Source organism: Nesoenas mayeri, assembly GCF_963082525.1.
Source record: "Nesoenas mayeri genome assembly, chromosome: 6".
In the NCBI taxonomy this organism is placed as follows: domain Eukaryota; kingdom Metazoa; phylum Chordata; class Aves; order Columbiformes; family Columbidae; genus Nesoenas; species Nesoenas mayeri.
The window spans coordinates 8,700,195-8,842,741 of NC_137545.1; the positions used below are offsets into that span (position 1 = coordinate 8,700,195).

Genomic DNA, 142,547 nt, shown 5'->3' on the forward strand with positions numbered 1-142,547 from the left:
GCCAGGGTCCTTCCTGCTCCCTGCCAGTCCCTGCTGACACCCCGCTGCCCTCACTCACCCTCGTAGATGAGCTGGAACTTCTGCGGCTGAGCCCTCATGTGCTGCCCAAGGACCCCTGGGAACACACAGCCCGTCACCGCTCCTGCTCGCCCCAGCAGCGCAGCTCCCCCACATCAGCCCGGCCACACGCGCCCCTGCCCCTGGCAGGGCTGAGCCCGGGCTCTGCCCCAAGCGCGATGCCCAAGGGCAGGGGAGGGAGAGGGCGGCGGGGAGCCCCGTGCACCCCACATCGGGCAGTGGCGGCTCCAGAGCCGCTGGGCCGAATCCCGCTGGCGGTGCAGCACCCGGGGCTGGGGCTGAGCTCCAGTGGGGCTGGGAGGGACCCTGGGGGGTTGTGCCTCACCAAGGAACGCGACGGCTGCCTCTCGTATGGAGTCCTGTGGGCTCTGCACGTACGTCAGGGACTGACGCAGGTACTCTGCTGCTCTGCTGCGGCACTCTACCAGCTGGAGAGAGCGACAGGGGATGGAGACAAGGGCTGGCGCAGACTCTGCCCCTGGCCGGGTGGTCCCTGTGCCCGGGACTGGTCTCCCCTGCCAGGACACCCACAACACCCGGCCAGCAGCCGGCTGGTGCCGGGTCTGGAGGGAGCAGAGGGCTGGCTGCTCCCCGAGGAGCTGCAGTGCCATCCTGTCCCCAACCCCCAGCTGGGCCGGGGCTCCGTCAGCAGCCCTGGGCTCGGGCAGGGAGAGGAGCTTGGAGAAGAGCCCGTGGGGCCGCGCACCTGAGGTACGGGAGCGTGTGTGGGCTGCAGGCTGGCGGCGATGGGCTGCAGCAGTGGGCAGGGGCACAGCTGCCAGCCCCACACACTGGGCACGGGGGCTTGTCCAGGCTGGGGCTGGGGCTTCACGGCCATCCTTACCAGGCACTCGCCGATCGCCTCTATCTGCTGATCCCTTAATACGGCCTGCCTGAGCTTCTCCTTCTTCAGGAACGGGGTAGCTTGCAGAAGGGTACCCCAACAGGTCTGCAGAGCAGCAGAGATCGAGAGATGGCACCACGGCCCAGGGCACGGGACCTGCGTCCCCTGCGCCTGGGCAAGGCCCAGGGGACTGTGCTGGCCCGTGGCAAGGAGATGCAGCAGGTGGGGAACTCCTCTGCCAACAGGTTGGTGCTCGGGCAGAGGAGCAGGGCAACCCCCATCTCGGGCAGCGGGTGCTGCCGGGGCAGCAGGACAGACGTCCCCCAGAGCTGCTGCTCTGGAGCCCAGGCCAGGAGGTGGCTGGAGCGCTGCCGTCTGTGAGGTGTCAGGGCAGGAGGCGGCTGAGCCACCTCCCATGGGGACACCAGCAGGTCAGAAATCCTCACCGCTGCCACGGCCTTGTTCTCATCAAACACGTGGAAGATCAGTGGGAGCAGGCTCTGGTGCACAAGCGTCTTCAGCGGCTTTTTTCCCTCATCTGCTACGCGCTCTATCACCACTTCAAAGATGCTGACGGAGAGCTGTCGCACGTACCAGGACTCCTGGTGGACAGGAAGAGGGCAAGAGCTCAGCACCGGCTGCCTCAGGTGCACCTGGTCCTAGGTCTGAAAATCCACAAGGCAAAAGGTTTCCTGCCAGCACCCAGCACCCATGGGGGCTGCATGAAGCCTTACGTTGTCGAAGAGTGGCTGGAGCCTCTCAGCCAGCTGCAGAGTGATGGGGGTGGAAATTTGGAAGCTTTGGCCCTGGATCACTTTGCCGAGCACAGACAGGGTCATCCTGATCATATCCATGTCTGTGTCTTGCAGTAGATCCGTGAGTCTTTGCACCAGAAACCACATTTTTGGGACCTGCGTGGAACAGTTGGAGCAGTTGTGGCAGTTGGAGCAGTTGTGGCAGCTGGAGCCCACGCTGCTGCCTCAGGGCCCAGATGCTGAAGGACTCGGGCAGGTGAACAGGGAGGCAGGAGAGCTGGGAGCAGCTACCACGGCTCCCGCAGCCCAGCCAAGTCCAAGCCGCTGTGCTAGCCAGCACCCCTGCCCAGCCCCAGGGCACCAGCACGGCTTCAGCCGCTGCCTCCTGCTCACCATCCACGGTGCGCCGCAGAGCACGCTGAGGCCTTTGAGCACCAGGGAACGTGTTATGGTGTTGTTGCTCCGCAGGTATCTTGGGGCAAGCTGCAGGAAGCTCTCAGCCCTTACACCTGGGCCAGGGGAGGCCAGGATCTGAAACACACAGAGCAGTGACGGGGTGCCCAGCCGGCAAGACCCTGGCCCTCAGCAGCCTCTGATTGCTCGTCCTATGAGGAGCCGCGACGCAAGAGCGAGAGCTGGCGCAAGGGGGGCACAAAACACGGACAGAGGCAAGTGCCCCCCCAGCAGCAGGGGGCCAAGGGCACACAGAGGAGCCCACCCTCTGCCCCACACCCGCCGACTGGGCTCCCTCTGCAGCTGCGGCTACAAGAGGGCAGAGCGGTGGGAAGCAGCTCAGCGAGGCAGCGCTCGCCATCAGGCTCACCTCCACAAGGAACGCCAGGGCAGGGAGCTCACAGCGGGGCTCATTCTTGCTGAGCAGCTTGACCAGGTAGGACACCACCGAGGCATTGAAGTGTCTGGAGACAACACGGATCTCTCTGGCCAGGGGAAAAAGGCACCATCGGTGATGAGCATGGCAGGCAAACCTCTCCTGGGACTCCCTGTCCCCCTCAAGGGCCAAAGACCCCTTTGTGCTCCACTCCAGACACCAGCAGCATTTGCTCCCACACGCCTGGGTCTTTTCCATAGCCCTCACCAGGAGAAAGGCAGTGCCCAGCACCAGCAGGCTCCTTTTGGGGACGAAACTGGAAAAAACGCCCTTCCCTCCCCAAAGCCTTCCCTTTCTCAGAGACCCCTTTCCTGCCCATGGGGACTCGTCCCCCAGGCTCTGCCCTCAGCCCTCAGCGCATCCTGCCGCCGCGGTGGCTGCCCTGGCTGGTGCTGCCTGCAGACAGACCCCGGCTCTGTGCCGTCAGCCCAGGCCCTCAGGAGGGGACGCCGGCGCTCTGGGAGGCGGCTGCTCCTGTGCACCCAGCTCTCCCAGCCCTTGCCAGTCTGCTGGGCCATCACCGCCGACCAGTCCCTCTCACCCAGCACCAAGGGGATTGTGTGGGGTGCCCCGTCTGCAGGGCGCCAATGGCACGGGGAGCAGGGAGAAGGGGGCTCTCACCTGGCCAGCAGCCCCATTGCGCAGTGGTGGGTCTCAGCGTGGAGGAGCGTGTCCCAGCCACGCTTACGTTCCACTTCAAAGGCTACAAGCCTATAGCCCAGACGGCAGAGCAGTGCTTTCACCGTCAGCACTATAAACCTGTGTGCAGAGCAAAGCCCAGGTCACGCTGGGAGCCCTGGCTCCAGGCCCAGGGCCATGGGAGGGCTGGGAGGACTGGGATGGAGCACCTGCTGGGGCTGGTGGGAAGGCCGCCTTCCTCCTGGCATTCCCTCCAGAAAGTATCCACCTCCTCCGACATCTGCTCCGTGCTGTACACAACTTGGAAGAGCAGAGCCAGGAGGAGGCGAGGGAAATGCACCTTCAGCCCTCTTGGGCACCTGGGCATCCGGAGGATCTCCCGCAGTGCCCTGGTTGCCTGCAGAAAACAGAACAGCCAGAGACCGCGCTCAGTGCCGAAACACGCCTGTGGCCGGGCCCGAGCGTGGACGCAAGGGGAGCCCCTGGCCTGGATGCTCCTAAACCTGCCCCTGCCCTGGGTTTCCAGCCACCGCGGGAGATGCAGTGGCAGGGGACGATGGAGAACCGCCCGCAGAGGCGACCCTGGGGCTGAGCAAAGGCCCGGTCGGGTCACTCACAGCCAGGGCAAGGACGTCCTGTCGGTCCCCGTCACAGGTGGACGTGCTGTGAAGTGGCCAGTCCTGCAGCACACAGAGCAGCTCCTGGAAGACCTTCTTCGTGGTCATGCTGGTGGTGACCATCATCTTCCACATGGTTGCAGCGGCTCTGCAGGCACAGAGCTTTGTGTCACTGGGGTTTTGGCCACAGCACCAGGGCCTGGGCAACCGCGGGGGCCCAGGCTGGCCACCAGCCCTGGCTCTGCCCGCTGCCCCTGGCAGGCGGCACCCAGCGGCTCTGCCCCTGCGGGCAGCAGGCGGCTGAGCAGCGGTGCCTTGGTGGGCAGGGGGAGCACGGCAGCGGGCTCTGGGGCTGACGTGCCAGGGCTGGGCAACAGAGGGGCCAGAGGGTCCTGAAAGGCTCTATCTGTCTGCCAGCCCGCACGGGACGGGCTGTGCAGGTCGATGGGCTCTAATGGCTGGGCAGCCCGGAGCCCTCAGGGCAGGTTTCCCAGTACCGGTCGCACGATGGGGCACAGCGCAGCAGAGCCACCACCACATCATGGGGGTGCGCGTCGGTGAGCTCCACAAGGGTTTTGTTCAGCCTGCGCTCGACTGACTCGTCCGTGTTGGATGTGAAGCACCGGTGAATGCACCGCACAATCCTGGGCACCTGGAGGAAGCACAGCTGAGAGTTGGAGTGCTGCCGGAGGAGAACATTTCCTCGCCTTCCCCTGACAGTTCCTGCCCTTCCCACCACAGTGTGCTGGCCTAGAAGGCTGTTGGGAGCCCAGCGGAGCCGGCTTCAGGGGCCACAGGATCCCTGGGTGGGCTCCAGCCCTGGCCATCGGCTACTTACCTGCTTCACAGCGGAGACCTCACTTTCCACAAGCGTATCCAGAAGAGCAGCACCAGCCTCCGCATCGTAGGCGAGTGCTTTTGTCATGGCCTCAGCGACCACAACGGTGGAGCCTTCACGGTCTTTAGGCTCGAAGGATTCCCAATACACCTGCGGGAGAAGGAAGGGCAGGGAAGAGAAGGATGCCACACAGAGTGCCCAAGAGCGGTGCTCGGCTGGGCAGCGAGAGCAGGGCTGGCTGCGGGTACCTTTGCTCTGGGGTTTTGCAGGACATGGGTGTATTCCTGCTTCTGCTTCTCTTCTGGCAGCTCCTGGCTGGGATCTGGCAAAGACCAAGCGTGGGCAGAGCTGAGGGGCTGCGGGAGAGGCTGGAGAACACAGCCGAGCCCTGTGACAGGGGCTGATGGGGACACTGAGCCCCGTCTCTCTGGCCGCAGGATGGGGCTGGGAGTGCCCGTGGACGGAGCATGGCCAGAGGCCAGCGTGGGGAACAGCCCTGTCCCCTCGTCCCCTCTTTCCCTGGGCATGTCCACGGGGATGGGTCCCAGCCGGCCGCAGCCACTCGCCCTGCGGCCCAGCCCGGCCACTGACCTGCCTGCAGCAGCTGGTGCTCCTGCACCTCCTCACGCTGCAATGCTGGGGCGGCCTCAGCATCCTTCTCCTTCTCGTTCTCATTCTCACTCTTCTCACTCAGCCAGACCACCCTGGGTGTGAATGGGGGTCTCCACGCCATCCCGCTGCTGTCTGGCCTCAAGGGCACCTGCTACACGGATGGGAGACGTGTAGGAAAAGCGCTGTAGACAGTAGACACAGATCAACAGGGAACAAGGTGTCTGCACAGGGGCTCCTGGCAGCTCCTCTCGGTCCTGTCCTGTCCCGTCGTGTCCTCCGGGCACAGTGAGGTGGTTGCTGTGCCACCAGCACCCTTATCATGCCGGGTCACAAAGGGCCCTGTGACACGGTGCCACAGGCGTGTGCCCTGGGGCTCCCCCAGCCCAGCAAACCCACCCCACAGTGACCCAGCACCAAAGGAGCTCCAGAGAAGCCGGCTAAAAGGCACAAAGGGCAGGTCACGGCGGGGAGAACGTTTGTGGACGTCTCCAACGACAAGTTTTTCAGGGATCCTCACAGCTCTGGGCTCTGCTCTTGTTGGAAGCATTAAAGGCTTCATCAGAAAAACCAAGAGCAAAATGGTTTCTGATCACTTTTCCTACCACACTGCATGCCTGGGCAACTGTTGCTGAGCGCAAATACCATTTTTGTAGTCTTCTCCCATGCCATGGGGACACTGGGGATCAAAGCAAGACCCATTTGTTGGAGAAAGACGGGCAAAAGTAGTGTAGGAGTAACTCTCGTGCTTCATGGAACACCAGGATGGCTGGGTTTGGGGCCTGAAAGAGCTTTGCCTCAGGGCAAAAGGTCATGGGGAAAAAGCAAACAACCGGTAGCAAACCGCCGTGCTACAGTATCAAAATCCTGTGCTAAAGTGTCAAACTCCTGTGCTGCTCTCCTAGAGCAGGACTCAGATTTCTCAGACTGAGACTGATGAACCTCTGGGCATGGGTACACCGTGGGTACACCACGCCTTGTGCCTCCACTGCAGTTTAGGAAGAATGCAGGGTAAACAGCCTTCCTGCAGCAACCAACCCCCCTGACATCCCAGCCCCAGAGAGGCAGACAGCTCTGGCCATCTTTGCTTTAAATCACTTGGGCTCAGTGCTTACTACTAAGGCACAAAGATGCATTACTCAGGGTTTCAATCACATCTCTTCACAAAAAGACTCTAGGAAACAGTACAAGGAAAACACAGGAAGAGCAGTGGGACATTTCCTAGAGCTGGGAGAAACACTTGTGCAAAAACTATGGATAAAAACTCATGAAGACCTTCACCTGTAGATTGTGAAAATATAATGTGTATAGCATAGGATGCAGAAGAGGTCAAAAATAAATTCCAAATTCTGGAGAGAAAGCCATAAGCCACCTTCCTTTAATTTTGATTTTGTCAAAAATGGAAGCATTTTCCCTGGAAACAAGAATCTCTTCACTGAACCTTTATTGCGCTTGACATCTATTTCCCCCTCTGAATTTTTTTAAAGGTAAATGTTAACTAGCCCTGCCAGTCCTGTGTGTATATCTCTTCCAAACACTGAGAGCAAACTGTTGGTTACAAATCAGAGTTTTCCCTGCTAAACAGATAAGGCAAGGGGTGAGAGAGAATGCACCTGCCATTCCCAGAACAAGCTTTCTCCCTAAGTATGGTTGAAATGCAGCAAAATGCTTAATTTCCAAGTAATCCAAGCAGATATCAAAGTACCACAGGCACACAATCAAATCAAGATCAGGTCAAATGGAAGTGAAGCATTCAGAAAATCACAGTGATGCACTTTTACCTGCAGTAAAGCCTAACTTTTGATTACGTTTAAGGAACCAAAATTAGACATGCCTGATTCAGTGCTTGCTTGTTAATATGCGAGTCAGCATCGGTGCACTACAGGGAACACTTCCATGACTTTCTGACATCAACGTGTTGCCATTTTGGTACTTAGGAGCTCTCTGCTACATTCTTGTAGGAGGTCACCAAGATGCAGCCTTGGCCTTTAGACCTGCATGGACAAGCTTTGTGAGACTGTCTTGTTCTTCACGGCCCCCACCTGACACAGACAGGGACCTGCCTATGGGTAGGTCCCGCACACATCTCTTTGGTGTATAAAATGCAAGCAATTCAGCCTGGTTTCCACGTGTGCACTGGATGTGGCTGGTGTCTGAGAAGATAACTGGCTTGTCAGTGCATGTCCTGCTTCCCAGCATCTCCAAGGGATGCAGTCTGTAGGGCAAACCATCCTCTGTATTCTTACCTTTGTCACCAAATCCGGAGAGCTGCTGAGTTTAACTTATCCCTGTGCTGCCTAAAGGCAAGTAAAGAAGGTTAGCAAGGAAGCAACACAGCTTTAATTCTCTGAGATAACTGTGGGGCTTTTAGATGTGCCCTTTCCCCAGAGGTTAGACCAGGGAAGGAGAGAAAATAAAGAGGTGTTTGATAGAAGTTAGAGTTCCACATAGCCTGATATAAAATTATCAGAAGGTCAAGTGCATTTGCCTCTGCTCTGGGTACACCTGCCTTTCTTTTTCCAGCAAGGTATTTTGCAATGAAACAACCTGTTTCATTAGGCTATTTTCTGTGTGCATTTTACTGATGGGGTGCAGCTCTTCCCCCACAGCCTCGTCTCCGTTTTCCACCTCGTGTGGCTTTCTCTCCCTTCTCTGCTGGAGTACGGCTCTGCTGTTGGCAGGCAGAGCCTGCATCTCATGCTGGTCCCACAGCATCACCTCACCACGCTCCCTAAGAGGGTCTCAGAACAGGGGGGAGCTACCAATGAGGTGGTTCATGGCTGTTGGACAGCCCATGCCCCTAGTTGTGGTTCTTGGGCAGAACTGAGCCACAGGCACCATGCAGAGAAGTGCAAGGCCAGAGCAATACATGGCACAAAGAGAAGACTCCGCATGGTGTCCCCACATGTCTGGCCAGGTGGGGATTCCATCTCCCCCACCTCACAGGGCAATGTCTGGCATCACTGCCATCAACATCACCATGTGTCAGGACAGACTGCAACAAAACCCAAACAAGCAGAACAACCAGCCTGCTGACAAGGTTATTAATAAAAAACAGAGTTTCTAATTGCCTCTGGCAGCTGTTTGCCCAGGGCTCAGTTTAGACAAAGAGACTTGCCCATGTCACAATTCATTAAGTGCTGTGGCTCGTTAAGTGATAACCAGTTTACTTACACAGAGGAAAGGCTATGGCTACAGCTGCGGTGCTGTCTGCATTTCAGGTCTGAGCTGAAGCCCACAGATTGCTGATTTCTAGGACCAGGATAGAGGGGAAACTTGTGGGAAAAGCCAAGGAACCTAGAAGGTTATCAGCAGCTTTCTCTCTTATTACTTCTGGAGCAGTTTTGGGCTTACTCAGCAGAGGCGTTTTGAGAGTACAAATTAAACAGGTGGTTGAAAAATTTGGAAGTGGTGACCACAGAGATCTTGGTACAGATCAGGAGACCAAGGGTTAAAACGCCTCCATCTACCAGCTCACAGCTGGTCACTGGGGCTGGGGATGCTCAGCCACTGCGGATGACAGCAGGAGTTTTAGGGACTGAAATCTCAGAGTAGCCAAACTAAACGTAAGAATGAAGTATAATGTGATGACTGTGTTATCACATCGATGGACTGATCTGCAAGGGGAGCTGCACTCTCATGGAGTGGGAATGCAACAGTACCAGGCCTCACAACATGCTATGTTTAACCAGACAGCAGAACACCTCAGGTGTAATTGCTAAGTATGGGAAAAGATACCTTCAGCAGCCTATTCCATGCATATTGCTCTGGGTCTGTCCTAGCCAGCCCTCTTTTGCACCAAAGCAAGCCCTGCCCTTAGGGAAAGGGGGAATAACATCTGGGTGAAAGGAAAAGCAAACCTTGTGTTGCCCAGGCAGATCCCTTGTTGGCTGGGTTCCTTGGGGCAGATTGCCAGCTCAAATCCCAGGAAGCAGATACTTGAGCGAGTGGCTCAGAAGAGCTGGGGCAGCTTCTCTGGCTCACAGACTCAGTAACACAGAGCAGGACTGTTGGAAAGCCCTGCTTTTGCCTGGTTCACGCTGCTAATGCTGTGGTTCCTAACGACATGACTTCCTCAGCACATACAGGACACGTTTCACTTGTAGAAAACAACAGGCTTAGCGATGGATACTACACTCCTGAGAAGACTAAGTCACATACTCCCCTCCATGGAAGACAATGCCAAGACAGACATAGGGACATGGTTTAGTGCTAGAGGTAGATTATGGTTGGACTTGATGATCTGCAAGGTCTCTTCCAACCAAAATTATTCTATAATTCTATTACATAAAACCAAGTGTGGTGGGTTGACCACTACTAGCAGCCAGACGCTTGCCCAGCCTTTTGCTCATTCCTGTCTTTCACAGGACAGGAGGAAAATAGAAGAAACTTGAGAAGACTTGTGGACTGAAGTAATGATAGTTTCACAGGGAGAACAAAAGCTGCATGTGCAAGCAAAGCAAAAAGAGGAGTTGGAAAGCAGGGCCTTAGTGTACTGGTTGCTTGGAAAGACAAACACCATAAACACAAATGTCCTCCTTTTCTCCTCCTTTCCCTGAGCTTTTATTGCTGGGCATGACAAGATATGGGATGGAATATCCTTTTGGTCAGTTCAGGTCGGCTGTCCCTGACTGAGCTGTAATGTTCGTGCTGCCCATACACAAAATGCTGCGAGGCCATTCTAGGTTGTGCAGAGTCAGCACAAAATCATGCACACCCGAAGAATTTTAAGCAGCTGGGCTGAAGGACCTTAATATTTTTTTTCCTAGCTACTTTCAAATAGGCCATGGGAGAAAAAAAAAAAATTGGATGGAAGATTTCAGGTATTTAACTTTCTTATTTAAAAAACTTGGTTTTGTCATCCAATAAGATCTTGTAGTTCTGAGCACTTTGCCTTCTACCTTAGCAAAGGAAACTCCCACCTTCTCAAAAAGAAGATAAACTAAAATCCCATGTCCCATGCATCCAGCCTTTTCCCTTCACCAATCAAAACAAACAAAAAACACAACAAAAAACCCCACCAAACCCAGACAACACAATGTGCTTGCACCATTCCTTGGTTTCCCAGTATTTACATGCAGACAATGCCCCAAGTGAGCTACTACCACCTGGAGAGCAGGTCCTGGGTTGTAGCAGCTGACTCACAGCACAATGATAACCAGGAGGAAAAGCAGAGACAAGGGGATGCCCCAATGCACTCGGAAGGGCGCCCAAAGCTTGGTACCTCACCACAAAACCCTGAGCCCTTTCCTCAGGAAAGGCAACTCTCCCTGTGCAAGCACAGATGCCCCAAGCTTGGGATCCTGAAGACCCACACCTCAACCCCATCTCAGCAGAAATGACAGGGACACTCTGGAAGCCAGATGGAATGTAGCCACCACCTCTGTGTTTTGTCCTTTCACTAACTGACTTGCTCTGTGCCCTCTGCTCTGCTTAATTGATCCACTGCCCATCTCCAGCAAACAAATTGTTCTGCTGTCTCATTCATAATATGCTTCAAATAAAGTGTGCTTCTGCCTCAGCGAACGCCCTTCGGGGGTACTTTAAATTGTCACAGTGCATAAGGCTTTCCATGAAATCTGCATTTTTACAGTGCTGCATCTCCACAATGGCCCCCTGGAGCCACACTTAATGTACTTCAAGGGACATAGAGACTTATCTTGCTTAAAGAACTTGGCTAGGAAGGCAAAGCTTGCTTTAAACCAACTTCTTTCCCTCCTCTCTTTAACACACCCAAACATACGAGTTTTACTTTTTCATCCTGAAAACATAGAAGCAAACCGAAGTCCAAAGAGTGCTTCAGCTCTGAGAACCCACCAAATCAAAGCTAGATACAGCTGAAACTGGGCAAGGATTCAAGTCCTGTGGGATCTGGTCTTGCTGCTTGAGGAGCATCACTGAGGAAATCAGTGGGGCCAAGTGCCCCCCAAAACATGCTTCAAGCAAGTAGCCAGTGTGCCCAGGAGATATGATCCATGACTATGAAGTCCCACCAGTAGCTTGTAATTTACTCCAGACCTAATGATGGTACAGAAAGTGCTGAAGGAACAGCCACCACTGCTGATGAGCAGCGAGCTCAAATTTCAGCTTCTTCTCACCCTTCTCATGTATTTCCAGAGCACAGACCAAAAGCAAGCAGAAGGTGCCCAAATGCCACCCAGTCTACATTTCATTAGTGATGCTAGACCCCTCTGAACAGCTTGTGTGCAAAGGAACTCAGTGAAACACAGAGACAAGGAGGTTGGATTTTGCTTGTGTTCACATAGATTCAGAAAGTGAACCAGCTCTACCACACATATTATCAGCACAAGAAAGCCCTAAAATGCTGTCTATTTTTGCTGTTCATTCTGGCAAGGAGCATTTCCCATGAGAAGGATCTCCCATGTTTGTGCAAGATGGTTTTGAGGAGTGAGGAACTCCTCAGCATCAGGAAGCATGGATCTTACTGCTCCACTTCTGTCTTTGAAGTTGCATATCATGGAAAAACAAAACAAAACCAAGGTCCCACAGCCTCTTCCCAGGAGCTCTGAGATGGGCAGCAAGGCACAAAATTCGCACCCAGCAGCATGGAGCAGTGCACAGGTCTTTCACCTCCATTGATGCTGGCAGCTTCTCACCACGTGGTCTGCCTTGCTGAGGGCCAGTGAGAGCAGATTTGGAGCAAGGGCTTGGCAGGATATTGCAAAAACTGGGATCAGAGCTGCTTCCCAGCTGGAGTCTAAACTAACTACGAGATTACCTCCACAGCCAGTGCATAGAATGCTTGGCCTGTTCCTCTTCCAGCTTGCCACAGTCTTGCCTGTCTTCTCTTCCACCTTTCTTCAGAGCCTCCTTCGCTGCAGGAACTGTCTTTCTGCCAGAGGCTGCCCAGTCCCTTTGCACCATCCGTACCCCACCACACTCCCAGGACGGCTTCCTTCCTGACCGCATTGGCAAAAACATCCCCAGGTCAGCTGCTGTCAGGCATATGGACACCTTGGGAAAACAACTCCAAAATTAACTGCAGGCAAATACTTAAAGGACAGGAGCAAATCTGCAAACCCTAGGATCAAACTCGTGAAGCCTCCCTCCTTCTCCAGAGGCAGAAGAGAAGCCTGTGTCTGCAGAGGCTTCTATACAGAGGTGAAGTTGGCCTGGCAAAATGCAGCTGAACTCCATCTGGGGGTGAACTGAACCACATGGGATCACTAACTCAGAGAGGGCCTCAGAGGAGTCCAGCTCAGCATGTCTGTTAAGCTTCGCTAATTAGCTCAAGTAACTCTACCCATTGACTCCACAGGAAGACAACAATATCTGAGCAAAAGCAAGGACCTTCTGAAGACACTATGCAGCATGCTGGCCTGATCAGCAGCAAGGACAACAGGTTTGGCATCACTTCTGTCCCTAGGGTTGACGTAGAGCTCAACACGCCTCTGAGCTTCTCCCCTTTGTGTGCAGACATTGCACTGTTTGTTTGCTAGATCCTCATCTGCTGGGTTCTGCTTTTTGCAAAATAATGCCAGCTGTTGATTTTGCAGAAGGCCAATGTGCAAATGGATTTCTTTTTCTCCCTCAAGAGCAGCAGGTCCCTTTCTCTTGTGTGTTCAGGCCACTGTCAGCTTCGGCTGAGATTTTTTTAAACATTAATGCTCTTTCACATTCCAAGCCAAGGGTTTTTCTGGCAGGAACCGTCCTTTGAAAAAGCAGCAAGCTCAGAGGTGCAAGATGTTCTTGGACAAGCTTGCAGGAGCCATTTCCTCTACTGGAGAGTTAAAACCACTAGAGATGGCTGGAACAGCCAGGGCTGGAGCCCAGCACCAACGCAGAGGACTGTGCAAGGGAGATGTGACACTTGGTCCACCTGCTCAGTTTGGAAATCCTCTCAGATGTGTTTGAGGGTTTAGCAACCACTGCTGACAGCTGAAAGAGAAGAATTAATGAAATTTGGGAGGGGGTGTGGAATTCAAAGCTGACATGGGACACCATGACACCAAATAGCCCTAGAAAACCTCTGCTCAGTGGAAAGACATCTGGGAGACATATCAGCAACATAACAACAACAGTACATCTGTTAGCAAAGGCAGGAACTACTCGGAGTTGCAGAACAACAGGCTTCTCACACTTTAGAAGAAGGGGTGAGGACAGCAATACATGGTTAAAGCCAGCAAATGGCATTAAAGTAACCAGGCATGGGTGACTCCAGCACCAGCAGATGCACGTCGGAGTTCAGCATAGAATCATAGAATAGTTTTTGTTGGAAGAGACCATCAAAGCTCATTTAGGCCAGGCCCCCTGCAATGACATCTTCACCCAGATCAGGTTGCTCAGAGCCCTGTCCAGCCTGGCCTGGGATGTCTCCAGGTATGGGGCATCTACCACCTCTCTGGGTAACCTGGGCCAGTGTTTCACCACTCTCATTGTAAAAAATGTCTTCCTCATGTCTAGCCTGAATCTCCCCTCTTTTAATGGTTTAAAACCATAATCCCTTGTCCTATCGCAACAGACCCTACTGAAAAGTTTGTCTCTGTCCTTCTTGCAGGCTCCTTTTATGTATGGAAAGGCCACAATAAGGTCTTTCTGGAGCCTTTGCTCCTCCAGGCTGAACAACCCCAACTCTCTTAGCCTGTCCTCATAGAGAGGTGCTTCTGTTCTGTCCTGAAATAGCAGAATCTCAGGAAAAGAGACCTGACAGACATGACCTCAGTGATGCTGAGGTACAGATCACTGAAGCAATGCAGCCTCCCTCACTTCCCTAAGAAAAAGAGGCAACTCTGCTGAAACCAAGCCTTGCATTCCTGAGGAACCATGCCATCACAGCCACACATTAGCCACGCAAGACCAGTTGACAGTGCTCATCCATGAATCAATGCCAGAGAAGGACAGATGCTCCTTCTTGGCCTCTCCAGCCTACTAGCACCATGCTGGTATAGAGTGAGATTGGTGTGGGAGAAGCTGACTTCACCCTCTTGCCATCTTTGGTTACACATATCTCAGCAGCTTGGGGCCTTGCCCATCTCAGATGAACTGCTGCTGGTCCCCAGGCATCTCTGGTGGTTTAGATCACCCACATGTAGGTGTGTCTCCTACCCACCTAAACCTAAAGTCTCCTCAAACTTTACAGAAGGTTAAGAAATAAAAAATGAAAGCTAACATGCTCTGGGTTGAAAATAAATGGTTCACTGGAGGTTAAACACAGTGATGAGTTTTGACTCCAGCTTTCTAAAACCCATCAAGTAAACTGAAGTACGTTTCAGTATGAAATAATTAAACAGCGGACTTGAAAATAATTCCTTTAGAAAGTTTTCACATCAGATTTGAGATTATTTTTTGTGGCACACACATTTATCAAACAACATGAAAAGTTTCAGCTGATCCAAATACAACTTTCTTGAGTTCAGATAATAATAACAACAACAATCACCAGCCCATTAATCAAAAGTACCTCCCAGCTGTGAGCTGGTCATTCCTTCCAAGATGATGGCTGATGTGCTTCATCATTCTTTATATCACCACCGAGGCTTGGAAAGTCTTTGGACCTATCAAAAGGATACACAAATGTATTTCTTTGGGCAGATGACTGGTATCTAAAGCCCATCATACACTAAAATCATGGGCACCCACAGTATTGGGTACAAATCATTTCAGATGTTCTCAATTGCTTGTGTATTAGATGAGACTTTATACTTCATCTAAGTTGGTTTTTTTAACTATTCAAACCAAAGTGGAACACTAGTTAACTTTACAGCCACTGTCCCAGGTGAGGATGCAGCACTGGTCCACGGCTCTCCTCTCATCCACCTCCGGAGCTCAGCATGGCTCTGGCACTGAGCTGCAGCCAGGACACGGACCAGGTGTGAACGAACAGCACCTTCCACATCCTCCTTCATCTCTATTTAATGCACAAACCATCACAACGTGTTCTGCTCTACTGCCCACGGCTCCAGCTCCCATGTATAATGGATGGTATACAATAAGTGGTGTGGGCAAACACCAGGCTGAGCTTTTATGGAAATATTTACCTTGCTCTCCTTGCTGCCTTGGGGCCCTGGGAGACACCTGCTCCCAGCCTCTGTGATGCTGTCTGGGGACTGGTGCTTTCAGCCTCGCGGATGCTGGCAGCATCAGACGTTACCTCTCCCAGCTGGCTTGAAGCAGGAGCCTCCTTTTGCCGCAGGCTGTGACTTGCAGACCCCTGCCCAGAGTTTCCTGCAGCCTGGGAAAATGATGGCCATGTAGGTAAAGGAGAAAGATGCAGAATTAAAAAAATAAATCTCCTTTGCTCTCCTTCTCCCCTGTGTGCATGCTGTTAAAAGTGCTAAATCTGCTCCCTCCAGTTATAACCCAGCAGGGCATGAACAGAGCCCTGATGCTCTCACCATGGCTCTGGGTCAACCGCATCCTCTGCCACAGGTGAGGGGACACCAGGGGCTGCTCCTTGAGGGGGCTTGACTGGACTATAAACAGGACTTAAATTTAAGTCTTTGCTTGGGCTGTTCAAACAAAAACTTGACCAACAGTAAGTTACCGTGGTTCCACATGTAAGTTATGTATTTTTGGCTGCCCACAACCACATGGCAGAGTCAATAGCAGGCCCGGGGCATGCAGGACTAGGAGGGTGCAGGCAGAGCAGAATGCCGGGTGTAGGACTGTCACTTCCCCAGCACAGCTGCAACACGGCCACCCAAACATGTCCTACCCTGCTATGAGGAGGCACCGCAGCAATTCCTGCCCTTCCCCCAGATGAAGACAAGCCCACAGCTACACAAATGCCCCCTAGTCCCTCCATACTATTTTCTCACACCTTTCTTGGGTTAAATCCAGCTCTTCACAGGTGAATGTACCCCACAAGACAGCGCTCATCCTGAGTGCACGAACGGGAGCACAATGACATGTGTGCCTGACCCCCATTTCTGCCACCACAGCTTAGGGCACGATGCAGATGCCAGGATGCCAGACAGTGGCTTCTCCTCTGCTGCAGCTCGTATGGGAGGTTTCGCTCCAGCCAGGCTTCCCAGGCTAGGTGTGTTGCAAATCACTGCCATAAGGCCCAGGGGAGGACAAGCAGCAGCTGGTATGAAGATGGGCATGAATTATGGATGTGCCAGCTTCCTTGGAGAGCATAGGACACCTGCTGCAGGGCACCTCCCGCTGCAGAGATAATGGCTTTTGCTCCACAGACCTCACAGATACACAGCACCAGACAAATTAATGCTGTGGTCAAGACCAGCACCTATGGTGACAAAGCCAGGAGGGCTGCAGTTCTCCCTAGGTCTCTCTGGCTGCAGAGAAGGTCTTGAGGCTGTGGAAACAAGTGGTAAGGAAGAGGAGAAACCAGTCAGATTTCTTACTTGGTGATGGTATGATTGCACATACATCCAGGACCTGGCTCAAGGAGAAAGTTTGCTAGCGGTCAGGTTGTTCTCAGTGCCTGGGACTGATTCAATGGACCATTGGACGTCAGTGACCTGCAGCTGCAAGGATGCTCCAGTGTCTGTGCTGCAGCACTGCTGTTCCTCCATCCCCATCAGTGTGCGTGGTGCTGTCCACAGCAAACTCCTTAGGAAGAAAAAGGGAGAAACAGCAGAGCAGAGCACAGAAACTGTAAAAGATCTAATTCTTCCAGCATGTCCCCATCAAATTTGAGTAATGTTACAACACTACCTTATTTTGTTTTAGAAAAGCAGGTGCCAAGTAGTGGTGGGAATGGTCTAAAATTTGATACGCAGAAAAACAAACCTCTGTTTGTCTGTTTTCTAATTTCCCAATTGAAAAGACAATGCCAGGGAACAGTATCAGCTAGTTTGTCTTAAAAGACATGTTAAATAAACATTTTATGAATACATTTTATATTTCCATGTATCTCTAAATAATTATATATTTTTTATATATACAATGCCGCACAACTCATCTCATAGAAAACTTTGCACTTTTACCGAAAACACCTGAGCAAAGGTCTCATTTCAAACTCCTGTGGGAAAGAGCTTTCCTGATGCAGCCCAGAGGAGGCTTCTGGTTCTGCACATTGCAGATACCTTCTTAAATCAGGTCATGCAGGCTGAGCAAAAACCTCTCACAGAACTCTGTTGTAATCACATGCTCACACTTCTCCATCAAATTTCTCAGTTCATTTTAAACTTGATTCTGGTGATTTTTTTTTTTAATGGAAAAAAAAAACCAATAAAGCCCACCTGACCTTCTGGTCTCTAGTTAACCCACCCAATTCTTTCTAAATATTGGTAGAATATTTGCTTTTTCCCCTATTCCTTTAAAATCATCAGATACTCAAATCACCAGAGATTCAGCTGATTCTTTTAATACCCCTAAGTACCAGCTCTCCAAACCTTCTGAGATTTAAATATTAAATATATCAGCTGATTTTAACCTACTGGCTTGTTTCTTTTTAGAGCCTGGGGTTCACCATTCCACCCTATCACCTCTCTCCACGTGTTGGATTCCCAAAGGACCAAATGGATGCATGAAGCCTCCTTTCTCTAGAGAGGTCACAACCAACCTCCAGGCTGCTTCATGAGCCCTTCAAAATGCCACATCCCCAGCATGTACAAATCCACAAACCACCTTGAAGACCAGGTGGTATCACCTAATGGAGCTGGCCAAAGGTGCTCCCACGATAAAGAGATGATTCTCATGAAGCAGACAGGCAGCAGATGTGCCCACCACACAGTCCAGCCCTGCCCAGCCCACCAACCTCCCCAGCACTTTGGCAAGTGCCCCCAGGTACCTGTGAGGCTGCAGACTCGTCCATGGTAGGAGGTGGAAGATGGGTGGGGTGCTCCTGGCATCCCAAAGCCTGTGAGTCCTTCTGGGGTGGGCTGGCTGCACGCCACCCCAACGATGGCTTCATCTTCAGTTCTTCCAGGCTACATGTCCTGCAGGTGGCAGTCCCCAGCATCAGAGGGGACAACAATACAGAACCAAGAGCACCTGGATGCAGAGGAAATTTTCTTCTCTGGGGCCTGACCATCAGCCAGCAGCAGCTCGCATCCCCCTGAGCAGAGGACTTCGTGCAGGCAGGGGCAGCAGGAGAGTCAGAGCCTAATGCCCAAGCCAGGCAGCATGCCAAACTCATGGAAGCTCAATTGCCCCTTCTCCAGCCCTGTAAGCCTCAGCTGTCACCAAAGGCAGCGACAAAGGTCCCTAGGCTGGGCTCTCTACCTGAGTGTGCTCACAGGACCAAAGCAAAGCAGGTACAAGCTAAGGAAACTCCTTTGTAGGAGCCTCTGAGGGGTTCTGCCTTCCTCTTGTGGAGGGAAATACAGAGAAGAAGGTCTTCTAACCACCTTGACTGCACAGCTTGCAACAACCTCCATCACACAGGGGTGAACCCTGTCCTCCTACCTCACATGGGATGCTGTTCTGGGTCACCCATGGCAGGACACCAGCTCCAGCACTGAAACCAGCCAGGCCCAACACGCTTGAGATGGGAAGAGACACACAACCAGCACGGGAGATGTCACGGCTGAGGTCCGAAACCATTTATTGAAACAAAAAGGATAGAAAGTTCACATGAAACCAAAGTTGGACATGCAGAAGGAGGGATGATGCTTTGTCAGGTTTCTTAAAGGGTTGCTGTATTTCTCATCTTTTGAGCAGCCTTTTTGTCCCATTCCATAGGATGCTACTTTGGGAAGGTAACAGGTTTTTTTCCTTCACTGGAATGGCATAAAAATACATCTGTCAACTTGTATTATATACACACATATGGGCTGTATTTATTTTCTGTGGGAAAATATCACTCTATTGGTATTTAAAATTAAGTATCATTTAAATTATTTTCTTTATCTTAATAAAAACTTTTTTTTTTTAATAGAGCAAATCTGAAATCTTCTCCTCAGGTTAGGCAGCTCCATTACTTATCAGCAATCTTTTTAGGCACAGATGCAAGCTATGGCTTATATGCCAACCCGCTCCTGCTGCTTGAGAATGAGCCCTGCTGCCTGTTCAGATACTTCTGTCCCCATCACCCAGGAGAAAAACTGCTTATCAGCCAACCTGGGCATATCACATACCATACAGCAAAACCCAGGGGTCTGGATTTTGCTCATCTGGATCCTTACAAACGCGAACACTTGGAACACAGGGAAATCTGGCAGTGGGGAAGGACCAGTGCAACAGAAGATCACAAGTCAGGGTTCACTTTCTTTATAAAACAGGCAATATCTGTACAGCGTGGCCACAGGCACAGGTGCCTGGCTGGGATGGCAGGAAATTTAATACCGGCAGTGAAAAACTTTCCTTTTTTTTTTTTTTTTGTCTGGACACGCAAGTCTTGTGTCTGTGTTGGATCATGCATGTAAATGCAAAGCTTTGGTGAAGGTGGAGGACATAAGCCATCAGAAACCCACCCATCCTTTGGGACAAGGGCTGCCTTCCACAGACAGTGTGGGGACTACCAAACTGTGGGAGCAGAGTGAAGCAGCCTGGCTTTCCAACAGCCTGGAAAAAACCATCAAAAATTGCATTCAGTTAACTGCAGAACTGCAAAGACAAGTGCAATGGAGAGCTCGCTCCCTGGCTTCTTGGCAAAGTGTGGGATTCACCACATGAATATCACACCTTCAACACAGTGGCCTGACTGCCCATGCAGAGCAATCCTTTCTTTCCAGAGCAACAGTTAGTCTCCAAATGCCATTTAAAAGACAGCAGCAACCATAAAAGGCCCAAACTTTTCACAGCTGACTCTCTGTAAGATACAGAGGCAGGATGGGCAGACATTCAACCCGCTGGAGAAACAAGAGCAAGGAGGTCAGGGGGTAGGATGAGACAGCAAGTCCGAGATCCTCCAGCTGACTGAAGCCTTGGATGCCATGAGATAAAGACGAGGTTGCATGTGCCAGCTGACCCACACCACAGCCCAGCTCTCTCCCATGCTCTGGGGAAACCTGCCATCCCCAGGCCAGGGACACCTCCACAGGACCGGCACAGGGAGCCTCGGCAGGGATAGGACGGTGGTAAATTGATAAAAAAATAACATTAAAAAAACCCAAACAAACAAACACAAAAATCCCACTGAGCCAAAGCAACTGACACCAAGAGCAATGGCAGGATGTATGTGGCAAGGGAAAGGTTTGTTATCTGCAACTTGAAGGCAGCTCCTTCCCCAGGGAATCGTCCTGCTCTGTCCAGTCCAGTCTCTCCTAGAGACAGAAGTCACTGCTGGAGGTGTGAGGATGCTCTGGTAGCACTTCTGCCCGGGGATGCGGCTGGCAGGGGGGGGCCAGGCTCCCCTCCAGCACCGGCCGGGCACCTGGAAGTCCCATGGGAGCGTTGGGCAAACCACAGCTGCTCTCATGCTAGGAGAAGAGAGAGAAAACAAAGCCTTGAGTCGTTTTGCAGCTTTTTACAAGTACTGGTTGGGCTGGTGCCCAGAGGAATCTGGTAGAAGAGGGAGCAAATGCCGACTCGTCACTTCATTTCTAGAATGAAGTTCCTCACTGGTCCTACAAGCTCCCAAACTCCTAGACAGGACCAGAGACAAGCTCTTTGGCCGAGCTATAATAGAAGGTGCCTGGTGTGTTAAGTGGAGGAGATAGAGAATGAGAGGACCTGAGGTGCAGAGTATGGCCTTCAGAAAGAAGCAGAAGATGCTTTGACAGCATCTGATGGCTCCAGAGCTTAACACAAAGACTCCTGTGAGACAGAAGGGCACTGTTCCAATACCAGATGATGTCTGGCACCAAGGAATAAGCTGCTCTTGGGACAGTAATCACCAGGGAAGGGCTGGACAACCAGGGATGCAGGACAGACCCATCCTAGACATCTCACCCTTCCAGGTGGTGCTGCAGGATGGGGAAGCACCACTGCAGAGATGGGCTCTTCCAGGCATCCCAGGACACACCAGCACAGAAAAAAACTGAGCATGATAGCAGAGAAAAGGCCTTACCCTGTGCCTGCTGTCCCGGCTCAGTGCGGAGGCGTATGTCCCATAGGAGTTCACGGGAGTCTCCAGCAGGCTGCTGATGCTCCTGAAACACTCTGCAGACGAGCTCGGAAAAGGGTGCTGGGGCATGGAGGCATTCGGCTGCTTCTCGGGAACAAGCTGGCATAAGGACGGCGAAAAAAACCCAGAGCAGGGAGCCATCTCTGCCTGGGACCCCCTGCTGCCTGCAGTTTCCATGCTGCATAATCCATTCCGATTAAAATGTACTGCTGGCATGCCAGGCCCGGGACTCCAGCATCCCTGGTGCTGGGAGATGAAGTCTTGGCTGATGCCATAAACACCAGACTGAGATGGGGACCCCAGGAGCAGGGGAACACAGTCCTGCCACCGGCTGGGGCTGCTGCTGGGGAGGGGGTGCAGAGTGGGGTCAGGGCTGCGGCCGCACCATCCGTTCATCGGCACGTGATGGTGCTTTGGCTGGCTGGGTGGTCCTCCCTGGCACCGGCTGTGCAGGGAGAAGGACCGGCAAGCATCCTCTTGGGTGGGATGCATGGCCGGGAAGCACCCCTCCAGCTGCCGAGCCCTGGGGGGATCCTGTGGGCAGGAGGTTCCCGGGGGTGAGCCGGGTGCCTTGTCCCACGGGTTGCCCTGTGCCAGCTGGAGGAAGAGGAGCAGACCATCCTCCCCAGCTGGCCTCCACTCTAGGCCTTCAGCCAGCTCTCCCTCTTCCTCAGCCGGCTCCTGCAGCAGCGGGGGTGGCTGCCCTGGCACAGTATGGAGGGGCTGTTCCCACAGCTGAGCAGGGGGCTGGCCAGGGGTGATACTGGGCTGCACCACATGCTGGGGCACATACTGCGAGTCCTCGTCCTCCACGTGGGCCTGGTACGCAGTGGTGCCTCCACATGGGCTCAGGGATGTGCTTGGGAGGGGACAGACCTGTTGTCCTCCCTCGTGTTTGTTCGCCAGCGTGGTGTGGATATAGGAGAGAATCTCATTGCTGGTGAGGCAGTTGTTCTGGGATGGGGTGCGGTCAGGGTCCATATTGACCATCACCATTTTCTCATCCAGCAGCAGGAGCTCCAGGTCTTCAGCATTCAACCCCAGGCCCTCCAGTGCACTGAACAGCTCATTGTTGGAACAGCTCTCGTCACTCTTAATTGAGAGTGAGTCTAGGGTGGCCAAGAGAGGGTCCTCCTGCTGAGAATCTACCAGCTCCTCTTTGAGGCTGTCCCTGCTTGAAGAAGCTGGAGCAGTGCCCACACTCCAGCCATCTCCTCTTACATCCAGCAAGGAAATGTCCCCAAGGTGGTCCACACAACTGCTGCTGCAGGAGCAGTTAGGTGTGGGAGCTGGGTGGGAGACATATGCGGCCTTGTCCTGTCGCATCACGGCGCCCAGCAGAGAACTGGGGTCAACACTGTCCTTCTGGGAGCGACCTCTGTGGCTGTGGGAGGTCTTCTTGGGCTTGCTGGTTTTCCCTTTGCTCTGAAAAGGGTCAGGGAAGCCCGGGAGAGGGTAAGCACTTTGGTATAAGAGTGCTTCTCCTGTAGCAAAGGTAAAGGGAAGATGCATGGACCGCTTCCGAAGGTGCTCGCCTCCTTCTTCGTCTCTGCAGGGCAGGAAGAGGAGATCGAGGCTTGTATATGCAAAAACACATGCCACAAAATGCTTCTGCAACGGATAATTGTGATTTCTGCAAGCCAAAGCTCCTTTGCTACAAACAGCATGCATGTATCAAGCAGAACCACACACATGTACATTTACATAGGCATTTACGTACAAACGCACACACACTTTTATATATACACACACAAAAACACATACCTGTAGCATAACCAAGAGGATACTTAAAATGCAAAGGATAATGTAGCTCTGATAGAAGTCACACCTTTGCCCTGCTCATCTATGCTGCATCCTCTAGGACAGGGATGTTGGGCTGCTGCCATACAGCAGCCACATTTGAGGTCCCTGCTATTCCTGCATCTCCCTGTCCCTACAGCTGCTGGAGAGCATCCACCAGTCTCCCCAGGTTAAGCCTGGACTGGTGCCCAGAACACTGGGGCAGGAATGGGAGGTGCAGGGCACTGCTCAGCACTCTCCCAAACTTGTGGGGTAGCCTTGCAGAGGGGGACGTGGCTGAACAGCATCAAAATACAGAATCCTAATGCTGCTCCTTCAAAAAACATAAGCAACAATGACTAATAGAGCACCCTGCCCTGCTTGGGGGATCCCAGAGCCCACAGTGATGCAAAAAGCCAGCCTGTCCCCATCTCGGCCTGGGCTGACCCAGATGGCACTTACACGAGAGGTCTCTGCGTGACAATGATGTACTCAGGCTTGCCGTTCTTGTAGACGAGCCGTGCGTTGGCCTGCACCCACTTCCAGCGCTTCTCCTTCGTCAGCAGGCGGAAGACCGTCAGACCGCTCTCGCCCGTCTTCATCACTGCCAGGAGGAAGCACGCGTGCCCAGGGCTGTCACCATGTCACCGCGGGCAGGGCTGCCACCAGCAATGCTGCTGCTTCCAGCCAGGATAAGCAGGTGGAGTCACAGCAGAGGCATGGCTGGCACAGGCAGGGGACACCATACCAGCTAAATACCCAAATACCCATCACTACACACCACCCCAAGCTCCCTGTGGTGACAAGAGCATCACGGCAAGGCATCAAGCAAAGCATCTTCTCTGCTCTGGATCAGCCATCACTACAGAAAAGACATGGACCTGTTGGAAAGCATCCAGAGGAGGCCACAAAGACAATCAGAGGGCTGAAGCACCTCTCCTATGATGACAGGCTGAGAGAGTTTGGGTTGTTTAGCCCAGGGAAGAGAACACTCTAGGGAGACCTTGTTGCGGCCTTTCAGTAGTAAAAAGGGGAAGAAAGACAGACAGACTTTTTAGTAGGACCTATTACAACAGGACAAGGGGTAATGGTTCTAAATTAAAGGAGGGGAGACTCAGGCTGGACATGAGGAAGACATTTTTTGCAATGAAGGTGGTGACACACTGGCCCAGGTTGCTCAGAGAGCTGGTAGATGCCCCATCTCTTGAGACATTGAAGGCCATGCTGGATGGGGCTCTGAGCAACCTGATCTGGGTGAAGATGCCCTTGCTCATTGCAGGGGGGACTGGACTAGATGAGCTTTGAAGGTCCCTTCTAACCCAAACTATTCTATGATTCTCTGATCCTATAGGGAAAGAGCTGCTGGGTTTAACACAGCAGCCACAGGAGCTGCTCCTAACCCAGCTCACTCATCAGCCTCAGAGACGGGCACAAGGAACCAGGGAAGGGACTCTTACTCCTGACATGGTTCTCAGCACAGTACAGCATGTCGGCAGCGTGGACGAACTGGTAGCCAGTGCCGCACATCCGCAGCTCCGCCTCAGTGTATCCCAAAACTATCTTCCCCCTGCGGGAGAGCGAGAATGCACCCAGCTCAGTGACAGAGCAAGGGTGAGACATCACCCAGTCAGGGGATGGACTGGCAATGATGGAAATCAGCAGCATCGCCCCTCAAATCAGCTCTGCTGCTTACTTGGCATCACAGGCCAAGGGGGTGAAGTCCAGCTTGTGCTTTGTCCTGAAGATCATGTTCTTGGTTCGGATCTGCAGGATGGACGGTGGCTGCAAGGGGGTGGAGATAGCGAAGAGAGCAAGCTGGGGTGGCAGCACAGATCCATCTTCAGACTTTTTGTTCTGCCCATGAAGGAATTTCAGCCTGCCTTGAAGGTTTAAAGCCTGGGGAGGGAAGAAAAAGCTCAGAGTCACACAGAAAACCTTGTGGAGAGAGAAGAGAGGGAAGAGATCTGTGTGGAAAACAAGCCATCTCGCTGCAGAGTTAATGCAAACAATCTCTTGCAGCTTGTCCTTTGCAGTTCCAGTGCTGCCTATTAAAACAACATGCAGAGAAGTTGTAGGTACAGATCAAATGTATGAAAAACATCAGAAATATCTCCTGTTTGAAGCAGGCAGGACCTGCACATGGCAGGAAGGTGCACTGGGTCTCTCAAGGCCAATTTTTATGCTCCAGCAGTGGCAGAGATCCCATGGGCTGAGCCTGCACCCCCTCCTGCTGCAGAGGTCATGGCACAGGTCTGTACTCACCAGGAAGCCAGAGGAATTATCCAGGAGGCAGCGAAATCGGCACACAAAGCTCCTTTCCAGAAAGGAGGAGTTTTCTGGGGGCAGCTGATCCGGTTTGTAGGCGACAGCAGAAGAGCTGAGACTCTTCCCTGCTGTGGGAGAGAAGGACTGAAAGAGGAGCAAGCAAGGGTCCCCCAGCAAACGTTGGAGGTCCCCAGCATCAGGGGCTCTGGGGGTTTGCAAAGCACAGCAACAGAAATCCACTGAAAGTTACAGCATTTGGGATGAACCCATTGTCCACAAGGACACAAGCCCCACGTAAGCGATGGCAGGGAACTGAGTACGTGGGCAGCTACTCATCTTGTGCCACCCAGGACGCCTGGCACCCAGCCTGCATTTACCTTCTGCAGAAGGCTCACCCTCGGGAACGTGGGGTGGGTTGAGGGCCCAGTGGAGGTTGCGTCTGAATTCTTGCTGGTCCTCAGTGTGGATCAGCTCAAAGACGCTCTGGTGCATGACATCTGTCTAGAGGAATAAAGCAAAGTGTAAGCTCTGTGGGCTGCCCCTGGGCACCAGTTTTCATGTCCCACCTGGAAACAGCTTGCCATGGCCCCTAATCCTGCACTGTTGGCCATATCCCACCCAGCTCCCCCAGTGCTCAACTAGGTCGCTGGCTCAATGAGGTTTGACACTTTCCACAAGCGCTGATGCTGGTGGGAACAGGCAGCACATCTGGCTCTAAGGACCACTTGCCCACGTTGGGCCAGACCTGCCCATACTAAAAAGCCACCAGCATGAGCAACACAGCTCCCCTCTGACAAAATCTGACAGCTCCTCTTCAAAATCCCAGTGCTGACTGACAGGATGAGATGAAAACATGGATTTGGGAACAAAGCAACAGCAAAGCTGCCCAGCCCTACACTGTTACCGAGAGAACAAGGCACCTGCTCCGGGACTTTGCTCCCTCTGCCCACGTGGACAATCCTCATCTACCCCAGGTGGTGGGAAAAGCCAACTGTGCGGGAGCGAGACCAAACCACAGTAACTAAAGGACTGTAGGCAAGTCCCACTTCCCCATAAATCTGACCTAGTGCCTAGATAACCACAAAGCATTGGAGCCTTATGGGATCTACCAGGCGTCAACCAGAAGAATGGGTACCCAAAGACAAACTGGGCAGGGAACCCCAGACACCTCACCATGACATTGCGCAATGGGGCCATGAACCTCACGGCCTGTCAGCATGGCTGGTGGAAAGCATCTGTGGGCTACTGAAGTTGCTTCGACACCTTCTCACAACCACGTCTGGCAAGATAAGGTCCAAATTCACAAGACCAAGGAAAAGCCTGAGAGACTCCACAAGACCTTGTGATCCCCGCAGAGCTTCCCCCTCACAGGGAACTTGTGGCTATTCTCCACCACTAAGGTAAAAATCCAATCTGCAACCCCACCACAGTGAGTCAAAGGTGTCTCACCAACCTGATGAAATCCCAGATAGTCCTGGATGGTATGCGAGGAGTAAAATATCAGTCCTTCCGATGTCACCACCAGCACAAAGCCATTGAGCGCCTGGGGAGAGAGTGATCGGCAGGTATATGTCACACTTGCATCACCCTTTTCTAGCTGGATGCAGAGTTTTGCTCTGCTCGGACACTGGCCACCTGTCCTGGGTGGTCCCAGCTAGCAGGCACTGCACCACCAAGAGAAGGGTGTAGGACAGGAGACAAAGCATGGGAAGCCCTGAAAGGAAAGTAAGATCTTCCCAATGACACCTTGCTGCTTTAACACTGGGTCCTGCCCTGGCTGTCACCAAATCCACTGTTTCAGTAGCTTCTTCGTTTTACCTACCCTACCAAGCAGAGGTCAAGGCCTGCAGCTCATTCTCAGATTATCCTCCATTCTGCCTCGCTTGGGTAAACTCCACTGGAGGCCAGACAGATGAAAATGGGAATCACCGCTGGCAGAGCTGTGCTCGCCAAGAAAACAGACGGCACCTTCTGCTGGGTTTCTCTGAGGTAGCTCTCCCATACGGCTGCCCAAGCGTACCCTAATCCAAACTGATGGAGAACTTTGCTTCCATCCTGAGAGCGGTCGCTCAGACTCAGATTTGGACATTTATACTCATCCTATGTGAAGAGCAAATAAAAGTCTCAGAACTGCTTGCAGAACAAAACCAGACACCATCAGGAACTGGTCTATTCTCGTACTCTGGCGGAAACAAGCCTTTCTGACAACCCTGAATCAAAACAGCGTTTCATGTCGGCTGCATTTAACGTTGACCTGCATCTACCTGGGTCGTTCTGCTCATGTAGTTCCCATCCTCCCTGCAGCCCGGGAGGGTCCTGGCAGCCATGCGTGGCCTGGGACAGTGTGGGACTGGGGGATGTTCAGTGAAGAGCAAACCCACACCCCTCACTGCATGCTGCCAGTGTTGACTGGTCATTCCCTCTTGCTGCTTGGCCCACACCGATGGGGATACTCCTGCAGGTTCAGCAGCTCTTGGGAGAAACCCACCCAGCTCCTGGCCTCACTTGCATCCCTTCTGTCCTCCTTGCATGCCAGAGGAGGCCTGGAGAAGGACCATGGTGTCCACACGTGGGCTGCCCATGGGCAAGGAACAAGGCACCAGCCTAGAGAGGCTGCCTCCACTGCCTGCTCCTCCCTCCTGCTATTGCTCACCCTGCGGTCAAGGTGGCCAACCCAATGCTGCACAGAGTTTTAACCACTGAAAATGGAAAAGGTGAAAGCTAAAGCATAAGAGTTTACTTTTGGAAGCTGTAGTGGAAAACTCTGATTTCTGAAAAGCCATTTTCTTCCAAAGCAGGAGGGAGGATTGGCTGAGTCCAGTCCCTGGCCTCGGGGGAAAACTGCAGAATCACTGGCAGACTTCAGAGTACCCTTTCCTTTCAACAAACACATGATGCATCCCAAACTCATGCCTGGCAACAACCTGCTGCAAGACACTCATCCAGCTTGCACAGCATCATCCTTCCAAAGCACCACGTGGCAGCAAAAGGACCAAACACTGGTGTTTGCAGGAGAAAGTGGTGTCTGCAGCCACCCACGCCTGGGATGCACACATTAGCCACAAGACATCCCCAGCCATGCTCCTCTTCCTCTGGAGCTCCCCCTCTCTGTGTGGTGTACAGATTTACACTACACAAGCACGCCATTCTGGAGCATGTGCTCGCTCCTGCACGCCCTCCACCCAACCAGGCTGAATGTCATGCTCTGGTTTCACAAAATAAATACTCAAGCTCCGTTGCTTGTGCAGGCTCAAAGCACTAAGCCCTCCCCACAGAAAACAGCAAATGTAGCCATAAATTCAAAGTTTCTGATGCATTTTTAATGCTACGCAACTTACATATTTTATAGTTCACTGGCCCTACCATTCTCTCCTCGACCTCCAGGAGTGCAAAGTCAACATCCAAGGGTGCGCTGCGTTCCCAGGCAGGAATGGGCTGAGCTGACTGAAGCCTCTGCCTTCCCCAAGAGGAGCTCGTCAGCGTAGCAAATTTGGGGAGTTATTTGGGTGTTTTTTTCCAAGCCAGCAGCCCCAGGGCTGGCAGGACAGGACACAGGAGATGGGACCAGGGTGCTGGCTGACAGTGTCCCTTGCACCTGGAGACCCATGGAGGTTAGAAGGTGCAGAGGAGCTCTCCTACCAATTGAAGAATGCAGTTGCTGTCCCAGGAGCCCTGGCTTTTCATCCCTGATGAAAAGCTGATGTCTGTGAAAGCACCGCTAACACAGGCACCGTCAGGTTCCAGGGCACCACCCCAAAGCACTCCTAAGCACTGCAGGCACTGCACCAGCCTCTGCCAACCATGGGGATGAGTCCTGGCGGTGCAGAGCCCTGTTCTTTGAAGACCACATAATCAATTTGCCAGGGCTGGGAGCAGGCCCACAGGAGTTTCCCCTTGACCCTGAGTGGTAGGTATCGCTCTGTGACTCAGTTTCCCCAGCTCTGAAATGATCCCAACAGACTTCCAATAAACACCTTCAAGCCCACGGTGCTGCCTAAGAGCAAAGGCTATGAAAACACAAGAAAACCACCAGTTTAGTTCTCCAGAAGCTGAACAGCTTTCACAGCTGTGACAGCACCATCCAGCCACCCCTCCCTAAGGGCAACAGGTCCCCGTGGGGACACTCCTGCCAGACCGAAGCAGGAGCCCTTTAGAAGGAGGGGTCCTCCTGCAACATTGACCCCAGAAGCCCTATGGCTGTCCAGAGCCAAAACCATCCTGTACCCCTAAACTTGGCTGCAGGCAGGGAAGCCACAGTAGCCAGTCCTGGCCTGCTTCCCCCACTTCATAATGTATAGACATCACGATTAATTAGGGTCTAGTGTGTAGCCTCAGCCAAGTCCAGCTATTGTTGCTGCCAACTCCTGTTTCATTGTCCAGGTCGATGTTTCTCCCCCCTCTCCTTCCCTTTATTCCAGGCACAAACGCTTTCTCTATTTACTGGGGTTGATCTCAGTGTGTGGGAATCTGCTGCAGAGGTTAATTAGTGCTGCCCAATGCACTTTAACTCTTTGAGCAGCTTTGGAGGCACTGCTTTGCCATGGCAGCAGCAAGCAACATCTTGCAACACTCTGTCCTTCCCCAACTGCACTGACCTGCAGGCTGATTTAATACCCTGTTGCCAGCGATGTGAACCTGCATCACTGCACACCTGGGCAGAGGTGGTCCACCTAGTCCTCAGTCTCACTAAGTAAGGCCTTGGCCCCTTTAGAGGGATTTTCATGCTTAACCCCAGTTTAAGATACCTCCGTTCTGCTGAGATTGCTGCCAGAGAGAGTCTTAGTGAAAAAAGACAGGACAAAAAAAGTAAGGCTGGAAAATTAGATGAGGTGAAGGGAAGAATCAGGGCAGACCAAGAGATGAGACAAATGAAGTTTGGACACCAAAGGTGACAGACCAGGTGGAACTATGATACTGTGAAGTCATTTTTTAAACACATAGGAGTGTTTCCTGGTGGCACGGAGGCAAGTTCTGAGCCCCTGCTGTGTCCAGCATCACACAGATGGGCCCCTGGACGAGCCAAACATAGACCCAAAGCTTTTAACACCCAGCTCAGTATCTCTACAAGGATGGTATCAAGCTGATGAGCAAGATATCCAACCCCAGCAAAACACGCTGAGCACAGTTTTGTTATATCCACAGCAGAAAGCCCTCAGTTTTTTTGTTATAAACCTCATTGGCTTTAGCATTTCTCTCACTAAACACTGAGATCCTGGCTCCCCAGCTCTCAAGCAGGACGATCATTATATTTACTGCTAAGAGCCAAGCGAGCTTTTGGAAAGGAGCTGGGGCTGACCAGCACGCTCGCCCTGTTTGGACCCTTGCCAGGCAGGGATGGGGCTGCAGCCTGTGCCTGCGTGCCAGGCGCGGAGGGAAGGGGAGCCCCGCGTCCTCGCAGGACCTCGCTCTGCCGGAGCCTGACCTCTTCTTATTCACCACACACAGTCTGGAGACAGGAGGTCGTCTCCTGGCGTCTCTGAATAAACCACAGAAGCAGCAGGCTCAGCCCAGCCATGCTGCAGCATCACCAGCATTGCCTCCAGCATCACCGAAGGAGCCAAATATGCGAGTCTCACAGAGCTCCCAGGATACATCCATGTTCCCTGTGTATATGGGCTAAACATATGGCCCATCAGCACCTATCTATGTATGTGGTGTCATGCATCACCGCCTGAAAACCAGGGAAGACTTCCCTGACATTTTCTTCCCTGTTTTCGCCAGCGTTTGGAGAACCATCCCTGAGTAGGGACCAGTGTGCCCAGGTTGAAAACCACACTCTAAACACCTTGCTCTGTTTGGCTCCCCGGTCACACCTACGGCTCATTTACACAAGGGCAGAGAAGCAGAAGAGCTGAATCGCTGTGGTCAGAAGTTCAGCACTGCTTCCACTGAGATGGAGGGGATTCTGACACCCAAATGATGTACAGGCAGCAATTTTCTCCAGGAATGACAGGGAGAGGAGAAGTAACACGTTTTCTGCCCCAGGGACCTGCAGAGGTCTCAAACCTCTGCTCAGTTAGAAGCACTATGAGCTAAACCACGTAAAAATCACCGTTTAACCAAAACATCCTGCAATCAATAACAGAACAGCCTTCTCTTTGGGTAAAATTCAAAGGAGTTGGAAACGGGACAAGAGGAAAATCCCTTGAAGGCATCTGCCAGGGAGAGGTGTCCAGCGAGGAGCACTAACCTGTAGGAGCAGTTCACCCTCAGGTATCGCTGCCAAGCCTGGCGCTGGTCCGCAGCCGCTGTCTCCATCCCCCTGTGCTGCTTTGGCACCGTGATTCTTCAGAGCAACTGCACAAAGTAAAGGGAAGGGACTTCAGTGCTGCAGTAACACACACACGTCACCATCACGAACGTCCAAAACGTGCACCTGGCTGCAAAGCTGGGCACGGCACTGCCAGGGGAAGCTGAGATTTACTGCAGGCCCTCAAAAGAGATGATTTTAACAGGGCATTTTTCACCCACCCAATACTCTCAATTTCCTTTAATTTTTTTTCTTCTCCCAGCCCCTTAACAGCCAATATTTTCAAATTCCCACTTTCCCTCTCCCTAGACCTCTAAAAACCTACAAGTAAAAAGCAGTTAAAGCCAGGGATCAGACAGGCATCAGCAGAATAACTATAAGTTCCTGCATTTATCAGGCATTTACCTGCAACCAGCAGCACAAAAGGACAAGTTTAGTGAACTCAGCAGCTGGAAATCTCTCTTACCATTTAACAATAACAACTATGGAGGTCACCAGTCCTGATGTGGACACAGGGCTGATGCCTCATACCCCTTCTTGCAAACAGCAAGAGCTTGGTGCCACACCATGCACAGACCCCTGGCTCTGGGGCACGGCAGCAGCGTGGGGGGGTCACTGCACCCACCATTTCTGTGCGATGCTGAACCAGAACACATCGGCTCCTGCATGCCATGACTCTGCCAAGGACAGCCGACCAACATCTGTGAAAGCCTGCCCTACGCGAAAGGCTTTGAAGCAAAACCCACTCTCTTCCAGCGTAAGGAACACGCTGTTTTGAAGGATACAGTCTGGATAGCTCAGTCGATGATGTTTCATTACAGTTCAGCAACATAGCGGGTTTATTCAATCAAATTAAGGCAAGCCACAGCTCACAGTGGGAGAAAAACAACACGGAAAAAATGCACACATGCATACAAATGTAGACACCCGAGATTGCAATCACAGGCAACCTAATAGCAATCGATGCACGATAAATACGGATGAGGAAGCCGGTCACTCAGTTTAACTAAAAGATGTGCCTGTAAATTTTGTACTGTGCTCCCCAAAAGAACAAATCCCAGAGATATTTTAGGGTGGATAATACTTAGAGAGTAAGATGACAACAGGGCTGTGCACGGCCTGTCCAGAAGACAGTGGAGAACACGGCAAAGACGAGAAGCTTCTTGCAAGGACCACGAGGACAGAAGGTGGCATTTGGCCACTGATAAACCAGCTGCTCCCCCGGTTCCTGGGAGGAAAGGTGTGAGGCACAGGCGGCAGCCACCACTGCAGCTGCCCTGGCTCCTGCTCAAGAGAGCAAAAGCTCTTTTCAATGTGCATTTCCTAGCTCCTGTGCTATACGTGCCAAGGAGCTGCCACACTCAGATGCAACAGGTGCATCAAGCAGACCCTGGAAGTAATTTATCTCCCCATTAAGCTGTCCACAGGAGCAAAGCCATGAGCTGAGATAGAGCAGCAAGTTGGAAGACACCAGCCACCAGCGTGTAAGCGAAACCAGGCTGTGTAAGTGTAACCAGCAGCTGCTGGCACTCAGCTCCCCACACACATGGAGCAGATCCTGAAGGATCTCAGCACCTGCGTGCAGAAGCTCGTGGGCAAGCAGCTTCCCAGCTGCTGTGAGAGGTGGATGCACCAGAGGTCTGAAGCTGAACCCAGCAGTGCCCGTTGGCAGGGCAGCCACGAGCAAAGGGACTCATTCAGTCTCCAAAGTGAAGTCCCCCCATCTATCAGCATTTCTCTGCTGGCAAGACAAGCACATAGCAAAGGCACACTGTCCCCTCTTCCATCGCCAGGGCTCACCTTCCCTCCCAAAGTCCTCCACATCCTCAGTGGGCAATTGCAAAGCACTAGCTCATAGGCAGGTGGGAGCAAGGAAAGATGCTGTGGTCTACAGAGCCCCACTGATATGCATGTGAGGCTTTGAGGCCAAAATGCACTTCCACCAGGCACAGGACTATCCCAAAGGTCAACTCTGTTCCATGAGCAAATGAAAAGCATGTCCCAGTTCTAATATTGCCTTTAATTAAAACGAACAAATCAAAACAAAACAGAATCTGATACAGCAGCAAAAGCCCTGCTTCTCTGAGGTCTGGGAAATTCCCCTTGGGCTCAGCCTGCACAGATTATTTCAGGAGGCATGTGAACACCAAGAGGCCAACAACCTGGGATTAAGGTTACAACACACATCTGTAAAACAGCAGGTTGGTCCTGAACATGCTGGGGCGGACACACACATGCTGCCACATCCGACTGCTGCCCCAGGGACTGTTCAGGGTCCCCTGCCTGGGTCAGAGCCCAAAAACCCTGCACAAAGTCCTGGGCATGGACCAGCCATGGGGCAGAGCAGCGTGCAAGCGCAGCAGCTGCATCACCCAGGCGAGGTCCCGTGGTGTGAACAGAGTAGGTTTCTGACAGCGCCCTGCCAGCAACTCGCTTTTCTGATCCCTGGGAGCAAAATGTAGGAGCTATGAATTATTAAAAGTCTTCAGTTCTCCTCTGCTAGCTCCCAGACTGCTGTGCTGAAGGTGCAAGATAAAAATAAAACTGGATGATAGAAGAGCAGATAAAGGGTGCCGCACGCTACTCAGAGGTCTGGTTTAATGGTTTGAGATTTCTCTGCAAAAAGGAAAACTCGATCACAACTGCTGCCAAAAATAGACTTTGCTGTCAGCATCTGGGCTGCTCCTAATCTGTGAGGCCAGAGGAAACACAAGTTAAAATCAGAAGATGGCCCACTGTCCTCCATGCAGATGCCTGGCATCAAACACAGCTTGCTCCTGCAAACAGAATCAAAGCACTGGGGCAAGGGGCTGCTCTCATATAAAACAAAACCTCCATGGGGGTTTTCCTTTGACCTTAACCAAATGTTTTCCATCCAAACCACCCAAGGAACCCCAAAGATGACCCGCTCTTGGCTGCAGACATCTCGGGCCAGCCTGCTGCCTGGTGTCCCCTGGCTTTGTCTCTCCATAAATAGCCCCGCGCAGCCCCTCGGGTCAGCAATTCAGCAGAACTGTCGCAGCGCATCAGCCTGACGGAGCGGAGACGAGCCAGAGAGCCGCTGCGGCATCCTCTTCCCCACCACGGCACCCTCCTCCCCACCGCCGCACCCTCCCTGCTACCCTGGGGAAGGATAAGGCAAGAACGGGGTTAGCTCAGCACCAGAGGAAAGGTGGCCTTCCCAGCATAGCACTTGCCTTCATGTTGGGCAGGGAGATAAGGTGCAGTCTTCACCCTCACTGTATAAGTGGGAAAAGTTCGCAGGAGAAAAAAAATAATGAAAGAATTGGCTTTTCCTGGGCTCCCTGACTCTGGCCACCAGCATCACCTGTGCTGCTGGGAGCTGTGGAAGGAGGAAGGTGAGGAGAGGGAAGCTGGTCAGCTGAAAGTAGCACGTCTTGCACATTTTTCATACTATTTCTTCAAAGAAAAAAAAAGAAAATAGCTTCTGCCGGGACCTGCAGGCTATTTTTCCACAAAAAGCCTTTTAGTGGAGAGGAAGAAAATCCCTGCCTGCCCCCATCTCCAAGGAACGAGCTCCCTGCATGCATCTGCCCCCCGCCAGGAGAAGGATGCTTTCTGCACGGTGGTGGTCCACATTGCACAGGTGTCCACATTGCTCACCGGGTCTCTGCTGGCCCTTTGCTGTCACCTCCCGCGGGGAGGATTCCTCTCACCATGTCCAGGACGGCGCTTTCCTCGGCACCCAGCCTGGGAAGCTGTTTCACGTGATGCCAAAGGGACACCTCGCAGGCTACCAGGTTTGCCAGTGAACTCCTGAACCTGCCAGGGCTTTGCAGACCTGAGAAATCTCTGCACCAACAAGTGGGTATTAACATTTTTGAGAGGATATCTCCCAGCCCCCTCCCCTCCACACAGAAAAAACCTCTAAGTGGGAACAGGGTTTTGCATCAGCTGCTGACTATGAAGGAGGAAAATGAGATGACTTGGTCCCAAACCCACTCCAGGCACTAATACAGGAGAAGCAGCAGAAGGAAACCCAACCCCTTCATGGTTTTTCAAGAGCAGCGAGGGGTCATATCATGTAAAGGAGGTGAGAAAACACTGAACCCAGCTGCAAGTGATGCCAGGGACATCTGCATGGCAATTATTAACCTGAGCAGGTCTTGTGGGGGGAGAGAGAAGAGGGGTTTTGGTTATGGTGCACCCTGCAAGTGTTCTGCTGTAGGGCTCAATGCCCCAGCATGTATCACTCGCTCTCCAGGGGAAGGAGAGATTGGTTGGTTTGTTTATTAATGAAATTGCCTTCTAACCACCTCTCTCTTTCTGTCATTTGTGCCAATTCCCTGAAAAGCAAGTCTTCCACTCACACGGTAGCAAAAATCTTATCGTGAGGTATCTCCAGATCATCCTTTCCCACCCACCTCTCCAGCTCCAAGATGCTCGTAGGCAGAGGGACCTGCAGCTCTGCTGCTCAGTACACGCACCCTCACATTAAATAACCCCTCTAAATTGTTTTCCTGCACTTTACTGCAAAGAAGAACCAAAATATTGGAAATTTAGAAGAAAAAACCTCTTGCTGTTTCTTTTCAAGAAACCGAGGTTGTTTCACTTTTAATCTAAATTTTCAATCTAGAAGAGTTGCTTTAACCGAAAAGTGGTTTCCCCTGGTCAGAATGATTTTAATTTTAAAATAAATAAATAAATAAACTGATTTCCCCCATATCAGACCTCATGCATCTCCCCCCTCCCTTGCCTTGGCAAGGTCTCCCCCTTGCACTGCTGGGCAGATCCTCCAAGACCTGCCACATCCACCCACGAGAGTACGTGTATCTACCCAAAAAAAAAGCCAAGGAAGAGCCCATCTTCCCTCCCTCTGTCACAACACACGAATTCTGCAACGCTCCAGTGAAACCAGTACAAGAGCTTTCATTTCCACTGGTGGGAACCCGACGAGTGACACAGCTGTGGCTCAGCAGGAACGTGCAATGCAGAGAACAGCAGCATGGTGCTAAGGGAGCAAAATTTGGCCCAAGTGCCTTTCCGATTGACACGCTGAAACCAGTGGAAAGCTAAATCGCTGTTGTGAAGGCAGAGGAAGCACCGAAACCCCCTCTTCTGGCTTCTCCAATGGCATCTACCCTGTCAGCACACCAAATCTATTGCTCCGTCATTTAATCCACATGTTTTACAGCAAGCTTACATGCCTCCACCTATTTTGAGAAGCAAAGAACAGGAACATGCACTTAGTAAAGTAAATCCTATTCTGGAATATTTATATTGCTTCTTGAGCATGAACTGAGCGCTTCTTTAGCCAATACAAAATTGTTCCACCTTCACATACAAGGAAGACTCAGCGGATGTAGCCAGCAGCTCCTCTCATACAGAGTGTTTGAAACTCATTAGAAAGAAAGAGCATCACGGAAACGGTGAGAGAAGCAAGCAGAGATTTGCTGAAACCGGGCAGCAGAGCCACCTCCTATCCAGCTTGCTTAACCACCAGTTTGTTTCTCACTGCTGAGCTGTACAGAGCCCATTTTCTAGCAACTGGCAAATACCTCCTGAGTTTCCCTTTGCTTATTCATAATGGATACTACGGGTTTACTTACCATTTCATAATACCTGCCACATCTCCCCGTTGACACAAATTTCATTAAATAGATGAATTATTTATCCTCTGCCCGAACTGTGCAGATACACCACCTTCCATGAACATGCGTGGTGAATAATGGATGTCCTGTTAAAAGATCTAATTGCACTTTTAAAAGCAAGGAGGCCTTGACTACGTGTAGCTTTCTGTTGCGTCACCAAAGGCACTTGGGTCTCAAAGGGAGAAGCACATGCAGAGGTTTAAACAAGGACAAAGAGGATAAGGACCTGCCAAGCTTTCCCTTCTTCTTGCAGCATCAATAGCAGTTTGAAACCACTCAGTCCTACTACTTGTTATGGGGGCATCACCCCAGCACAAAACCTTCACCTGGAGTTTCTTGCCAGCTCTGCTCCCATGCTGGCTCATTATCCAGGCAATTAAGAGTAGAGTGATCATAGGACTAGGCTTTATTTTCTTAAACCATCCCTTAGGCTTTGTTGCTACAGCTATCTGCGGTACGTGGCCAAACAGCTCAAGTGAGAGAGCAGATGAAGCAAATGAGCAACATTAGTCATCTCTAAACTGATAAGAGGAACACAAATATTTTAGAAATCCCTAGGCATAGTATAGCAACACTAAGCATAACATAACAGAAACCTAATAGAGAAACAATAGCTCTGTGGCGACTGGACATGAGGCAAAGTGCGATGTCCTTGGCTTGCAAGCTGGGAAAGCGGAATCACAGAATCATTTCAGTTGGAAATGACCCTCAGGATCACCTACCCCAACCATAACCTAACCTAACTCTAGCACCGTGTCCCTAAGAACCTTGTCTAAACGCCTTTTAAACACGTCCAGGGATGGTGACTCCAATGTTTCACTAAATGAGGAAAGACCTACATGACTTTTGCTGAGTAGTAGCACAAAATGACAACAGGCACGCTCAAGAAATTAGGTCAGAAGCCGACACTGGGGGAGCACCAGGTTACAAAGACACCAGGGAGCACTAGAGACCCCTGATGAAGACTCTCGAATACCAAAGATGGACCTCTGGCAAAGGGCGCAGTTATGTAAATAATTCGTGTTTAATGCATTAACTAAGCAGTAGAAACAAATGATATGCAATAGGTGTATGTAATAAATACCAAGAAGTGCAAATCATGCACATGCTTGATTAGAGGAATGATCCTCCTAGCATCTGGTGCGCTGTAATAAAAGAGCCTGCTTTCTGCTTTTTCACACTTTTAAAACAATGTTAAGGAATCCTTTTGCTGATTTTTTGGTATCAAAAACACCACACATCAATAAACATACCCTCACCCCTAAGCAGGGGTTCGAGAAGCACAGTTATATGGTCTATAATAGCCTACATAATTTAAAGCACTTCTCCAGCCTGATTCAATGGCCAGGGAGCAGCTTAGGCACTTTTTGGGCTATTACGCTCTAGCAATAACTGTCTGGATTTGTACCACAGTTTAAAGGGTTAGGCTCAGCCTAACTGGCTGCACATAGAGCCTGCAGGTGTCCTGTGCTATTCCCTCCCCAGTTTTGGTCTGGGGAACAGCTTGGAAAAGCCGTGATGCTTTGTAGCTCTCCCAAACAGCACAATCCCCGTGAAAGCCCAACTCAGTTCCATCCAAGTGACTGCAGAGTCCTGGCAAAGCCCCTATGTGCAGGCACCTGGCAATGAGCCACACGGGCACAGGTCTGTGACAGGAACAGGACCACCTGGGGACCCTGAGCTGGCCCCCAAGGGCGAGTGAGTGCTCAAGGGGCTAGCTCTCCCTCCCCAGAAGGGCCAGGCTCGCTGCAGGATGAGCAGCACAGCTTGAACAACCTTCCCAGCACGCTGCGGGAACAAACTGTGAGATACTTCTATGAACTGAACCTTTGCCCATTTTGAGGTCTGCCAATTGACTTCTCACCAGGCGTTTAAGTGGACTGAGCAATACGGTTGTTATCCAACAGCCACACAACAATTGTTATCCAACAGCCACACAACAATTGTTATCCAACAGCCACACAACAAGGGGCCTTGGAGGCATCTTCCTTTTTCGCTAACAAATCACCATGCCAGGTGAGACCCAGCGACAAACCTTCCCCTGGAGCATCTTCCCTTTTTCTCTCCCCCTTCCCAGCAGGCAAGGGAGAAAAAACAGCGATTTCCCACCCCCCCCACACATAAATCAGCAGCTTTTGCCAAGCTCTAGCATCAAGGGGAGGAACGGGGAGGGATTAGAGGGGAGCAGCCGCCAGGCACCGCCGGGCTAAGCTGCTGGTGCTCAGCTGGTACGACGTGCCGTGCAGACACCAGCGCGGCAGCACCGGCTGCCCAACAGCAGCACACGGGGCACGAGAGAGAAAGGTGGCAGGACAGAGGTTGCTCGGTGGCTTAGATTTGCTGCACCATTCAAGGACAGTCCTCAGCACTGGGGAGAGAGAGGAAAAGGTTCCCAGACTCGGGGAGATGCAGATCGCTGCAGCTGGTTCTTTGGCTCTGGCAGCCCTGCAGCACGCTGCCACCTCTACCGAGCCACACGTGCTGAAAGAGCCTCCTACAGAGCAGAGAGGAAGTTTAAGATGGTGAATGAGAATTAAAACTATTTGTCTCACCAAGGGGGAATAAAGAAATAAGACATTTGCGGGGACCTACAGAGGAAAAAGACCTGGATAGGAAGGGAGCAGAAGGAAGCCCTTAAGTCAGCTTGCACTGAGATTTGGATAGCCATCTTCAGCTCCTTTAAGTCCTCCTAGTCCAGGGCTGGGCTGGGCTGGGCCACTGGCCTTACGAGTTCACCTCCCTGGTGGAATAACTCTCCCAATGTCTCCAGCCCTCCCATGGCCTTGCTCCCCCACCTAAGTTCACCTGTATTATGGTAAGCCGCATTCCCGCTGGCAGAAAGCATCTGTATACACTTTGGGCTCAAAGTCCAGCAGCGGGGCAAAAGGAACGTGCCTGAGCATCTTGCAGAGGACAGCGGTGCTGCTCCAGCACAAGAAAAGTCTCTTACACCCCACCACAGATCAGACCTGGCATGGTGGGCTGTGCTTGCCAACCATCCTCATCAGCCCTGCGCTGTGCCACGGGAAAATCTGCTGAACTGGGGCAATCCCAAGGCATCTTGCTGCTTTGTGTCCTAGGGGCCAGAGGGTCCTTCAGATGGTCAAAATCAGAGAGAACATGCTGTCTGACTTTAGGACACCTAACTCAGCCAAACATTCGCCTGAACAGTGTCATTAGTACTGTACAAGGCAAAAAGCAGTGCCTCCTTCCAGGAGGTGACCATGGCCAAGAACCCTCCTTCCCCAGAGATGCTGAACACATGTGGCAAACACCTGGCTCTGAACTGCTGCCCACTTTGTTAGACTGGAAGGATTTGCCAGACCGCAAAAAAGGAACCGAATTAGTAGACACACACACCAGTGTCCTTTAGACTTCCAAAGACCTGCAGAAGACCACCACTTGGCATCAGGGGTTTTACAGCAGAGACACCCAACCCAGCCTGAAGAAATGTTTGTGTAAATAACCCTGCTTAACAAAGACAACACTTGATGATCTCTAAACCACACCAAAGATTAAACAACAAAACATTGAACAGCCTTAAATCCTCTGATTTCTCTCACCTAACTGCAGACCTTCAGGCATGACCCTAGACAGGCAGAAAGAGAACAGGGATAGCTTCACTTTAGGCCATATAAAGTGTAAAAATCCTCATGCACAAATGGAAAACATGTCTTCGTAGAAATCAAAAACCTCGTGGCAGTATCTCCCCAGACCCATGTTCAAAATTCCGCTGTTGAGATAAAAGCACACGCAGGTGCTTCTTGCACAGTATTTCAGCCACCTCGGTAGCTAAACAACAGGTTTGCTTCCACCCCACAGCTCAGTCAATCCACCCCAACCTGGGCAGATCAGCCACTGCAATGCAAATGCAGGTACATGTTTAATAAGAGCTGTGAAGCCTTCTCTGCATTTTCAAGAACTTATCATATGCCCAGAAAGTGATCACAAACCCAAAACAAGAGAAGCTCCCAGAGATCCTACCAGCCACCAAGACCTGCTTTTTAATCACTTAAGCCCATACAAACTTCCCTATACATCAGCCATGCATAAATCAATACAGCGAAATAAAATTAAAAAATAGTTCATTTTCAATCAGCCAGGAGAAGGAGACGTTTCTATCACCCAAGGAAATATTTAACATGGGGGCTGGAGACACAGCAGCTGGTGTAAACCTTTTGGCTGAATTGCCATCAGTGATCATTGGCACCACCTGAGACCTGCGCCAGGAGGACACGCTGCAAAGATGTTTCCCCTCACTAAGCACAGCAGCACGGCCCAGTTTCTGCTCTTGCCTTTCCTTGGTCTTCTTTCAGGGGGTGCTCAAGCAGGGACACACTTGGGACAGCTCTGGGGTGGGCTGGCTGCCCCCAATAAACCAAAAAACCCTCCCAAACCCCTGGTGTTTTCTGATCTCACACAGGACTTGTCGGCGTTCAGCAGCTAAAACAGCTTCCTCACAGGATCACGTTTCACTAATCTGAGGATGCTGAGTGAGAGAACATCTCTGCTCCAGCACAGCTTGTCAGAGAGCAACATCACTCCTGTATTCACACAGAAAGGGACTAAATTCACTTAAAATAATTTCCTTTTGTAGATGGGCTTGCCCAGGCCTCCTTTTAAATACATATATATATATATATTTAAGCTGCAGAAGAGACTCAAGGAGGTCTACAATCAGTAAGTGCATCTGAAAGGATGAAGCTTTCCTCCTTCCTTCCCACACCTGAATTACCACGACCTGCTTTAAACCAGGCAGCGGCAGGTACCATCCCGCAGCTTCAGACACACTGATTTACTCAGTGGTTGGGAAGCTGACACCATGAAATCAAAACAGATGGAAGAACAGAAAACAAACAAACCAGAGAGAATCCCAGAATGGGATTTCCCAGTTTCTCTCAACGCAAAAAAAAAAAGTAACCCACGGAGGCAAGGATGCAGGAATGTCAAACCCCAGGATGCACAGCCCTAGCAAGATGCTCATGGGGCAGGGGAAATGGTGTCGTGCCCACCCCCCCGAGTCATCCTGTGCTCACTGTTCCCCAGCCGAGCTTGCGTGACATCCCGGCACAATCACCCTGGAAAGCCCCAAAGCAACTCCTGGTGTGAGGCTTTACAAGACCAGCGATTCCAAACCCCCCCATTTTAAGGAATCGCCACCACCCCTTGGTTTTATAAATTCTTCAAGCACCAAACTTTAAATTATTAATGTTTCAGAGGAAGAAAGAGGCCTGTGTTGTGCGATGGAATTCCACCCTGCGCAAGAACAAGTGTGTTTTAGAAAGACCTGCACCATGCTTGTCCTCCTCTGCTTCAGAGCATCATCGCATCGGGCAACACGCTCAGCGTTGTAAAGGTTGACGCAGCAGAGCTCCCCACCAGGGCAAAAACACCACAGAAAACACAGTCGATATAGTAGAAAAAAAAATGACCTGACGCTGCAAGGCAAATAACTCCACTCTGAAGCCACTTATTTTCCATTTCACCCACTTGCCAATCCTACCAGCAGCGTTTAAGAGAGAATAGAAAGGGAAAATTTAAAATTAAAAAAAAAAAAGGCATTCAATACATCCCATCATTTGGAGTTGAAAAGAGAAACTGTGGTTTCTGAGGTCATATGCAGTATTGTCAAGCCACTGCTATTTCACCACGAAAATCCAGGGCTGCCTAAATACCCTCCTCTGGGCTCCTATTAATTACAACAATTACAGCCCAGTAGAATGCAGATATGCTTTTAACACTGTCTATTTTAAAAGGTTCCCAGATAGACTGCAACCACATCACAGGTAATTATTAATCATTATCAGCACACCGCGTATTTCTCCAGTCTATCACAATGAGGGAAAAAAAAGTCACTTGCATCATGAAACTTTCCAACCGGGCTGCACAATACAGCGCTGTCCTCGTAAGCTGTGCCTGCCAAAGCCTGAGCCCGGGATCACGCAGAAACCCTCCAGCCTGAACCTCAATTTTCTACTCCAGCAGAACCCACAAACAAGATCAACTTCATCTGTCCAGATCCCTCTAATTACAAACAAGCGGGAGCTGCGCTGTCGCCCGGACGCGATGCACCCTGAAGCGGTACAGCTTGAGATTGCAAAGCAAGAAAAAACAGCGTTAGAGGGGAAACAAAAGCACTTTTCAGTGGGGGAAAAAACAAACAACAAACAAACAAACAAACAAACAAACAAAAAGGTGAGCCTTACCACTGAAGAAGCTCTTGGCGCGGAGGTAACCAGCACTGAGGCGTAGAACCGACAGCTTGTCCAGCCCGGCCACCACCTCCTCGGGGAAGGGCAGCAGCCCGGCCAGCCGCTCCAGCTCCCGGTTCAGCCGCTCCCGGTGCCGCTTGGAGGGGTTGGAGGTGCCACCCTCGGCCGGCCCCGGCCGCACCCTGCCGGGCAGAGCCGCGTTACCGGGCGGGCCACGTCCCCACCCCCTAGGAAACCGTCCCCCTGTCCCCCAACTCACGCCCGGGGCACCGGCTTCCTCCGCTTGCGAACCGCGTACATGGCCGGGCAGAGCCCAGCGCATCCCCGGGCAGCAGCCGCAGCCTCCCCGCGGGCAGACGAGCCGGAGCGGCCCCGCCCCGGGAGAGGAGGAGCTGGGGGGGAAGTGGGGGCTGAGGGGTGGGATTGGGAGGTGGAGGTGGGGGAAGTGGGGCTGATGACTGGTGGTAAGGGTGGGAGGGGATGTGGGGGAATGATTGGGTGGACGGGAATGAGGGGCGCTGAAGGGGGACTGAGAGGTGAAGGGGGGTGTTGAGTGATGTGGAGTGGATGAAGGGGAGTGGGCTGACAAGGGGAGAAAAAGGGGCGGTGAGCCCCCCACCCACATGGGTGAGGGGGGTGAGCCCTTGTGTCACTGCAGTGGGGTTGGCATGCCAGGGTGACTGTCGGCGTGACCGCACGCGTGTTACCGTGCATGCGTGTCTCATCTGGGTGCACATCCGTGTGCACAAGAGTTAGTCTGTGTGTCTGTGCACACACGTGCATGGCAGCAACACCCAGGACACTGTGTGTGCATCTCAGTGTCAAGTGTGACCGCGCCTGTGAGCTCCACTGCTGCACATGGCACTTAGGGGACCCTGGGGACCCTGTCACACCTCTGCTGCTGTGCATGCCCAGAGTGGCTGGGGATAGCGAAACCAAGTGTGTCACACACTTCCGTGGGCTGGGCACACACAGCTACACACTCACCCAGAGGCAGGGGGTGTGTGCACACAACAGCCGTGGTCCCCCCAGCTCTGTCCTTCCAAAATGTTCAGACTCACATGCAGCAACAGGGCCAGGCACCGAGCAAGGTCAGAGCACAAACACACACGGCAGCAATCATCATGCATAACAGTCAATAGCATCCACACAGCTGCATTCCTCCCCCAAATTAACCTGCACAAGGTAAAAATACAGCCCTTCCCCACCTCTGACCCCAGCCCCATAACTCCCCAGGTGCAGGAGGAAGGGGTGAACCAGGACTATCCTCCTCCTTCAGCCACAGCCCAGAGAAATTAGACTTAGAGGTAAGCCAAAAAGGGGGCTTTTTTTTGAAAATTTGCTCAGTCAAGAGGGAAATGCATAAACACTGTTTCAGGTCAAAACAAACCATCACCACTATACAAAGCAAATCGCCTTTTAATACGTAACCAAATGCAGGGGGTGAGTTTCAGGACATCTTTTTCTCCTCCACATCATCCGTCTGCCAACAGCAATACAAAGAAGTCACAAAGCGTAAAATGAGGCACTGCCACACAAATAGATATTATATACACATATGCAGTGTATAAAGAGATAAGACACAAGTAACAGGGCACCAGGGGTCTGTCTCAGCCCCAACCAACAGAACCAGGGCAGGGGGGGACTGCCCCCACTCAAGGCACACCTGTTGGCACACCCTGGCTGGAGCAGGACAGTTTCATATCATGTTGCAAGTGCCAGGACAAGAAAGGCTGGTAAGCAGAGTGCATTCTGCTGCTTTTTGGATCCGCTGAGTTGTAAGGCTCTGTATCACGGCCAGTCAGCTCTTTACCCCATCCTAGGTGCTCTTCCAGGCCACTTCAGGGGGGGTCCAGCATATCTCCAACATTGCTCTGCTCCCACCCTGGAGCCCCAGCACAGCAAGGCAAAGCCAGGCATGAAGGAAGAGACCCAGAGAGATGAGGCTGCCCTATACCGGGACACTTGCAGGCTGGCTGCTGGGCTAGCCCTGCACTGATCACCTGATTTTACTCACTTGGCAAGCAGTACATGCGTAATTCTGGTGCAAGAGGCAGATGTGGTGCTCAGGGTGATGGATGCAAGGGGGGAAAGGTCCTCAACCACTCCTAACCTCTCTGATCAAGTTGGCTTGCCACATCTGGTCTCAAATCAAAGATCCATCCCCCACCATCATTGCTTTTTTTGTGGGTTTTCCCTGACAGATTTGCACTGCAGTGGGAAAGAAAAAAATAATTCACCTATTAGGTTAAAAATACAAAAGAAAGAGAATTCAAAGTGGTGGTGCTGGCCTCCAGGACAACAGTTTGAAGTGCAGAAAATGGGTCTGGAGCAGAGGGGCAGACAGCAGTCACTGCATCCCTTCCTGCCTTTCTTTCTTACTGTTTTGGGAAAACCACACAGTCCTGTGGAACTGCAGGAGTGAGTGCCCTTGTTCCTCCATCTGATTACACTGCTGAACACAGGGGAAGGTGGCAAGGACAAGACAATGACAAACCAAAGGGGAGTTTGGCTGGACCTTCTCCACCCTGCTGTAAAGGAAGGTCACAACCCAGTACCTGCTTCTCCCACACTCCCTGAGGAAGCTGCTGAGGAGCCCAAAATCCCAACGTGCCTATGCTCTCAGCAACTCCACCTCCCACAGAGACCCTTCAAATGCTGCTGAGCTTCTCAAAGTGCTTGGTAACATCCTCTTATCTAAAGGAGCTGGATCACCAGGGACTCAGGAGGAGAGGAGATGGAGAGCACAAGAGGGAGGGAGCAAGGGGCAGAGGGGCTCAGGCAGGTGGAGATGATGCAGGGGACTGAACAGTAACACAATGAAGGTGGTCCACACATACAGGTGATGAGGAGACCATGCTGCACCAAGAAACAGCAATTCACTGCTGTGGTGCCTGTAAGGCCAGCAGCTCTGTCTGCAAGATATTGTCAGGAAAGCACAGACTGGCAAGATTCTGACAGACCGCCCCTCTGGCAGGGCGGCCTCTCCCTGAAAACCTTCCAATGGAAAAAACACAACACAGTTCATCCTAGGCTGTTTGAAAACTCTGCTAGGGCACCTCATTTCAGGCACTGGAAGACAAAATCCTGAGTGACCACAAAGCATGGGGCACCACTCAGGGCCAGAAGAGCTCATAATTGCTGGTGGCTTTTCAAAATGTGGCTCCTAGTGCACAGTGAAGCTTTAAAACAGGCTGCCCACAACTGATGCTGTGCCTGCATCCCCTAGCACCGCCCCTTGCTCTGTCCGCACAAGCTGGTATATCCCTCAGGTCCTGCAGCCCTCACATCTCACCTTCAACTGGACCTCACAGGCACAGAGCGGCTGCCCCACCATGAAGGATGCTGATGCAGAGCCAGTGTCCTGCTCAGAGAAGTGTACTCCTGTGCCCACCTTTGCAGGGACAGCTGCCTAGCACCTCAAAACCGAGCCTGGTGAGGAATGTGCTGCTCCAGGGTGGCTCTCACTGGAAAAGGCAAAGCACCCAGCTCCTGGGGAAGGGATGTTTTAAAGACACTCATCTCCAAAAAAGTTATTTCCGTACTGGCACTCAGGTAGCGACACAAGGTCCACCTGCTGGGTGCTGGGATCCATGGTGGACCCCAACAGGAGTCCACCATGTTGCACCAGGCCTGCCCCACCACATCCCTGAGGACCTGCCCCAGCCTGCAGGAACCACTCACCCTGCTCCCCTTCCCAAGAAAAGCTGGGCTCCAGAGGGAGTATCGGAGGCTCTTTGGGGAAGCCACCATCCCCTGGCAGCTGGCTGACTCCTAGGGGTGCTGATGCTGGTGCAGGGAGAGCAGCATCCTCATCGCAGAGGTCCCCAGCCCCAGAGAACAAGGACTCATGCAAGCCTTGTGCAGGGCAAGGAGCAGGTTGGGAGGGCAGTGACCACAGCCCAGCCCCTGAGGGGCTCTCAGAGCTGCCAGACAGCAAATATTGTGACTTCAGGTGTGTTCCTGCTGCTTCCAGCTGTTTTGGAGCTGTGGATATCCAAGGCTCTGATGGGCAACTTCCAGGGGAAGTGCTCTGACCCAAAGAATTGGCTGGGTTTACCTGGACTGGGACATCATGCCACCGAGTCACTAGCATGTTTGAGTGCAAGGGAGGTGGGCAGCTTGAGCCCATCAGCTCGCACCCAGGCTGGCTCTCATCATCAGGAATAACATTATCTACAGCAGCAGAGGTGGCAAGTTCTGTTTGAGGTGCTTGCTCAAGGTCTGCCAGCTGAAGTGCAATAGAGGGCTTGCTGCTGGAGCCCAAGACATCCCGAACAGCCCCCTGCACCAGCCCAGCTGGGTTAAACAGGACCTGCAGTTCTGGTTGAGCGTAGCTGACCTCAGATACAACAGAGACTAGAGAGACCCCAGCGTCTTGGCCTTGTGCACCAGGTGCCTGGGGCTGTGGCTGTTCTTGAAGTGCTGAATTAGTTGCCCAGCAGTGCTGGAAGGGAGCCACAGCACTGTTTTCCTCATGGCAGGGTGATGCACAGCAGTGTGGGAAGTCCATGCTCTTCCCAGCATCCTCCCCAAGGAGCATCTGCTCTACACAGGAGGTCACCTCAGTGCCTAGCCTCTCACCAACCACCTGAGCTGCCAGCTCCTCTGCACCCAAGATGAGCAGAACCTCCTCCCACCACTGCAGCTCTGCATTGTCCACATTGAGGCTCTGGGTGGTCTGGCAGATATTTCCATCCACGTTGCTCTTCTCAAAGAGGGTTTCAATAACCAGGAGGGAGTCACTGTCTTTAGCATCACTGACTCCCTCATTCTGGCTTGGTCCATCAGACTCAGTGGTGAGATCTGGCAAGGAGAACTGAGGCATGTTATCACTGTGGGAGATGGATATGGATGCATCCTGCTTCATCATGGCCCCAAGAAGAGAATTGGGGTCTACTGAGCTCTGCTTCAAGTGCGAGTTTGCCTGTGTCTGCAGCTCCTCCTTATCCCGGAAGGGGTCCAGGTCATTCCCATATATGACTGCATCCCCCGTAGCAAAGACAAAAGGCAGCAGCAGGTTCCTCTCTCGCAGATGTTCCTCCCCTTCTTCATTCCTTCAGGGCAGAGAGAGAAAGAGATGGAAACAGCATAAGCACCTCATCTGGGCCAGGAAAATCCATGCTCCCAACAGTAAGATGGGAGCTCACAGCCCTGCCCTGGCCTTTGTAAAGGAAAGGGTGCTGGATTGGACTGGGTACAATGCTGCTCGTGGAGGGCTGGGGCTCCGGGGAGCCCGTGGGGAGGTCTGCATGGCTCAGAGAAGGGCTGCATGTCCAAGGCTTACCCCAGGCAGGAGTGAGAGTGTCCACAACCACCTTCTCAGACCTGTTTCACTCATAGCCCTCCACTACAGGAGAGCATGCATTGCAAAGTATCAACTGTGCAACCCAACCACCCTTTCCTCCATCTGCCCCAAGCAGCCCCATCGCCACCCACACCAAGAGCCAGTCAACACAGCCGGAGACCCAGTGATACTCACGACAGGACTCGATTATGGGCAATGATGCAGTCAGGCTTGCCTCCTTTGTACACCAGCCAGGCATTGCCCTGAACCCACACCCAGTTGCCCTTCTTGGTCAGCAGCCGGAAATACATCACCCCAGTCTCCCCCGTCTTCATTACTGCAGCAGGGAAAGAAGAGAGGTGGCATCGATATGGTCACATCATGGGGGCAGGCAAATGGCATGGGTAAGATGCCATAATGTTGAGCATCACCTCGTGCCTGTGCTGCGGAGGCAGAAGAGGCAGGACACAGCCAGCACATGATGCTGAGTGCTGTGCTGTCCCTGTCTCCTCCCCGAGGAAGCACCACCCAGCAGGGGAGAGACCTCATCGTGGTTACAGCTTCCTCACAAGGGGAGGAGGAAGGGTAGGCCCTGAACTCTTCTCTTTAGTGACCAATGATGGAACCCGAGGGAATGGCAGGAAGATGTGCCAGGGGAGGTTTAGGTTGGACATTAGGAAAAGGTCCTTCACCCAGAGAGTGCTAAAGGACTGGAACAGGCTCCCCAGGGAGGTGTCACAGCCCCAAGCCTGACAGTGTTCAAGAAGAGACTGGACAACATCCTCAGACACACGGTGTGAAATGCAGGGTTGTCCTATGCAGGGGCAGGAGTTGGACTCAATGGTCCTTGTGGGTCCCTTTCAACCCAGGACATTCTGTGATTCTATTCTATGACTTTATCACAGCCGCTCCAGACCCAGGATATTCGGCCCAGCAAGGAGCAACAGTATAGGCATGGCCAAAGCTGCAACAGTGGCAGGGAGCTACAAGGGTTCCCACAAATGCACCGACCCACATAGCCGCCCAGTACTCACTTCTCACATGGCTCTCCGCACAGTACATCAAGTCACCCACATGCAAAAACTGGTACCCGGACCCCCTGCTGCATAGCTCCGCTTCTGTGTACCCCAGGACAACCTGCCCCCTGGAAACAGGGCAGAAAGCCAGTGACACCAGGGATGGATCTCCCAGTCGCACGCCACCAGCCAGACATGACCCCTTGGCCAGCACCCAGCCAAAATCTCCCATTTTGAGTGGTGAAACTCTCCATCCTGGGGCTGGCTGATCTGCATCCTCTTCCACAAAACCCCATGCTGGGTTTGCTGGGCTAAAACATGGGAGCCAAGAAAGCGCTGGCGCCCAGTTAATCTGCTCTCCATGTTACTGGGCGGGGGGCTGCAGAAACTCCCAGCTGTGTACAGACAACAGCATCAGACACCTTGCCATGGGGGTTGCATCAGAACTGCACTGCTCCCAGGGGTTCTGGTTTTCTGTCCAGTGTCTGCAGCCATGGGTTTTCCCACAGGGAAGGCAGGAGATGCCCTACCAGAAATCATTGGCTGTGGGAGTGAAGTCCAGCTTGAACTTTGCCTTGTATGTCAGCGTCTTGATCTGAAGCTCCAGGATGGAAAGCGGCTGGAGGGGAGTCGCGATGGCAAAGAGGGCAAGTGGGGGCCTGTCCAATGCCTCCTTCTGCTGCCCAAGGAGGAATTTCAAGCGCCCACGGAAATGTAAGGCCTTAGAGGGGATCAGAAAATATGGGTGTGAAGCAAACAAGGTGATGGGAGCTGGCTGTTGCTCCCACCCCTGTGGGACATGCTGGGGGCAGAGGGGTGTCCCAGTGCAGGGCTGCCTTACCAGAAATCCTGAGGATTTATCCAGCAGGCAGCGGAAGCGGCAGGTGAAGCTCCTCTCCACAAAGGAGCATTTTTTGGGGCTGGGCATGGTGCTGCATCCAGCTGACAGCGTCTGGTTGGTGGGAAGGCCTAGGAAACCAAAGGGAAATAAAGTTTTCCAAGCTGCACACCTTGAACTCATGGCCTTGCAGATCTGCTCCTGGCGGAGACTGTGCTGCTGAAGAGAACCCATGATCTTCACCAAGATGGATAAGACTTTGCCATGGGAAATTACCAGATCATGATAGCTTCTGGTTCCCACTTGTTTCCCAGACAAGAGCAAGGCAACAAGCTGCCCTCCACTGAAATTAAAAGTACTTCAAACACTGAAAAGCAGAAGGGCTTGGGAAGAAACATCCCCATCCCTCCAGCATCACAAAAGACAGGATGTCATTGCTGTTGGCTGCTTTCAGTGACAAGTGGCCATGCCAACCCCCGGCACAGTTGCAAGTCCCATGGGGAGGCTATGGCATGCACCTCAGCACAGGGCTGTGCTTGGTGGCTATAAATGCCACCAGGAGGGCTCTCCAGCACCAGATGGCCTCACAGGGGTGGCCGGATAGTCCCTGGGGATCCCCATTTGGGACAGCCCCAGCACTCACCATGGGCAGTGTGCTGGGTGCTGCTGGGCATCGGGGCACCGTGCAGCTGTTGGCGGAAGGTGGCTCTGTCATCTGCGTGGATCAGCTCATACACACTCTGGTAGATGAGATCCGACTGGAAGGACACAAGGGGACAGGGGTGTCAACTCCTACCCAGCCTGGCAGAGGTGTCTGGGCGAAGACACAGCAGGAGGCTTTCCTTCATGGGTACTAGAAAGTGCAGTGATTGAGTGTAAAGAAATTAGAAAAGACAACCAGCTTTTTGTGCTGCATGGAGAACAGGGACCGGGAACCAGCTGCTCTTGGGAAGGGTGGCTCAGGAAGGAGGAAAAGGGAGCAGAGAGTGGGTCTGCCTTGGGAAATTGTGGGAATGGCTCTGAGGTTTTTAGAAGCAATAGAAATGGACATGTCTAAGTAACCCTGGCTGCTCAGGGCTGTCAACACCACCCACTTCCCCAGTGTCCCCTGAACACAGCTAAGCAAAGCTTTCCACCCCATTCCCCACACCGGCAAGGCTGAGGTTCTCCTGGTGTTACCCAGCCCTTCCACAGATGTTTCACACTGCTCTGGCTCCTCATCCTTAACCACAGTCCACTGGAAATGCTGAAGCTCCAGTTTCTTCCTCTGCCACAGGAGCCCCTGCCCTTAGGGAAGCTTTGCTTCCCATCTATGGGGTGAATGCTGCAGCAGCAGCAGCATTTTCCTGGCATGTCTTAATTCTATCTTCTAGTATCTTCTCAGGACCAAATTCAGACAAAGAGCCAGAAAGGCTGTGGGTTGTCAGAGGAGAATTTGTTTGTAGGGTACAAATAGCCAGTCTGCAACATCATGTAAGATCCCTCTTAACATTGCCATGCTTAGCCCTCTGCAAATAAATTGTGTTCTTCCACAGGATCAATGTAAAATACCATTTCGGGTTGATCAAAACATTTTGAGCAAACCAAACTATTTTTCCAGACCTATGTGGGGGAAATTGCTGTTTTAAAAAAAGGTTTTGTACATATTCTTTTTACTCCAAACTCACAGGAATCTGTATCCCAATGCAAACCATCTTCCTTCAGTGGGCCACCAGTGATGCTGGGCTGTAAGGTTGGCCATGCAGCAGAAACACCAGCAAGTCCTCACATCTCCTGCCTCCAAACACAGCCCCCTGCTACAGCTTTTCCCATCCCAGTCCTGCATGCTGCGGTGGTCAGCATGGCCCTGCCAAGTCCACAGGCAGCTCAGGCCACCGACTGCCATGTCCCTGCCCTCAGAAACATGCCAGAGAGGAGTGTCCTGCTTCACCAGACATCCAGGTACTTTGAGAAGCCCACTCGCTGCCTCTGACAGCTGTTGTGACTTGGGGCATCAGCCCATGAGGATCCCAGGGAGCTGGGAAAGGGTGCAAAGAGAGGTCAAAGAAGAAAATATATCAGTCTCTGCAGGCACACCAGGAACCTGTGCAACCAAATAGATCTGGCAGCCTCATGGTCCTCCTGTTGACTCAGTCCTTTGGCCAAAGGAGCTGGATGTCAGGGGAACGCGAGGTAACACAGTAGATGTGAGGAGAGCACTGTTTTTCCTTGGCATTCCATGTAACCCACACTACTTCAGGGCACTGACACTGCTCACCATCATGATAACCTCAGCCCTCGGTAAGTGAGAGCATATGTGCCCAGCAGTGTAACACAAGAAAAATCTCACACCCCTCTCATCCACAAAGATAAGAGGACACAGAGCCTGCCATTGCTCAGCTCGCATCTGTTCCTACTCAAGTCACAAGCATGCTCGTTGGCTTTCACAGTCCCTAAAGAACATGACTCATAGGAAAACACACATCAAAAATGACCCAAGGGAGCTGGGAAGGGAGAAGAAAAGAAAGCCCTGGCTACCAGGACCTCCTTCCCAGCCCTGGACTGCACCCATCTGCTTATAGCCAGCAAAAAAGTGGTACCCACCTGATGAAAGCCCAGGTAGTCCTTCACAGTAGGAGAGATGTAGAAGATGTAGCCATCTCCAGTCACGGCAATGACAAATCCATTGAGCGCCTGAAAGCATAAGCTGAGCCTAGAGTTACTCTGCCTAGTTTCAATCCAAATGCTGAAAGATGGACTTGATGGGAAGGGACCTTCTTTCTCAACACAGAATCCACACACAGAAAAAAATAAATAAATCAAGGCACCTTGTGACCACACAAGACTCTTAACCCTGGTTACTTGGGGAGGGATTTCTCACTTAGCATGAGCAACGGTCAAAGGTGGACTGACAACTTTTTCTAGACCTATTCTTGTCCTCTCACTGTGGGACATCGCCCCCGAAAACCTGCCTTTCAGTCCTTAGCACCTGAGGACTACACGACATCTCTGTCCCTCGGCCTCCTGCTCTCAGGTCCAAAGGTGCATTGGACAATTGCATCACAATGTACATGAAGTAAGACCAAATTCACAGCCACTGGTATCATTCAATGATGAGAATGCAGCTAAAACCAACACCCATCTTGAAAGAAAAAGAGGTGGAAAAATCTGGAAACTCAGATCCCAGGTTTGTGAAAGCCCTGACATTGCATCTGTGATGCCTGATGCAGCACTCCCTGGTCCATATAAGCATGCGGACTGTTTGATACATCATCGATAAGGAGACAGCATCCTGTTCTCATCTGTCTCCCATTACACAGGAGCACAACCTCTCCTCAACTGATTTTCTTCTTGTTCCTGACAAACATCTCAAGAGGACACACTGCTCTCAAGATGCTTGTCAGGAAGAAAACCCATTGCTCCTCAACTATATCCTCACATTGAACCACCACTATGAGACACCATACTGGGAAAATTACTCTCCTCTTGCCGATGTTCTAGATGACAGAAGCTAATGCTTTAAACACAAAGACCCCAAACCTCAGTTGAAAAATATCTTTATGCTCACATTATCCAAAAGCTTCACTTCACAAGGCTGGAGAGAAGGGTCCAGCTGCCCACACTGCTGCTTTGGCTCTGCTCAGCCTCTTCCCCTATGCAGAAAGGGAGCAGGAGCAATCTGCTGACACAGCTTGTGCATTTGCCCATATACAGCAACACTCAGGCTTGCCTGGGTGAGAGGCTGCATGTTGTTTGATGCCACACAGATCCAGCTCCCAGCAGGACTGGTCCTTTTCTTTTGTGCACTGCATCCCCCCCTCAAGGGGCCCTGAGTCAGACTTTTCTGCAAATTACAGTATCTGATTAAAATGCTCTTTGAGGGGGGAAAAACACGGGGGAGCTCAGCTGGGGGATTTCTGTCACATTAACACCTCACAAGCTCTCCAGATGCCTTCAATCACCCAAAGCTGCCGATGCTCTGGTGGCTCAACAAATTGCCATCATATGGTCCAACTCAAACCCCCAGAGAGCACTCGGGAGCAGGTCTGTTGTGACACTGGGGCAACTGCAGTCTCCCTCCTGGGTATCATGTTATTCCAGCTGTTCCTCCATGACTATCACACTTGAAGACAGCCAAGACCACTCCTGGGAGTGAAACCCACATGGGAGACTTCATGTGGTCCAAGCTTCATCACCAAAAGTCATGCTGGGCTCCGAGGAGTCACCACCTCAGCAAAACCACTCATAGGGGCTCATGCTGGGGCTCTCCTCACAGCAGTGTTCACACCTGCCTGCCTGAACGAAACAGCGGACATTCATGTAAAGCTGTGCAGGATGTATGGTGCATGTAAAGCACCAATATCAGACTTTAAGGAGAGCTGTGTATCCATATGCTTTTGTTTGGAGAGATGGAAGAAGGGAGAAGAGGACTCAAGTCCCAGAAAGCACAGACATATGCAATGTCAGGAAGACAGCTATGGAACAATTAAAGGTCTTGCACAGACTTGCCCTGCAGCCCCAAGGATTGGCACATTTTAAGCTGAGATGCCCAGATGTTTATTCAGCAGCCAGCCTTTTCATATGACTTTTCAATCTCATCTCCTTCAGCTTACACTTATAAATTACAGCCCAAGCAATAGCATCCTGACCAATTGATTCACCAGCTCCTTGTTCTCTGAAGTTCACTGACAGCTATTTCATTAGACACACACTGGCCTTTCTACAAACCAAAGCTCCCACCACCCACTGATTTTGTCCACCTCTGTCTCCTAGATCCATTTTCCCTTCTTTCTCACCCACCCCCAACCTTCAAATTGAACCCAGGCTTCTTCCATCCCAGGCAGTCTGTGAATTCAGACTAGGGAGCTCATGCAATGGCCCACGTAGGGCAAACAGTTCCTAGCAGATTTCTATCCTGCAGCTATCACTATTCCCCTCTTGGCATCTACTAGAACATAAGGAACCCACCACCCCAGAGAATCAATCCGTACACTGCTCTGTGATACCCCTGCACCTCTTGGTTTGGATGGATGAGTTTGTGCACATTGGGTCCGGTCCATGAGCTGTAGCAGGTCCCAAGGAAAAACGCCAGGTTTGGGCTCAGTGACAGCTACTGCCTGCAGCTACAGATGCAGACACCACCTGATGCCTTTGGGAGAAGGACACAACCCTCCACCTCGAGCCCTGCTCTGCTCACAGATGCAGTTTATGATACAGCCCATCCAGAGCTGCTGCAGTGTAACCAAAGGAGCAGTAAACTACAGCGAGATGTGGGAAGAAACACTGGGAATGAGGACCTGTCTCAAGGTGCTCAGTGCCTGCAGCAACACAGCAAAGCAGCTCCTAGCAAGGCAAGGTCTCCTCTTGCCCCACAGATGGGACCCAATGCTCCACAGGTGCTGTACAGTTCAGCAGACAGGGACCAGCCGTTGTGTCCAGCAGATGGCAGGAGCCAAAGGAAGACCCCAAACAACCGAGCTATGGCACAATACCTGAAGCAGCAGTTCCCCCTCAGGAAACAGCTCCCTGTTAACCTGCAGGTCCATCCCTCCAGTTCCTCCCGGGGCCCTGGGCTGATCCAGCATGCGGTCACCAATGTTCATAGCTGTGGCTGTGAGTGAGAGGGCAAGAAATCAGCATGGAAGGGGCAAGTTGGGAGCCTCTCCCTCTTCCTCCCCACCCCAGTGCTGCTCATGCACAGCTGCACCATGCTACCCAATGCACATGGACCCAGCTCAGACGAAGACAAGACCAGTGGGAACTGGAGTAGAGCCCCTTTACACAGCAATGTCCAACTTGCCCAATGCTTCATCCAAGAGATTATTTCTACTGCTTGGTCCCATTATTGGGAATCCTCACTTCTGTGAAGGTCTGAGGCAGAGATGCAAAGGACAGAGAAGAGGCGAGTGCTGCTGGGCTGCACAAGCCAAAAAACACCACCCAACACAGTGAGAAGTTTTCAGGTTAGGGCCTGTTAGAGCTGGCACTGACTTTAAGCCACCCCAGTGCCACAATGTCTGCTTTCCTGCCCCTCAGGGCTGACAGAACACTGTGGCAAACCTTCCCAAACCATCTGAGATGTCATTAAAGCACCCATATTTTTTCTCCCTTCTTTCCCCAAGGAATAACAGCCAAAGCCCATCTGGATCATGTGTATGGCTTCAATTTGCACATAATAGATCAGAATAGTTACAAAATGAAACATCAATTCCTTAAAAAAAAAAAAAAAAAAATTAAAATCTTTTGAAGGGCTGACTCCTCTTTAATGCATTGAAATGAAGCAAGCTGGCAGGGAAATTCAAAAAGAAACCAAGTTCTTCCAAAACAAAGCTCCAACAGGGCAGAGAACATTTTGAGAGGATGCACATGGTCCCCAGCTCCCTCCCAGTGTCCACCAGTAGCATGTTCAGGGAGAGCTGCAGTGAGCTGGGGAGAGCTGCTGTGGGCTTACAGAGTCCAAGACAAAATACCTATTTGCGCATTTTGTGCTTTCTAGCAAAGTTATTTCTCGCAACTCTCTCACCAATCTTAGCAAGGGGCTTTTAATCTCCCAGAGATGCTCACGTCCCCTATTCTCAAACACGGAGTGGTCCATTCTACACAGCTGACCTAGAAAATTGTGCAGAATCCATCTCCCATGGGACACACTGTGATGACCTGGCTTGGGGAGAAGGTCTGGAGCACAAAGAGAAGGTAAGAAACCCAAAGAGATGGTGTCTGCCAATTGCCTTGCCACCAAGCATCACTGCACTGGAGTTGCAAGGTCTGAACTGCAGGGTATGGGTTGTAACTGGTGCTCATAAGTATTGGTGGTAAAGAGCAGCTGGTGTTCACATCCAGTGCAGTCCTCAAAATCCAGAGGCCAAGGAAACACTGAGGCCAGCAAATGAGACACAATGCATCGTGTTCTTCCAACCAAATAACCCAGGAATGTGCGACATGAGCTCCCCTTACTTTCCTTATCACTTCAACACCTGTGGCTCATTCTTGTTCTTGCAGAGGAGTTCTCTGCTTCAAAAGACAGACACCCTGCTGGGATGGCCAGTGGTGGAGTGAGCATCCAGCAGACAGGCAGGGCTGAGGCTGCTCTCACAAGCCACAGCCACTCCTCAGTGGTCTAGATGATCTAGACACCTCCAGTACCCACTTTCAGGTGGTGACCCTCTTCATGTTCAAACATGTCTTGACTGGGCATCCTTCTCAACCAAGAAGTCAGGAGCAAAGTGTCCCTGTAGCTCTCCCCCTCCAAACAGGTGTCTGAACTCATCCTTGCTCAAATTGCCAAGAACCACAGGGCTAGGGAGCAATCCCAAGAGACGCCTGAGCACATCCAGACAGAGGACTCCAGGTCCATGTAACCACCTGGGATACGGAAGCTATTCCCAGTCACTTTTTGACTTGGAAAGGAATTCCAGGCATTTGCTGAAGCAACTTGGTGATCATTTGTATTTTCAAAGTACTGGGATAGAGGCTATTGGCATGTGATGTTTAAGAGAAGGGATGAAAATCCACCTCTGTCACAAACCCCTACACCAGCCAGAAGAGGCTGCCTGCTGCCAGAGTGATGCCCAAAGACTGGAAGGCTTCCATTTAAAAAGCCAGGGGAGATGTTCTCCAGGGTCAGCACAGTAATGTTTTCAGCATTAATGACTCAGACGAAAAGCAGGGAAAGGAGTCCCTGGTTTTGGAGGACCAGGAGCAAGAGCATCCCTTTGGGTTGGCCAGGTTGTTTTTTTTGTTGTGTGTTGGGTTTTTTTGTTGTTGTTGGGGTCTGTCTGTTTGTTTTCCCCTCTGCAAGGGGGTTTCTAAGCTCTGCACTGCAGAGAAAATACCTCAAGCATGAGAAAGAAAGAATGAAAAAGGAGCAATTTAATCTCTTCACTTTTTGCTCATCACATTGATGAAGACAAACACAGCAGCACAGCCATGGGGGCTAACACATCCCTTGCCTCTGGCATAGTTTTGTCACTGAAAAAAATAATTAGTAGCAAAAAGCCCCCTGGGATCAGCTCTGTTCTCATGGACAGAGTTACACCCACAAGAGATAACAGACTTCACGCATGGGAAGCATTTCTCTCTGAACAGGCTCCAGAGATGCCTTGCATCAAGAAACTGGGAGCTCCCAGCTCTCCCAGCAACACCACACCATGTGCAACTGTTTTCTTCTTGGACTCGATCCCAAACCCTGTCAAATTAGCACCAACCTCTGCCTCAGCTGTTTAACAAAGGCAGCATGCCAACCAGAGCGGGCTCATGCCATCCGAGTAAAAAGGCAAATGCCAAACTCACAGATTATAAATCTATCAGAAAAAGTCACCCAGGGTTTTCGCAGCCTCCTGCTGCAATCACTCCTGAGAGTTCCTGCAGGATCTTGCCCAGGGAGGGATTTAAGCTTGACTCCTGTCACTGCATCAGTTAATTCAGGTCCAGACTCCTGCAGCTCTGGCCCACAATAACAGCAAAGCAGATGAATAAAAGAGCTAATTTAATGCTGACTGCAGTGAGATGACCTGGTGAAACCTGCTGCCAGCTGCCTCGCAGCACAGCTTCACAGTGGCAGAGGTGGGAAGGGACCTGGTGAGAGGTCCTAGGCCAAGCCCCTGCTTCAGCAGGGTCAGCCAGAGCAGATTTCCCAGGATCGTGAGCAGCCTCCAGCACAGATGGCAGGTGGGGATTTTGGAACTAACTTTCCTAACCACACCAGTGCAGGGATAGAGAACAACTGGGGCTGCTGGCAGGAAGCACAGGCCTGGGAGGATTCATCCTGCGTTCCTCCATAGACAGGGGAATGGATTTTTTACTTTTAACCTGTGACACAGCCTGGGCAGGTGCACGTTCAGGGTCACTCACCAGCATGTGTCTCCCTGCCAGATTGGTTATAACCACATACTTTGGCTCCATGTATTAACCCTTTGCCTAGGAGAAAGGGAAAGTACCCAGACTCAGTAGAAATGCTGGAAAAGAAGAACTCTCTGTCAATATGGCACCAATTAAAGCTGCCTGGAGACAAGGCAACAGGCTCAGGTTGCTAAAGAAAAGAGGCCAAGGCAGCAGAGGACAGGGGTGCTCACCAGGCGATGCCACGCTCTGCTGCTGCAGGAGAGAAGCCTATAAAAAGCAGAAAGCAGATAACAGCAAACTGGGAGAAAAAAAATAGCACAGCACAAGGGCTTTGGTCATTGCCCCCTGAAATGCCTGATGTGATATACCATGAGCAGACTGCTATGACTTGCAGATGACATGGCTCTTCATCAGGCAGGGCTCAAAGTGAGGTTGACCTTGATGAATCAGTGGGATGATCTGAAGTCAAACAAGATGAACTTCAGGGCAGACACAGGCAAAGCAAGAGGAGGGAGTGGGAAATCACAGGCGCAGAGGCCAAATGGAAGTAATTAGCCTGGCAGAATGGGTCTCCAAAGCGGGGACAAGGCTGCCACTGAACATGAACCCATTCAGCGATGATCGCTTTTCCAAAGCAGTTCTCATGCTGGGAAGCACATGGTGAGCACATCCAGTGGGAACCAGTTCTGCTCAGAGGCAGGGGTCCCAGCTGAAGAGCCAGGCACAGGGGTCTCCTCCTGGGGACCAGCATCCCCAGCTGGAGAGGGCCCCAGGAGAGTCTTGAGGGACTGGGCATGAGGCAAAAAGCTAAGAGAGCCAAGTTTCTTCAGTCCAGGTAGGGAGAAAACATGATAGGAGCCTCTAAGTACAGAAAGATGCTGATGGCTTCCTGCCTTCCACATGCTCTGCCTTCACCAGGGGCCATCACCCATTCACTCAAGTCCAAAGCACTGGCAATGACATATGTCCCGGTCCATGCGTCTTGACTCCCCCTCCATACAATACCACACTCACACACCAGTCCTGCCTCCCCTAGCTGCAGGGATCATCCCAGCAACCGCTTTTGCAAGCAGGTTATAAAAACAATTCCAGTAGCCTTCCAGGCTTTATTTGCATCACAGCCTGCAGTCCATGTGCTGTCAGCAGGCAGGGTAGCATGGTGACTATGCCCCAGCCAGGCTCTGCACCCATTTTCCCTCTTAAACCAGACATGCTAGGTGCTGCAGAGCCCAGTTCTACCAGTGAGGAGGGCTGGCTGCTGCCTTTCTTCAAACATCAGCAATGCAGGTTAATGTTGTGCCAGCATTGCCTTGGACAGAAGGACCCACCACATCCCCAAATCAACACATCTTGCCACCATGGTATCAGGCTGCCTACCCCGATATCCATCCTGCATCTCATCCTGTTTCTCAGGTTTGTCTCCCAAAAAGCAGACAATGGAGGAAGACACATTCCACAAGTTTCGCTCTTAGTCCAATCTTGCCTTTGAGGAGCCCAACAGCACCCAAAGCACATCCAATGCTGTGCATGCAGCAATCATCCCTCTTGCACAGAGGCACCTAGCACAAGACATTCTCCCTCTACAGCAAGATGCCTCTTCATGCCCCCATCCTGTCCTTTGGGGTTCTGCTTGTGGGGCAATGCTTCTGAAGATGTGCCAGAGGTGCCTGAGGAACAGCTAACACCATGAAACAGGCCAGTGCCAGAGGCCAAGTAGCTGGCACCTCCAGGGCAAGGAGAAGGGCCCACCACACTCACAGCCACACTGGGTGGTCTGCCAGCCAGCCTCAGGTCCTTTGTAGAGGTAACACACTGTTGCGATGCTTCAACACTCCCCATGAAAGGGAGTTGGACGAACAGGAGGGAGCTGCTCTGTTTCCCAGCTGGGAAACCAGCTCTGCAGGAGAAATCCCACCAGCACAGCCCCTTGTGTGAGCTACAGCTTCAGGAACAGGAGCTGAACCATCTACAAAGGATTGCAGAAAAACCCTGGAGCCCCCAGTACAAATGTTTTTATCAGCAGTAGCTATCTCAGATACATCAACAATTCCTGGAAATCCAGAGGGCAGTTGCTACTGGGAACTGTGAGCAGCAGGAAGGGAGCTACACACGCATCAGTGAAAAATACAGCAGAAAGCCCCTGGTGCCAAGAGCAGAAGAAAACCAACAGTGATGTCCAGCCACAATTGTTCTGCTACAGCTGCTGCCCTGTACCAGGGTCTCCACAGCAGCAAGGTTGCAGAGAGGCAAACACGAGGAGATTGGTTTTCCAGGCACATCAGCTCAACCCTCCATCCTGCAAAGACGATCTGGGGTCTCTGGGTGTGAGGCATCACCCTCAATCTCACAGAAACACTCATTAGAGGAGTATAATAGACCCACCACAGCTGAGGCCAGTGGAGTTATGGTGGCAAGCACAGCAGTAAACCACCAATGTATGAGACCCCCCCACCAAGGAAGAAAGGGGAAAAAAAACAAGCTAACGAGATGCCAAACCAAACAAGGGCCTTAGGAGCAGCTTTGTTTAACCTACCAACCTCAACAAATAGAGCAGCCCCGTGCAACACCTCCTACCCAGCAGAGACAGCAGCCCACAGATCCTGACAATTTTCAAGTTAATTTAATTATAAACTGCATTTCCAATTAGGTGAGGGAAATGTTGCTATTCAGGACAACACACTGTTTTACCTATTGCTCCCTTCTTCACCATGGGCTGCTGGGAGTAGGACACAGGAGGGTTTTTGGACATACAAGAGAGGCAGCATGGCAGCTAACGAGGAGCAGATGAAGGAGCTTTGCAGGAGGTCTCAGCTGCTGGGCAGGCACCCAAGCTGCTCCCCTCCACCCACAGTGCCATTTCTGTCAGACACCCGCTCTGAAAGCGATGGGAACAAGGTCCTCTGCTCCATGTGCTGCTCCTGGCCTCCCCCCAGCCTCTCCCAACCCCCCCGCCTAGCCTGCTCTCCATCTCTGTAACTGTTTTCTAGACCAAACAAGGTGGTCTCACTTTCCCAAGGATGTTGCTTTTCTGAGACACCAACCACCCATAACTGACTGAAAAGGATTAGATTTGAGTGTTCAGCATCCAAAAATGAAGGAGTTTCCTTCCAAAGGGGACACAGACAAAGCCTGTGGCACGGTGACAAAAGGCCTGAGGAATATTATTGATGTCCCTCGGCACAGCACCTGCCAGCAACCATTGCCAACTCGTCTGCATTTCTGGAGACATGGCAATTTCCTTCCTCATTTTCCAGGGCATTTTCAGACCACTATCTCATGGAAAGATCAACACTGATGCATTAACAAACAAGGGTCTGATACCACAACGCATTGTCATCCTATCTTCAGAAGATCCAGCTCTCCATCCCAAGACAAACATGGCTTGGGGTGGGACATGAGCCGTGCAGTGGGGATTGACCCCAGGACCTTTTTCACCACAACACCAACACAGACACTCACCCATCAAGTAGCTCTTCACCTTCAGGTACCCAACAGCCAGTCGGAGAACAGAGAGTTTATCAAGCTGGATGCGCACATCTTCAGGGAAGGGCAGCACGCCAGTCAGCTTGTTCAGCTCCTGGTTGAGCCTGTCTCTGTGCCGCTTGGAGGGGTTGGACTGCACACCTTCAGGGGGTGGTGGTTTGTGGCTGGAAGAGGCAAAGGAGTTTAATCAAACTGGGCCTGTCCAACGGGCTCTTTCCAAACCCATTGTTGACTTTACTGCAGCCACAACAACAGTAAAACATCAGGTGGCCAAGGTAAGGCCATGTGGCAGAAAGAACAAGCCCCAACATGCCCACAAGGTAATGGCTGGGGGAGACATGGCCATCCCAGCTGGCCACCTTGTGCAGCCTCAGGCATAATGTCCTCCAGCTGGGGTGACTGTCAGACAGACACCTTGAAGAGACAGCTCAGCTGGAGATCACAGTGTTGCTCCCACCTCCTAGCCTTGGCAGGGAATGGGACACCAAAGGCAGAGACCTACAAGCCATCAGAGCATTTCTTGGAGGTCTAGTTAGCCTCTTCTACCCACGCTGTTCTCCGGCCACCCTTGCTCCTTTTCCCCATCCCATACAGCAGGTCTCTCCCCAGCCATGCTCCATGTGCTCACCGCAGGTGACTATGGCAAGCCCTACCTTGAGTTGCTCAGACGACTCATATCAGATGTTCTGCCTGCCCAGGACTAAGCAGCCCTCAGCCAGGCCTTAGCAAAGTGCACACTAACAAACAGCAGAATGGAAAGTGGGAAGGTACAAAATTCTTTTTTTTTTAAATTGAATTTATTTCAGTTAGCTTCTTCTAAGCTTCCCCTGACTGCTCAGAGCCTAAATCCATTGCTTTACTTCCCAATATTACAAAGAGGAACACACATGGAAGTCAATGACAGCACTTGGACAAAGAGATACTACATCGGGTGATTTAGGGCATAGCATTTAGAAAACAGACTTTGTTTAAAAAAAAAAAAAGTGGCTTTTAAAAAAATTTGTTTTCTTCCAAATTCCTGTTGCTTTCAGATGGGTATTTCCAACCTAAAACAACATCTGATGCCAAAATTAGGCTCTAGGACCAACCTTCAGTCTGCAGAACAAGTAGGGTCCATGAGAGCAGCTCTTGTTTATCTTAAGCTCATACGAGGACCCAGCCCCATCAACTGCAGGTATTTTACAAGCTACAGCTGAAGTCCCAGCCACAGCAGTAAGAGGTTAATGACTCTAATGAGTCTGGGATGCCACCTTGTCTCCTTTGGTTTTGAACACAGATTTGAATTTTCTAGCTTGAAGAAAAACCCTTCAGACCCTCACTCTGTATTTGGTTAGATTGCATCCCCTAACATGCAACTCATATTGTTTTGATGTAATTTGTCTAACCACAAACTCTCTCTCCGCAGGCATCCTTGCTTCATAAAGCAGCCTCGGGTAACAGGATCTGCCAGTATTTAGCAGCAATTCAAGCTCTCCCCTCTACTACCACTCTCAAATCTCATCTGGCAGGACTCCTCATGTGTGTGACAAGAGAGGAAATTAGTATTAAATGAAATGCAGTGAGGTGCCTGTTGAATTTTCATTGCAGAGAGCTACCGTGGGGTCTTCTAAGCACACATGGAAAACTGCAGCATTTCTCTAAGAAAGCTGTTTTGTAGCATGCATCAGGAGGGATATATCCTGCTTCCCAGAGAGGCTGGGTACAACTCATCACCAAACCTGTCTGTAAAAGCTGGGCAAAACACACTAGCACTGGTGCTTTTATGTACCACATTAGGCTAAAGGAGGGCACCCCAACATCTGTTCCTGCGTGTCCTCAGCTGTAGCACACAGGGTACTTCACAGCCACCCTCAAGAGGAGGGATGACAAAGGAAAATGCAGGTGAGCACCGCAGGAAACTACATTTCCCTCACTCACTGAAGCAATGAAGCTTGGTCTAGATGTTTAAAATCTCCTTAAATTCCCTGCCCTTCAGATTGACTCCATCCATACTTCAAGGCAAAGCTCTAGGTCTCTGCAGGCATCATGCAAGGCTGTCCCAGGGAGCACTGCTACCCAAGCACAACCCTGGAGTTCAACAAAGCAGCTCAAGACCTATGTAAGAGGCAAGGAAAAGGCATTTTAAAGAGGTCTAAGCCCCTGTTCACTCTGCAGGAGCTCTAACATGGCACAGGCTTATGAAATGGATACAGTGCGGCCATGCCACAAAGTTCACAATGAAGTTGCTCCAAAAAACCTCTGAACCCCAGTGTAGACGGGCTGGAGCAGAGCCGCAGGGAAGACTTTGCCCCCAGCAGGGCAAAGGCTGTGCCACTGATGCAGTGTTGTTTTTCTCCAGCTGCCCTTTGAACAGGGAACCCAGCAAGAAATTCACCACTTTCGCAAGCTGGCAGGTATCAAGAGATATTAACTATTAATGACAGCAGAGCTGATACATTGTCTCCTAATTTTTATTCTTTTTTTTTTTTTTTTTTTTTTAATAAGTAAAAATCCCTGAGCAAACTGTAGAGGGACCAGAGAAATCCATAACCCCATTCTTTCCTCCCCACCAGGCTGGCCGTGCATCCCATAGTCCCCAGCCCTGCTCTGCCCAGCCTCTCCCAATAGGACCCTCCTGCAAGAGCTGCCCAGTCACTAAAGAAAATGATCTCTTCTGATTCTCGAAGTTTCCCTTGCAGCAACAAGTATCAAGGTCCCTTCTGCTCCAAAACACACCTTCTCCTGCACCTTGAGCAATGCAAATCCAGCCCAAACCCTCAGCCTGGCCACAGCAGCCCTACCACAGAGTTGGAATTGTTGCTTTGAGGCAAGTAGGAGAAAGGTTTGAGGCAGAGCAACTACCCTTCATGTTTTCACACTTCTTTAAAACTCCCTAATGAACACTCAGGGCATGGTCTGGTTCACCTTCCCACCATAAATTTGTAACCCTCCTCCATCCCAGACTTGGGTTCCACTCATCTACCTGCCCCCACTATCCCCAGAAATACATATACACTTTTATTTTCAATATGCCTGATTACCTGAGATAAACAGGCTGATGTGACTTCAGAGCTGGGATGGGGGCATAGGGGTCCCAAAGCCAGGAGACTTCAACAACACATCAGGGGAGCATCACGCAACAGCTATTGAGCAGCATGCTCATTAATTATTAAGGAATAGTTACCTTTTGGTAAATAGTAATTGTTGTACATTTGATTTATGCAGGCAATGAGACATAAGGCAGCCTGCAACTCAAACACCCCAACAAGCTTCCCCACAGGAGCACTGGGGATGCAATACAACTGTGCTGGGGATTTTTGGTTTTTTTCCCCCAGCATGCCAGGGTCTGCAAAGCATTACTTCCAATTAATCCTAATTAAAACAGAGCAGCCCAAGCATGCTGTCCCCTTACCTCTTTTTCCTCTTCAGTGCTTGCATCAGAGCAGCTTGACACAGTTCCCTACACCCAGTTGAGCTCTCACAGACCCGCTTTCTGCTGCCCTGCCCGCTCCTGCACACCTGCCCCAGCTTGCACCACCTCCCCGGCTGCTGCCAAACTATCGACCAGAGGAAAAGAAACCTCCCTGGAGCAAGCCCGACACCCCCCCCACACCTCTTCGGCATCGGCTTCTTCCTCTTCCTCCTGGCGAACATCCCGGTGAACATCCTGCCGGCAGCACCGGGATGCGGAGAACGGGTGGCTGTGCCCGGGGCAGGGTTTAAGGAGGACGTCATGGGGGCCGCCCCCCCGGGACTTCGAACCGACCCATCGACCCGGGGATGTTGGGTCCGTGGCACCTGGGTCACCCGTGTGCAGCAGCTGCTGTGCACAGGGGCCTCCGTGCCTATGGGTCACCTGGGAAGCACCGTGCGCATGGGCCACCCTGCCGAGGAGCTGCTGTACCCATAGGCCACCATGCCCAGAGGGTCACTGACCCAAAAGTCACCGTGCTTGCAGCTCACTGTGCCTTTTAGCCACTGCACACAGGAGGGCACCAAGTCCTGGGAGCCACCGTGTCTATGGGCCACTTTACTGCAAAGGAGGGTGACAAAGCTCAGGAGGGTGACAAAGCTCATGAGGGTCCTGGAGCACAAGTGTGATGAGGAGCAGCTGAGGTAACTGGGGCTGTTCAGCCTGGAGAACAGGAAGCTGAGGGGAGACCTTATCGCTGTCTACAACTACTTGAAAGGAGGTTGTAGCATGGAGGGGGTTGGTCTCCCAAGTAGCAAGTAATAGGGCAAGAGGTATATGGCCTTAAGTTGTGCCAGGAGAGGTTTAGTTTGGATATTAGGAAAAAATTCTTAATGGAAAAGGTTGTCAGGTGTTGGAACAGGCTGCCCAGGGTAGCAGTGGAGTCACCATCCCTGCAGGTGTTTAAAAGGCATTTAGATAAGGTTCTTAGGGACATGGTTTAGTGCTAGAGTTAGGTTAGGTTAGGTTATGGCTGGACTTGATCCTGAGGGTCTTTTCCAACTGAAATGATTTTATGATTCTATGAAAATATGACCACTTCTGGACCAGTTCCCTTGCTCCTGTCCTGCTGTGATGCCTGCAGGATAACGTTCACCAGCAGGCTCATGTTTGTGGTCTCCATGCATCATGCTTGGTGGCTGCGATTCCAGCACGGATTGGGCAGAGCTTGACCTCTTGGTGCTGTGGGCACAGCTCTCTTATTCCCATGTGGGTTCAGAGCAGCACAGAATGATGGTCCGAGAGAGTCAGCCCATCCCATTCCCTGGTCACCCCTTCAGCATCCTGGCAGCCCTACAACCTCCATGGCAGATTTTTTCCTGCCCTCTCACTGCAAATACTCGCCTGACATGCCAGTGTGTTGTAGACAGAGCTGTTAAGGATAAAAAGCCAGTCCCAGACACATTTTTTTCTGTTTTGTTTTTGTTTTTTAAACCATTCGCAGTTTCCAGGCATAAATTCTTGAAATGAAATGTGATCACTTCTTGCCAAGGGGCAAAGCAGGAGCATCTAATGGTATCAGAAATGTCCCAAGTCAGCAGAGCTGATGTCAATTTGATGAGAAGAGTGTTAATACATTTTGTTTATGGCCTTCTGAGACCATGCTTAGAGATCCAGCAATCTAGCCATACTTTTAATAAAGCAGGCAGAGATCTGGCTCAGCCCTGGAAATTGCACTCCAGTGTCTCCACCAAGTGGAGAAGGGAAGCTGTGGGAGGAAGGTGTCCCAGTGCCAGCCCTGCAGGCCGAGTGCTGTGGGTCACCATGGGTCTATGTCAGGGTGACACAGAACCAGGGCAGGGAAATGGCATCGGGTCTTGGAGCTGAGACAGAGCTGGGGAGTCATGAAGATGCTGCAGAGGCTGGGGCGGGAACAGGGTGGGAGGATCCCCAGGGCTGGGGTTAGTTGTGGATCTCGCAGTCACAGGCAGGCAGGGTTTTGGGGAGCAAAGGGGGGCAAGATCCAGGGGAGACAGAGGCAAGACCCTGCAGCACCTGAGGACCAGGGCTTGTGGTGTAGGCAACAAGATGATGAGCTGGAAGCCAAGGGGGACCGCAGCACAGGCTGGACCCATGCTGATGGGACACAGCCCCACAGCCTTTGCTGGATGGGGGTCAGGACAGGGCTGGAAGCGCAGCGTGGTCCTAGGTGCATGGGAGACACTTGGTATGGGGCACAGGCACCCCTTTCCACCCTGACATCTCTTTGATCCTTCTTCCCCTCCATTGTTTCAACGAGGCATGTCCAAGTCCTCAAAGCTCAGTCAGGAGCTGAGCATCAGGAAGCCAGAGTATCTGGTTCATTCAGAGGTTTCTCTGCAGTTTTTCTGGTCCCTGACCGACAACGGAGGTCAGGCTGGCTGGGCAGATGGATATTTTCAGATGCAAAGCAAATTTGCTCCAAAAGTTTCCCAAAGCAGAGCGGTTACATATTCATCAGTGGCTTGGATGAGGGAATAGAGTGTACTATCAGCAAGTTTGCTGTTGACACCAAGCTGGGGGGAGTGGCTGACACACCAGAGGCTGTGCTGCCATCAGAGACCTGGACAGGCTGGAGAGTTGAGCAGGGAAAAATTGAATGAAATAGAACAAGGGCAAGTGTAGAGTCTGTCATCTGGGCAGGAACAACCCCAGGTTCCAGTGTAAGTTTGGGAACGACCTGTTGGAGAACAGTGTAGGGGAAAGGGACCTGGGGGTCCTGGTGGACAGCAGGATGACCATGAGCCAGCACTGGGCCCTTGTGGCCAGGAAGCCAATGGCATCCTGGGGTGGGTTAGAAGGGGGTGGTCAGTAGGTCAGAGAGGTTCTCCTGCCCTTCTGCTCTGCCCTGGGGAGACCACACCTGGAATATTGTGTCCAGTTGTGGCCCCTCAGTTCCAGCAGGACAGGGAACTGCTGCAGAGAGTCCAGCGCAGGGCAACAAAGATGCTGAAGGGAGTGGAGCATCTCCCGTGTGAGGAAAGGCTGAGGGAGCTGGGGCTCTGGAGCTGGACAAGAGGAGACTGAGGGGTGACCTCATTAACGGTTATCAATATGTAAAGGGTGAGTGTCAGGAGCATGGAGCCAGGCTCTTCTTAGTGACAACCAACAGTAGGACAAGGGGTGATGGGTTCAAACTGGAACACAAGAGGTTCTACTTAAAAATGAAAAGAAACTTCTTCTCAGTGAGGATGGCAGAGCCTGGCCCAGGCTGCCAGGGAGGTTGTGGAGTCTCCTTCTCTGCAGACATTCCAACCCACCTGGACACCTTCCTGTGTAACCTCACCTGGGTGTTCCTGCTCCATGGGGGTTGCACTGGGTGAGCTTTCCAGGGCCCTTCCAGTCCCTGACATTCTGTGATTCTGCGTGAGCCAGGAGGGCAGGGCGGGTGACGTCATCTCTCCGCGCCCGCCCTCTTCCGTCGCGGCGGGGCCGGCGGCGTTTCCTCGGCGCTGCGATGTCCTTGTCGCTGGCCAAGCTCGGCCCGGCCGCGGCCGCCGCCGCCGCCGCCGCCGCTCGGGGCCGCCTGGGAAGCGCTGTTGTGCCGGCGGTGAGCGGGGCCGGGGAAGGGGGAGGTCCCTGCCCCCCAGCTGCCGTTGCCCTGGCTGCGCAGCGCGGCCGGGCGGGCTCACCTTGGGGTGCCCGGGCCGCTCCGGCCTCCCGGGGGTGGCTGTGCCGGTGGCGCCCGCTCTCCGCTCCTTGGGAGCGCAGCTGCGCCCCCGCGCCGGCCTCTCCTCGCTCGGAGGGGCCGTGTCCCGGGGGAGCGCTGGGACGGGCGCGGGGAGGCTGGGCTGGGCTGCTCCTTACAAGGGACCGTCCAGGGGCAATGGGTTCAAACTGGAACACAGGAGGTTCCACTTAAATTTGAGAAGAAACTTCTTCCCAGTGAGGGTGGCAGACACCGGACCAGGCTGCCCAGGGGGGTTGTGGAGTCTCCTTCTGTGCAGACATTCCAACCCGCCTGGACACCTTCCTGTGTAACCTCATCTGGGTGTTCCTGCTCCATGGGGGGATTGCACTGGATGAGCTTTTGAGGTCACTTCCAGTCCCTGACATTCTGTGATTCAGTGGGCGAGTGCAGGGGCTGCGGAGAGACAAGGTTTAAAAGAGAGGTGCGAGTAAATACCTGAGACCAGAGTGTGACGATGCAGTGATCTTCAGCATGGGAATGTCACATTTGGTGGTGGAAGAAGAATAATAATAATAAATAAAAATAAAAACCTCATGTGTGTAAGTGAGGTCATTGCATTGCTCAAAATAAGGACTATTCAGTTTTTACCAGGGTCTCTGGGCGGTTTTGTTGAGCAGGGTTCACTAAGGTGTTGCCTTCAGCTTTGCAGGCCAGGTGGGTGTTTCTTTCCGCCTTTGTCCACAAACTGTCTTGCGCAGAAATGAAGCTGTAACTCTCCTGAGAAACTGGGAGAGGGTTTAATGTTCATATCTATCCAACAACAACCAAACAAAAGCCTGCTGTAATATCTTTCTTGGGATCATGTGTCTGTGCCCTCTAGGAAGTCTGGGACATTTCAGTTGTTGTGAGGGCTCAGAGCAGAGTTCTGGCAGAGCAGTCCTGTTCTGATACATTGAAAATAATTCATGGCTTCTGGCTTTTCAGCCTAAATGCTGATTCAGTTGCTGAGCTGCACTGACAGTGCTAACTGTACTGTATGAAGATTATTAGATGTGTGAGTGCATATCCTCCTGCATGTGCAGAAGTTCTGAAAAAGCTGAATGTTGATCGTGCCTAGTTTGGCTAAGAAAACTAAAATATGCCACTTTTCTTTTGTTGTTGTATTTTCTTTCAGGCAAGAATTCATATCAGCTCCAAGCAGAATTTGCAATATGGCTGGCTGGCTTACATGTTGGGAGACAGAGCTACAAAAAGGTTCACTGAATACAGCAAAATCTTTACAGTGGAGGGAAACTTATCTTCTGGGAAGGGCAAGCTTGCAAAACAAATAGCAGAAAAACTAGGTACATCTTTCCCTATTTCTGCAATAGTTACTAGAATTTGACGGTGCAATTGTGATTATTTTATAAAGACAGTTCACCAAACCAGCAATTCTTGACCAGCGAATTGTTAGCCATGCTGCAGCTAATGTGCAGGTCTTATGGATACAGGGAGATTAAATTGTTGGTGAGGTTTGAAATGGTGATGTGACGCTTGTCAGATTTGTGGGATGCTTGTGTAAGTATGATTTGTTGTGAATGAAATTTCACTTCTAATGAAGTCAGTTTGCTCACTGAGCCCCCAGCTCTGGTAGAGTCACTGAGCACCTTGAGGGGCAGGATTTTCTGCATGGCTGTACGCAGCACATCAAGGTGTTTTGAGGGCTGGTGACAAAAAGATTCTGCTTAGAACAAAAGCCCATAGCTTACTGTGTAGGTAAAAGGTGGCAATACTTCAAATTAGGGTTTGTCTACCCTCTGTGATGCCATTGACCAAAGGATTTCATATGCTGTTTTCAAGTGTTATTTAATGTAGAGCTATGTGGTTAAATGAGCTGAATAGATGTTCACTGTAATCAAACAAAACTTGCTATTATGACTGGTGTTCTGTTATGTATTTTTTTTTTTGTTAGGAATGAAATATTTCCCAGAAGCAGACATCCATTACCTAGATAGAATCACAGGAGATGGAACGTTGCTGCCTGAGAAATTTAATGGCTTCTGTAACCTAGAGAGATTCTACAATGATCCAAAATGCTCTGACGGACACTCTTACCGAATGCAAGCTTGGCTGTTTGGTAACCGTGTTTTACAGTATGCTGATGCATTGGAGCATCTGCTGGCCACAGGTTAGATTCCACAGTGAATAAATTCCATGTATAGATTAACTTATGAGTCTAAGTTTTAAGTAAGCTGTTCTGAAGTGCTTTGCTAGTATCTGCATTTTTGAATGAAAGGTTGTTATGTTGTTAAGCTTTCTAGATTTTCCCCCTCAGTGCGTACAAGTGGATAGTCCATTTATAAAAATAGCCTGCATATTTTGTGAGAAAAATATATCTATGTATATATATATGGTATATAATTTCTGGTCAAGGAAATATGCACCAGTTACCAATTTCATTAGTTTTAATGTGGCAATCCTTGATGATTATTTTCAAAAAGACATTTGAAACATACTAAGCTGGGAATGGTACAGCCCTTTTGAAACTCTCTCCACCCTTCCTGATGGTGTCGTTTGTTCAGTATTTTTGATTTAATGAAATACTGGTTTTGTGGTGGTGTTGTCTCAATGTGAGTATTTTCTAGTGATAGAAGATTTCCTCTGCCAACACTGATCTGCCTGTTGCTTGTACATTAATAAATGTTTTCCAAAAAAGATGAAAATATGTGAATGCCAGAAAGTAGCAGACACAAATGTAAATGTATTCTTTTAATACAGTGTTGCTTAGTTACTGTAGTGATAGGCATGGTAGGAGAATATATGGGTGAGACAGGTGTGTTCAGCATACATATCTAGTATGTTTGTGTAAGGCAAACTTGCTCTGTTGTTTTAAATAAAATTTCTAGAAAATCATTCAGAAAATTGACCATAAGAGCAGTACTGTCTTTAATTTTACATGTTGCTGCCAGCAGCCTCTTGGAGCCTTGCTGACTGGAACCTTCTTTCAATTGCAGGACAAGGTGTGGTGATGGAACGCTCTCCCTACAGCGACTTTGTATTTCTGGATGCAATGTTTAAACAAGGCTATATTCACAAGCGATGTAAGTTACTTGCATGCCAAATGGTGTTATTTTGTCATAATCTCAACCCGAAGTGTGGAAGGTTAGTTTTTAAAAAGAAACAAAAAAGCCTGCTGGGAAGATGGACTCCTTTAAATATTCAGAATTGTTCATAAGGTGCTTTGCACCTTACTATTCCATGCATCAAGGACCAACCTCAAGCCATGAGACTTGGAGTTTTAATTCAAGGCTTTGGTTCTGCTTGCGTGTTAAAGAACACGTATTCTGTGTGTTGCTTGTGTCCTGTCAGCCATAGACTCCTGTAGTCCCCTGGAAATGTGGGTGAGCATGCTAATGGAGCCTTCAGGCAGCCCCTGATCTTGGACAATTAGGTGGGATGTAAATAATGGGTCAGCAGAGTTTGGCCTACTTGTCTTAAATGGCAACCCCTCCTTTGAATATCAAAGAATGCAGATGTTGTCCTTGCTGACAAGAAGGGCAAGGAGGAAGGTCCAAGAAGCTACAGGCCAGTCAGCCTCAGCTTGATCTGCAGGAAGCTGATGGAGCAAATCCTTCTGGGAGCCGTTTCCAAATATAGGGAGAATGTGAAGGTGATGGAAAAGAGTTGTCATAGTTTCATGAAAAGGAAATCATACCTAAACACCTGATAGTCAGCTCCTCATGGAAGGCTAGCTCAGTGGATGAGCAGAGAACAATGGTTATTGTTTAGCTTAACTTAAGCAAGGCTTTCAATGCTGTCTGATAAGCTCCTCATTGACAAACTGATGAAGTATGGATCAGATGTGTGGGTAGGAGATTAAAAAGTGGCAGAACTGCTGGGCTCAAAGGGTCATGATCCATAGTGCAAAGTCCAGCTAGAGGCCAATAACTAGTGGTGTATCCCAGGGGAGGATACTGGGGCCAAACCAGGTTTAAACTTGGTTTAAAACATGGATGACAGGACAGAGTGCAGCCTCAGCAGATTTGCAGGTGATGCAAAATTGGAAGGGCAATGGTTGACACACCATGTTTTTGGTGCTATTCAGAGGAATCTGGGCAGGATGGAGAAATGGTTGGATGGTAACCTCATGAAGTTCAACAAAAGGGACTGCAAAGTCCCGCACCTGGGAAGGAATAATGGCAGGGATACACCAGGAGACAACTGTGTAGAGGGTTTTGTGCAGGAGGATCTGGGAGGTCCTGATGGACACCAAGCTGAATGTGAGCCAGCAATGTGCCCTTCTGGCAAAGGATGCCACCAGCATCCTGGGTGCTGCATGAAGAGTGTTGTCAGCAGGTCAAGGGAGGTGACTACCGAATTTGGAGTATTGTGCCCAGTTCTGGGCTACCAGTTGAGGAAAGATAAGAACTTATCGGAGTGAGTCTAGCAAAGTGCTGTGAAGTCACTAAGAAACTAGAGCATCCGATGTATGAGAAGCTGATAGAGCTGGGATTTTTTTTGGCTTAGAGAACAGGAGGCTCAGGAGGATGTGTACAAATACGTGGTGGTATTTATGTGTATAAATACTTCATGGAGAATAGTATTGGTTGGAACCTCTCTTTTCTTAGTGGCACCTAGTGAGAGGACAAGAGGCAAAATGGCAACAACTGAAATAAAAGAAGTTTCGTTTTTGAGGAGAAAGAAGAAGGAAAAAGAAAACCCCACAAAACAAACACAAGAACCCCAAAACAAACAAAACCAAAACAGTCAACACCAACCCAAACATTTTCTGCTGTGAGGGCAGTAAAACCCTGGGGCAGATTGCCTGGGGAGGCTGTGGGATCTCTAACCCGGAGATACTTAGAACACTGTGGGACACAGTCCTGAGCTGCCTGCTCTAAGCACTGTGGTTGAACCAGATGACCTGTGGTTGTTTCTTCCCACCTGAGTGATTCTGTGGCTTGGGGTTATGGGTACTGAGCTCCTAAATAGCGCAGTGTTACTGTGCTGATGCTCATGAGCAGACATGTGGAGTCTCCAACCCTTGGCAGGAATGGAGCAGTTAGGTGACAGGAGACCAGCCACAGCCAAAACATGCAAACTTACAGCTACACAAGAGTTTGGAAATCTGGAGAAAATAGCTGTAAATCTCAGCCTGCAACTGACTCCTAAATAAATTGCTATTGGAATTCTTCTTTTTGCCTGTTCTCAGCAAATCTGGCATTTTGACTACTCTTGAGGTGAAGGTAATTGTTTCCCTGTCTGCCTTCTATTTCTGCTGTCTTGTTTGATTTGACTTAAATTTAGGGGGTGTATGTTTGGTTTTTACGATCTGCCGTAAGTTGCAACTTCTGCTGAATGAATTTGAGGGCTGGTTATAATGAACTGTATCTTACTGCTCTGTGTTGGTGAGGCAAACAAGCCCACCAGCCCACAACATATATTTAATATAAAATTCCAGCAACAAGTAACAGATAGTACTGAAATCCTTTAACAAGCACTGCTGCTTACTTTGATGCCAAGCACAGTGAGCTTCACATTTTTCATGGCTGAATTTGAAAGCCTGGCACTATGTTTCAAGCTAAGCTCAGCAGCATTGTTGAGGAAAGCTTGCACTTGAGCTGGGTTTAATAGAGCCTGTGCTATTCATGCCGCTTAAATTTGAATAAATGTTTCCCCTGAACCTGAGTGGCTTCCTAATCACCAACTGCTACCCCAAACATGCTTTAGGTTATTGAAGTGGTAGAAGAACACAGTTGCACAGACCCAACCAACTCCTCTTGCATACATTTTTCTTTACGGGAAGGTTAGGTTCTCCAGTCCTGTCTTCCAAAGTGGAGTCTGGTTGTTATATCTCAGATTCTTATATCTCAGTGCATGTAGTTACTTAGTTTGCATCTTACTTTGTTTCTGAAAAGTCTTCTATTCTAAAATCTTCCTGAATCCTATTTGAGGAAATGCCTACCCTAAACTTGCTGTATCAGACTACAAATACACAGGTGGGGGGATGTGATTTATTTGCAAATACAGTGCAGTAACAAAACACTCAAGAAATGATTGTACATTGATTACCTGATAGGAACAGCATTAAAACTGTAACCTGTTGCACCTGTCCTCATTTGCAATGTGTATGTGTGTTCAGCTGGGCTGCCTTGAGCTCCACCCTCATTCATTTTGGTTTTTATACAGGTGTTGATCACTACAACGAGATCAAAGAGATCAGCATTTGTGAGTTCCTGCCACCTCACTTGGTCATTTATATAGATGTACCTGTCCCAGAGGTGCAGAAGAGGATTCAAGAGAAAGGCGAGGTAACTTTATCTTTTGCCACTATTACTGCCTGTTAATGTCTGTATTTGTGCCCTTATGTGGGGTTTGCTGCAGAATTCTGCTTTTCAAAAGCTTCTCAGCCTCTTAAGTGTAAGAACTGCGTGTTGGTGATGACTGTGTGGGTATTCTGGTATGCTTGCTCTAAAAAAAACCCAACCAAGCAAAAACAATGAAAAAAATTGACTTTTTTGACTGCATCAATATGCTGTCATTTCTGTAATAAGGAGCTTTGTAAAAATCATCTGCCCTTAATAACTAGCCTTTGTATCTGCTGTTTCAGGAGTCATGTCCAGGTAACATGATTCTTGCAGTGCCATTTAAGATTATCTCTGCTTCTTGAGTGCCACAAGCCCCTGCTGGTTGTCCCCTTCTCCAGCTTTTACTGCTGTTTCAGACCCGTGTTTTTGTTAATGTGAGTGACTTGTGATCAACAAGTTCAGTTAACTTTCTGAACTTAAGAAAACAACTCCTTGATGCTTATGTGTTAACACAGTGAAACCGCCAGTTTTAAACTTAAAACTAATTTTAAGTATTCTATGACATAAAAAATCCAGGGTGCTTTCTGACTGGGACATTCTCACTTTTGCTCTCAAACCCCTTTAATGCTGGCACAGTTTCTCTCCAAGATGTCTCTTTTTAAGTCATGGCATTGGATGGAGACTACTGGTAAAACAAAGCAAAAATTAACTTAGTTCTGTACTATTGTCTTCAAATTACCTCTCTTTATATCAGCATATTGTATTACTGGGTTATTGAAATAGTCTTGGTCAGAAATGCTGTTGGGTACTTGTGTATAATGATTAATCTGAGTAAAGCTTTTGGTTTGGGTTTTTCTTCCCCATTCTATGATATTTGGACATGTGCTTGTAACTGTTCTCAGATGCATTTTGAGAATTGATGTTTACCTTGTCCTTTGTTCAAAGACCAAGGGAAATTGTAGTCAAGTGAAGCATTTAGCTGTGGAAAGCCTGAGAGGCTCAAAGGAAACTGATTTATTACTGAAATTTCTCAGGTCTCTCAATGCTTGCCGATGCCTGCTTCTCCTGAAGCACATGTGCGTATGTCAGCGTGCTGGGGTGAGCCAGTAGCGTTGTGTTGGGCAGTTTCCTGCTCATTTAAGAGGGAGCCTGATGATTGCCGAAGGGAGGTGACTTCAAAGCTGCAAGTGGAAGGCTGCCCTTGCTGCTTGGTGACCTGCGTGGCCCGAATTGCTTCGTCTGCTGGTTGAATAACTTTCCCCTTCTGGCCTGCAGCAGTTTAGACCACGACTCTATGTGCCTCTGTGCTTTAATGAACAAGATACTTTTGTGTAGGGAAACCGTAGTTTTTTTGTTTTATGAATTTCAGTGACAAAATTAGAAGCTTCTTAATGTATGGGTTCTTTGCCTTTGTGAGCATAAAGGTCGGTGGCATTTTTGAGTCCTGGTAGAAATTGCTGGTGTAACTTCCTTGGGGCAGTGACTCTACTGAACACTGGTTCTGGTTTGGGGATGGTATTTTTGGGAATTTTGCCTTCTCAACAAATGCAGTGTTTTACTGGTATTCAGCACGCTATTGTTGCAGAGCGCTGGAAAAAGAAAAGCCCTCCAGTGGGTCCAATGAGCAGAGACACAGATCCTGCCAACATAATGAGCATCTTGGATGAACATTTCAAGCAGGAAATGTCATTTTAATTTCAGGATTGAACTGAAGGAACACGTGGTAGATTAGAGAAATACCTGGTATTTTGTAAGTGTGGCATTAAAGTGAACTGTATGGAAGATGAACTGTTGAATAGCGAGTATGATAGCTATGAAATTTTAAAGAAAGGTGTTTAGAGTTGGTGGTTGGAGTGGATGGTTGCCCGTGCACTTACCTGAAACTGTGGAAACTGATGCATGCTTGCCGCTCTTGTTGAAAAGGAAGACTCAGACCATCTTCTCCTATTTTCTGGATGATTGTATGTAACTTATTGAATGTGCAGGCAGCTAGGATTGCTCAGTCCTTGGAAAGCTAATATTTTTGAGGCTGTTGATGTCCTCTTAGTTTATTTGAAGTTGGGGATAATGAGGTGATTCCTGTAACGAACTGAAATAAATGGGAAGGGGTTTTTTTGTTTGATTTTTTTGTTTTGTTTTGGTTTGGTGTTTTTCTTGCTTTTTACATTCTTCTGATCAGCCTACCCTTTCTTCCTAGATTCACTAGCATATAGGAAGAATCTTACTCATATGGCTAATCATTAAAACCATGGACATCATAGTACAGGGCAGAGCAGCAATTAATGCAGGCTAACTTGTTGCTTAGGGTATTGTAGGTATTTAATGCCATGTAAGAAATTCAGAACACCCCGAATGTCTTATTTCTTGAAACTTTCATTAATGTATGTGTTCACTTGGACATTTGACTGCCAATACAAGAATGAGCTCTTGGCAGATGGTGTAGTAAGGGCCTTCTGCTTAGGCTGGAACTGCACTGGTGGGAGAAGAAAGAAAACTCATAACGCTGTTTTCTGGTTTTTTTTAGCCGTATGAGAAAAAGGTGTCTGCTTCGTATCTCCAGAACATTGAGGATGCTTACAAGAAAACCTTCTTACCAGAGATCAGGTTAGCAAAACAAAATGTTTTGTCTGTTAAGTCATTCAGGATTCATGCAATTTTGTTACTCAAATCTTTGTCAATATAAGCAAATAGAATCGTGTTATGTGAAAAGCCTCCTTTTGCTATGTGGCACAATATTGTCTCCTAATGATGGGGTGTTGCATTCTTGGTATAACAACTGTGTATACTTGTGTGTAGTTACCTCTGGCATTTGAGAAGCCTAATGCCAGTGTTAGAATATTGGAGGACTAAAATTTAAATATTTTGAGGTGTGAGCTTTATAAAGCAGTGGTTTTTGACTCTTAACAGATTCAGAGTGGGTGAAGTGTTGTACAATAGTAAATTGATTGGATTTCATTAACTGACTGACCTAATACGTTGCAAAGCTAATGAGACCTGGTCCGCAGTATGTTTTTCTCATCCTGCTGTCTTGGGGCATTGCAACTTTGCTGTCATGGAGTCAGATAAAGGGAAGCATAATCTTTTTTATAGTTAAAAGAGCACTTCAGGAGCAAAGCCAGGAATCTGCTCTGTTTGCTCTCCAGAAACAAGTTTTGTCTCCCTTTCTGGTAGTATTCTGTATGTGGTTGGTGTCAATATCCTTGCTTCTCTCTTAGCTTGTAACAGTGGCTGGAGTGCTTTCTTGAGTGAAGTCCAAAACGCCATAGCTATAGCTGCGTGTTTGCATAACCTGAGGAGAGTGTGATGCAATATAAGCTTTTCTCAGGCCTTTTTGGAGAGTTTTGAATTTTTCTCTCCTAAAAACTCCTTTTAGTTGTCATAGCTTGGACTAGTTTCTTTATAGTGGGAGGGAGGGAGAGGAGAAAGGCTTTCTGGTAAGGGACTATTCCCTTTTCTTGTTCTGTTCCTCCACCTCATGAGGCATACACCTGGTAGCCTTCTGCATTTGGAAAGGATCTGATGGACTTGTTTGTGCTGGTAAATGCTCTTTTTTGGGCTCCCATTTCTCTAGCTGGGAAGCAAGAATGTGTGCACTGTAAACTGGAGATGAGACTACTCTAGTTTGCTAGCTGTCCCAATTCTTACAAAAGAGCTCTATCAGAAGTCAAACTGTCCTAAAAATCTAGAAGCATGCATATGTAACCTGTCTTGGTCCCTCATAAACAAATAAAGAGCCTTCTGGAAGAGAAACTCTTAAAGGTTGCAGAGCCAGGCCTGCTTCACATCAAAATTATCTGTAGTCATGCAAGTTCAGTGTGTGCATGAAGCTGATTGAGTTACACTTCAGTCAAAGTAGATATTCAGATCTTCCCCTTGCTTCCCTGCTTCATCTCCCCGGTTAAATCAGTGTAATTGCGCTGTCAGCAATTGGACTGAATAACTTTGTATTGAGTTTGTCATTCAGACAGGGCAGTTGTTGTTGGTGTGATGTGTGGTCGGCTGCCTCCCAATGTGTCCCTCACAGGTTAGCGGCAGCACGTGGCTCTTGGAAGCAAAGAGGAGCTAAGGATGGAGAAGGAGGCTGGGAAGGCCTGGAACTGTCATCGCCCTGGGGGCAGAACTGTATTGAATTTACTGGCGAGGAGAAAATGCTGCTTGTTTTTTGGATCAAATAGAGTCCCAGAAATGTACCGTGGTGTTTAGTGAGTCTAAATCCTAGACTCAGTCCTGCTGTGATTTCAACTCTTTCCCCTTTGTCTGTGCATGGTCAGTACACTTGTTAAGCAAACACCCTCTGCTTGGCATCCTCATCAGTGATGGGCTTGTCAGATCAATCTTTGTGCTTGGGTCTGAAGAAGGACATCTCTGTCCCCTTGATGTGGGGGGGTTGCGAATGTGTGAAACCTCAGCCTTGTGCATCTCTGGACCTCACTGGTGGCTTGTGTATTGGATAGATATACACAAGCTTCAGTTGTCTTTAACTGCTTGTTTGCTGGTTTGCAGAAGGATGCAGTGAACTAAATTAATGCCTGGCTGTCAGTCTCTAGGCAGACTGAGAAGCATTTGATTCCCTAACTCTTGAGGATCACCAAAATCTGGTTCAGACAGGATAAAAAGAGTTGTTATAGACTGCTGAACAAACTCCCGTGTACTTGTCTGTGTTCAAACTTATGTCTTCTTGTTCTATTACTTTTCTTGAAATGCAGCAGGAAAATAGTCTAGTTTCTTACTTGGCAAAATTCCTGTTATCTTGTTCCATTTAATTGGAGCAATTTGCTGCTTGAAGTGGTGTGTTTTCTAGTGGATATTTGTCTGTCTTAAAACTGGTGCTTGCTTTATAGTCTGACAAGTTCATGGCAGGTACTACTTTGTGATTTTTGAACAGACAGCTTTTGGGTTTGTGGTTGTGTGTGGGGTTTTTTGCTTGTTTTGTTTTCTGGACCAAAGCCCTAAGATTGCTAATGTTCTCTTTCAAATCCGATACTGCTTCCAATGAGCAGCTGTTTTCTCTTAATGAAAGCCCTAATAATCTGCAGAGTTTCAGGTGATTTGATCTTCATTGTTAAGCAATTGCCGGTATAAGACCCCGGTGAAGACTCATCTCTTCTTTTAATTACCAACAGCTGATATTGAAGATTTGAGTATGGTGCTACACTGTCACAGCAGCTCCCTTTGAAAGGAGACCATTTGATTTATTTCTGCGACTGAAGAGTCATTCTGAGGCTTTCAGCTTTGTTCTCCAGTTGAGAACAAACTCTTTAAGTAGTTCCCCTACTAGGAGCACCAGTTGAATGACTGCCTGTAAGAGCTTGAGGGTTTGGAGGAATAAAATGCCTTTTATTCCTGGATTCTTTTTCCAAACTTGTTTCGACTGACCAGTGTTAACGCAGAGCAGGAAATACCTTATAACCGCAGCAGTCTTAACTATTTTGCTAATGTGACCTCTTAAGGCAACTTAGCTTGCCAACCTTAATCCTGCTTCAACTTGGAACTGGTTGTGCTAAACAAAATGTTTGCAAATCCTTCCCAATGCTCTTCAGCATTGCTGTGTGTTTGTTATACTGTGTATTTTCTCGTAGGTTTTTGTTAGCTAAAGGAAAGATCTTCCGGGGCAGCTGGACCAGGTTTGGGAACAACTGTTGCAGAGTGTGGCTGTGCATGTGTAGTAATGAAACACGTTCCTATAGGAACTCCTGTTGTGGCCCTGCTGTTACCTATTTTAAATGTTTTTATAATTATGGATCCTGCTGCCTGTGTTGTATTAGTTTGGTTAGCTGAACGAATGTGTTCTTCTGTTAAAAATTACCCACAGGTATTAATGTACTTGTAAAAAGGATGGTCTACTGAAGTTTTGGGTTAGACTGGTTGAAAATTTCACCTGGCTTCAAATTAGATTGGGCAGTGGTAATTTGGGCAAGTATTCACATTAGTCAAATGGAAGAAAAATCTTAGGTGGGATTGTGTTGCTGGTTTGGGGCTTTTTTTTGTATAAACTATGTAGGTACCACAGGCCATTTACCCTTTAAAAACAATTTCCCAGTAGGGAAGAAGCAACTTACAGGTATAATAGGAATTCTATTGCAAGAACTCTGAGAGCATTTTGAAAAATTGTAATGATTCTGGTTCTGTGTTTGTGCCTTTTAACTTCATTTCTGCTTCATTTTGGAGTAGGGGCGAAAGGATGGGGAGAGCAGTTGTATTAGGGAAACTAATATATTTTTTCTTCTTCTTTGCAGTGAAACCAGTGAACTTCTGCAGTACACAGCAAACGAGGCAGAGGATGTGGAGAGGGTAAGAGTTTGCTGTGTGTGTGTATATATATATATATTTTAACTTCCAACACTGCAATGTAAAGAGAATGCATTGTCCTAGATAACAAACTTTGTTAACTAGTTAATGCATTTAGTGTTTGCTATGGCAAAGATCTGGATGGGTCTGTAGTAGAATATTGTAATGGGTGTCATTTTGTCAGGAGAGTGGAAATCTCACCCCCCAGCCCTTTTGCCAAGAGACCTGGCTGGCTGAGCAAGCAAAGCCGCCTGCAGACCACATGATTATCACTCATGATTCTTTTAGTATCTTTTGTCTCATGTAACATATGCTGGGTGTTTCCAAACTTGGTTTGTTTTTTAAAGCAAATCCCGTGAGGGGGGTGGAAACAACATTTCCAGAGTCCCTGCTGGGCTGAGTGGTGGTTGGCTGTTTGGTCAGAATCTGCGTTTGAAGTGCCTGGTGGGATGGGCAAGGCTCATTTTGGGAGCTAATGACATTAACCAAAAGGTAGGTCAGCTCCAGCATTCAGCTGAGACTTTGTGTACCAGTGTAAGGTCTGTCTCTGTCTTTTGTCGTTGCCCAGCTTTCTGTGATCCAGTTTGGCGCACAGGTTTCTATGTGATAAAATAGCTGTTGTTTTCTAAGAGGTAGTCATTATTTGGTTATAGCAAAGAGCTGGATAACCAGAGCTGTTATAAGCTTTGTAGCCCTGTATGAGCTAGCACATGGTATCCAAACTGCAGGTTTTTCTCCAAAGGATTTTGCCTGACACATTAGCCCAGAGCAGAGTCAGATAAATTACCTTCTTATTGCTAGAAATGAGCCATGTGTTATGTGACAGGATTAAGATCACTGCATCCTCCTGCTGGACTGTGTTATCTTTTTGGAGTAGGTGTAATAATTTGCCTTATTTTGGCAAACATTTTTGCTCATGCAGGGTTACTAGGATGGTAAGAGAAACCTTTTGCTTCCCCATGGTTAACTTCTCTCTGCAGCTTCTGTCTGCTGTTGGAAATAGCAACAAGGTTTTTGTAATTCCAGACAGTTCTGTAGTGGGCCCTTTTCAGTTCTAGGGATGAAAGCTACACAGTGAATCCCTCAAAGCTTACTTGAATTCTGTAGTAACAAAAAGGATCTCAGCTGCACTACAAATATCTTTTTGGATATGTCTTGCTGATTTTAATATTTCTGTCCTCTGTGTTCCTTGTTTGAAAGCTCTAATAATCCTCCCAGAGTCCACTTAATGCTCTCCTTTCCTCTGTTGGAGGAGAGAAGAAATATGAGGCTGGTTATGTTGCTTTTTGCTGCAGGAAATAGGTCTAGATCTTTGCACACCAGTATGCAATTAATTCCTAAATCAGCTGGGAAGAGAGAAGTGGCAGGATGACTGCTCTGAGATGGAAAACTTGCTAGTTCGGTGAAGGGGAGAAGTTTGGAAAAGTATAACAAGCTTTTAAAAAAAAAGCATGTTTGAACACGTAAGTGTCACTTGAGGCAGCTTATTGCTGCTGTGCTCACACACTGATGGACTGAATTTGCCTGAAGTCTGATTAATTTTCTGTAATTTTCTTTTCATCTGACCAAAACACTGTTGATAATGCACCAGTGTTTTAGCTGTTGCTGAGCAGTGCTCACACAGCATCAAGCCTGTTTGTTTCTCATTCTGCCCCTTGCAATTAGGGTGGGGATGTGCAAGGGACACAGCCGGAACCCCTGACTAGGACTGACTAAAGGGATATTCCACACCATGTAACATCATGGTTGGCAATAAAACCGGGGTAGTTTTTTTTCCAAACTAGTCGTTGCTGAGAGCAATCCTGGGATCAAGAGGCTGGGTAATCTCCTGTATCTTTGAACTTGGTTCCTGCTGTTGGAGTTGATGATGAACCTGTTTCAGCTGAAGTCTGCAGTAAACTCTCTTCTCTTAAGCCTGACTTTGGAGAAATGAAGTGTGAATTTTAATTGGCATTGCACGTGACAGTAGCCTGCACTTAATATCCTGGTGTTCCCATGCAAAAGCTTTATGAAGCAGAAAATATTGATAAGGACTTTCCCAGCCCTAAAAATTTAACCCCCATTAACTGCATTGTTGTGTGTTTCTAGGCCTGTGACCTTTACCAGCTGACAATATACGTGAATCATTCTGTATCATTTCCAGGAAGGGGAAAATAAATACTGAAGAGCGTAAAGCTTCACATTTTACCTTAGTCCTGAAATTACTGTTTCCAAATAGCTCTTGAATCTTTGTGGTTTTAGTCTTGTGAAAAATTGAGAGTGCAGCCTCATTGTTCCCATGTGCATGAAAAATAAAGTATTGCTTTAGTGCTCGCAGGGTAGGGGTGTCCGTGCTCCCGTGGTAGGTGAGGCACAGAGCATTCAGCATTCCTTGTCACAGGCCACACACCTGCAGCCACAGGGAATGTTCAGCTTTGCAGTGAGAAACATCCTCTGTGGCAAGAAGGATCAGCATCCCAAGAATAGCATGTTCTCTGTCACGTTTTTAGATTTTAAACTTTTTTTTAAGGGACAAAAATAAGAAGATGAAATGAAGAAGAAAACAGAGGTCAGGATGGGTAGGAGAATATTGAGTAATTATAGTTAGGTTTTTTTTTCTGGATAACATAAAAGAAAGGATAAGATGTGAGAGCCATCGTGTTTCAAGAATGTAGCCACAGATGTTTGGCAGAAGAAATAATATGAGAAGATGGGGAGATATTTGCTTGTTTTCTCCCCTTCCTTCTGTGTATGTCTTGAAGTGGTCAGAATAAAGCAGTTTGTTTCCTCCCTAAATGTTTTTGTAGTAAAACCCATTGCTAGACACTTTATGTTAATCATTTAAGTCATGGTTTAATCTCAGACTAAAGCTCTTATTGCTCGAGTTAGAGAGTCTACCGAGCTCAGCAGTCTTGGGTCGTTGCTGTAAGTGGAGCCTCCAGAATGTGCTGCTGGAGTTCTGAATTTGCTTGGACAAATCTGAATTAGAGGAAGGGTTATTATTTTGATGTCAAAGCACAAGATGGTGTCATTGTTAGATGGTATCTATAGAGATTGGTACTCTTTCCCCTTCAAAGAATAAAGTTGGTTTTGTTTTGTTTTCTTCCCTTCTGTTCAGACTCAGTTTACTATTGGAATGAAAGAGCTGAAATTTGGAAATAAGGCTTGGCAGGAGGGATTTGGCTTTGGCTGGTAGGGTGTTTGTTTACACAGGTGTATCCTGTTGATATATAGCAATATTTATCTGTTAGTGAGCTTCCATCTAGATTATTTGCTGTGATTTGGGAGCTTATTTTTTCATGACCTTATAGTTTAATGGCTTTTGAGTTCCTCAGAGCAGACAAAACTTAAAATGACTTTTCTTCTGAAATGTGTTTTAAAAAGATCATTTTTAGAAGTTGTGCTGCAATCAGGTTTCAGTCATTCATTTGCTTCTAATTCCCAGGGGGTGCCAAGGAATTCCTTATAAATTAAGAAGCTGTTATTCTAGCCTATTCAGAGGCTGATACCACTGTTAATGAGCTGCTGGGCAAGATATCTTCTGATATGATAAAAAGAGTGTGCAAAACTAATTTGGATACAGATTTCTTTTTCTCTGCAACATATTCTGATTTCTATTGTTGGCAAATCTATTATTAGTCCTGTTGTCAAGCATAGCGGTGAGTTTTCCAAAGCTTTGCTGTGGAGTAGAGAATTGCTTTTGCATAGCTGATGGGAAGTATGGTTGAGGTTCAGCTTTTAAATTAAATCATTAAAATAAATAATGGATATTTGAACTGACTTACCATGCACCTCTCTTCCTCTTTCCACCATTGAATGCTTATCTTGGAGAGTTCTGTTACAGCACTTTGGTAGGAAGAAGTTTCTAAATACAAATTTGAAAACTCTTCTGAATGTCTGGTTGGGTTTTCTGTAGCGTTTTTTGAAGATGGAAACACTTTTCCATCAACAGGTAGATTTGTCATCAGCTTTTTTTCTTTATATGAAAAGTAGGTTTTCTGTGCTCTGAGCTACAGTATTTGGCTTGCCAGCTTTGCCTCTTTGTAAGACATCAAAAATGGTTAAAGAGCACATAACTTGGTTAAAGTTTTACATATGCCTTGGTATTGTCATGTCAACCATTTTTTTTAGTCGTTGTGAGCAAAATTAGTCTTTAAGAAATACAAATCCCTCATGGAAAATGAAAATGCAGTCATATCTTTAAGCTATTATTTCTTACCATAGAAACATAATACTGGTAATAGAGTGGACCTTTATAGTCAAAACTACTTTGTAATAGCACTTTGTTATTGCCTTTTAAGTGGTAATAGATGGGATTTAGTGTTTGCTGTGATTACAGGGAATAATTATAGTGGATTTAATGTACAGTAACAAATAGAAGCATTTTTCATTTATTCTTCTATCACTTTATTACTGGCATCTGCTTACTTGTTGTCAATGAATTGACAGTGTGTCATTGCATTTTTGGCCCTGACCTCACAGCTTTTTATCCTTTCCTTCTGGAAAAGGCCTCTGAAAAGTGATGTTTGGAGCTGTTAACAATCCACTCCTTCCCAAGATTCTCAGTCGTGTCTCCACCTCGTCATGCACCTGAAGTGCATCCTCCTGACCCCAGTTCAGGTTTCCTTCAGATCTAGTCAGTCGTGTGCGATAACCTCAGGCTCACGTTAAACAATTACCCAGTGAACCAGCAAAGATCTGTTGGAGCCAGGCTGTAAATGAAGCTCAAATATGGGATTGATAAGTTCGGGGATGCTGAAGGAATGATTTGCTGAGCTGGCGTTAACCTGTGTGGATGGTTCGGGGTGCTGAGCTGTGAGTTTTCCCTTCCAGCTCGGGGTGCAGGCATGCCTGGGTAGGTCCTGATGACTGATGAAATTGTGAGCCTTTGGACTTCCATCGGTACTGCTACTTGAAACCAAACCAGACTTCCTACGTAGCATGATGATTTTTGTTTATAACAAAAGGAAGTTAAATTTAGACTTACTTCCATGTCTTCCTCATTCTACCTTAGAGCTGGGGTTGTACTTTCTTTGCTTCCTTTGAGTCCTAATGGCAGGTTGAGGAAGAGTGTCTTGGATCAGGTAAAAACTTGGAAATAAGGCACCTCTCAGTGAATTTATTCCCTGCCATCCTCATGCTCACCGAGGCTGAAAGCTGGAGCTGCCCCCCTTGTGTCTGCCCAGTACCACGACCTCCAGAAATACGACTGGTCAGCTCTACACGTTTGCATTGCTAATACAGCTTTAGCAATGAAGCTTTTTTACTTCTTGACTTGTTTTATTTTGATTATTTCATTGATTTGGGGGGTGTATTCATTGATTTTTTTTTTTTTTTTTTTTTTTTTTTTTTGGATGTTCTGATTAGACCACCTCTTACAGTGATTTTTTTTCTTCTGATCCCAGGTAATTGAAGACATTGAGTACCTGAAGTTTGACAAGGGGCCGTGGCTGGAGCAGGATGATGTTTCTTTCCATCATTTGAGACTTTAGTAAGTATGATGTCTTCTAGTAGCTAAACGTTATTTAGCATCAGATCTCGGGGAAAATGGTTAAAACCTTGAGTTTTTAAAGGAATGTTTATATATTTGCCCTCTGACTCTTTGTTTGGTCAGAAATCAGCAGTGATAGCAGGCTTTTGTAATACTGGTGCTTGGCACTGTAATATGGTGTGACGTTACCCTGCTGCTGCTAATTGATTAACGAGAGACTCCAGACAAATGGATCCTATTCCATTAATGAGGCACAAGAACTCCCCAGGCATTTCCAAAGTGCTGTGGCCCGTAGGGAACATATTTTTGTGAGCACTTCTGTTTCTGGGTGATCACAGAAAAGCATTTCATTTTGAAACAGAGCATTTATGCTGCTGGCATGGTGGTTTTGCTGCTGCCCTGCGAGCATGAAGTCCTTCAACAAAGCCTGTTGACAGAGCAACCTTGTAGCAAGATTTATATGTGGTGCTGTTGAAATTAGCTGTGTTTATAGTGGTTTTTTTCTAAAACTAGACTAATTTTTTGCGCTGTCTGCTTTTAAGTATCTTTCCAGTCATCAAGAAGGCGGCTGAGCAGAGTAAAGGGGGGGAAAAGGAACAAAGCAAACTTGGATGATGGCTCAATATTTTTTTTCTCTTGACTGGGAGTCAGGGGAAAAGAATAATCCTAAATAGAAGCTTTAATCCTCATTCACAGAATAAAGTATTGATGTTCTGTTGTTCATTTTCCATAACAACAAGGGATTGTAAAGTGTAGCAGTTGAATGGTGGGGGGTTTTTGTCTTCTTTTTTTTTGGTTAAAGATCTTTGTCTGTCTAGTTGGATGTGAAGAGATCAAACTCAGATAGTGGAAAATGCCTTGCTGAAATAGAATAAAATTTGATTAAATAATTCTTTGCAAGCACTCCATGATTATCTGTCCTACAATTCAGCTCTGGAGTGCTACTGGTTGGGCTGCACAAGTCCCCAGAGCAATGCTGAAAAGAGAGCCCTCCAGAACATGTTGAACCCAATTATTGACATGTGTGAAGAAGTGAGATCATACCTACACTCTCATCCATATGGTACAGATGAGGCATCAGGAGTCCCACTCTGAAGTCATGCTGATGAAAAAAATGCTCTCTGGATAGCCTTATATAAACATATCTATCTATACTTGTAAGACTATTAATAGAGACAACCTTGCACTGAAGTGGGGCAGGCTTCCCATTTTGCTGGAATTGCAACTTCAGGATAGTTACTACATTTTTAAAAGAAAATTTAAGAATTGTACTTTCATATTTCTGTTTATGTCAGCTTATTAGAAACAGAGGGAATATCTGCCTCTGAATTGCGGTCTTTATTGTGACAGACGTTGGAGTAGTAAGTTAAGCTTTTTGCAGGCTTCTGACATACTTTAGCTTTTGGTTTTTTGTACTGTTTTTTTCAAATGCTTCCTAAAATTAGAGCTATTGTTCCTTTTCTATGGCCTTTCTATCAAGGAGTGAAGATCTCATAAGAGCAGTGTTGAATAATGTATAAGAGAAATCAGTCATAATTCAGGTGTCCTTTAAATAAGAAGAGGTGTATTTGTGTAGTAATTAAAGGATAGCATTTGGTGTCTTAGACTCTGCAAAACTAGCAAAATCAGATTTAATTTAAAAGAGAAAATACAGTTAATTTGCTTGTTTTCCTATAGCATCACACTGGTACAGGTATTGAGAAAGGATTATTAATTGCAGAGTTAAGGAGTTAAGGGAAAGCATAAAATTGAAGAGCAGTGTATTAAGAGGTTGTATGAAAATTCTTCTTTGCAGCAGTAGAAGGGAATGAATTGCCTTGTTAAGGACTCAATTTTTCATTGAACCATGAGGGAGCTTGAGAGGGTCTCCTGTACAAGACTCTTGCTATTGTAGATAATACAAAATTATTTCTTCTATACACAGCGTGTGTCTGTTTTAAGTTCTTGCAGTGCAACAAACTGCTAATTTAAGTGTTGTTATGGTTTGGGTTTTGCTGTTTCGCCTTGTGTTTGGAATAGCATTGCTGAGGCAGCAATGTATCTGTACATCTGATTAACGTGCTCAGTGTTAGCTTTGAATCTTCATTGGGTGCTGGGGTATTAGGACATTGATCAAATGTGTAACAGCAAATCCTGCACCAGTTTTGTGCTTGTGCCTTGCTGAATGAGGAGCTTGTGGGCAAAATGCTGGGTAGCCTGGCAAGAACACCTTTAAAACTTTGTATGAAAAAATGTGTGAAGTTTGAACATAATCTTTTCTCATATTAGCTACAGAAGTGCAGGACGGATGTGAGTCTGTTGCAGCTTGTGCAAGCTTCACTCATGAAAACATGTCAGGCCCAGTGCTGGAGAGAGGACAAAGGCGTAAGAACCGAACAAAACGTTGCAGGGCGTCAGCTGCATTTTCTGCTGCATCTCTCCAGCGTTGCAATTGCATCCTGGAGCGTCAAACACCAAACTCAGGTGCTGGTTCATGAACGTTAAAGCTGATGCTTCCCTCACTTTTTCCAGTGCCCAAGTAGAAAAGAGCTTGTGATACCCGGCCTCCTGCAGATTCACAGGTGTTGCATGTCCACGTGAATTTTAGCATTTAGCCTTTTAGTGTGTTCCAGGTTCTGTATGCTGGTGCATGCTGCCCTCTCCTGGGTGTTTCTGGAAGAATGTAGCAAGTATTTATCTGCTTTTTTCCATCTGCAATTGCTTCCTTTGCTGACCTGCCAGCATTTTGCAGATTCTGATGCTGTGGGAGGTGCAGCACGCTCTGACCAGGAACTGCAGCAGAAGGCAGGGTGTTGTGGTTGTAGTCCTGCCCTGGCTGTTGGCAGTTCTACCTCTTCCACCTTCATTTCATAGCAGCATGTCTGAGGAAAGGGAATCGATGGGCAGGGGCGTGGGTAACTTTTTAATTGCATGTGTGTAGGGTCTAATGCACAGAAACCCCAGCAGGGCCTCTGTAATGCACTCTGTTAGTGCAAAGAAGTTAATCAAAGCAGTGAGCCGCACCCATATATAATCAGCTGCATAATGATACCTTTTATCTCCCTGTCTTGCCCTTGAGTACTTTTTCCCTTGCCTTAATAGTAGTGTGATTGTGGGGCTGAGGCATGTCTTGGTAAAAGGTTAATGTATATATTTGTGTATGCAAGCTGGAGGGATCTCCCAGAGGATGCTCTTCAGGTCTTTCCTTCCTCTCCAAGTGCTGAATCCAACAGAAACCATTCTGCTGGCTTTTTGAAATGTCTCGGGGAGTCCCTCTGTTGCCACTGCACCATCTCAAGCGTGTTTTTATCTGTCCCCTTCCCAGTGAAGTTGTGTGTGTCTCTACATGTATTGCAAAATCATCTGTAGCTTGTGTAATGTCTGTGTTGCTTTCCCAGCTGTTGGGGGAAGTTTACTGCATTCGTCTTGTTTCATCAGATGAATCTGCAGCCAAATCTGTTATATCCTCACAGCTCCTTCAGAATTTGCTCGGGCAGAACATACTTTGTGTGGACAAATCTTTGGCTTTTTTTCAGCCGCCAGTAATTTCATTTATAAAAAGATGGGTATTGGCATTTGTTTTATCTTGATGGAAAGGGGATCTGTGTCCATTTGGAAGCAATCTAGCCATGAAATAGTTTGCCACTCTCATCTGTTCAATTTTGTTCGTTAATAACTATTAGTGTGCCACAAACCCCGTGTAGTAAATCCTCCTGCATTGTATTTGGCAGGACACCAAACAAACCTTTTGAGGTTGTTACTGAAGGATCTTGTACGTGCAGTAACTAGTAATTTCTGAGTTCTCTTAACATTTGTTTAGCTTCTTGGAGCTATTGCTGACCCCAGCGCTTAGCTCCTGTTTCTTTTCTGTACATTTTGCTCTGGTTAAATGAAAAGTTGCAAGAAGGAAGCCTGAGAGTGAATGAAGGAGAGTGACCCTTCAGCTCTGTTCCACAGAGTGCCCTTCACAAAGGCAAGAAGTGTTTGTGTTTGAATGCCTGCCTTGCCTGATTTCAAATAGCGGGATTAGAAGTGCAATAGGTGTACTGGACTTGTTTCTGAAGCTCTTTGTCATAGAGACTCCAAAAAATCTCAAACCGTTCATTGTAAAACTCCTGGCACTATTAAAAACTACTTTCCTTTAACACCTCTCGATTCAACCAAAACAGTTCTTTGTAGTTTTCTCTTTGCAGTGACTTTTTTTTTTATATTTGAAGAGCTGTTCTTGCACCTCCACCTTTTCTTGCAGACCTGTTTTTCTTGGAAAGCTCTTTTTTCTTTCTTGGCATTCATGGTGGGTGTTTGTTCACCAAGGGAGTGGCCAAGGTTCACCTTGGGCATGGCATTCTTGTCCTGCTTAACCAAACAGCGGAAGCTGAGTCTGTTGGGCAGATGTAGGTCTGTACCAAGGAGGTAGTAAGGTCTGTACTAAGGAGGTCTAAGCTCTGGAAAAAATGGGCCAGGAAGAAATGATAGGCAAGGAAAAACACATGGGGGACACACTGCCCGTGGCTGTCCTGTGTGCCCGCTGAGTGAGCACAGGAGCAGGGGTCAGTATGGAAATAGCTGGTGTGGAAACCATCTCTCCCAACCAGCTCTGTGCGCCCGTGGTGTGAGTCAGGAGCGTTTTTCCTTTCCCCTACTCTCACAAGTGTGGGCAAAATTGCAAGCATGTCACAGGCTCACTGGTTCACTCACAGGGGCAGGGAAACCAACCTCGGCAGGGGTTGAGGAGCCCTGGCCAGGGTAATAAGGGTGTGAATAGCAGAGGAATGAATGCCACCTACTTGCTCGCTTTCAGACCTGGAACACAATAACCAGCTGGTGAGAAGCTGTTTTCAAGGTGTGTGAGAAAACATTCTGTTTCCGAGTGGGACCCACCTGCTGTTTCTCAAGTTACTTTTGTGTTTAAGTGCAGAATTTAACCTGATATGCTTTTGTGCCTCTTAGATCAGTGAATGCTTTTAGGTGGGAAGCGTGGTTTTCTAATTCTATGTATTGTCACTTCAGTTTTTGTGACTATGCCAACGTCAGTTGTTGAGAAATCGTGGCTCAGGCTATGCAAACTAGGTTTTTTGTTTGGTTGACTGCTTTGTTTTTTTCCCCAAACAGTCTACTTCCTTTACCTTGCCTTGCACCTTTAGCAGATACGTTCATAAGACTTTGTAATGTTCATTGTTGTAGGCAATCTTGAGACTTTGTTTTAAACATAGGTGGGGAAAGAAAAAAGTAAAGTTACTTGTGTGTCATCAGGTTCCCTGAAAAACTTGTGCATCCTTGTTGTAAGGTGCCTGTAAGGGCAACAGGGCTTCCTCCTTGGAAAAGAAGCAGGAATGTGTTAGTCCTGATTCCTCAGTGCTTGCTCGTGCATGTCGCGCTGGACAACATAATGTGTGAAGCGGGTGTGTAATAGGTACTTTTGGAAAAGAGATGAGCTACCAGTTGCTGTAGTATATTTACAAGTTCCTTTGTAGCAATGTGAAGTACACTAGCTGAAAGTATTACGGATGTTTGCAACGATGGTGAACTGAAAACCCAATGTTCCTACGATATTAGGACCACGCAGTCACTTAGATGCTCTCAGTTAAGTCTGAGATGTCACATAATCTCATGGGTAGATAAAGCACACTATGGGAAGCTGTGCTACTACATGATGAGAGCTGCTTCAACAAAATATGGTTAAATGCCAGAAAATAGTAAATAGTGATAATTTTGTGCTGAGGGAGAGAAAGGGGGGGGAGGCAATAAGGAAACATAAAAGGTACCTTTAAATGCTTCCTGCTGAGCAGTGAAATAGTTCTGGCAAGCAAATGTGGTTTTGTGGTTACAGACGTTGTTGTGGCAGGTGTCTTTGGGTGGAGCTTTTAATTAGCATTGAAAGTTACTTCTTAAGGTACAGAGCAGAGCTGAAGTTGGAGAAGCCATCATGGGTAGCATTAAGTTTGCATTTTTTTTGTTGTGCGGTGGTTTCTTTGGAGGCTGTGGTTGTGAAAGCAAAGAATTTTTAAAAGCAGCAGCTTTTCCATGTTGGCCAGTAACTAAAATAAATTGTGCCTGAGAATTGTCCTCTAAAATTGCCATTTAGCTAAGGTTTGTGGAAGAATGGACTAGCTGCAGACTGGTTGACTACTGGACTCAGTTTGTATGTTTGTCAAGTTATACTTCACATATGCCTGCACGAATTTTATCTGCTTTCTCCCACAGACTTGTAAGGTCCAGAACATCTGCTGCTACTTGGCAGAGAGCTGACTCTCTCATTTCTGTAGGAGGAAGGGATGGAGATGTTTATTCACTGATAGATAAGCGGATCTTCCACAGCCTGTGCTGTTAAGTCTGAGCTCAGCAAGGTCTTTAAACATGTTTGGATGAAAACTCTTAGCTCGCTGTCTTGACCACTGCTCACCTCTGCACAATACAAATGCTGATTGAAGCTCGTAGTGTCGCTGCTGATTACAAGCGCGGTTGCAGGATGGACTGCTTAAGGAATAACGAGCTGGTATCTGAAGGGCTGTTTTCTGCTGGAGTCCGTTTATTTTAGTTCCAGGTTAATTAACAGTGGGTGTTAAAGCTGATTCCTTCTCAGCAGAACTCTAAGAGAGGAGACTAACCAGCTGCAAAGGCAGTATGCTGGGATTTACAAATAAACCTAGTTGTGCTATCAGATCGCTGTTTCGTGTAACCCCTTCCATCACAACTCAGTTATTTCAAGCTGTCCCGGAGTGGCCCACAGCGGGGCTGGTGTTAGCATCTCATGGAAGGAGCTCTTGCTGTGTTGGTGATGAGGTAGAGGGCTGGTTTTCCTGGCTTCTAGCATGTATAATATACATTTAATACATGTGAAGATAGATAAAGTAGTTGTTTATAGGAATGTCCTATCGTGGTGTTGTGAAATGGCGTTTATCTCTACCCTCTCGCATCTCAACTTTTATTAGATCATTGTATTTCCTTACTAATTTCTCTATAGTGCGATAACTTATAGTGTGCATGTTGGGATATCTTAGCAGACTAGTTTACTTGTTGGAACTGTTCAGTTGAGGGAAGGTCCCAAAATCTGTGATTTAGGGAGAAAAATAATTGCTTAAACAGGATTAACTTTGCTTTGTGCAGGGCATATGCTTTATATGTATGTAAATATTTGTAAAGAAATGCAATTTACTGACAACAACACAATTTACGGAGTTTCAAGTGTGGAATTTAGCATTTGGTCACTGTCCACTGCAAATGGATGTATTTCTCCCCAAATGCCTATAGATGGCACTGTTGCTCTACATATAATACCAGTATGCAGAAGGTGGCTTTCTAGCAGTTTCTCAGACATTTTATTTAAAATTTGGGGTATTTGAAAGCGCTGGTGCTGTGCAGCGTGGATTTTTGGTAGATGCAATTAAATGAAGTTGATATAGCAAGACAGTGCATGGGATTCAATAAAACCAGTGGTTTTGCCTTGCCTTATATAGGAGTGCAAAAGCTAGAGGCGGCTTATGGATAAGGCTGCCAGGAATGATGGAGCATCTTCAGGGAGGAGAAACCTGGAGGAGGGAATGGAGGAGCAGGGAGAAGTTGGAGTAGGAGCAAACTGCAGGCAAGGGGGTAAAAAAACCCCAAAAGGCAGGAACTGTGTGAGGAAAACAACTATGTATCCATCATAACTGGAAAATAGCCAAAACATGTGGAAGGATTTAACAGAAAAGTAGTTCTTTAATATTTCGTCAAACTCAGAATTGATGTTGCTGTCTTTGGGGCAGCATGTGGACTAACTGCTCCTTTTCTTTCTTTCCCCTAGTGTTCAGGATAAAGATGGAGTGCTGGATCCTGCAGCCATCCCTCGCTTCATTCCAGAGATCACAATTGGAGGAAGTGAATATGATAAAATCTACTATGATTATCGATCGGTAAGTAACACTGGAAAGGGAGTAGTTGTATGATAGCCAGGCAGTTGTCCCTGCCAAGGTGTAAATGTGTTTACAACCGCCCTGTGCACATCCTGGATGTCAATCTTGTGCACGGGGATACACATGCTAAAAGTAAATTCTGGATTCTGCCCAGATCCCCACCTTTTTTGAAGTCTAGCTTCCCCACAAGAGGAATAATGAAGCAAATGGCTTGTTTCGTAAGCTGATTTTCTTTTTTGATCTTTAGATGTGGACTGAAGGATAAGTGCTTTTCATTTGTTTTTGTTTCTCCTGCCCTGATTAGTCTCTGACCTCTGAAATCTAAAATAATCCCTTGAGTCAAACAAGAAAATTGGAAACCCATGGCGACTTCTATAAAGAAGACCGCTTATAAAACGTGGAGGGAGGGGGTGGTTTTTTCTGGAATAGGCTGAGGTATGGATGTTACATTGCTTCTCAAAACTGTTATTGCTTTAAATAGTGCGTTTCTGTACACGGGCACACATCCAAAGCCTGTTGTGGCCCAGCGCTCTCTTACACCTCATGCAGGCTCCCACACAATGTTTTAATTAGCTGCTTGCCTTTCTGGTTCTGGAGACAACGGCTTCCAGTTGACTTAGCGCTTTGCCCTATCGCTTCTAGTTATTTACCTGGCATGAGGTCCTCTTGCACCATGCGGTGTTTTCCTAAGACCCAGGTATTGTAAACTCTCATTAGAGAAATTGTGGAGCTGATTACAATTAATACTGATTGGACAAACTGAAGTTGCAGGTGATGGTATGTTTTCAAGTTGGCTTGCGAAACTTCTCTGCCACTCAGGTTTGTGGGTTTTTTCCCAAGCATTCACTAAAGACAAAGGAAAATCTATATAAATTGTTGTAAAACATGATTTGCATAGTCAAAACACTATCGTTTTTCTCTTTCTGTTAGTGTACAGTCTCTTACTGAAATTAAAATGTGAGGTGCAGGTTTGTGGACTTATTTGGAAACTTTGAACCACCAGAGTTTTCTTCTGGAATAGTTAGTTCAGAAGTGCTTATGAATACTGAACATAACTTGTTCCTCCTCACTTCACTATGCAGAGGAGAGGCTCCTGGGTTCAAACTCTTCTGCCCTATTTGAGGTGTAACCTTTCCAGCTTGTAAAAGGGGCTGAAGCTAAAGGTTAAAACAGCAGAAAGCATCTCAGTGCTCCTAGAGGTTGTCTAATGGGTTTGAAAACACCGTGGTCCACCTGAGAAATTGCTATCAGAATTTCGTGCTTCTTGGTCTCGCATTTTGAAGCCCAAAACTTCAAGCTCAAACGAAGGATTTTTGAAATCCTTCACTCTAAGAGACGTCTGTGTGTGTGCAGCCCATATTTCAGAAGGATCTGCTGTATGACTTGTCACCAGCATGCAACATCCATCTGTACTGACGGTGCCTTTCTTCCCAAAGATGATAGGGGCTTTTTGGCCAAAATGTCGCTTTGCAGTGGAGCTGGGAATTATTGAGGCTGCCTGACACACAGCTAGATGTGACCTCAGTGCTGTGTGCTGAGAACCAGGGGTAATACTTCTGAAAGCCTTTTTTTTTCTATAGCTGTAGAACAGCTCATTCCTCTTTTTGCAGCCAAGAAACTGAGAATACCCTGGCTCATCAAATAGCTGGCTTCCAGGAAAAAATGTGACTTGCCTTGCAGCGGTAGCAAAGGAACGCTTAAGAGTAGGAATATGAATACCTGGGAAGGAAAGACGGGCTCTTGGATTGCTCTGCTTGATGCCAGTTAGTTGACAGCAGAAGCTGAGCACTGTCAGTGAAGAAGAAACACTGCCAAAATATGATCTCCCTTCTGCAGGCATGCTTTTAGGCTCTGATTCAGGAAAGTATTGTGGAAAGTGATAATATCCTTTGGAATAAGGGGGAGTTGTGCATTTCATAAAGCGTTCTGTTACATTCAGCCAGTGCTAGCTACTCTTCTTCTCTCCTCTGAATGCTTAGACATTTGTAGTCCTCCAGGAATGAGTGGGGTCTATAGAGATGGTGCACAATGGAGAAGGTGCTGAGTTTTCTTACTTCCCCATAGCTACTGGAAAGGGAAGCACAAAACCAGCCCCACCTGCTGTTTTATGTTCAAAAGAATTAAATTCTTTGTGTCGGAACTTTGAAGATGTGTGGTTTTCCCTCCAACTTTGTTTAGCAAATGAAGGTGTGAATTTCTTTGTAAGGCGAGGCAGAGCTAATGCAGCATGAGACCAGGCAGAAAAAGCAGGTGAACTTATAGAAATACATATCTTGGCTACGAGCTTGCTGGGTCTAAGGAGAAGGAACTGCAAACCCTGTCTATGCAGGGATGGCTACAGCTGCGCTACCACTTTTGCATTTGGACACAGGTAAAGATTTTAGGCTCACATGACTTGTAAGTAGAGACTTAATTATGGTATAATTACAGAACTTTAACTTTTCCTTGTGGGAAACGTGGCTTTTAAAGTTAGCGTAATGATGTTTACCACATAAATACAATGATTTGCGTAGGGGATTTTTTTTCCTCAGCAATCCTATAACTAGTCATAAATCCTTGATCATACCAATAGGCAGCTAACTGCTGTGCTTTTCAGAGTTGCATGCACACAATTCATGCTGCCTAATAATGGTGGCTTTCAGGGATTCGTATATCCCAGGCAGAAACTGTTTATTGTTCAAAATACTCATTAGTCAGAAGCAACCAAGAAGGAGGAAGAAACACTCTTCAGAGTCCAAGATTTTAGTACGCGTGCCTTTCTGCAAAATAATGAGGTAGCCACATACAGCTCTGAATACTAGAAACTCGCCTTTTTTATGTATATCCTCTAAATTTCTTCTATAAGTGTTCTTTTCACATGTTGAGGAGGTGGCTTTCTGCCTCCTCTTACCATAGAGTCATCTGGCAGGGTTCAGCTGTTCTGTTCAGGCATTCATAAACTTCTAAAGATGCTTTTCTGGCAAGGGAAAAGTAACCTTTTGGTCAGGTTCTGTAGATCAGAGATAAGCGTGTTCATTTTAAAGTGAAGCAACATTATTTTAGGAACTGACAGACTAGTAAAGACTTGACTACTCTTTTTTTTTCCTTAACAACTGCTGTATCTCTCCACTTTCTTCCAACCGTGCACAATCCCCACAGATAATGCTCCAAACTCCATGTGCGCCCTGCGAAGCTGGAGCACTTAGGCAGATGTGTTTGCAGAGAAGATGAAAACAAATGGTTCTGTTTAATGGAGTCAGTGTACTTAAATAATGTACTTATGTACTTCACACTCCTGAATGCTGTTGGCAAGTCCTGCTCGATCTCCTAGGGGTGGTGAAAAAAGGCTTTTTTAACGTGCATGCTCTTTTCTGTATACATAAAAGTGCAGCTGTCTAAAATTGATATTCAAGCCATCACCTACATCTTTACCTATGAAAACAAAGCTGGCTAACTTTAAAATAGTCTTTGCAACCTTTCCCTTCGCTGCAGATCATAATGAAGGGATGAGTATTTCGTTATACAAACTCTCTCCTTAAAGATACAAAAAAATAGCGGGCTTGCTTATCACAAGGTGTACCAGAGCCTGGAGTCCAGTGCTTACTGGTTTATACTTAGGCACTGGAGTGGTGAATTCCTTCACTAGAGCAGGTGAAAGCAAAATGGTTAAAACCCAGTTCCCTTTCTCATTAATATGTAAAAAGCATTTGTGCCAGCCTACTTGCCCTGGTTTGTGTAACCCAGCTCTTCTGTTTGTCCAGTGTTTGCCCCAATGTCTTTCAACACAAGTCTAAGGAATCCTGAAGGAGAAAAGGGCTGTTTTCACTGGGATGCAAAAAAAAAAATGTGGCTCTAGGATTTGTTTTGTGTTCATGTTTGTTTGTTTGTTTTCTCCAGGGGTGTCAGATAGTGTAGTGGGACGAGTATCTACCCTCTTTGTAGTTTGCTGGGATTCCTTAAGTATTTGTGCTGGTGTGTATATTAAAGAAAATGAGCAAGTGCTTGGGTGCACAGATTCTTCTTCAGACAAGCCAGGCACGGGCACCTACAAGTTCCCTTTGCACTAAGGCAAATCCCATGTCAAAATGTTAACTGAAGTTGTTAACCTAACTTACACAATTAGAAAAAGGAAGTCAGGGATGCATACTTTACCCTTGAAGTAGACAGATTGTGATGAATTCTTTGAAGAGTTTATTCCATGCTCTTGAACTTCAAAGACTCTTCCTATGCCACTTCCAGTTCTGGTGAGTGCATGTGCCTGTGTGCAAGACCAGTTTTAGTTGTCATCTTTCAAACTGAAGTATCTTTTCACTCTTGCACTGAAATGACGAGGCACATGCTTCCTTTCCTTTTGTTACCCTCTTACTGCTTTTCCCCACCAGGCACTGGCTATTTGCTGATCCTGGCTCCTTTCCTTGGTGATTCTCATTGTCCTTTGAACCATCTAATTGTGTTGTGTCGTTTGCTGTGGTGAGATAGACTTTGCACATGTGCCATATTCACCATGCGAGGAAAGCAGAGGCTTATTTGGCAGTAGTATTGATTCTGCTTGGTCCAACCTCGTCAGCATAGCTCTATATCAAGTGAAGACAAAATGAATGGCTTAGATATTTCTGCCCAATATTGAACTCATCAAGAAAGCAAGTAAATGTGGCACTGGAAGGTAAGAGAAGGCTCTCGTTTTCCTTTTTCCCCACCGTTTTTCCCCTGGTGGAAGACTACTTTTGGAATACAGGGGTGCTGACCATGAGGTGAGGAAAATTTGCTCTTGTCAAAGACCTATCTATTCCTGGGAGGTGCAGTCCAGCTCTCATAACTGTCTTGGGCAAGTCCCTTCAGCTTGCTAACCTAGCAGGGTTGGGTTTTTTTTAGTTCCTGGACTAATCTTACACTAGATTACCTGACTGACCGGTTTGCTGGGGTTAGGTGAATACCAGAGCTGTGGAGGGGAAGGAGCAGCAGTGTTTGGCTGGAGTGGGGTGGCTGCCTTTCCACAGCAGCTGCACCAACTCAGCTGCATCTTCATAGCCTGCTCCTCATCTTCCTCCCTTCTGCCCTACGAATGGGAGCATGTAACTAGTGGTCCCCTGGACTCTTCTGTAGCAGCAAGTGGAGAAGAGGCAAGAGATTGGATGGGTGGGGAGTCCCACACTTTTCCCCCAGGCTCTCTGTTTCCCTCATTTTCATCAGGATGCAACCTTGGGAAGTGAGATCCTCGAGTGTGGGATGTCTGCCTTGCCTCCAGTTCATTTTTTGTAGGTAGTTGCAGGAAAACAACTGTAACACAGCGAGCTTTTGAGTGATGGGAAGGTGAGTCTGCAACATTAGTCAATGCAGCCTCTCAACACAAAAAACTCCCCAGGGTTTTGTGAGAACACACATTTATAATGTTAAGATCATAAATAGCCCAGAAGGGAGAACATTAAGGGAAGGTTTTCTCCAGGTTTGATGTGGCCCAGGCTGTGTGAAGTGCAGCCCTGACTCGTGGCAGCTGTGGTTGCAAGAGGCTGCTGGCCAGTGAGGGTGTTAGGAAGTCCTTTAGCTTTGCCATCTTCTCTGAGGGTGCAGAGCCCTCCTGGCTTACACACAAATCTCCATTTAAAATACCTTGAACTACAAAATAAATGCTTGAGCTTTCAGCAATTTGGAGTCTGGATCAACAACATGGAGCGTTTGTGTCAAAAGGACACATTGAGGTTTAGTGTGGTGATGCTGTGTGGCAGGGTCCTCAACATCATGGCCTTTTGCTGCAGATTTTGGGTTACAAGAAATGTTACAGACTTCTGAAAAAAAAACCCTTTGACCAATTCTACTTGCAGGCACAGAGGACATTACCCATACATATGTATAAAATGCAACTGCTGCAATAAGCATCATCTAAGCCATGAATTGTCTTCCATGGTACTCTTGCCTTTGTAGAAGTAGGAATGTTAGGATATCTGTATTCTGTGTTTGTGATTGTTCCCATAGTGGCTGTCTTTGGTCTTCTGTTTTTTCTCTCCTGCCACTTTTTCTTGGCTTACTGGAGATTGTTGGGGTTTTTTTTTAAGGATTAAAGTCTCTCTTCCTAATTCTTATTTTAATGGAGGTGTTTGAAAGCTGTAATTCCCAGCCCTGTCTGTTCTTGAATCCAGGAAGGAATGAAAACAAGCACACAATAAATTAGGCAAAGCTGAATTTAAATTCTTTTTCTGCTTTATCTCTGCAAAAAATATTTTTAGCCCTTTCTAAACTAACCAGATGTTGCCTGGCTAAATGTTGGTAAGCCCAGAAGAACCTGAAGAATAACTAAGACATAGGAATGGAGTTGTTTCTGAAGGGTACCTGGAAAGAGGTGGGAACAGGCATGTGATCTCCTCTTCCCACTCTTCCTCTGCTTTCACCAAGTGTGTATGTATAGAGAGAGCATGAGAACAGCCCTTCTTCTGCTTTAGAAACATGTGGCTTCTCTTCCCTGCTTCCCTCGAAAGATATTGTGGACAGTTGGCGGGGATATCTATCCCAGATACAGGGCGAAGGAATTTGAGAGACCTTAGGACTATCTTGGTCTTGGTAGTTGCATCTGTTTTGTTTTAGATGATGGACTGTGCTGTCCCAGGCACTGGGTACTAATGTAAATCAAAGATGGTAAAATCCCACTGGCATTAAAAGAATCCTTTTCCAACTTGTCACTCTGCCACTGAGCTGTATGAAGGAAAACACTTTGTGTGAGCACATCCTTCCTCTCTCAGTCCCATACCTATGGAGAAATGTGATCCTATTAAATGAAGCAAATAAAAACCCAAGGAAAATAACTTGGAAAAAAAAGAAAGTCTGTTGTTAGTGTTGAAGCAAATTGAAGAAAAGTTCCAAGTGAGCTGTTCCCACTCCACTCTTCTGCATCTCCTAGGAAGCTTTAATTAAAAAAAATCCAGCCCTCAGAGGATAGTTTCATTGTGACATCTTATACTGAAAGTCATGCTTTAGAACGAGAAAAGGTTTTGACAAATCTGTAAAGAAGGCTATTTGGATCTGTTTCTGACTCTTCTTGCTTTGCTCCAGCTTCCCATGGGTACCATCTCCATGAGTCTTACGCTGAAATCACGTCAATCTGAGGTCTTTAACTGCATGTCTGCGGTGGTACCATTCTGGTTGGGATGGCATTAGTATGTTATTTTTCTTGTTTTCTGATAGCTTTTTTTCTGCTGAGAAGTGCTTTTGTACTTTTTCATGTAGAACTGGCATTCCTAAGACCTTGGGTAATGTAACATAAGGCAAGCTATTGTAAGAAGCTTTCTGCATTTTACCTATCCAATTAGAAAAGCAAGTCTGCAGTTAGTATAACACTTTAACTGGCTTGGATATAGTTACTTGGCTTTTTCCTGTGGTAGATAACTGGCATTTCTAACAAATTCACTGAGAAAAAAACAAACTAGATATTATTCTGCCAATATGGAGACTAGTTGCTAGGGCAAGTAGGCACGGTGGAAAACATTTAGCTGTATTCTGTTGTTTATTTATTCTTGGCTGTCCTGCAAAAGTAAGGCTAGAGATATAAATTACCATTCTTTTTATGGTGTTTGTACTTGTTCGAGTTGCAAGTCACATTAAATTTTACAAAATCAGATTCCTACTTAAACTCAGTTTGGTTTGAAATAAAAAACCACTTTAGCTTTAAACAAATACACTGTGTCCTCCCTGTGGATAATGTTCTTTCCAAAAGATTTCTGCTGTCTCATCTGTCTTTTTTAATGAATGAAGGGTAGGACCACATTCATTGAACAACTTCAGCAAATTGGAATTGTTTTAACCTCAATTCAGTAAAGCTTTTGAGTACTCTTACTTGGGCTATAATGAATGTTAAAACAGTATTAAGAATTTTGAGTGAAGAGTGGTGGGAGTCAAGCTGTAAACAAGCACCTATTTAATACCAATCATTCAGAAACCAGACCAGATACACCTTGAATGTGTTGGGGGGTATTAAGCCCCCCTCCCCCTTTTTTGTCTGTTGCTGTGGGACATGGGAACCAAACACTTCCAGAATACAGACAATATATGAAGCTACATGTTTTCTCAAATTTAACTGTGTCCCAACAGCAAACGCCGGCGATAAACTTCTGGAAGTCAGGATTTCTGCTGGAAAAAGCAGTAGTCTCTGCTAACAGCAGTACTGGAAGGTGCTGTTATTATGCTTGTTATAAAGAGCCACTAAATGAAGAGGTTTGGATATTGATGGATGAGCACATGCTTGCAGAGTAATGACTCTGTTTTTATGTGCTTTTGATCAGCGCTGCTCAAAACGTGCTATTTATAGATCTATTTTAGCTGTGAAGCCCAGCCATTAGTGGAAAAGAGCACGGGAATAGAAGGAAAAATGGTAATTCTTTTTGCTCCTGAAATCTTGGAAAACAAGACAGGCTAAATGGATGGATGTAGACCTTTTCGGATTGCCAGGACTTGCCGGAGCTCTACCTGTACACGTGTGGTCGAGAACTGTTTTGAGGAGCTATGAAATGCAGCCGCAGAGTGTAGCAAACAGCTGGCTGAAGCTGTTTGTTGCTACTCTGCAGCCTACACCACTTTATAGGGCTTTTCATCATGTTTATAGTTTTGACAGACACTTGTGTGGCACAGTTCTTAATTTAACTGATGAGACGATGTTGTTTTCATCTTTTTACTGATGCTCATTTAAAGTTGAGCGGTTTCATTGTTTTGAGCTGGCTCTAGCTTTGAGTACAGCTCATTCCATTAGTTTCATGCTCTGCGCGGTGGATTTTATCTCGTACTTCTTGAGGTGATCCTTGCTGCCAACTTTAAGTTCTGCACAGTGTAATGCAGCAGACCAAGACTTGATTCTCTGTCTCCTCCATTTCCACGGAGTGGAAAAATCTGTTACTTGGCAGTAACCTTGCAGGAGCTCACTCTTCTGCCACAGGGATGCGTGAGAGCTCTTGGGCTTGTCTGGTGGAATCTCTGTTCCAGTTTGCTTGTTCAGTAAGCTCTTGAGGGCAGAGACTTAATTCTTGTGTTGCAAAGTGTGTGTCTAGATGACTGCTGTGATAATGACATGACTTTCCTTACTCCTGGGAAAGAAGGCTCAGCTTTGGCGTGATGGTCAGCGGCCTTCTCTGCCGCTTGGTGCTGGATAAACCTGTTGGTGGCTCCATGGGTCTCTTTGGGCTGATGATGGTGAAGGACCTGAGAGGGTTCAAAGGGATTTATTTGACCCTATATGCTTCTCCTTTTACTTGCCTGTGAAAATGTGTCGCTAATAATTAATCATGCATAATAGGATGTGCTACTATTATTTTTAATGTGGCCATTAAATCACCCCTTTTCTTGGTCTTACTTAAGTGTGATTTGAAGGTAACACATGTGGAGTGTTCCTGTGAATGTGCCAGCCACCTGCAAATGATGTGGCCTTGCTGATTTTCATTATTCCAACTGGGAAACTCATTGGTAATGCACAAGTCTCATGGAAAATGCAAGTCTCTTCCAAGCACTTGCCTGGTTTCCTGTTAAGACCCTCTAAATTTTGTGTTGGCAGTATCCTTCAGGAAGGAGTCCTTCAAGCCATTGGCTTTGCTTGATGGCACCTGTATCTTGTACTGGGAGAGACAGTCACTGTGTTCTCTCAGCTACTGGCACGTTCTGTTGAGCTTTGTCCTATCTCCCTACCATCATGTCTCTTCTAGGCTGGGCAGTCTCCCTGTTCTGGCTGCAGTACCAGCCGCCTCAGGGCTGACTGCTTGTTCCCATCCCTGCCCTTGTGCTGGTTAAGCAGCTGTGGGCAGAGCAGGCTGAGAACTGGACTTTGGGAGCACTAACTTAACCATTTGTTGTCACCAAAAGCAGCACGTCCTACCGCTTGCCCCGTATCCCCAGATCTCCCCTCGTGCTGCTGCCGTTTTTCTTGGCAGTGGTCCGATATGTGTTTGACTGACCGAGCTTGCAGGATCACTGAAAACTAACCCAACCAGGAGGGACAAACAGCTTCTTGCTGAGCAAGGGGGTTGATTGAGCTTGTGGAATGATCCAGCAAAGCTGCAGAGCTGGCTTGGACTGTGCAGCAGAGAAACGAGAGGCTGTGTGCTGTAAGACATCTCTTCTCTTCTTGTTGGCGTTATGCTGTTTGGTCCATTCAGCCACACCGTGCAACGTCGCTGCAGCACTTTTCATTTGTCTGTTTTAATCCAGACTCCTCGTGACATTGAGCAAATGCTTGTTCTGGCAGGACAGGGGTACGCAAGGAGCCGGAGGGCAGGCAGGGGACCACAAGAACGGGAATGGCTCCTGTTCCAGTATTTTTCCAAATGCTCAATAAGTGCTAAAAGATGACCAGCTTCCTCCCCTCTGGGATAGACCTGCATTGTTCTGAATCGTGCAGCTTTTTGCTATGATCATAGCTGTAAAATGTGAGCTCTGAAGAGCCCGTTCCTGGGAAGTCATCTGTGTTACTTGTACCTGGAGCAGATAGTGTGCAGAACAGACATTCGCATCATTCTGTTTGCGAGGTAATTAGGGATTTGTTTACTGTGCCTTCCTCTTCCCATGTTTTTGTCTATTTTGAAAGCTTGGCTGTGACACATCCCAAAACTGGACTGCTTTTGCCAAGGCCCACTGCGAACGATGGAGTATGGATGAATACTTATTATAAAATTTGCTTTGATGTATTGCGCATCTTTAACCAAAGACACATGAGGAATTTGTTTTGGACAATGAATTTGAATTCTGTTGGGATTGATATTGTATCTTTTAAAGAGGGCAGATTTACCCAGAAATGAAACTGTAAACTCTTGTATTTTCCCAGAGAGCTCCTGTTGCTTTAATAATCTAGTTATCTGGGAATCTCTTCAAGTATCAAAGGGCCAATTATGTGCTGCCTGGAGAGGACCAGGGAGAGCTGTTTTTATTCTAGAATTAATAGATACAGGCTGGTCACAGCAGGTCTGTTGTCCTCCCCAGCTCACCGCTGTAAATTTGCAGGGCAGAGATAGTAATCATTTATTTTCATCTCACATCTCCTCTTTGCTCAGCAGGAGTAACTCTTAACAGGACTGCATGCTTTCTTCTGATATTTAGACAAGACATTAAAGACAAATTTAAATGAAAAGCCATAGAAAAACTGATCACAAGTGGCTTGTAATGGCTTGTGACAAGGCAGGGTAGGGAATGTCTCACGAAGGAGGTAGAAGCCTTCTGTTAGCTTGATGTTTTAGGGAAAGTGGTGTCTTATTTTCTGACTTTTGAATAAAAAATAAAAACATTAAGAAAAAAGAACCTCCCCTCCTCAAAACAACAGGCTTCATCCTGGATTAAATAGCTGATTTTGTGCTCTGAGTATAGATTTCATCAAGACTGGGGCTTCTCTCTGCAGGGGCAGCTCTCTCAAACAGGATACTCTTACAGTTTTTTGAAAGGAAAAACCATCAGGACAAGTTGGGGTCTTCTATAAAACCAGTGTTTGTGTGGGGATGAGCAGATGATCTGTGCTTAATTATTTGTGAAGTATGCCAGCAGATAGCTATTTTTTAAAGGAAGAGTTTTATTATAGCATCTTTGCTTGCTTCAGACTTTCTCAAAAAACACATTTGCTTTTTCATGGTGGTTTGCTGCTTGATTCCAGTATCATATCTGTGTTCAATCTCTTTTTCATTCCTGGAGATGGGAAGAAAGGTTCTGGAGATAGACTCTGCTTTTCATAAAATCATAGAATGGTTTGGGTGGGAAGGGACCTTCAAAGCTCATCTGGTCCAACCCCCTGCAATGAGTGGGGACATCTTTACCCAGATCAGGTTGCTTGGGGCCCTGTCCAGCCTGGCCTGGGATGTCTCCAGAAACGGGGCATTTGCTACCTCTCTGGGCAACTTCCTCCTCATGTCCAGCCTGAATCTCCCCTCTTCTAGTTTAAAACCATCACCTCTTGTTCTGTCCTAACAGGCCCTGCTAAAAAGTCCCCATGATTCTTACAGGCCCCTTTTAAGTACTGAAAGGTCACAATAAGGTCTTCTCGGAGCCTGCTCTTCTCCAGGCTGAACACCCCCAACTCTCTCAGCCTGTTGTCACAGCAGAGCTGTTCCATCCCTCTCATCATGTTGGTGGTTTATCTGGCCCCTCTCTAACAGGTCCATGTCTTTCCTGTGCTGAGGGCTCCAAAGCTGGACGCAGGACTCTGGGTGGGGTCTTAACCAGAGCGGAGCAGAGGGGAAAAAATCACCTTCCTCCACCTGCTGGCCATGCTCCTTTTGATGCAGCCCAAAATACCACTGCCCTTTTGGGCCGCAAGCACACATTGCCAGCTCATGTCCAGCTTTCCATCCGCCAGTACCCCCAAGTCCTTCTCCACAAGGCTGCTTCAATCTCTTTATCCCTCCACCTGTATTGTTATTGGGACTTGCACCTCAACCCAGGTGCAGGACCTTGCATTTGGCCATGTTGAACCTCATGAGGTTCACATGGGCCAACTTCTTGAGCTTGTCCAGGTGCCTCTGGATGGCATCCTGTCCCTCAAGTGTGTCAACTGCACCACTCAGTGCAGTGTCATCTGCGAACTTGCTGAGGGTGCACTTGATCCCACTGTCAGTGTTGTTGATGAAGATATGAAACAGGACTGGACCCAGTACAGACCCCTGAGGGACACCACTTGTTACCTTTGGGTCTGGGACATCACTATCTCTAGCATTTCAGGTCATGGTCAGTACTTTCTGAAGGGAATTGCTTTAACACCTGAGAGGTTGAATGTATGTACATCTGTTTCCTCCATAGGATCACTCAGTAGCTACTTTATGCACTGATCCTGTCTCTGCCAGGGTTTGTTCCCGTGACTCAGTTATCCTAGTGTGTATAGAGCCTGGTTTATGTTTATTCAGTCTGAAGCTGCACTAAAAATTTGCGTTGCATTTGCAAAGCAAGTTGTTAGGAGATGGGGTTGATGACAGCGTTGTTTGCACGTTTGTGGTGAGTCTTTTGTCACATAAGCGTGCTTTTGCTGACCTGATGCAGCCTGCTTGGCCTGGAGAAGCGCTTTGCTCGCCTGCAGAGAGAGCACGTACGCTGTATAAGGGGAGTCTGCTATTTAACCATACTGGCAGGCTTTCTCTTGTAGTCCTGTGGCTGTAATCCCTTAAAATGGCTGCTACTTAAACAGCCTCTTTTCCCAAATCTTAAAAGCTGAGGGTAGAATGGCTTGGCTGCTGAATTTCTGTGTCTGTAATGCTGCCCGAGTGGTTTTGTGATGTGGCTGCAGGCAACAGCAGGCTGAGAGGGCCAGGCTTGGCTTTTCTATCCCGGTGCATGGTCTGCACAGCTGTGTGCATCCTCTTCCTCCTGAACCCTCATGGAAGGTTTTGACTGGGGGATATCTGGCTGGCTAGATGGGCTACCAGCACAGCTGTGTGCATCCTCTTCCTCCTGAACCCTCGTGGAAGGCTTTGGCTGTGGGACATCTGGCTGGCTACATGGGCTACCAGGAGTGAGTGCGGTTGTATGCTTCAGTCTGCTGTGTCTTTTCACAGACTTGGAGGTAACAGATTCTTGTCTCTAAGTATAGATGCAACTCCTTGAACTCCCAAATGCCAAGACACTGTTTAGGCTACTGCTATTCACTTCCATTTGCTCTATGTGATAATTCCCCTTCCCCTTCCCCTTTCTGGTGAGGGTGCAGCCTCTCTAGTTTTTCTAGTATGTCCGCCTCCCAGCGCTCCAGTCCATCCAGCCTTTCCCTCTGCGGTGCGTTTCTTGGTTTGCTAGACTCAAACCACTCCTCGTGTGATCCTCTTGTGACCTTATAAACCAGCCCAAGCTCTTGAGAAGCTGTCACAAGGAAAGGCTTCCCGCTGGGGTCCCCGATTCTCTGCCGTCTCATGTACAGCGATGTGTAATGAATTGTATGGACGAGTGACTTTGTGTGGCAGCACCGAGGTTCCGAGCCCTGGTGTGGGAGCCACGAGCGCAGAAAGATCGGTCAGGCTAACCTGCTGTTGCTGAGGTCCCAGGTGACTGGGGACGTTTGGGTACGAGATTTGAGAAACTTCAGTTTTTCCGGCAAGTAGTGGTTTCTGGTCTTGATTATGAAGACAGGCAGATATTGCTTTTGCTTTAATAAAGTTAAGTTGAGCACTTGAAGGCTAAATATTCAATTTCATTTGGTTTAATTTAATGTAGTAATTAACTCAGTATTTCATGCATGAAATATTTCATGTATTTAACAATGTGTGCCTATTTTGGCGTGAGATTCTACTGACTGATTCAATTCCTGTACTACATGTTATGATTAAAGGGGTCATGTCTTACTAAACTGGGCACAGGGGTGTGTAGGGGAGAAGAGTTGGGTGAATCCAGGTGGAATATGCTCCATATTGGCCTAGTTTTTATACGTACTATGGCATAGTGGTTTTTGTGGGCCTTCCCTCCAGCTGCACAGCTCAAATTTTCAGAGGGACTGATTTTTCTACAAGTGCTGATCATTATGTTGTAAAGAAAATATTTCATGCTGCGCTTCTGCAGATACCATGAGGCACATCAGAAAGAATCTAAAAATTTCCATAAACAGAGAAAAGATAAATGTTTCTGACTGAACTTTCTGCTTTTTCCAGCTTCCTGGTCGCAACTTTAAGCAAGGCTACAATGCTGATGTTGGTGACAAGTGGATCTGGCTGAAATGAAATCTGCCTCCCCTTGGAGCCCTAACTGTGATGGACCACAGGACTTGAGTGACACAGAGGCTGAGTTCAGTGTTCCTGCCCTGCATCAATTGTGTAGCACGAAGAAATGCTGGTTAAATCATCTTCCAGCTACAACATAAAGAGAATAGACTCCTAGAAGGAAATCACTTTATTCTGGTTTGTTGTTCTCTGATGAATTCAGGGTGCTTTGTCTTTGGATGTTTGATAGTTCATGTGTGATAGCAAAGTGATCTGGTGTTACGGGGCAGACTGAAGATCAATGCTGAACTTTCTCTTCACCAAGACTGTGGCATATTGTTATACAGGATTATTGTTGCTTTGCTGAATCAAGAGAAATTAAATCTGTATTCTCCTGGCTGTCACAAAGTTAATTTCTTGCTCTGTCATGGATGGTGTTTTATTAGTTTCATTAGAAGAGTGCACATGTTGAAAAAAGTGCTTGCGTCATGTTCTGAAAGCCTTTTCCTGGACATCATCCTCGAAGCAGGCAAACATAAAGTTCATTGAGAGAAGGAAATAAGTCTTGGATCTCAATTTAAACAGCAAAATATCTGTGCTTAAAAGTATTTTAAAAAACATTCAAAATAATCGCTAGCAGTTGTACTTATAGGTTCTTCCTTTGAATGGACACTATAGATCAAAATGTTTGGGTATAAAAGGCAAATGTAATTATTATTTTTGCAAGTCCTTGAAAAGTCCAAGTCAGAGTTCTTTTTAAAGAAATGATTCGTTTGGTATGAGTTAGTCATAGAAATGAGGCACCTTGGCATTGGTTCAAGCAACGCTGTCCAGATTTAGTCTGCAGTAATTCTGCATTTCCAGCGAGGGGCTAACTGCTTCAGTCGCTGAGTAAAAGTGCTGCTGGGCATTCCAGTGTTCAGCCAGCGCCTTTGAATGAAGCAGCCAAGTCTTGCCCATGCCTCTTCCTGTATCAAAACCAGTATCAACAGACTCCTTCAACAAGAGCCTTGGGGGCCTGGTGAGATGCTGAAACAAATGAGCAATGGGGTAGAAATGTCGCTCTTCTCACTCATCTCTTAGCTCTTTGTTTCCACGTTTTATGGCATGAAAGGACCGATTCTGCTTTGGTGCTGCTGGGCTGCCCCACACTAATGCAACTGGTGGCTTCGGAGTGAGGAGAAAGTGCTGGGGTGCCAGGTCAGCACTGTGCATTGGGCTGGGGTGAAATGCAGCAGCACTGCTGGTGTCAGTCCTGTGAGGCAGCGCTTGCTTGTTTGTTTTAACTATTGCAAGATCCTTGTGCGTTTTCACCTTCCAGAGGCTGGTTTTAGAGATATTGGACCTACACGTGTTGCAGCTCAACCCTCAACCATGCGCTGCTTTATCTCATGTCTCCCCCATGAAGGTGTATCTCACTGCTCTCCTGTCTGAGGACCTGCCGGTGCTGCTGTCTTGTGTGCGGTGAGAACATGAGCAATTAGTGGTAGCTTTTCTTTACCTGTCCAGAGAACCATCTCACAGCAATGAGTAATGAGCACGGAGATGAAAAGAACATCTGCTGTGGCTTTAGGTTCTCTTTGGAGTAGTCCAGATCTGTTTTTACAGGTGTCCTCCATCTCAGGATCGCTGTATTCTCCAGGTGCTGTAATTCACTTGGCAACGTGTTTACAACCTGATATTGGATCTCCTAGAAAGGCATTTTGTGCTGGTGGAGCTGTTGTGTGTAACTTTGCCATAGTGGGGCACAGAGGGATGCAGAGCATTCCAAAGAGCCCTCCCTGCCTGCTCCTGCCACAGGCCGAGAGATGAGCTGAGCTTTGGATGTAAAGGGGTTTAACTCTAGTCAGGAGAAGCAGCAGCATTGGCTTGTATGGCAAAATGCATGTTGAGTATACTTTTTTATCCTGGCTTTAACTCTGCTTTAAAAGTAAAACTGTTTATAAACTTAATCTGTGAAGGAAATAACTTTCCCTCCCCTTGCTGTAGGAAGGAGCGTTAGCTGTGTTTTTCTTTTCCCTCCTTCCCACTCCAACACCTCAAAAAAACATCTCCTAGCAAAGCAGCTGTGAAGATTTTGGCTTTTGAAGGCTGTGCTATGCCAGTTGGATGAATCTGCCTCCAGTTTCTTATTAGATTGGAAAAGATAAAATGGCTCAAGTCCTCTGCATGCTTTTGTGTAGGTGTGCATGTGATGCAGTCTGTCCTCTTATCCTGAGCTCCAGTTGCCTATGTTAATGCATGGGAAAGTTTGTCTTGCATGTCATATTCTGTGCTTGATTCTGCCTGCTTTACAAAGTCAAATTCCCTGGGAATGGTGGCGTTTCACTTAAAGCTATTGACCATAGGACCATTGATTTTCACTATGGCTCCAGCTGGTCAGTCCAGTAGTCCAGAGACTAATGCCTCCTTGGGTTCACTTTCTGATTGCACAAGAGGGGTGAAAAGAGGAGATAGGAATTGGTTCTGCCACCAAAATGAGGGCTTGACATGCTGTAGCTTCTGATGAGGTTGTGAAGTTTACCTCTCAGCCTTAGGAACCTGTGATTTTATGCGAACACCTGTTCCACTCTAAAAACTTGGCTTACCGCGTTTCAAATTTGGTTTCTTAGCCATCCTCCTCTGGCCTTTGCTGTGGTTGACTGGTGCATATTTGTACTTTCCCAATATGTCCATTAATGGCTTCCTTGTCAGCTGGGGGACAGCTGGAACTGGGCTGTGACAAGGTCACTGTCCCTGCTGAAGATCCCTGCACATGTCTGAGCCTTCTTGTGCTTTGCTCTTAAGCCTGAGGTGTAGACTTCTCACCTGTGCCTGCCTCCCTTGTGCTCTTCACAAGGGACATTTGGCCTAGGGCTACAATTAAGAGATCCTGTGAGTTTCTTATTCCCCTTCCTCCTTCCAGGTGTAGCCTTTGTGTTTTAATAGCAATGAGGTTTGGGTATTAACCACGCTGCTTCAGTTCTATGAAAGGAAAGAACCTCTGCTGCTGCAGTGAAGGAGAGGATGTGCATTGCTGTGCCCCCACCACAGGCAAAGATTGAAATTAATCCCTTCTGTAGAAGAGCTTGCTGAGCAAGTGTAATTTAGGTGCACAATAAATTCCAGCTGGCTTTAAATGCTGTTTACAAAAGACTGGGCAAAATGAATCATTTGTGCAAAAGTTAATGGAAGGAACCAGAGCAGAGGGGAGGTGGGATGGCACAAGGTAACCTGAAAGGCTGCTCTCCAGAAATGTGCCTGTTCAAGTGTAGTGTAAGTTGAGCATTTATGGAAAACCTCAAAAGCCTTCAAGGAGATCTTGTAGGAAAAGGAGGTCCAAAGATCAATGACAAGTATTGACTTTGCTTTCTGTGTCCATGGCCTTCTGTCGACTTGCATGTGATCTTGGGCAGGCTCATTGGAGGTCCACAGCCCTGGGAGCTCCCATCTGTGTCAGTCAAAACTGAGCCCGTCTGACAGTGTTGCTTCCCATGACCTTTCTTAGCTCATATGCAAAATGAGTGTTTTATAAAACACTACTTGAAAGATGAAATAAGCATTCAAAGTTGTGTTCTCCGATGCTTTCCTCAGGGCTGAGGGGAGCTAGGCTCTAGGTTTCCCTGCTAGAAAGGTGCAGCTCTGAGTCCCAGCTTGTCTTTGTGTAGCACCAGTGAGAAGATGCCATGTCTCAGTCTTGATGCAGTGGTGAGCAAAGCCTTGGCTCTCCAGGACACGTCTCTTCTTTGGTTTTGGTGTTGTGGGTTGGAAATATCTATCATGCTAGAGAAAGGAGCTCATGCTAGAGAGCTTTCTGAGAAAGGGAAACTATTTCCCCTTGTAGTCACTTGGTGACAAGCACTTAATTTGCTCTGACCCTTTTAACCCTGGTAAGAGGGCAGCATTCTTTACATAGCTGCTGCTCAGATAGCGTCATCCTGTGAGCATCACGGGTGGCAGGATGGTATGGAACTTGCAGGTTCTGCACTGGTTCCCAGCATTAAGCTTTTATTTGCCAAATACAAATTCACGGCAAGATCAAAACAAGTGCATTGCCTGCCTGTGCTCTGTAATTCATTCCTCTGCAGGTGCTGGAGCCCAGCCTAGCTGTTTCTATCTGATGGGACCACTCCTGACTGTTTGATTCCTGCTGGTGTTCTCCACCCTCCCAAACAAAAACTACAGGTACAAATGATGCCTAGATTTTAAGTGCCTGAGAAAACTTCATCTCAATTATCTTAGTCTTCAAAGATAGCCGTGCGTTGAAATCCATGGCAGCCGCTGTGGTTCCCTTGGGGAGAAGCAGACACCACACCTCATTCCTCCACCTGCTCCTGGATCAGCAGTTCATGGAGCATGGCCTGGAGACACAATCCCAGACAGCCACGCTGTGTGTAGGCTGCTGCGCCTATGGGAGAGTGTTCCCAGCCCTCAGCCAGGGCTCTGCACGCAGGTGCGAGGTGGAGAAACGTGAGTATGTGGCCAGGGAAGGATCACCAGTGGATCTCCTGGGTGTGGGATCACGTGCATGCCAAATGGGAGCATATTTCTCCCAGCTATGGGCTCAAAGTTCTAGCAGAGTGAGGGTTTTGGTTTCTCTGGGTTCCTTATTGCTGCCACAGGTGTCCTTTTAGTGTTTGTGGGGTTCTGGCAGAAAGTGGAGAACCAAGTCTTTGGGGAGACAGGGTTGTGCTGCATTATGATGCCAGAATAGCACAGCAGTGCCACTCTGTATTTCAAGAAATGGAATGTAAGTGTGATTTATTGAGCCACTGATGTAACAGGTTTGCTCCTTTCTGGTTCCTCCTCTTGCTTATCAGAAGGTTGGTCCAAACAGATGCTAATTTGTGTGGAAGCGTATTTCTTTTTTGGGAATCAGATTCTTACATACAAAATTCGATGTGGAGTTTCTGTTGTGAAAATGGAGTTGATGCATGCGAAAGATTGATCAAAACAGTGCTAAGATAAAATAGGCATGGCCTGTCCAGCCCTGGCGTGGCTCGTGTACACCCCCAGGCCGTGCCCATTTTCTAGTGCCTGCCATTGTCTCTGGGTGTTTTGGGAGACAAGGTTGATTTTTGTCATCTCAGAAGAGGTGATGGTGTTCAGAAACTGATGGGAGTCATTACTGAGCAGAGTGGGATTTGCCATTAAGATAGATGGCATTTTCTGCTTTGGGGCTCTGGCTTCTGCCTGCTTACGGGAGAGGCCTGAACCTCTGAAGGAAGAAGGAACTTGACATAATCTGTTGCTGCTTTTATCTTTGTTGGATGTAGATAAAAGTCAAGCTCCTGTTGTCCTCAGTGGCTGAGACAGGAGTGTGGAGTGAGTGTGTCCTGGCTTTGCCTTCCTAGAAGCCCTGGCTGCTGCATAAGCTGTTTCTTATTCCCAGAATAAAGTACTGGTTGCAACGCGTAAGGCAGCAGCCATTCAGCTGGTCTGTTTTCTTTTGAGGATTAACATTGATACCTAGACATGGTTTTGATCTTCTGTTCTGAAAGAGCTGCCTGCAGCCTACCCACAGCAGGACTGGGTTGGAAGTGAGGTGCAGGGTTTAGTGGGTTTTGAACTTCTGGCCCGTTTTGTGCGTGGCAGACCACAGCCGAAACTATGGCACAGCTTTAATCTTGGCTCCAGCCCCGATTCACTTTGCTGTTCCCTCTGCTGTGTGGTGCTCTGCGAGGTGAAGTGGACGAGCCAGGCTTGTCCTGCCAGCTGAGATGGTCCTGGAAGTCAGGCTGGTGTGGGTAGGGGCTGTGCCTACAATGAGAATGAGAAGCCAAAGCCACCAGAGTTTCTTGGAGGTCTCTCAAATCCTCACTGACTTCTCCCTCGGGTGCTCACTCTGAGCCCGAGAGAGAGAGAGATGCTGCAGTTTGCCAGAAGGGATGTGAGGGACCAAACTGGAGCGAGGCATCAAAGCTGATGCTCTTATTGCTGCTTCCTGATGGTGGTCTGGGTTGTACCAGGTTGAGTAATACAGACCAACCACCAGTCCCCATGCAGGACTAGGGGGAGGAGCAGACCCTTCTGGCTGGGCATTCAGCTCAAGCATTGCTTTCAGGTGACTTTATCTAGTGTATTAATTCAAGACATGGGATCCTTGCTGCTTGCAACAGCTCCCCGTTGAGGACCATGAAAGGTCATTGCGATGTTGGGTGCCCTGTTGCTCTCTAGGTGGTGAAGAGCAGTGGGGTAGGAGATGAGGGTTTTGGTGTTGTAGTTACCATTTCCTTACATGTGCTGGTATGTCTGACATATCTCTGCTGACCTGCATGTACCACTGTTGTCTCTGAGAAGAGCAGCTCCCAAATCCTGTCAGTGGCTTCAGACCCTGCCACCAGTCCATGGATCGCCCTGAGTTTTTCCTGTGCCAAGCAAAGGCAGGTCGATGAGTCTTGGGGCTGCTCCCACGTAACCTTCTCATTCCCTTTGGGCTGGTGAGGTGGAGTGAAGCACAGCGCTGCCGTTTCCAGGGTAGGTCTCTAGTGGCAGGCAGGGGGGACAGGCTCTGATCCCGCAAGCTCCCTCTCACAAGGCCTTTCATGCGGTAAGGCTGTTGAAGGCGGGTGGTGTGGGCTGTTCTCAGAAAACGCTTTGGCAGCTCTTTGCTTTGAGACACGGCTGGCTTGCCGCTTCTGCCAGCGAGGAGCTCAGTGGGAGGGCTGCTCCCCAGCCTCCTGCGGGACTGGTTTTCTTGGTCATGGGGAGACAGAGGTGGATGAAGTGACTTCCCTGGAGCCACGTGGCAAATCTGGGACTGCAGCAGATGTAGAGCATCTCTGCCCAACTGGTCCTGTGCCTTTGTGGCACAACTGCCCCTTGCTCTCTTCCCAGCCATGCTGATTGCCACCCCATGGACTCAACATTCATTGCTGGAGTCCCTGAAGCTCTGTTTTTCCCCTTGGTGCCTATCTGCATGCAGCATTTTGGCAAGGAGGCATGTTTAACTGGACAACGTATCCGCTCCCTCAAAGAGTTTAATATTAAGCATGCTTTGCTGGCAGGAGCTTTTACAAGCCGTGGAGGCAATAAAGAGAAAATTACTTTGATACCAAATAAGCCTTTTCCCTGTGTGCTCAGATCTGGGCTGTGATACTGCTGGGTCACAAGCAGTTCCCTCATGCTGGTGTTTCCTGGCGCAATTCTGAATACACAAACCTGTTTGCATCCTCCCCATCCTTCTCTTTGATTTGTGCCCCTTGCACAGTTTTATATTACAGCACCGGGGACATTGTGACCAGAAGTCTTGAGCAATGCTGGGGAGTTGGGTAAGCATCTCCACCTCCTGCAAAGCCTCCAGTGTACCTATCTTGCTGGTTTCCAGTAGGATGCGCAGGGCTTTCCCAGCGCATCCCATTAGGTGGCAATGCAGCCTGTTCCTTGATGGAGCGCTGAAGGATGATGACAGCCAGCACGAGGCTTCAGCCTGCATGGGGGAAACTGAGGTACAGAGCAGGGCTGCAGGCTGCTGTGGGGTAGACTGAGGCAGCCGAGGCTCTGAGCATGTAGGAAGGGAACTTGGACTACAGGCTTTTAATTTGGTTTTGGCTAGCAACAGAAAGAACAACGCTGGGATTTCCCATCCTCTTCGAGGTGCCCTGCGTCACTTGGTGGCTGTGGTCATCCTTGGGCTGGCCTTGTCCCTTACGTGGGCTGCACAGGTTCTCTTCACAAGTGCTTTGGCCTCTGTGTCCACAAGCCTGGTGTTCCCTGTTGCCTTATTCCTCCTTGTCTCCAAGCACAGTAACAGGAGGAAGTACCCAAGTGGCATCAGAGGCACAGAGCATCCTCTCTGGGATGACCAGCCAGTGGGGCAACCCTTGTTCATCCAGCTGCCAGCCCACAGACACTTTCCTGCCTTATAGACCCTACTTAGCTTCATACAGGAGAAGGCTTCTGTTCTCCATCCTCAACAGACTTTCCCAGGCCTGCAGAGGATGCAGGGAGACACCTGCAGTGCCCTTGGCCAGGGCACTGAAGTTCTTGCCCAAGAAACGGGTGAGTAAACAGCTCATCTGGCCAAGCGCTGACAGGCAACCTGGACCGTGGCCAGAGGACTTCCCAGGACAGCCACTGGGCCAGACAGCAGTGTTACTCATGGACAATGTAGAGCATCACCTGTGAGTGCCCTGGGCATTGGTGGCAAGGAGATGCTTGAATTTCAAACGGGAGTTGGGATCAAAGCATGGAGGTGGAGGCTGCCTGTGTCCCCCCAAGGAAAACACAAGGGACTGGCAGACCTGACATGGGCTGGGGATGTGCTGGACACCCCAGCCACCACCCAGCTCACAGGCTGTGCATGGCAGGTGCCCCCACATGCAACCTGGTGTTCTGTCAACTCTTCTTCTGGGCTCCAGTGGGTTGTGCATCCCACTGCCTGCTTCTCCCTTGTTTAACTAACGCTTTATCTGGAGATCAGAAAGCACTTGGGTCTGGATCAACAGAGCAGTATTTCAGGGCAGCCCAGCCACGGGGAGTTAAGTATTATTAAAGTGTGATATTTCATTGCTGTGTAATTAACTTGAGCTGCTTTCGAGCTGAAACAAATTACCTTTAAAGACAGTTTTTGTACTGGGGAGAACTTTAAACTGCGTTACCAGCTCTTTTGTCTGAGAGGGGAACAGCCCAGCCAGAGCAGGGAGGCTGCTCCTTGTGTCTGTGGCTGCAGCTCTGTGTGTGTTTGTAGATGTGATAGCATGGCCCAAGCCAGCCCACCAGCTTCCCACTGAAGCTGGGTCTGCTAGTGTGGGTGCCTGGCCTCCAGTGTAAACAAAGACAGAGATTGTTAGCTGTGACTGTAATTAACCCCTAAAAGGGAGAGCCCAAGGCATGGGAAACTACCGCAGCATCCAACAAGAGCCTTTGGTTCTGCCCTGGGTGTCTTCTCTGCTCAGATATATCCTGACGTGCCCCCTGGTTGGGCTCACAGGTTGGAGGGACTCACTCCTCGGTCTGCCACAGCCAGTGAGGTGCATGTCCCACGCTATGTGTCACCTGGGCCCCTGTGACTGCCTTGCAGGCTTCGGGTGCTGCTGACCCCAGGTCTTCCCGAGTTGCTGTGTGCAAGTGATCTAGGGCTATGAAACTTCATCTTGGCTTGTTGGGAGAGAAAATTCAGCTAAGCTGCCTTATCTAGCAGCTGTATGTGTTAGAAGGTGGCTGGCTGACTCAGCAAAGTCCTGGTGATCTGGTTGTGTGCAGGAGCCACTGATGCCCTTTGAAGATGGGGATAATGAATGGCTCAAAATACAGCTCTGTGTTTCCCAGCAGGATCCCTCCTGCTGCAGGTCCCTAAATACCTTGCAGAATCCACTTAGCCCTTGTTTGCATTTACTTTGCATTTGGATCTTTTTATCTCTTGCCAGCAGGGACCGTGAGGATGGTACAGCCTGGGGTCCTGTGCAGCCCAGGCTGCGAAGTGTGGCCCAGGCTCCTGTGACACACGATGGTTTGCAGCCGAGCTGCTGCCAGATTTCCAGGCAGAGAGTCTGCCTGGGCTCGTGGGGCCAAGCCCTGCGTGGAGGAGTTCTCCCCATGCTGGAGAAGCTGCTCTGGAAGAGCAGGAGGACTCCAGCAGCTCATCTGGGATGCCTCAACTAGGGGTGGCTTAATTGTCTTTGATAAATTCATGAGATCATAAAAACAAATGAAGATGGGAAGTGCTCATGCTAAGCCGATGGGATGCAAGGCAGACACGCTTGGAACTGGCCTGAGTGGATTAAGCTCAGCATCCAGAGGAACTGCAGAGGCAGGGTGGGCCCCCCTTTAGCGAAAAAAACACGCGCTCAAAAGATATGGAGGGCAAGCCTCTCAGCTCTGCAGGGTTATCTGGGGGTGCATTGTATCCCTCTCCCCCACCATGGGACCTGAGGGCTGGGGAGCTGCGGTGTGGGTCCCCTACACTTGCCATGTGGCTCTGGCATGGTCCCTTGCCAGTCCCTGGGGGAGCTGAGTCACACTCATCTCTGATCAGAGGTTTGCAGTGTGCTCCCATGGCCTTGGGGAAGGCTGGCTGTCCTCTTGGTTGCCCTTGAGAGAGGAGGATGGAGGAATTGTGTCTGTGGCTGGTCTGGACCTCTCTGTCCATCCATACGCACACCAAGGGGGTGTTCAGAGGAGTTTTAAGAGCTGCTGTTGCTGTAGGTGAAGGTGGGGGATGCGAGTCCCTGTTCTGCACAACAGACCTTTGGTCCAAATTCTCGGGGAGAAAGCCGCCGGCCCAGATCCGATTGTGGTGCTCTGATCTCACCTCCTCTTTTTCCATGCAGCAGCAAGTGCTTGTTTTGCCCAGGATGCTGGGATGGGTCAGTCCCAGCCTGGGCCCCCAGCAGCCCAGTTCAGAGCTGTGGGTCCCAGCTGCAGCGGGGTTTCAATACCTGGATGTGGTGTAGGGAGGGGTCACAGGGAGCTTGGTCTGTGGTTAAGAGTGATCTGCTCAGTCTGGCTTGGAAAAAGGGGGAAGCACAGCCGTGGCAAAGCTGCCCTTCCCGAGGAAGGCATTTGATTTGCAGCTGGCTGGGGCAGCCATACAAGGAACCAGCCTCGTAACCTTCAAATCGGCCAAGCGTAGTAAGTTAATGATTAGATTTATCATAAAGCAATTTAATGAGAAGCAATATAGCCAAGCGCTTTCCGTTCAGTGACGCACATCCAAATTTTAATAGAAGCTGACAGCCTGACCCTCTTACCGTGCTCTGGCCAAATAAAATCATCCCGATAGTTCCCTGGAGAAAGCAGCCACGGCTTTAATGTGTCTTCTCAAAACATTTATCTGACCAGCTTTTTTTAAAAAACAAAAGGCAACCTGCGGTGATTCAGAGCCGGTTGACACGACCTCCCTGCGCACTTGCTTCGCCAAGGTGATGCAGCTGAAAGATCCTTGGCCTGGGACCGCAGGGCAGCGCTCACTGCAGGACAGCTCGACCCGGTAAGGGAAGCTCTGGCCAGCAGCACCTCTCAGCCCATCCAGGCTGTGCTCTCGGGTACCAAGAGTCTGCTGTGCTGGCACCTGATGGAGGTGTTAACGTACCGTAAGTATTAATAGGGAAACTGCAGTACCTGGAGGTACTGGGGGGGCTTTTATTGGCATATGATATTTTGCAGGTAACGTTTTATTGCACTAGCTATTTGTGGGTCAAGCCCCTTGTCTAAAGCTTTCCCTGTGTTCTCCCTCTGCAGTTCGGAAGGGAAACAACATGTGTTTCATTACAAGTTCCCACTGCAAGCCTCTGTCTCTCTAGCTGGCTGTACTTTTATTTAAAAATCTGGGCACGTCTTAGGATCTCAGAAATCATTAGACCTCAAGCAAAAGATCAAACTCTTGATATAAAATGGGACTGGGAAGAAGGGTTGGTCTTTCCAAGCCCAAGTTTTAACCTGACTGACTCTGTGTATTCATACCTCTGCATGTTTTCACACCTCCTCAGTGCTGGTTTTGATAATGAACCACGCTACTGCTGTAAACCCATTTATTGCATCAACTGAAGTAAAGGGAAGGACCAAACCAGTCCATGACCTTGGGCCACACCTGATGGTGCCATCTAGAAAGGTTGGGGCATGGGCTGGAGCTGCAGGTGCCCTTACAACCGAGCCCAGCACCTGGATTGAATCACCGGCTGCAGCTCCATCCAGAGAAGGGGAGCCAAGATCTTCCCTGCAATGGTATGTGGATTTGGGGGGTTGGGCTGGGTGCAAGGAAAATCTTCCAGGAGCAACTGGAAGGACTGAGTGGTGGGAGTGCTGGCTGCCACTGTTGCTAGCAAAGGATCTTTTTCTGATTCAGCCAGGGTGGCATCAGCTGGTATCAGGAACCTCAGGGAAAGCTGCACTAAGTCCTGCAACCCACATCTAGGCTGTTCCCGGAACCTGTTGCTAGAAAAGATGGCTTGGGAAGTCTTCTCCAGTGTGGTGTTTCATGGGCAAAATATCCCCAGTGATGTATTTGGTGCTTGTGCGTGGTTCACTCAGCAGGCTTTTTCCATTTGTATGTAGTTTATTTTTTGATATGAATAACAGAAATACCCAGCGTCAGCTCAGCAGTTGTTTGATCCCACAAGTCCCTGCCCTTGGCCTCATCATATGACACTGAGTTCCTCAAGGCAAATTGTGTGAAAAGATGCTTTTTTTTTTTTTAATCACTTCTGAATTTACTGTCTCTTCATTTCTGCTGAATGCCCTGTTGTTCGCAGAGCGTGAATACAAGCTCTGTCCCTGGGATTGGGATGGCCCCAACTGCTGGGCACCAGAGGACCTCAAAGACGCATTTTCTTGAATGCGCTGATTTTCAGAATAGCCCTTCAAGGCAATTACTCTGGCTTTGTACAGCAACCTTGATCCAGGAGATGGCCCAAGAGGAAGATGGATACAAAGGCAGAGAGAAGACTCACTCGGAGCGGGGAGGGAAGGCAGCCAGTTCAAGCAGGAAAAGCTCCGAACTCTTCTTGGTGTTGCTGGACTAATGTAAACATGACCCCATTTTTGCTCTACCTTTGTATGAGTGCAAGTGCTGCTAAAGTGCCTGAGAACCCGTGGCAGAGCAGGGGCTGGGGGTGGTGGGGCTGGTGTTACTCTTGCTCCATCATCAGCCCTTTCCCAGGCTCTTCTCTCCCCCTTGCTTTCCATCTTGCTGTTATCCATTCATGCAGTTGGAAGGCTGAGTGCTCCCTGGGTGCTTAGCAAGGGCTGTGGCAATTACCTGAGGGGTCTGTGTCCCCCTGTGCTCTCATTTGTGGGGTGGCTGCACAAGTTGGGATGTGCTGGGGAGGTAACAACTGCTCAGTTAGAGGGTTTCCAGGAGGAAATCCCTCCCAGAGCCATTGCTGACTCACCTGAGCAGAAAGGGAAACTTGCCTTCTGGTAAAACAGGAGCTAAAGACTATTAATTAGAGGAGCAACATATGGCCGATGAATTTTCCATCCCTTGGACTTAGACACCTGGACATCAGGAGAAATGCTCCAGCCCAGCTGTGAGGCACATGTTAGTGGCAGGAAGGCTGGGGGACAAACCAGGACACTGTGATGGAGACCTGCTTCCCCAACCAGGGCCTGGCAGTGCCACCCAAGATCAGCAATGCCCTCAGCTCCTCACCTGGGACTTGCTTCACAAGGATATCATCCTTCCTGGTAGTCTGTGGCCATGTCAGTGTCACCCACCCAGACATGGGGACTGAAAAGTGTCTCCTAAGTGTCACCAGAGGTCACGGCTGCAGTGACTGGGTTACAGAGCCTGCTTCTCACCTGGAGCTGCAGCAGAGTTGGGCAGAAAGCCCTGAGGAGCTGGGGCCAGGCTGGCAGCCTGGCTGTGGCTTTCGTAGGAGCAGATGCTGGTGGGAGATTTAGCTTGGGAGAGGACTCATGCTGGAGATGCTGGCCTGGGGGTGATGCTGCTGCACACCTTTGTTGGTTTTTGGCTGTGTCCCAGCCCCGCTCTCCTGTCCTTGGAGCTCCAGGACCCAAACCTGTTGAAACTCATGGCTCTGGGCAGAAAGAACATAGAGGGCAGGGAGCAGGCGATGTGCTGCACTGCTACTGTACCAGCATCAGGAGCAAATACCTCAGTGACTGTCGCGTAGCTGATCTCCCCTTCTTACTGAAACAGCTGGGGCAAAGAAAACCCAACCAAGTGTCTTCTTAAAAGCGAGGGCTGGGTAGAAGACAGGCTCTAGTTCATCTTTCTGGGTAAACCCTGCCAAAGAGTGTTGTGCTCGGAGTGCTGGGAGCCTGTGTAGGTCTCAGTTTGCCCAGGAAGGTGGATTTTTTGTGTCTATGTAGTTACCTGCTTATGAGTTGTTTGTGGTTTGTTTGTTGTTTTTTTTTTTCCTCTCTCCTTAGAAGCATCCATGTAAAACTCTTCAGTACTTTTGATCTTTGAGGATTTGTTTTGCTTGCTTGATTTCTCTTTTTTATCTTGCAGCTCCCTAACACTTTAGTAATCACAGTAGGAATCACATCTTCCTTGTCACAGCTGTAGAGGGAAGCTAAAAGCAACCTGTTCCTCCATAGATCGTGTCACAAGGATGCTGGCAAAATAGGTCCGACCAACGTAGGTCAGAGACCAGGTATGTGTTGCAGCATCTCCACAACCCTCCCCAAAGCAACCCCCTATGCCAACCCTGGATGGGTGAGAGCAGGCACCCACTGGGGAGTATCTCAGTGGGAACTGGTCAGCCCTGAAATAACAAACGTGTGGGGCAGGACCTCTCCATGGCATGTGATCCACCCCAGTGCCAGGAGGAGAGTGGCTGGAGTGGTCACTCTTCCCTCCCAGCGCTCCCCGCACTGTGCTCTGCTTGCTGCGAGCAAGTTGTCGAAAGGAACAGAAATAAATCACTGCCAGGTTTTGAGGTGTTTCTTACCTCTGTGAAAACAAAGAGGGCTGATTTGTTTCCTAATTGCTTGTCCACGGGAGCTGCGAGGCTTTGCCTGTGTGGGGTGGGAGCTGGGAGTTTTGCTCCGTTTGATTGCGTGCTCTGTTGCCCCAGCTTCAAAGATCTCTTTGGTTTTCCGCTCCCTTTTATGTCCCATCTCTTGAAGTCACACTCCTGCGTGAAGGCACAAACCCAGGACAGCTGAAGGGTTCCAAATGCAATTATTATGCAGAGTGTTTCAATAAATTAGCAGTTAGTTTCTTTGCCAGACAGCACTTACTTTTCAATTGGCCCATGTCTATGTAGCCTGCATTATGCGTTGGACCTTTAGCCTTTGGGATGTCAGCCTGGGAGGACAGAGCTGGGCATGCTTAGCTGTGACTCAGACCTGGATGGGGCTTTGCGTGGGTTTTTGCCCAGTAAAACAACGATCTGCAATTTAAACTCTGTTGGAGATTTCCGCAGTTTGGATTTCACAAGGTAAAGACAAGCAATTCCTTCCAGTGAGCTGTCCCTGTGAAATGGGAATGCAAAGTACTGGCCCCTAGAGCTGCTGCTGGAGAAGAAAGATTGGCACAAGCATATGCTTTTTTTTTTTTAATAGCCTTTTATTTATTAAGCCACTTTGGAGTCTGATTCACTTGCTTTACTTGATATTTATTAGTACTTCACCTGCCTTGAACTGGGAGCGGCAAGCACTTTGATAAATGGATTGCCTTTCCTGGAAGGATGTCCCAATGTCAGCTGATCAGCATCCTCAGCCTGATTGCCGAAGTACCACTCTTGTAAATCAGGGATGGCAAGGAGAAAATCCCTGAGCGCCAGCACTGCGGGGCTTGCCTGGAGGCAGGATGGCAACCCAAGCATTGATGTCCCCATCTCCTTGGGGTTCAGTGTTTGGTTAAGGGATTGCTCTGCTTGTCTGAGTTCTCTGTTTAATTTAGGGCTGTTCCAGTTGTAATTGCACGCACTACTCTACTTTATTCATACTGAACAGCAGCATCGCCCGATGGCCTGGCTTAGGGGCCAGCTGGAGGAGTCAGACTGTGCTTTGTGCCATGGAATACCAATACCTGGTTGCAGTTGTCCATCACATACAGAAAAGGCAACTCCCTGTCTTTAGTAACAGAAAAAGTGCTGCAGGATGTCCTGGGTGCTAATGGCTTCAAGAAAAGAGTTTGTTGGATTGGCGGCAGGAAAATCCCACAAGGGCTGTGAGAAACCAGAGCACAGACTCTCGTTTGAGAAGTCCCTGGTCTCCTGAATTCCTGGTGCTGGGAGCACAGGCTGGGCTCAGCTGCAGAGCAGGCTGCATGAGGAACACATTAGCGTTTCAGAGGTTTTCCACATGGTGCTGCCAGCGAGGAGGTCTGGGCTTTCTGCAAGAGGCTTTACTGTAGTTGAAGCATCATTGCAGTGCCCAGGTGTGTATGTGGTGCCTTCAGCCTGCTCCAGCCTCCTCTGCTCGCTGCAGAAAGGTCCCTCACCGCAGGCTGAAAGGGCCAAGGTGCACGAGGATCATGTAGTGATGTCTTTGTAGGACAGATCCTGGAAACCCCTGCTAAAGGTGACCCTGCTGTTCATTGCATGAACAGCCTCCCTGGTCTGGGGTCAAGGAGGCTTGGGACACTTCTCCAGGTGCCTCACGGGTGTGACAGCAGGTTTTCCTGTAATGTCTCAGGTCTACCAGCAGTGTCTAATAAAGATTCTGCTCTTTCCTCAGTCGGGGAGTCAACCACGTCTCTCTTCTCGCCCCCGCTGTCTGCTTCTTGTGAAACTGGCAGGAATCGGGAGCTGCTGAACTTGCTGGAGATGCATCACTGGGGATGGCGTGGGAGGTCGCAAAGCAGGAGAGCAGAGCATGGCCATGTACTGTGCTTTCTCAGCAATGCTCAGGCTGGAGCAGAAAAGGTGAATGAAAAGCCCTGGTATTTTTCTGCAGAAGCCTCAGGATATGATGGGTGCTGTGGCTGTGGGGGGCTAATGCTGCACTTGCTCTGTTAGCATCCTGCCCAGCACAGCGGCTCCAGCCTGCATCTGTGGCTCTTAATTTTCAGGCCTCATATTTTCTCTGCTGCCTGGCAATGAGAGCTGGGTGCCAGGCTGTCCTTGGCCCTCCTTGGTAGTCCCAGCTGTCTTCTCCTTGCAGGGTGTCTTTTCTCTTCCCTTTTCTAGAAGAAATAACTGATTAACACTCCCCGGGAAGCTATTTGATCATTATCCTCTGTGCTGAGGTTTGCTGCAGCAGCCATTCTCATGCACCTTGTCCATCCTCCGAGGGCAGTGAGGTGGGTACCACTGCCTGCCCGCACCCAGTTTTGGCAGCCCCCCACCTCCAGGGTTCCTGGCTCTCCCCAGCCCTGCATCCCTCCCTGGGCATGAGAAACCTCTGGTAGTGGAGCCTCTGGCACCTGACTGTCCTGGGGAGCAGGCATTGTCCCTCTGCACCTAAAGCCATAGGTTAATCTCTTTCAGCACGGAGAAAATAATAATTTTTGCAGCTCATCAGCGAACTAACAGCTGGGGATACAGATGATGCAAGACCACTCCTAATTAGTTGCTTTCCCTTCCTCTTCATTCAGAGATGGGTAAGGGGGAAATGTGATATTCTGTGAAAATGCCTTTCTGGTAGGGAGAGGTAGCATTTTTGCCATGGTTGTTTGGGGCAGCATCTCTATTGAATGTCTAGATGTTGCTATGGAGAAGCTGGATGGAGGCCACCGGGAAATAGCACCTGGGTGAAAAGGGACTGTGGCCCCAGGGAGATGTTCCTGGGGGGCTTCCTGCTCACCCAACTGGCTTGTGCTGCACACTGGGCTGGGCTGGCCCCCAGGGCAGGGCTGTTTACACAGGTGTGACACAGGTGGGTGTCACCTGCCTTGCTGTCCCTTTGGAAAGGAGGGTTGCGGACAGGAAGACTGAACAGAGAGGATGGGAAGGCAGGAGAGCTGCCAACGACCCAGAGATCAGCACTGACAAGGACGTGTATCCATGGCTGTCCCTGACACTTGGTGAGATTTTCTTTTTAACAAAAAGGAATCTATTTCACTTGGCAAAAATGTTTCAGGCCTTTTGGGTTCTTCCCTGTGATTAAGTCTAATGTGAAGAGACAGCGGAGGATTTATTATTATCTGCTTGCTGATTTCAGCTTTACCTCTGTTGTGACAGAAGATCGCATGCTGTAATTCCTGAGCAAGGACTTCATGCACCGTGACCACAGCCCTGGCAGCAGAGCAGATCCTCACCCTTTCCCAGGTGCCTCACAAGGTGGGCTGTGCCGGCATGGCCAGCAAAGCGCCGAATGGGGTAAAAATAAAGCAGCGGCAGAAATCGGGATGGAAGAAAACATTATCTGAACCTTGACAGCATTGCCATGGTAACGGGGGACCTGCCAGCAAATGCTGCAGCGTGGCTCTGCGGGCAGTGTGGCACTCTCTTAGCTGGGCTGGTGGGATGGAGAGGCTGTGATTTTTCCCTGGGGAAGCTGGCAGGAGCTTTGGTAAGATGCTCTGGGAGGGTGAGAGGCAGCTCTGGGAAACCACAGTCCCTTGGGCAGAGTCTGGCCTCCTCCACCTCCCTCTTGTTTTATTCTGCATTCATGCTGATGTGCTTGCAGGGAGCCGAAGCCTCGGCCGCAGCCCCAGCGCTGCTTCCAGACCAACCTCGCAGCGTGGACACCTCTACCCAGCTGCTGCTCGACCGCAAAGGCCACAATTAGCGAGGTTAGTCATGCTGGTGGGAAGCAGTGATTCCCCTTTGGGAAAAAAAGCACCAAAGCTTGAGCTATGTTTCAATTCCCCTAAGAAGTGAAACCCAGACCTTCTCACATTGCTCATCCAAACCAAAACAATCCACTCGTCCACAGCCTTAATCCTGGCCAGAGCATTTTGTGTCCCTGGCCAAAGCATCTCCTGATCATGCCCTTTCTCAGCTGCCTGTCTGCTGGGTGTTGACTGAAGGCACAGACCCTGTCCCAGAGGGGCCACACAGAGCCCTGGTTCTTGCCCCACAGATGATTGTGGTTGTGCTTCAGCTCTGAAGGCAGCTCTGGAGGATTTTGTCTTGCTGCAGCCACCCTATTGCCTTCCTGGGGGCAAACTGCTCTGTGGTGTCAGAGGGAGACAGTGTGAATCAGGTCCCTTAGGGCAGCACTGCTGAGATGGGAAGACAACTGGCTGGGAGATGTCTCCAGGGATGGGGCTGGTACAGGCAGCGGTGATGGCAAGGAGCAACCTTGCTGCAGCCTGTGGGCCAGGGAGCAAGGCTGCATGTGGTAACCGATTTAATGATGCTGCGCTGTAATTAACGGCAGTCCATTTGCCCCCAGCCCTGCTGTGCTGTAGAGGGAGAAAGAGCCCTTCCTCTGCTGCCAATCTCTCGTATGCCTGTGGAGTGGGGGGGCCCTCTTTACAGCCATGTGAGAGGCAATGTAGGAAAAGACTAGGTAAAAATAAACCAGGGTAAAAATAGTCCCACGTGTGCCTGCTTTCTATAGGAAGTGAGGGGAGTTTTGACATTAAGCAAAAAATGAGAGTGAAATTTTCCCTCCCAGCTCACCCTGTGGAAGCCATGGCCAGTCTGTGGGTGAAGGAGAAGCGCTTTGGTCTGGTTCAGCCCCTGGAAGATGGACAGAAGTGGGAAATGTCAGCTGAAGTGAGACATGTTGGGAGCTGCCTCAGCTGCGCCTACACCCCCTGGGAAGCACATCTGGCCTGATGTTGACGGCAGAGAGCTGGGCTCTGTGGGAGCAGCCCCCAGCTGGAGGTGGGGCTGGCAGGTCCTGGCATCGGCTGCACAACCAGGTGACCGCTTCTGTGTAATGGGCAACAAGAGAAGCTCAAGCAAGAGCTGTACTGGGCACCCCTGCAGTGCTCCCGGTGCACCCGAGGGCACCCCCACTGCTGTGGCCACTGCAAAAGGCAGTTCACAGGCCCAGCTATAGGGGCAGTTTTGCTCAGGTCCTTCTGTAGCTTCAGACAGCTGCAGGCTGAGCTTTGAAATCCAGCAAATGCTGCTCTGTCCTGAATACAGAGTTATTGCTCACCCAAATAGGGCAAGGTGGAAAAAAGCCACTATTAAGCCAAAAATCTGGGATGGTTTCTTGGGAGTTTTATATAGGAAAATGCCTAATCTGGATCAAAGATGTCACAGGGTAGGGACTCCATCTCAGCCTGTGCTAATTCATAAAGTATGTAATGCACCTCTCCCTTCTGCGTTGCTTCTTCCCTCTTTTGCAATTTCTCTTAGCTGCTGTAACCTTCCCTTCTGCCCAGCTAAGCTGTCTTACGCTTGAGCAATGCCTCTGGGCTGACCTAACTTTTTTCATGCGCAAAAGGAAACATAAGGATTCATCCTTAATTGCACCAAGGGGAAAAGAAAATGTTAATGGTGTTATAATGGAAACACAACCCCACCTAGATCTGTATGTGACGCTGCTGCGTAGGGAGGCCTGGACGTCAGAGGCCGGGGTTGTGACCCTGTGCGAGGCTCATGTACCGACTGCAGTAAGGCATTAAAAAAAATAATGCAGGCAGAGTTCCCACCTGAGATCCACACAGACTGGTTGTGCCAGAACTCCTGGGTTGCATTCTGCTTTTCTGTGTGGTGTTTCCTAGATGTTTTTCTTATGCAACAATCCTCCTTGGCCCAGAGGGACTGGGCTGTGAGTTGCGATCCCCGGGTGTCCTCAGTCACAGGGTTTTCCCAATGCAAGCTGTGGAAGGGCTCTTCTTGCGCACTGGGTATGATGCAAATACCTCCGACTTCTTCATGGATACTTGTGTCCCACCGCAAACCAGTTCAGTGGAAATTAATCGGTTGCTTTGAAGCTGGGGGGTTAGTACTGGCCTCAACGTGCCACATAGCATAAGGATGTGTGAAAAGTACAGAGAGCAAAGACTCGCTGGGGAAGCAGTGCTTCAACCTGGGGACTGTAACTTTAAGTGGTAACTTACAGCCCTCAGGCACCGGGATGGGGAAATGCCGTGGAAAAGTGTAAGGAAAAAGGAACCTGCCTGGGATTTGCCACAGACATTGGAGCTGATCAGCAGCAGAAACCAAGGCATTGAAGCTCATCTGCACCCTATAACAGCAGAGACTAAGGCAGCAGTGGTAAGACCAAGAGACTAATAAGTCAATTTATTACATGCCTTATCTTATCCTCCCAGATCCTCTTCATTTCCTGTGTCCAGAGAGATAGAAAAGCAAACCAAAGGGGAACACGTTAACAGTGCACAGCAGCAAAGCAGCTCTTTCTGGTGGCTTCCATGGGCCAAGTCTGAGCAAACTGCTTCTCTAATTATGGTCCCTGTGTGGATGGATCTCATTAAAGTTAGTAGTTGTGAATGCCAAGAGAGTTCATTATTAGATCTGGTCCTTTTGGGTGCTGCATCCTGCAGTATCTCATCTTGTTTATGGGTCATTGTGAACTGGCCTAGGCCGACACATCTGATAGAACTGTTTGACTATGTGGACATTGTAATGGGATCAGAGATACCCTGGGCTTCGCTACCCATTTCTTTTCCTTCCAACTGGCAAGCAGAATGGCCTGTAGAAAGCAGGGGAGAAACATTACCTGGTTATACTAGTCAGGCTTGTTGTGCATAACAGGGAGAAGTGAAGAGATGCTGAAGTTGCTGTTACCTTTCATGTGGTCCATCTGTCTGAGACCTAATGAAAGTTTATTGGACCTTACTGGAGTCTGAATTCAAGTTTTTTCTCTTCAAACCTGTTCCTTTATGGGCTTGGTTGCATTTTAGAAGCTTGATAAAAGCAATCCTTTAAACCGAAACAGAAGAAAAATGGTCATTACAGCACATTCCTTTCCAGGCTGGCACATGCAAGAAATGTTTTTAATTAATAGCACAATAGGAAGAAAACCAAAAGGAAGCAAGATCAGGGACAGAGGCAGAGGAGAAGCCCCATGAAGGAATATGTCCACAAAGTCACTCCTACCACACAGCTCCTAAATTGTTCCCAGGAGAGGACTGTGGAGCCCAGGCCTAGTTAGACCAGCCCCACACTGATCCAAGCTGTGGCAGGATGGGACACTTTGGTGGTGCCAACACATGAATATAAGATGAGGAAAGGACAAGAGCGAACAGTCTTGATGTAAATGGAGAAGCTGTGCGGTTCTCCTGGTCAATCTGCCAGGCTTGCCTGCCTTATGTGAGGCATGCTTTAGTTTCTGACTAAAACTTTAGTCCCTTTTGACTAGATGGAATGGCATTTTGCAAAAGCAGGAAAGACAAATTGCAGCATCCAAAAAGGCTCAGTACCTTTATGGCCAGCTGTTGTGAGGTCCTGAGGTTGTGCTTGCTAAAAGGGACTTTCTGAGTCACGCTGGACAGAGATGAAGTCTGTTTGAAGTCCAGATGACTTCAGCAAGAGCCGGTTAACACAGCATCCCTCAGCACACGGTCCTCTCCCTGTTGCTATACAAGCCTTTTTGAGGTCTCCCAGGACAACCAGTGTTTTTAGGCTGGAAAGGCGTTCCCTGTCTCTGCCTTACCTTACTTGTGCAAATGAAAGAGGAGAGATGGGCAAAAGACCCTTGACACCTTCTCATTCTTGAACTTTTATTAGGACAAAGTTCCTTCTCAACGCAGAACAGAGTTTTTTACATGTTGTCTTGTGTTTCGTTTGCTTGGAGAGAGCACTGGCACACGGTCCAGGAAATTAGCTCTTAACTAAAAGCATTTATGTAATTGGGGAGGGAGGGGGAGGCGTGTGTGCACTGACTTTGGGGAAGTTCAGTCTACAAAAACAAACCTCACTAACTACACTTGGTTCTGATTAAGTAAGATAAATCTGTCAGTGAGAGGCTAAATTTACCGAGAGGGTAACCTCCCGTCCCACCGGCAATGGTCAAGCTGCATTTGTTTCTATTGGGCAAGCTCCAGAAAGCACTGGGTGGTGAAAAACAATCCCCAGAAATGTGAAAAATGTGGAATGAAGCGGGGGTGGGAGGAGGAAGAGTGGGGAGAGAGAAGATCAAGCAATGAATAGCAACACAACGAGTACAATTTCAGCTCTTTTGCTGCTTCCGTGGCTCAAGTAAGAAAGCCCAAGATGTATGTGCTGGAAATGCAGTCGAGGGAATCCCAGCTCATGAGAATTGCTGTGGGTGGGATCCTTGCAATTGCAGAGCCGAAAAAGCCATGCTAAAGCTAAAATGCAAAGGTGTACATGTTAGCAAAGCCATCTTAGGTGCTGGTCTGTATAGTCAAGGTGTAGCTAGCCCTCTGCGGTCATCTGCCATGGAGCCAATGCTGGCCTTGGACACACACAAGGCAGTGTCTGTGTTAGGCTCATCAGAGGACGTCAGGAGAATTGGAAGGACCAGGCAGCAGCCAATGTGATGACACAAGGTGGGTCTTGCAGTTGGTGGAGTCACGATGTACGTCCCTGGTTATGTTAAGGTGGGAGAGAGATGATTTTGCAGTGAGAGCTAGGACAGCTACTTGCAAAGGGTATCTTCAGTACTGCTAACTCTCATCAGTGTCACCTGCAGGGCCCTTTCTTACAGGGACATGAGCTTTTGTCACATGCTGCTGGCCAGGGTGAGCTGCTTTTGGATGTGTTAGCCTGCCCGCTGCTGCCAGATGGTCCTAGCTGTGTGTGGCTTGAGACACGTGCCGAGGATGCCCGATTTACTGCTGACCTAGCTGTTTCTTTCTGTTTTCTCAACAGTTTGCTCTCTTTAAAGCTTTATTTGCACGCTGTAAGTAGCTGCTTTTGGTCACTCTTGATGATTCCTTCTGCAGTCAAAGACAGGGACATGTTTGGCCCTGCCAGGGAAGAGTTTTGTGAGCGGAGATTCCCACCTGCAGCAGGACCGATGAACCACAGCATGGCAATGGCAGCTCACCCCCAAACTCCCAGCCATCCCCAGATCACCTGGAGGGAAGGTGCCTGTAGCCACTTTCCAATGGGCTCACAAAGGTGCCTGTCTATCCGTGGTACGATGACAGTTGGCCCTTTGGTTAGCTTGCCAGGATATAAGCTGTTTACCTCCTGGATGAAAGTAGCTAGAAACCAAGCTTTCTAACAGACCAGTCTGGAACAGCGTGGCATCTGTAGCACATGCTTCCCATCCATGCCATAGCCACCATCTTGACTTCTTCAGCAGGGACAGACCTTCTGTGAGGATATTTTCTCTAGGACACCACCACTGATGGCTCATGGACTCCAGTCTGCTGTGGGCACTGGGGAGGACTCCATGCATCCAGAGCAATCTTCCTCTAGCATGCAAGAGATGTATGCAAGGTTGACATTTGGCTAGCTACTCAAATACGTCATTGATTAATCAATAAGTCACTGACATCCATTGGCCAGGAGTGAGCAGACAGGCCTGCTCAGTTCAGGGTTTTAGCCCTCCTAAGCAATGCTTTTTGTGGAAGAAGTGCTGGGAGAGGGGTAAACTCATGTGGTCATTGGCAAGCAGAGAGCTCTAACTTCCAAGCTTCCTTTTGGGACTGTTTGAACTGCCTGATCCCTTCTGAGTCTTGGGGATATCATAGCTGAGAAAACCATACCAACAGTAGGAGGATGACCTGGCTCCTGAAGAGCCCGTCATGACTTGCTGAACCACTATAGAACATGGCTGAGTATAACAATAGTCACATAGGACTGCGGCATCTAAAAAGCCACCATTTTGCAGATTAAGCATGAGAGGCCCAAAGGACATGTCAGAAAAACAAACAGTGAACAGAACAAACGATGAATTGGGGCCGGATGCCTAGTTGATGTAAAGTGGCGTAGCACTGTTAGATTAGCTGGAGCCAGGTGGACTTCAGCCAGGTGAGGATTCAGCTCTGCTGTGAGAGCATCCCTGTGCTGCCTTATTCTAGTAGCTTTGGCTCTCTCCAATGGCCTATGCAATCTATACAACAAGGATGTGTTTGTGTGGGGTGTGTGTGGTTTTTTGTTTTGTTTTTTTTTAACACACTTTTCAGCTGCCAAAATAAACCCTAAGGTAAAGACAAAAAAGGCATTAACAATACTGACACGTACTCTGGCTGCATTTCCTCTGACTATCCCTAGTTGGACCTTGATAAGCTTGATTGCTTTGTCACTTAACTCTACCTCCTCCTTAATGAGATTTCCACTGAAATGAGCTGGGCTGGGTTCCCAGCTGCAGGAGAGCAGGGCAGCTGCACAAGTTGATGTCCCTTAAGAAACTGGTCCAGGGAGAGCTGGTCCCACCCCTGGCAGGAGGCAGGGACAGGCAGGTTCAGACCCAGTCTGAAAAGGAGAGTCTCCTGGAGCCCAGCAGCTTGCAGGAGCACAGGCTGCTCTGACTCACTTGCTACATCCTGTGCCTGTTCCTTTGAGGCGCTTCAAGTGCAAGGAAGAGGAAAGATTGATCCCCAGCAGCAAACCCAAGGGGTGAGGTTTGTGTTGACCACCTTACGCAACACCATCACCCAAGAACTGAAATTGCCCCTTGGATTTGAGCCAGATACAGCGTAGGTTGGTGGTACAGTCACCCATGCCCCTTGCCAAGCCCAAGTCAGAAGAGGAAGGGGTGGTGTGATTCTGTCTCCAATGATTGTCATTTATCAGTGCTCAGTGTGCAATGATACACTCGTCATTGGTTTCCCTCTTAAATTTTCTCTTCCACAATTTCATCTACTCTTTTCACGTCCCCTGTCAAACTCTCAAAACATATAAGCTTTTATTGTCAGTCTTCAAACAAGCTGACTTGGATTTCTTGTTTTCGTTTCTCAAACCAAAAATACCTCTGTTTGGTTCCCCTGATTTTCTGCTGGAGTTTTTTAAATGGGTTTTGGATACATGAAGTAAATTCAACCAGTGCTCCAGAAAATGTCTTGCATTAAATGACATAGTCAGTTTTCTCTTTCCCAACAGGGAAATTTGTCAGTAACAAATAAACCAGTAGGGACATTCATAGGCTCTATTCTGGAGGAATCTCATGTTTATTTTCTTTTTGGTGGGACAGCCTTTGCCGATACACAATGAATGTTTTAAATCTGGGCTGCTGTGAGGAGAGGAGCAATGGCTTGTACGTTTTTTCTGTGGTTACGTTTGTATGGGTCGGTAGCAAATGGACCCGGAGCTCAGAGATGTTTGTTTTCCTTTGGGACATAGCTTCTGCAGCCTGATGAAACTCATAGGTGGTTTTGAAGAGGGTCACAGAGACTGGATTAGGACTAGAGTTTGCAGAAGGAATTTGCCATGTTTTTTGGGAGGAAGGCCTCATTTAAAATGTCAGAAGGAGAATATCGGGTCCTAGCCATGGAATATTTTTGCAGACAGGATCTGATCTGGGGTTTAGGTCTTTTAGGGCAGGCTGGCTGAGACATGGGACGAGCCTGCACCCTTCTACCTCTATGTGTTTTGAGGAGAGAGAGGGGAAGAGTTTTTCTTTAAGTTAAAAAAGGGTGGGGAACAACATACATGTGCTTCCTTATTTCCCCAGTCTCCCTGGCAAAAATAGTTGCATTAATGTGTGTGAAAACAATTTACAACGCAGCCTTTATGCTCGCATCTTTTCCAGGCAAGCCAAGGTGGCATGAGGGGGGATATAATTATCCCCTCCACCCCACAGAATCTCCATTTTACAGTGAAGGCTCACTGATTTATTGCAGGTAAAAGATACAGAGAGTATTTAAAGGATTATTTAGCAAAGCAACAGGAGGAAGGCGCTTTATGGGCTGTTGCTGCGGGCTCGGTGCGGGGGGACGAGGGGCTGTGGTGGGGTCACCTCACCCTCACACAGCCATGTGAGGTAACCTCAACCCCACTGCCGCTGTCCCCAGAGTGGCAAGTCAGCCACAGCCCCACAAGTCCTCGTTGTGGCTGCCACCATCACGATTTTAAAAAAATAATTAATTGTGAGACTGTGAAAGTAAATCCCAAACCAAAAACAACCCCCGCATGCAATTTATTGCAATTATCCAACGATTTTGTAGTTGTTGAAAATAATCTAAGGGCTTGCGGAGAACTGCAAGCCATATTCAAGTCTTCTGAATGCGTGCAAATGGGTTTTATTAGAACTGGAGGTTTTAAAATATAATTACTGCTCTCTACTATAAGTTGAGGGACTTCCCAGAGCAGGGTGATGGCGGTGCTGCCGAGACATGCTCTTGTGTCCGATCCCCACAGTTTCCATGGGCATGAATGTGGGCTCTTCAGCTTGACAATCTGGCTGAGTCAAAGGCTTGGATTAAATAGTTCAACTCCCTGTTGAAATATTTTGGTTTTCCTTTCTTGGGATTGGCAGGGCTGGGTGTGTGGTAAAACAGGTCATCTCCGTTAGTTAAAATAGCACCTGGACACTTAATGGGGTTCAGGGGCTCTCCAGAGTCAGTCTGTGGTGTCCAAGCCTCATGGAGCAGCCCAGTGCTCCACGCCTCTGAAGCCTGGACAAAGTCCTTGTGGTCCCAGCTGGCTGCAGGAGAATCTGACAGGGAACAGCATCTCTTCTGGGGCAGCCAATGCCCTGAAATGGTTCTCTTGGGCAGGCCATGGAGGGGAGGCTTTGCTTCCATCTCTTGTGCCAGGGTAGGAAGGAAGCTACCTTGCCTGACCTGTCACTTTCTGCAGCTTGCAGGGTGGTGTGTGTGGTTGTCTACCTCTCACTGCACTTGAGCTGGTACAGTTCTTCACTTAGGACATCCCTTTTATCTTTTGCAGGAAGGAACCATTGGCCTGAGTGAAAGATCTCTGGGCTTGTCTGCCTGGCGTGTGCTGGATGCAAGAGCGGATGGTCCCATGTAGCCTCCGTCCAGCCAAGCTGGTGTTGGGATGGTGTGTGGTAAGTCCCGTCTGAGCAGCGGGCAGCTGGGAGCACAGCTGTGGTCCAGCTCTCCCACCACCTCGGCTTGCTGGCGTGTTTCCCTGATAAATGAGCTGCTACATAGGGGAAAAGAGTGGGGAAGAGAAGCTCTTGCCCAGACTGCACACACAACAGCTGTGATCTTGATGCGGGCCCCCTCAAGGCTGAGGCACTCTCTCTCTGTGGGGGAGAAGGTCTCGCTTGGTAGGGGATCTGCAGTCTCCTCCCCTAGACCTCAAATCCCCCAGTGTGCTGGAAGAGAAGGTGCTCTCCCACAGAGTTTGGCTCCATGATCAGCTGCGGGTCCCTACCCTGTGTTGGCTCGGAGACTTGCTCTGCTTTTGCTGCCATCTGAGTAGCTTTGCCCGTGGCAAAAGGGTGCAAAGGACAGCTTGCGTCCCCAAGACTAATTTGTTGACCTATCTGATGGCAGGCATCTGCTGAGAGTAGCGGGCAGGTAATTTTCCATGTCCATCTTGGGCTGCATATGGATAAAATTAAGGAAGAGGGAAGACTGCAAAAGAAACAGACTGTTTCTGCAGGAACAAATGAGTGTATTGAAAGGGAAGGGGAGGGAGGAGAAACTCAGCCCTGTTCCCAGCTCCCTTGCAGATTGAATAAGATGTCCAGTGCCCCAAGTACCAAATGGTCTCAATTTGCTTCTGCGTCAAATAGAGCTGGTTCTCAGTTGGCCGGGACCTTGGCAGGGCCATGAGGATGCATTTCATAACAGCAGCTCTTGTTAACAACAACAACAACAACAGCATCAAAAACCTGTTGAAACTGTGCTATGCTCAGAACAGAAAACACATGCAAAGAGGAAAAACTCCCTCAATGAAAAAGCCAATGCGATTAGCCCTGACAAGCTCTGCAAACCAGAGGCAGCCAAGGGGTGGGAGAGGAGGGGAGAAATAACCCAATATCATTTTATAGGCAAATGTAAATGGGTCACTAGCTGTCTTCGAACAAAATGTTCCTTGGTGGGAAAAGCAAGGGGATGGGCCTGGCTGTAGGAAATATTGTAGAAAGCCTGGCAGAGCTTCCTGCGAAACAGCTTTCTTGACACGCTGGATGAAAAGGTTGCTCTGCTTTCTCCTACTGCAAGAAGAGCTCCCAGGATTTTAGCCTTCGAGCTGGGGCTATGGTGACAAGGCACAGGTGCTTGGAGCTCCTGCCTGCTTAGGCAAAGGGGACTGCTCTCTGAGGTACCTAAAGTCAGCTCTGAACCTCTCCACATCATCTTCTCCATCAGTAGAAATATCAATCTGCTCTAGTGTCTCCTGAATAAATATGACTAGCTGCAAGCTAAAGGTCCTTCTGGGTAGGACTTTGCTCTGCTAGGTGCTGCACAGTAGTCAGGGAAGACATACAGAGTCTTCTTCTGACTTTGGAGCTCAGCTGGACTAAAGGAGGAGTGAGAGCAGCTGGTGTAAAGCAAGAGCAACGGTAATAAGTGGATTGCATGCAAACCTAGTGCATGCTTGTCTGGACTCTGAATCATAAAGCACCTAAATCAATAATACTTGATCCTGTCCTGCTACTCACAGCTCTTCTTCTCTCCAATGGTGACTGGACAGGAGGGCTATAGCATCCAGCTGCTGTTTCCACAGTCTAGCAGGGAAGAACCTTTGGGCTTTTTAGCTGAGACTAAACCAAATCCCTGCTGCTTATGGTCTTGACAGGGAGACTGATATCCTTTCCACATTGTTAATAAGTATACCCTAGGAAGGGTGGCCTTGGTGAATCTTATTGGCTTATCTTGAGTTTCTCCCAATATCTCTTAATAATAAAGACACATTTAGAAATGGTTTCAAAAGGGGGAACAAACTGAAGAGAAGGACTTTTTTGCTGCAGAGATAATCAGTCTGATACGTAACTGCCCTGTGTAGCCATATCAAGGTCACTCAAGCCAGCATCTGAAGCTCAATGTACTAGGAGCAGAGACATACCTAAGGCTGCTGCATCCCTGAGCTCCCAGCTCAGATTCCAGCATCAGGATTTTGGGGAATGTCCAGGCCTGGAAGTTTCCATCAGATCTCAGTGTTTTTTAGGCATTGTTGGATCTATTTTCTTCAACGGAGTCTGATTCTTTTTCAGTCATCTTATATTCTTGACTCCCACAAAGTCGTGTGGCAATGAGTTCTGCTGTTTAACTGTGTGCTGAGAGGAAAAGATGTTTCCTTTTGCAGTATCAAACCCATTGCCCGATCCTGCTGATACAGGTCCCTTAGGCCTTAGATGGTACAGAATAATGACTGGCTTTTGTATCCTTTCATGATTTTTTTTGGTTGTGACTGTCCTATACATTTCAGCTCTTTGAGCCGTTTCTGTTCGTACCTTCTTCAGACTTTTCCTGTGCATGTTGAAGAACAGCATCCTGGTAGTACTTGATCACTGTTGAAAAAAAATACCATTAGTTTCACGCTTTGTTTTCTACCATCTTCTCCCTTTTGTGAGGATCTTAATTTAGTTAATTTAAAAGCCTTTGAGGTATCTTGTCAAAAGTTTTTTTACAATATAGCACAATGCGTTGCACTTCTCCCAACATCTTCCACTCTGCTCTCTTGCTATTCCTCCTGTCTGGCTTGGCATAGATTACTTGTAGCACCAAGGATTTCTCCTGAAGCTCTCTTCAGATGTTTCATTTCCCCCTTTATATATATATATATATATATATATATAAAATATATATGGTGGTGTTTTTTTTTTTAATTCAACCTGAGTAGCACCTTCAACTTTCATGTTTAAGCTCTATCAGAGCTTATAGGTGAATTACAGCCTGGTCCTGGTAGCTGATTTTTATTATCCATACCTTGGCTTCAGACAGTTCAGGTCTCTCGTGACCTCTTTACAATGAATACAGATTGCAATTAGTTTTTCTGTGCTGGTCCTATTTTCCTGGATGTATTTAACAGTGAAGTGTATCATGTGCAAGTACGTGGTGTGAGTGGGGTGTTGGAGCACAGCTGGCAAAAAGAAGTGGTTTTTGAAGCACCAAGTCTTCTCGTTTGTTTGGATTTTTTGTTTCTGCTCTCCCTATGGAAAGTTTCAGTTTACTTGTCCTGCAAGAAGGGTGAAAGAGCTGGACACAGAAGATCAGTACCTCCTGCTCACTCTCTCTCAGTACATTTTTAATTGACTCATAATACCCTATATCTTACTCTGCAGTATTGTCAACAGCCTGTTTCCAAACAGCTGGCTGCATCTCTTGCTCTGAGAGCACCCACAGAGTGGGAGGAGGGGAGACCTCCCCTTTGTCATTGTGCAGGAACGTTGATGGATGGTTTTATTCTTGTTATACATTTAAAATACTTCCACTTGCCCATTATAAACAACAGATTACTTGCAGATACCAAGCATGCATTTCTCAGTTTGGCAGTGAAGTCTGTACCAGTACAAACACCATTCTGAGCGCAACCTTGAGAACACAGAGCAGCTGAATTGAAAGTTTCCTGTGTACTTGCATTAGCATCACTTTTCCTGTGGTCAGTGATGCACCTAGATGCTTCTGATTTTTATTTTTCTCACCATGTTGCATCTTCTCATAGCTCATTGGAGGAGTCTGTTGCTTTCTGGGCTGCCAGTGAAATACCAAACCATCTGTCTCCTTCCAGTCCATGCGGGATGAGGTGTGTTCCCCTTTTTTGGGTGGGAGGTTCAGTGAAACAGCTTTGGATGGTACATTCAGGTGGGATGTATGCTGTTGCTACAATGTGGAATAGTTTTGGGGTGATGATTATTATGGGCTAAAGAGACCGTTGGCCAGCTTCTGGATGCTTGTTTTTTTGACCCAACCTTTTTCCTCATCTGGAGTTGAGGGTTTGGGCAGGACTTGTACAACATACACACTCTAGCTGTTTCACATTGACTGCACCTTGTTCTGAAGACCGCTAGAAAAGTTCAAAAACACAGTGTTGATGTTTGGCTCCCAGTAAGAGCCTGCCCATTCTGGTCTGAGGATTAGTCTGTCGGTATTTTACTCTAGCAGGGGAGGTTTCCATAATGCTATCCAGTTGAGCCTGCTCATACCGAGATATTGGCATGTTGCTCTTTAGGGTCTGAACTTCCAGGAATTTGTAGGTGGAAATCTGACTCACTTGCATTGTCAGAGCCTGGTGATGGTGGTGGTGAATACAGAGTTTTCTGCTCAAGCTGCGCTCTGCTAGCACGGTAACCTCAAGTTTAATAACAGCTTTGGATTCAACTGGAGAGTAGCTATTGTTCTCGGGGCTTTTTCATGCATATATTACTTCAAGGTTTTCCCCTCCTTTCAGCTTAAGTACTTGGGGATAGAGGAATGAGGGAAGCAAGCTGCCAGTGCCTAATGCATATTTCTTGGAGCAAATGTATTGGTTTATTTTTTTTTAAACAGTTTATTGCAAATGTGGAGCAGCTGTGGATTTTGTAATGACTTTTTTTTTTAAACATGGGGTCATCCTATTATTTCATAGCACTCTTGCTATAGAAAAAATTCTGTTATTGAAGAATTTCTAAGTAGTTAGATTCAACCATATTTTTCACTTCCTGATCTATTGAAGTCTATTCAGAAAGCAGCCCGATGAGAAGGAATCTTGGGGTTCCTTCAGGGCTCCCTCTTACCCTTCCCTTCTGAGACTGAAATTAAGGCAGCCTACAGTTCTGCACATCAGATCTATAAAGTGATTTAGGTATCCAAGTCCCAGTTCTATCTCCAGGGACATCCAATTTTCCTATTGCCTTGTGTGCTGCACAGCAAGGCTCTTACTTACAAGCGAGTGCTCACAGCATGTCTGATCTGGGCATCCCTGTGCATCTTCTCTGAGGAACCTGGCCAGAGGGGATTTGGGTGATTTATGCAGTAGTGCTGTGATTCAGGTTTAGGCACTCTTCTCCTTAAGAGAAAATGGCAAGATTGTTCTTCTTCGGACCATAACACCCTCAGAGATTGTGCTGAACAGGTATAAGGTCAAGGAGAAAACAGGATTTAAGGGGTCCAGGTGAAGTAGGTAGGGCTCCAGCTCTTTGTAGGGTGGCTGGCAAGGAGGTTTTTCACTTGGTTCTGCTGGAGGTATT

At 48.5% G+C, this 142,547-nt stretch overlaps 3 protein-coding genes across 3 annotated transcripts; 1 reads left to right on the forward strand and 2 right to left on the reverse strand.

Annotated features, from left to right (window-relative positions):
• Positions 1-20,403: 20,403 nt before the first annotated feature.
• On the reverse strand, positions 20,404-43,624 carry LOC308041777 (aryl hydrocarbon receptor-like; the record flags this gene model as incomplete). The annotated part of the gene is made up of 11 exons (XM_080346681.1): positions 20,404-20,559; positions 21,150-22,755; positions 23,448-23,589; positions 24,443-24,552; positions 24,679-24,881; positions 25,248-25,378; positions 25,628-25,751; positions 26,704-26,793; positions 31,441-31,547; positions 43,319-43,506; positions 43,584-43,624. 11 exons carry the CDS (start codon positions 43,622-43,624, stop codon positions 20,404-20,406), a joined length of 2,898 nt encoding a protein of 965 aa, XP_080202807.1.
• A 2,968-nt stretch (positions 43,625-46,592) lies between these two features.
• Positions 46,593-66,401, reverse strand: LOC308041637 (uncharacterized protein; the record flags this gene model as incomplete). Its single annotated transcript, XM_080346489.1, is given in 13 exon segments — positions 46,593-46,736; positions 46,740-46,792; positions 46,795-46,844; positions 46,846-48,381; positions 48,807-48,948; positions 49,646-49,755; positions 50,158-50,348; positions 50,469-50,596; positions 51,109-51,223; positions 53,049-53,138; positions 55,937-56,055; positions 62,745-62,932; positions 66,361-66,401. Coding segments are annotated over 13 exon segments (2,907 nt in total).
• A 3,212-nt stretch (positions 66,402-69,613) lies between these two features.
• Positions 69,614-110,765, forward strand: NDUFA10 (NADH:ubiquinone oxidoreductase subunit A10). The gene is made up of 10 exons (XM_080346768.1): positions 69,614-69,748; positions 71,004-71,172; positions 71,781-71,996; positions 72,823-72,909; positions 75,998-76,119; positions 78,641-78,720; positions 82,353-82,407; positions 87,789-87,874; positions 95,637-95,745; positions 110,298-110,765. Exons 1-10 carry the CDS (start codon positions 69,656-69,658, stop codon positions 110,364-110,366), a joined length of 1,086 nt encoding a protein of 361 aa, XP_080202894.1. The 5' UTR covers positions 69,614-69,655; the 3' UTR covers positions 110,367-110,765.
• The last annotated feature ends 31,782 nt before the right edge of the window (positions 110,766-142,547 follow it).

What these genes read in the sequence shown, in the direction of transcription:
- NDUFA10 (XM_080346768.1), top strand. Translation starts at nt 69,656, where the DNA reads ATGTCCTTGTCGCTGGCCAAGCTCGGCCCGGCCGCGGCCGCCGCCGCC. An exon ending in GAAGCGCTGTTGTGCCGGCG is followed by an intron (nt 69,749 to 71,003) that starts GTGAGCGGGGCC and finishes ATTTTCTTTCAG; the next exon opens with GCAAGAATTCATATCAGCTC. An exon ending in AGGCTATATTCACAAGCGAT is followed by an intron (nt 72,910 to 75,997) that starts GTAAGTTACTTG and finishes GTTTTTATACAG; the next exon opens with GTGTTGATCACTACAACGAG.